General features: G+C 43.6%; 4 protein-coding genes across 25 annotated transcripts in view; 2 read left to right on the top strand and 2 right to left on the bottom strand.

Annotated features, from left to right (window-relative positions):
- Positions 1-19,461: 19,461 nt before the first annotated feature.
- Positions 19,462-58,407, bottom strand: CDC42 (cell division cycle 42). 3 transcript variants are annotated; one of them, XM_039854651.1, is made up of 6 exons: positions 58,270-58,407; positions 35,801-35,955; positions 33,385-33,457; positions 25,852-25,961; positions 25,536-25,733; positions 19,462-20,962 (listed from the first exon to the last, which is right to left on the bottom strand). In XM_039854651.1, exons 2-6 carry the CDS (start codon positions 35,903-35,905, stop codon positions 20,873-20,875), a joined length of 576 nt encoding a protein of 191 aa, XP_039710585.1. In that variant the 5' UTR covers positions 35,906-35,955; positions 58,270-58,407; the 3' UTR covers positions 19,462-20,872. The 3 variants fall into 3 exon arrangements, with proteins under 3 accessions (XP_039710585.1, XP_039710586.1, XP_039710587.1); XM_039854652.1 differs by lacking the exon at positions 58,270-58,407 and adding an exon at positions 58,099-58,122; XM_039854653.1 differs by lacking the exon at positions 19,462-20,962 and adding an exon at positions 22,262-22,446.
- An 18,184-nt stretch (positions 58,408-76,591) lies between these two features.
- LOC120596199 (proproteinase E) lies at positions 76,592-89,682 on the bottom strand. 5 transcript variants are annotated; one of them, XM_039854637.1, is made up of 11 exons: positions 88,987-89,682; positions 86,817-87,853; positions 83,000-84,007; positions 82,813-82,894; positions 81,746-81,831; positions 80,257-80,354; positions 80,001-80,135; positions 78,704-78,840; positions 78,177-78,319; positions 77,360-77,512; positions 76,592-76,677 (listed from the first exon to the last, which is right to left on the bottom strand). In XM_039854637.1, exons 3-11 carry the CDS (start codon positions 83,051-83,053, stop codon positions 76,660-76,662), a joined length of 906 nt encoding a protein of 301 aa, XP_039710571.1. In that variant the 5' UTR covers positions 83,054-84,007; positions 86,817-87,853; positions 88,987-89,682; the 3' UTR covers positions 76,592-76,659. The 5 variants fall into 5 exon arrangements, with proteins under 5 accessions (XP_039710571.1, XP_039710569.1, XP_039710568.1 ...); XM_039854635.1 differs by having other exon boundaries at positions 76,592-77,512; positions 86,817-86,877; positions 87,608-87,853; XM_039854634.1 differs by lacking the exon at positions 88,987-89,682 and adding an exon at positions 88,099-88,201 and having other exon boundaries at positions 76,592-77,512.
- Positions 89,683-93,592: 3,910 nt separating this feature from the next.
- On the top strand, positions 93,593-105,535 carry LOC120596200 (uncharacterized). Of its 10 annotated transcripts, none has more exons than XM_039854642.1 (4): positions 93,593-94,080; positions 95,471-95,521; positions 99,562-99,753; positions 102,519-105,535. In XM_039854642.1, the coding sequence occupies exons 3-4, from the start codon at positions 99,724-99,726 to the stop codon at positions 103,407-103,409; spliced, it is 921 nt and encodes a 306-aa protein (XP_039710576.1). In that variant the 5' UTR covers positions 93,593-94,080; positions 95,471-95,521; positions 99,562-99,723; the 3' UTR covers positions 103,410-105,535. The 10 variants fall into 10 exon arrangements, with proteins under 10 accessions (XP_039710576.1, XP_039710574.1, XP_039710577.1 ...); XM_039854640.1 differs by having other exon boundaries at positions 93,593-94,156; XM_039854643.1 differs by lacking the exon at positions 95,471-95,521.
- A 7,539-nt stretch (positions 105,536-113,074) lies between these two features.
- Positions 113,075-129,011, top strand: part of HSPG2 (heparan sulfate proteoglycan 2) — a 97,547-nt gene continuing 81,610 nt past the window's right edge. For all 7 annotated transcript variants that reach the window (XM_039854629.1, XM_039854628.1, XM_039854631.1 and 4 more), the window contains exon 1: positions 113,075-113,224. In XM_039854629.1, coding sequence (XP_039710563.1) covers positions 113,162-113,224 — 63 coding nt within the window. In that variant the 5' untranslated portion in view covers positions 113,075-113,161. The remainder of the gene's footprint in view (positions 113,225-129,011) is intronic.

The following is a 129,011-nucleotide window of genomic DNA, read 5'->3' as shown; positions in this document are numbered from 1 at the left end:
CCCACTCTGAAAGCGTGCTAGGGGTTCCGAGTCCTGTCTGAAACCTCCACTAGTCTTGCCACAGGCAATGGTGAAGTTCTCTGTGGCCTCGGGCCAGATAAGCCCCAGCTCTGGATGCTGCTGCTCCCTCTGCTGCCCTGACCCCATCCTCCAATTTTTATACTAGGCTCCTTGCCATTGTGACATCCCCATGAAATAGTCTGATGCACAATAAAATGATTATTTCTTTATCTTGCAATTGTGGCACTGACTGTTTTATAGAAGAAGAGAAGAAAGACTTTGGGAAGAACATGAGAAAAGCAGATAAGTACTAGCAACCTCTAGATGTGAGGACACTCTTTCCTTCTGAATAACTGGTCTGATGGCCACAAGCAAAGAACCCACCTACAGGTTGTCTGGAATTAACCCTTAACACACTGAGGCCATACGTGCATTTCAATGAGCCGTGATCAACTACTGAACCTTGGCCTGGGCCAAGGCCTCAGAACCCTTCTTGAGTGTTGAATTAGAGAGGAAAGACAACTACAATGACAAAGGAGGGTCTAGTGAAGTGGGTGCCAACTGAGGAGGTAGGAGACAAGTAGGAAAAAAACAGCACTTAAGGACACAAGGATTCAAGGCCTGTGACTAGAAGGAAAATCCAGGATTGGAGCCCAGTGAGAAAGAGGTGACTGAATGGAAAAACGCCATGTAACTCAAGTCACAGATGATGGGAAGACCCAAGATGGCTTCTCAGGAACCTCAGTCTAGTGGAGTGAATTCCTCATCTTTATCAAGGGGGCCAGGGCCTGTCTCTCAACCCTCCACCCCCACTGCAGCAAATCCACACCAGCCTGGAAACAGTTAGGCTATGTTAGGCTTTCCAGAAGTTTAATGGGATATAAAAGGGCTAATGTGAAAAGCTTTCAGGACAGCAGGAGTATACACAAATTTGTGAAGAAGTGGGGAGGTGAATAATAGACAGTGGGAGAGGATGGAGTCTAAACTATGGGTAGATAGAAAAGGAAACCTCGTCCTCAAATCAAGGTCAAAGGCAGAGGGGAGAGGACTGGCAATAGAGAGTCCAAGATGGCAGAGCGAAGAGGTGAAGGTGTCCATTCCCAACTATTTTCTAGAACTGTGAAAAAGATGCAGGCTTTGCAGTAAGGCCTGGGTTGGAATCCCTTCACTATATAGAACCTTGGACAACTTATTGTCCCTCTCTGGGACTCTTTCTTTTAAGATTCACAACATGGTGCTACTCCCCTTGACCCAACTTCAAATGGGGCTAAATAATAATAGAACGTATTTATTGGGGATGTTAAATAACACATGTAAAGCTCGACGAATGACAATTATTATATTAATATTATTCCCTTTTCAAGAGTGTAAGAGGCAGTTAAAGTAGTTCTAAGATTGAGGGGGCCAGAAAGGGAGATAGAACAAGGAGAAAAGCAGAGACAGTGTGGGATAGGTTAGGGGCTGAAGACAGGTACCCCAAGACTGGAGTCCTCCTTTGGCCTCATCCCAAGGATCAGAAGCAGGCAGATGTCTCAAGGCATAGATCCTCAGACAGGAGACAGAGACAAAGAATCCCAGAAGTCGAGAAACCCGGCAGTACCAAGCAAGGCAACAACAAAGCTGCCCTTAGGCACCAGCTAGAGGCTGAACCAAGGCCCCAATTTGGGCAAAAAGCAGGGCTAGGACAAGGAGCAGGGGCCAAGGAGGGTAGAGTCAGAGTGGATATGGGAGTGTCTGAGCTGTAGGAGGCATATGTAGTGGGGCCCAGGGGCTCCGCCTTTGAAGATGGAAGGCTTTCATGTCTCCCAGGCTGGGTGGTGTCCAGATCCATCCTTGACAGCTGCCCTCAGAGCTCAGGCCTTAGGTCTCTGGGCAAGTTGTAAAAACATGTGATAAAGACCTCCTTCTCAGCCCCTTCTTGACTGACAGTGGTCCAAGGGAAGTCTGGGGAGACCAGAGGCAAGGCTTAAGGTGGATCTTGGGCCAGGGAAGGACCAGAGAACACAAGAAGGGTATAAAAGGGTCTGGGGAACTGAGATGAGCTAAGACAGGCTGAGAAACTGAGTGAGAAAACAGCAGAGGGCAAGAGGGCAGACACAGGAACAGAGAGGGAAAGGCTGAGGAACAGAGGAGCATCTGGGCAGAGGAGCCCAGCAGCTTCCTAGTAAGAGGAGAAAGTGCTGAGCTTCAGGAGAAGGCGTCTGACTCAAGAAGGGGGGTGTGAGGGGATGTCTAAGGGATGTGGGGGAGGGGGTGGAGTGTGGCCTGGCCTAGCCCAGGCAATGACTTCATAGGCATCTCCCCCCACTCCTTCCTGAGCCGCCAGCCCTAGTGACCCCCTGCCCGCATCTCAAGGGTCTAGGCCAAGCAGGCGCTGACAGGGGAGAGAAGGGGCCCTTCTGGGCCAGGCCCCCTAGCCTGGCATAGTGCCTGCTGGGAAGGAGGGGCCTAGAGGCCCAGCCCTTGTCAGCATCCAGGCCGGCACTTCGGAGGCAATTAGCAGCCCAGCTGAGCTAATCCCCCGCCTGGCGAGGCCAACACAAACAGGCCCAGGCCGGGTGCACACTCGCCTCCCTGTTTGCTGAGGGGCCCGGTGGTCCGCCAAGATCAACACCAATAACCCGGGGCCTTCTCTAGGTTAAGAGGAGGACCGAGGCTTGCTGAAGAGCTGACCATGCCCAATAGAGCATACTCTGGCCAGATGCCCTGGCTGCCCCAGAAAGGCAGCCACTGTTCCCAAGCCTTGAGCCAGCCAGGAAGAGGAAGCTGGACACAAGGAGCCATATATTCTGATTCAGTACCCACCCCCACCCCTACCCATGCCACCTGTGAGGGAGAAGGACCAACTCAGGTTTGTGTTCCCTTGGCCAGCCCAACAATCAAGGCCAAGAGGGGCTGGGCCCCTCTGGTAGGGACCCGAGGCTCCTGGACCCTGTCCTCAAGGAGTTCACAGTCTAGCTAGGAAACAGATCATGTATGACCTTGGGTCAGGACCAGACTCTAGTCCCATCAACAACCACCTGCCCAGACTTGGAAAGGCTATAGTAGGACTCCCACAACGGAGAAAGCAAAGGCGGACACGGGAGAAGAAACGAACGAAAGCCCAGAGATTGATAAATGGGGGAAGATGGTGCCAAGGGAGGTAGAAGGAAGTCAGAGCAAACTCTGGCACAGACTGGTCCTGGACCAGGAGTGGCCCCTCTAGACAATCCAGCACTCACTGGGAGAGCCCAGGCTCCAAACAAGGCCCTACATCTGCACAACCACTTCTCAATTCCATGCTAATTCCGCCTTCATCAACTCTCAGCCAGGGAGTATCTCCTTTTTAAGCCAAATCCTCCATCCTCAATGTGGTTCCTCACCTACTCAGGTACTTGTGGACTTTGCAGCAACATCAGGAGCTCCAGCCTCCTTGGAGCTCCTACTTGGGAAAGTAGACATAGCCTCCCTGAATGGGCCATGCCCCTCAGGAAACTGTGATCACCAATGTGCACCACCATACCATTTATTGAGCACCTACTGACCATGGGGTCAGGCCGACACACACTAAATACCACTACCAGCATTATTGTATATGTCATGGTCACAAGCAAATAACAGAACATAAATAAAGCACCTGAGAGGCAAGGATATGATTCATCCCCACATTACAGATAAGACAACCAAGGCTCACAGCAGAGACCTGCATATCGTGTGTGTGTGTGTGTGTGTGTGTGTGTGTGTGTGTCAGCCCCTCCTCCAGTTCTACACAACTCTCCATTTTTTCTCACTCCACTGCTGGCCTAGACCTACCTTTTATGCTTCCTGGGCAAAAGGGCCTCAGAACTTTGAGCCCACCTCCTCCCCACAAAGCAGTATTATCTGTCTCTGGCTAGGCTAAGTTCAACTCTGCCACTCTGCTGCGGATCTATATATTATTCTGTAGACAGCTCTCTCTAGGGCAGAAGGTGAGGAAGGCTGGAGTCACACTGCTAGGGTAGACAAAGCCACAGCTAGGAACAACAGCCTTGCCTACCACCCAGTGCCCTGGCTGGTATGGCAGAAGACTTTAGGTCCAGTTCCAAGCCCGCGAGACAAGCGGTCAGGTTTATGCCCACAGCAAGAACAGGAAGGGGCTGACAATCCAGTCTGAACTCTGGGCTGCTCCCACACCTGGCTCTAGATTATCTAGCCTGAACCAAGGTATAGATGAGTAGATGAGTCCTTTTCCCCTTCAGCTTCAGCCAAAAAGGGAGGTATTTTTCAAAAAGATCTTTTACTAGGAAACTGAAGGAAAATAAACAGATCATAAGGACACAGAAACAAGCAGATTTCTAAGCAGGACTTTAACCAGCACCTAACCGGAGCCCTGCAGATGCTGCTTCTCCCTACCTCCTTCTAGACATCAGACCTAGGGTCTCACTCTAGCTCCACTGCTGGCAGCCAAGTGCAATCTGAGGTTAATACCTCTAAATTTTATCTGTAAGAGAGATGAAGATAGTGGCAGAGCCAAGACCAGATTCCGTTCTAATTCAAAAGCCTCTATTGTACACAGCCTCCCTACCCCCGGCATTATGGCTGTTGGAGGAACAAGTGAAACGCTGAATGGGGAAGCACTCTGAGGACTGGGAAGAGCTGTAAGAGACATTGATAGTCATCATGAGCCAGCACTCTGGCTCTTTAAGTGTGATGGACAGTGTGTGTTAGGTGAGTGGGGATGGCATTGTAGACTCCTGGTCCCATCAGTTTTAGATGACACCAGAATTTGCTGGGTCTCTCTGCTCCTGGGAGTCTTCCCACCCCTCCTCCTCCCTCCTTCCAGCACCTCCTACAGCCTGGGCCTCCTCCTCATCCCCTTCTTAGACAGCGGCTGGAGCCACCTGGGAAGCTTCAGGAATGGCTGATGGTTATCGCAGCCAGGACAGGGCGAGTTGCTGCCCCTCTGATTCTTCACAGAGCTGGGGTGGATCCAGAGAAGTGACCAAGAGGATGCAGGGCTGCTGCTATGAATTCAGAATGCTTCAGTCAGGAAGGAGGGAGGTGGAGAGAGAGGGCAGCTCAAACATTCAAACCAGAAGGGAATGAGAAGGGACTTTAGACTCATTCCTCAAAAAAGAACAGGCACAGCGTTATGGAAGAAGCCTGAGAGCTGAAGTCGCACAGATCTGGGACTGAACCTCTTCTAGGCCTCTCACTAGCTTGGTGACCTTGGATAAATTAACCCCTATGAGTCTTGGCTTCCCCATCTGCACCGTCTCAGAGGCTACTGTGGAAACAGAACCACAGTGTAGGTAGGTGTCCATTCCCCTCACTTCTGACCTGGGACATGCATTCGCCCCTTTCCACCTGGCCGGTTACCACTGCCATATGTTTGATGATGGCTCTCCAGTACACAGTACTTCAACCCTCTCCTCTCAGCACACAGGGTACATTACAACTACAGCAGGCTTCAGTTTGATAAGAGGACCCCAGCATGTTGAGGGGAAAGGCAGGTTACTTCCCTCCAATTTGCCTTTAAGAGTCAGAGCTCTGTCCGGCTCACCTAATACAGGCATTAGCTCATTAGCAAAGAAGAGGTTCTCAACCTTTAACCTCTACTCCCTGCCTTCGAGACACAAAAGCCTTGCTGCTAGTTCTGACAAAATAAATGCTCTGACTAAAACAAGCATTTCAAATTACATACACTATTTGTCCATTGGCTGTTCTAATACTTACCCCCAAGGTAGTTAAATGCTCTGGAGTCAAATATCCCCACCTCCACCATGTCCTAGCTGTTACCTTGGGTAAGTCATTTACCCTATTTTCTCAGTTATAAATTGAACTATTGTAAAGATAAAGCATGCAAAGTACTTTAGCACATTGCCTGTCACACAGCTGCTACTCACTCACCTATTAGCTACTACTATTGCTGTTAAGATTAGAGAATAATCCTGCCAACACCCCCACAGCTCTGATCCTGAGACTCGCTGAGCCAGATGTCTCAGAGTGGGCTCCCCATACTTCAGGTGGGCAGAGGGCACACTTTATAGAAAAATGGGTGGGTACCCCTTTTATAGACCTGTGCTTCCCCTGAAGTCCATGCCACATTGTGCCACACACACTACTGCTTATACGTTCACATCCTCCCCCTTGGACTGCACATGCTCTTTCAGAGTGGGGTCTGGATCTTCTGGGGGGCGGGGGGCAAGAAGCACTGAATGTCAAATGAACCAAGGCATGCACTGTAGAAAAAAATGCAATGTGGCCATCTGCTAAGCACTAGATAGGCATAAGGTAGACTGCCAGGCTGATGAAGGGCACCACAGGAGTGGGCTCAAATCCCTGAAAGCTCAAAAATGCTACAGCTCTAGGGCTGGTAGTATGGACTCTTTCTGGATCAGGGAGTCAGGGGAGCAGATTAAACCATCACCATCCACTATTGTCCCTGGACTGCAGGATCCCTTTCAAGGCCCCAGAGAAAAGCCTCAGCATGGGTCCACAACCCCTAGTCCATTCGCAAGGCCCCCCTAGAGAGGGCCGGCCCACATGGCTTCGTTATAAATGATGCTCTGGACAGCCATCTGACCCACTGTCTCCTAGTCTCTTCTCCGAGTTCCTGAAACCTTGGCCAAAGACAACAGTGTGGGCTCGTTTCTTCGGGGCCCAGAGAGGAAGGCTCCCCAGCACCTGGGAGCAGCTGGAAGCTGGAACTCAAGGACTCATCGCTGCTGGTCTCCCCATCCTATGCCAAGTGCATCTGTAAACAAACCTTCTCAGTGGCTCCCTTCAGCTGCTCCCAAGGGGTCAAAAGGGAGAGGCTACAATCAGGGCAGCCCATAGCTGACAAGAAAGAACTGAGCCAAGGAGGGCCTGGTCTGAAAGATGGTCACTGGGTATGTCCAGGCCTGTGCTGCTGGCCCTGTGCCCAGAGCCTTTGACTGGGTTTGCCATTGCCTAGGACTGCTGCTCTGTGCCAGGCTGCTGGGACCTCAAGAGGCATGGGGCTTGTGTCACGCTGCTGTAGGTCTCACTGTTTTACAAGCTGGTGGAGAGAAAGAGCTTGCTGGGGTGGAGATGCCTGGATGCCGGGCTGTTGTGCGTGATTCTGTTTGCTATAAAACAGCCAGACATTCCTAGGACCTGGAATCGCGCCGAGGCCATGGAGCTAGCCTTCCCGGCCATATATCTCCAGGCGGGGGACAGGCCTGAGACATCTGAGATAATAAAGACATGATTGTCTCAGCCCTGGGGCTTGTCTCCCCTTTGTCCCAGGGCCCAGCAGCCAGCAAGAAGTTTAAAGACATCCTCCCCCTTCTCCTGGGAAAGTACAAATGCATCAGATTCTACAGCCCCTGGGGTGAGCTTCCCAAGAACCAGGCCTGGGATTCCTGCTCTTGGCTCACCAGAGCAGAAGGCAATCAAGGGTCCATCTGTGGCAGCACACAGGAGAGACGGCAAGCAACCAGGATGTGGAACACTCGGGGAACATGACCTTCTCTGTGCACACATCTCTAATTCTCATCAGCCCTACAACATAGCAACGATTCAGTTTTAGGATTGAAACTGAAGCTTAGAGACGTTAATAGACTTGTCCAAAGTCACGGCTATTTGACGTCACAGATGGTTTGAAATCTAGATGTCTTTTACTCAAAGCATGAAACTTCCACAGTAACTCTATAACAACACCCCCCGCCACCACCACACACACACTTAATGCTGCTTCTTCCCTAGTGTCTAGCTTCTAAACCCCAAAGGGGGTGGTTTACCCTTTAATAACTAAAGGGAAAAATTCATATGAAGGAAGCAAAATCCAAACTCTCTAATCTGGAAGCCAAAGCAACAATTGCCAGCCTGGTCTCCCATGAGCTGTCCCTACCTCAATCTGACCAAGTGTTACCAACCATCTGTCTCAAGAGCTTCATGGAGGGAAATGGACACGGGAGGTGCTGAGGATGAACCTTATCCACTTTGTGAATTAGTGGGATATCAGTCCTAGCTTTCCTAACCACAGAACCCACTGAATGAAAAAGAGCATCAACCACACAGAGAAGTAACATACTCAGGTACCAAGGTACTAGAGTAGAGGGCACACTGGACTTAGAACCAAAAGACTCTGGTTTAATCTGTGCCATCTTATAGAAGTTCAACTCTACGCCAGTTTTCTCATTTGTAAAATAATCTCATGTTCTACCTGCCTCACAGGCTTTCCTGAGGATGAACATAAAAGCATTTTATCAGCAGCTTTATAAATCAATGGTACTACAACCCATGCATGCTATTTCTCCTGTTGGTTTCTTTTGTATTCTGACTCCCTCTCTTCTCCCTGCCTTTTTTATGTTCAAACAAACTATGTGCTCAACACCATTCCGGATACAAGGAGAGGCTCACATACAGGTTAAGAAAAGATGACAAAGAGACATGAGAACATCAGAGAGTGTAAGAACAAAACAAAGTGGCTAGCATTGAACTACAGGGCCAGGCCTGCTGAGGGATGGCCAGGGTCTGTTTAAGCCTCAGGCCTGCCCAAGGCCCTCTCGGCCTGACTCTGGTGCCTTAGGACTAGAAGTTTAGCTCTCCCCCTGCCCCCATTGAGACATTCATCTGCCCCTAGGCAAGGGTATGAAGCACAAGATCTTTCAAGGCCACTTCCAGCCCCAGGAGCCCACCTATCTGCCTCCAACTCCCTGCTTTTTCCATCCTCTACTCGTGGGCCTTGACAAATTAGAGAGCCTCAACTCTTAGACATACAACTTCCCTCCTTCGGAACAAAAGGGGGCTGGGAGAAACCAAGCAGTAAGCAGTCTTTCTGAATGACCCCAAGAAAAGCCCAAGATTCCCTTTACTTACTCAACTGGCCACCTAGGCTCAGAATGGTGAGAGAATGTGAAGATCATCTCATCTAACAGTCTCAGTGTACACCCTTAAGAGTTTTGTTTGCACACCTTCCAACCAACCCAAACCTTCTCTACAGTCCTGAAATAAACCAATTCCCTCCAACTCCCAGGCCCACATGGACATTTCGCTCTTCCCTGGCAGCCCAAATTTGATGCTGCTGCTTATAAGGACAGAAAGTATCTGTCTGTAATAGAGGATGTCAGTCTGCAAGTTCCCCAAAGACAGTCTGCACAAAGGCTCGGTTCATGATCCAACTTTAAAAACTAGAAAGAATAATGCTTGGCTGAAAGTTAACTGAAAGATATTCAGTTATCTGAGAAATGGGAAGCAAGATCACTGGCTCTGGAGGGTAGTAATGGTTCTCAGAAGTGGAAGTAGTCTGCAGGTATGGGAGACAAGACACTGTGGGCAGTGGGCTCTCTTCCCAGCAATATGAGCGTTTGTACTCCCTTCCCAAGGGCAATGAGAAAGGCAGAAACTCAAGAATTCTTGCTAAGTCCCAGGTGCACAACCACCTTTCTTGCAGTTTCTCTGCCATCTAGTGGCTCTTCTGGAGCATTACAGGTCCACCTCACAGCCACTTTCCTGGGCCCCTCTAATGTCTTTCTACATAATAGTACTTTAGACAGGCCTTATTTATGCTGGGTGCTTTATATATATTATTGCTAGTGTTCATAACACTGTGAGGTGGGTATTAATTCCATTTTTCATAGGAAAATCAAGGCTTAAAGAGCAGTGTCATTTGACCAAGGTTGCAGCAGGATCAGTGGAAAATGTGATACCTGAGTTAATCCTCACACCCTTATATCATCCCTCCTGGAGGAACAGAAGGCCCCAAAACTAAAGATAATCTCAATTCTTTCATAAATCCCTACATGTTCACAAAGCTGCTCAGTTTGTCAACATCTTGGTCAAGTAGTTGGTATCGCAGCCTCCTCCAGCCCCAGGCACAGCACTGGGAACTGGGTAAATCATCTCAATTTCTCCAGCAGAAAACTGAAAGGCCACATGAAACATGTAGACGAATGTTCACAGGAACATGATGCATAACAGTCAAAGGTGGAAGTAACTCAAGAGTCCATCGACTGATGAATGAATCAGAAAATAATATGGTATCCACAAAATTAAATATTAGCCATTAAAAGGAATGAAGTCCTAATATGCTAAAATATGGATGAACCTTGAAATTATCCTAAGCCCAACACAAATGACCATATATATGATTCAATTTATATAAAATGGCCAGAAAAGGCAAATCTATAGCAACAGAAACTAGATTAGTGATTGCTTAGAGATGGAGGGATTGGGGGCAGGGGAGGAGGGTTTAGGAGGTGATAGCTAAAGGGTATAGGGTTTCTTTCTGAGGTAAAGAAAATATTTTAATATCATGGTCATTACTGCACAATTTAGTGAATATATAAAAACCACTAAACCACTATATTCAAACACTATAAATAAGTGAATTCCACAGTATATGAATTATATCTCAGTAAAACTGTTGTACCACTCCTGCACCCCCACCTCAAAAAAGTGAGGATTGGTCTAAATAACCTCTAAAGGTCCTTCCTTCCAGTTTTCTTTTTAGCAGACAAAGTCATCTATCATTGTTAGTGCCAGCTCTGATAACTTGGCCTTAGCCAACTCACACTGGTATTAAAACTGGTCCCATCAAAGGCCACCTGAGAAACTTTGCTACCTGCCCTCTCCCCAAGCCCTGAGCAGCCTCTACCCCCAAGATATAGATACCTTCTCTCCTTACCTTGAGGAACTCAAACTGTAGACATCTGTATACCTACTGACTCTAGGAAAGAAAAACAGGGCAGACACAGTGTGCCTCCAACTCCAGTCCTCTCTCCAGAGGACCTAATGTGTGGCTCTTGCCTGAGCCCAGCCCTCCTGAGAATGTTCATTCACACTTTGGGGGGCAGCCTATATTGTGGGAAACAAGCTGTCTTATGAATCAGATAGATCTGGAGCTGAATCCTGGTTTCATCATTTTGGTCTTTGGCAAGTTACTTAGTTACTCTGAACCTAAAATTCCTGTAAATTGTTTATGAATAAGCTCCCACTACTGTTACGGGAACAGCATGTGTATCATTTGGGGATACCATTCCACAAGCCAGGCCCACTATACAAGACATGAGGAACACATCCTTTCCTATGAGCCCTGGCTGAAGAACTCTATGCTCTGAGGTCTTCCTGGCAGCCTCACCTCACTGATTAGTCCCTTTCAATCTTCGAAGCACTTAGAAAATTTGATGGCCCACAGCTCTGAAAAGGAACTCCCATGTCTGCAGATTTCCCATTTTCCTATAATTTATTAAATATCTAAGTTTTGCTACTCTTCACTAGCAAGAATTGCTCATCCAGTCTTTTAAAAAAATGAGTATCCTGTGTTATATTACAGGAACAAAGTCCTGGACTGTGTACAGGATTCAGGTTGGTTCTATCACTAAATGTGCTGTATGGGCCTTTGAGCAAGTGTCCTCCCTTCTCCATGTGTAAAATGAAGGACTAACAATAACCTTAGGTCTCTTCTAGGTGTATAAGATTCTCCCTAGAAAATCTGTGATAACTAAAACTGAATTGTTTGAAAAGCAATCAGATAAATAGCATACTTAAATGAGGCAGAAAAGATGTCTACAAACAGAACACAGAAATACACTGTTGGGGTCAGACTGGCCACTTGCTAAATTTTTAGCTGCATCACTGATGCCAGACTACCAAACCCTCTCTCCAACTGTGTGATCTAACTTTTCTCTTTCTACAGGACTGAAGAGATTTGTGACCTAGGTTTAAAAAAAAACACACAAAAAAACAAAAAAAACCCACTCCTGAGTAGGTATTATTATCCCGAGGAAAACATAAAAGTTAAATAACTTGCCCCAAATCATTCAGAAGGTAAACAGTAGAGCCGGGATTCAAACACAGACAGTCTGGCTCTAGAGTCCATGTTCTTCATTATTACTCTATTACACTACCTTTTGCACAATGGACAAGATATAAACAAGTATTCCCTGAAATGAATAAACACCTCGGCAAGAGTAAATCACCACTGAGTGATGCACCATTTTGAATCCATTAATATAAAACTGGATGCCCTTCTATGAGAAAAACTCCCTAACAAACCAATCTTTATCCTTTTGTCAGACTGCATGTTCACTGGGGGTTGAAGATCCATTATCCCTAACCCTTATGACAATTCTGCAAAAGGTTAACAGGTATTGACTCAATTTAAAAAATGTGTAAATGAGGACTGAAAAGCTAAAACAGTTTGCTCAAACACAGCTAATTATTGACAATCTAATTCAAATGTAGGTCACTCTACTCCAAAACATATGTGCTTCTATTACTCAATACTGTTTCTCTTTAAAAAGTTCTATACAAAACTGGCACTAGAATGATTCCCAAAACACAAATAACCACAGCAAACATTCTATTTTATATAAATTGTAATGGAGAATACTAGAATATTTACAGAGAGAGAGATATCTATAAGGGGATATAGTTTCACTAGTGAACTATATTAATGCTTGGATCCTACTGGTATACAGAAAAAAAAGTGGTCCATAAGATGGGAAAATGCAGTGCCTGCCACTGTTAAGAAATCGTATTTATCCCACAAGCAAAAACCAAGTCAGTCTTTATTGGACACTGCAATATACAAATCACTAAAGACTGAACCAAACTTTGGAACCTCTCAAATGTTATCAACAAAAACCTAATTCTTCTTGAAGACTAAATAGTCTACTTGTATATTTAATACACAGGTTTTATAGATTTTTATTAACTACCTCTCAATAGCAAAAATTCTTAGAGCTGTACAGATGATCCTCACCAGGGTGTTCAAATCTCTTAGCAGAGCACTAGAGGTCCCACAAGGGTATACAAAGCGTGTGTCCATGTTGAGGGCAAAGAAGCAGTGGGGGCAACAAAACTGTTGGGCTTGCGTCCTTCACAGCAGTTGTTTCATGAAAACTTTTGTTTCTATAATGAGGTTCTATGTAAGACTTGATTTTCTTTTTTTCAGGGGGGCAGGGAGGGGAGGGAGAGGTCTACTGCTAAAAAGACACAAACCGAAAAGGAATAAAAATCTACTTATCTACCCATGAGCAAACTGAGGCCCAAAGAGGTAGAGCAACTTGTCCAAGGAAATTCTGGCGCTGCAACTAGAACCTGGGTCTTCAACTCCTAATCCAAAGCTTTTTCCAGTAATGATATTAATACCATAGGAAGAATGAGATATCAAACCACATAATGCAAAAAAAAAAAAAAAAAACCTCTACTTTTAGTCACACTACTTTTACCAGGATTCAAGATTCCTATGGACTAAAGAAAAGCTGGTCTTACGATAAACTAGCATCTGTAACAGAGGAATTTTATATAGTAGTCCTCCCTCCCCTTATCTGTAATATCGCTTTCTAGTTTCAGTTACCCGTGGTGAACCATTATCCGAAAATATTAAATGGAAAATTTCAGAAGTAAACAATTCATAAGTCTGAATAGCATGATGAGATCTCACACTGTCTCACCCTGGACATAAATCATCCCTCAGTCCAGTGTATCCGCACTGCATAGGCTTCCCACCTGTTAGTCACTTAGTAGCCACCTAAGTTATCAGATTGCCTGTCGTGGTACTGCAGTGCTTATGTTCAAGTCACCCTTATTTTACTTAATAATAACCCCAAAACACAAGCATAGTGTTCCTGGCAATTCAGATATGCCAAAGAAGTCTTGAAGTGCTTCCTTTAAGCAAAAAAGTGAAAAGATCATGATTTTAATAAGGAAAAAAAAAATTGTATGCTGCAGTTGCTAAGACCTACAGTAAAAAATCTGTGAAATTGTAAAAAAGGAAAAAAAGTCTGTGCTAATTTTTTGCTGTCACATTTCAAACTCCAAAAGTTATGGTCACAGTGCATGATACATGCTGAGTTAAGATTAAAAAGGCATTAAATTTGTGGGTAGTTATGAACAGAAAACATGTTCTGAGCGATGGCAACATGTTGCACCAGAAAACACTGAGCCTATACAGAGACTTTAGAAAGGGATCCCCTGACACCAAGCCATATACTGCTTTGGACTGAAAAATATAAAAATTACTGGAGAGGCTGCATCTACTGATGAAGAAGGTTCTGCCACATTTCCAGCAGAGCTGAAAAAGTTGATTAGGGTTTGGTACTATCCATGGTTTCAGGAATCCACTGAGGGCCTTGGAACATATCCTCCACAGATAAGGGGGTATTACTGCAGTAGGAGATGAGGTAACTGCAAACTCAGCATCCTAGGGTGAAGTCATTCTCACACGAGGCAAGTGAAGAATTCACTAGTGCCTGCCCGACCCTCACAAGCTGACAAGGGATGTGGAAAACTCCCTTACACCAATACAAATATGAAGTCGTCAAGTTATGGAGAAAAGGGGGCAGTTCTTTAGAGAGTAAGAGATTCAGAATCAAGACCAGTGCAGATCCTATAAAGCTTTACAAAGGTGGTCTGGGAAGCTGGCACTAAGACTCCACTGTGGGTCTGGAGCTCCAAACAAATGCCTAGCCCTGTCACAGAGTTGGTTAGAGATGGGATATAAGGAGACTATGATATTTTCTCAGGCTCCCTGAAAGTATTACCCTATTCCTGGCAATGGGGCTGAAGGCCCCTCATTCATAGAGCAGCCTAACACCCAGAAGCCAACAGGGTTCTCTGGCTCTACTTTGAAGTGAGCCAACAGTCACAGTAACTCAATTCATCCCATTTACTGCTAACTATCTACTACTTGCCATGCACTGTGCTAAGTGCTTTACACAGAACATTTCATTTAACTCTCGTAACTCTCAAGTAGAGTAAGTACAACTACTTCCATTTCATAAAGGAGAATGCAAGGCTCACAAAGTTTAAGTTACTTGCTAAAGGTCAAAGATCAAATTAGTGGCAAGGCCCAAACTCAAATCCAAAGCCTATGCATGCACTTTCTATCACAATGCCAAGTTGTTTAACCTCAATCTTGCCATCTGACAAATGATACCATCTATCCTGCCTCCCTTATGAGGCTGTACTGAGGAAAATCCATAAGCCTCCCCAGTCCACCAGTGTACTGACTCAGCCTCAATTCTTTTCTGCATTATCATCTCCTCACCCTTCTGCCATCTATGACCCCAAAAGTGGTGTCAATATTAGATAGAGTGTACCCTCTATTCGACTACCAGTTTTATCTTAAATTCACCACTAGGTGGGGCTAATCTCAACAATCCAGGAACTTCATGGGCTGGCCCACTAGAAAGAGAAAACAGAGGGGATAGAGTCAAATTGTTTAGAATGAGCAAGAAATAGATAGCGTAGTACTGGCACAAGCTTTCCTACCTTCATGACACTATGGCCCAAGAGCCCATGATCAGAGACTTAAGAAAGAACTTTTCAGTTCAAGGCTTATGGCTCAAAAACACTAAACATCTGCAAACCCACCAGGTACCCCTTCTCCATTTCCTGCCTCTATGAAGTCTGGCTGTTTGAGTTTGTATCAATTTACAGATAAACCAAAACCAAGACACAGAAACTTAGACCCTATCCAATCAAATATTAATTCATCAGTATCAGGCTAATACACAAAGGAAGTTGCTACCTGTTTAATCAAACTTAAAAATAAAATCCATCTGGAACTACATATTCACTGACGCGAGGAAAAAAGAAAGCCACATAACACTGGCCTATGCCCTGCCCACAGGTCTGACAAAATTACCCGGGAGCATCTGCAGCAGATGGACAGTGACCTTGATTTTACCTCCTAAAAGTCCAATTTAATCTTGTTGGAATAGCTTAAATTGCATAATCATTTCTAAGCAAGCACTATCTTACACTATTTGGAATTTGGTCCTGTGAATTCTCTGCAGATGAATTAGAATATTCCTGAGATGAATGGAAAGGATATCCATCTCCAGTGAAACTTGTCTTGAGGTTCCGGGGAAATATAGCCTCTCTCTACATTCCAGCTTTAAAAAAAAAAAATTATAAGAATTTATTTGAGCTAAACTGACAACACAGTTTAGCTTGGATCAACATCTCAAATGCTCTTACATTCCAGCGTTGACTGAGAGAACCTCAGTTGATTTCTACAACTCAAAATACCTTCCCTCTCTCAAACTGCTGCCTAAGTACTTTAATTACTTAGGAGTCTGCCCAAACTATCTCAGTGCCAGTTTACCAATAAGATTATATAACTATGAACTTTGTAAACCCTCTTTCTGAGTAAGGAGTCAAGAACTGAAGCTAGTTTGGGACCACAGGTTTGGAAAACCTCTTTCCTCAAAGAACTGATAAAGCTGTAAAGACTTATAACCCATAATGTCAGATACAAACGAAACCTTAAGAGATCATTTAGTGTCATGGTTCTCAAACTTGTTGACATATTAAAATAATCTGGTGAGCTTTAAAAAAGTGATGCCCCTCAAAAAATAACTTGACAAGAATTGTATATGATACCCAGGCTCTATCTCCAGAGATTGCTTAAAATGGACCCAGATACATACATTTTCCTCTTTTTAAAATGAGTTCCCTAGGTGGCATTCATGCAGCGGGAGTTAAGAACCATCAAGATGTGCTCTGGTCCCCTAAGTTCTACCTGGGGAGCTTTTAAAACTAGATTGTTTCCCAGATCCCACCCTCAAAGGAATTTTTTTAAAGCTTCTCATTAATCGTTGACCAACTAGGCACCTGATTTGCATCTGAGACCTCAACAATGACAAAATACATAATTATTTTAAATAAGGAGGCCAGGAGAGTAGAAGTTACCTGCCAAAGGGTACACTGACTTAAGGCTGTCATTCTCCAGTGTCTCCAGTGCCCAGGATGGAGCAAGTGCTATGAAAAACGTGGGCCCCATATGGCATGCACAACAAACAAGATTTTTACTTTCTCCCTCAAGAGCCATTCTAAGAGTACATGGATATTTAAAAGGAGGCAGCTATCACAACTATAAGGAGAGAAAATTCCAACTAGAAGTCAGGAGCCTGTTATCTATTTTATTCTATTATATCCTCAGAGCCATATTAAGTGCTTTTAAAAATCTATTTTGGAATATACTAAATATGAATGAATAAATGAGTGGCACAGACTTTGGGCTTGGCTGTATGGAACACTCTGGGCAATGGAACATGAGAGATTTTAAATGTGCTTGACCTTGCATTCCCTTTGGCTCACCAGGTTCACCACATTAAAGTTCACTCTCGAGTGGTCTGCTCTCTGAAGCTGCACTCCAAAATAAACATGGAGTCAACTTGACCCAATCTGAAGCCTGGAGGGAAAGCCTAACTGACCATGAGAAAAATAAATGCTTATTGTAGTAAGCCACTGAGTGTTAGGAGTTTTGCAATGCAACGTTATTGTAACAATAGCTTATAAAATAGGCTTAAAAAAAAAAGGTAGGGGCACTTTGGAAAAAAATCAAAGTAATATATAAAGTATTTAAACAGCCCTGGAAAGAAAATAATAAGGTGAGGTCTTTTGTTGTTCTATATAGTTAAATCACCATGCTCTGAGTTGGAGGAACTCGGGATAAGGCTTACAGAAAAGAAGGAGAGCTAAATCAGAAAGGTAATTTAAAGCTACTTCCTTCACATATCAATCAGAGATATCCTCACCCTGAAGAACTCAGCCCTTCCAGAAAGATAAGAGAGTTGCTACTTCTTGATGAAATGCTGTCCCTTCCCCACACTGTTAAATTTCAGTGCAGTGGGACCCAGCGGAGACTAAGTTCCAATCTTTCTCAAGAAGTAGGGTCCTTGTATATCAGAGTTTCTTAGACTCAGCACCCAAATAACCACTAACAACATCAATATGAGGAGAAACAGTCCAAACCTAACAAAGAAAAAGAAATACCTTTATCCATTTATGAAGATAACAATTACAAAACACTATTGCTTTAATGAAAACTTTTCAGGAAAAAAAAGTACTACATTACATGTACACACAAATTTTAAGAGGTATTGATTATAAAATAAAAATGTGAGAAAACATACACCTTGGAAAAAATATTGTAATTGTTCTTTTCATATAATCCTTTCCTCCTTTTAAAATATACTTCCCAACCAGCATAAAATCCAGCTCTAAGGATGCAACTTTAACAAACTACAAAACCTATTTCTAAGACCCTCAGTAAAACATTGATATTTTAGAAAACCAGTGATGTATTAGCCTAAATACTATAAATTTGGCACAAGCTAAGTCTGCTAAGGACTGTTTTAAATAACCCTTTCCCAACTTCTAGGTTGGCAGTCCCTAACCTTTTTGGCACCAGAGACCACTGAACCTATAAGAATCTAATGTCTGAGGATCTGAGGTAGAGCACCACAGACTGGTACAGGTCTGCGGCATGAGGGTTAGGGATCCTGCTCTAGATCACACTCCCTGGGCAGTATCACTCACTAAGCCAAGATAATAGACAAGTCTCTTAAGTCAAACAGAAAACATTATTTAAAAAGAAAACAATGTTAGCTTCCTCCCTTTGCCACCCATGTTCTTCTGATATGTGGAAGTTAAACTGAAAATATTTAATTAGAAAACAATGTTAGCCTCAATCAATTCCCTTGTCACCATTGTTCTTCTGATGCGTGGATAATTCCACGTAACCCATCTTATTTCATTTATTCGTTCTTGGAATCATGTACCCATCCAATGACTAATATTAGAGCCACCTTTTATGTGTCAAACAATGTTCTAGACAAGGAAGCAGCAATAATCAAGATGGACCTATGTGCCACTATACCAAGAACCACAGATACACAGTCCCTGCTCAACAAGGTCTCACAGCACAATCCAGGTACCTCTCCCTGGTGTGGTCATCAAGAATAAGACACATTGGTTAAGAGAGTAAAGCTGAGATCTGCCTCTTCCTAACCCCTTCCTAACCAACCTAGCTTAATTCTAGCATACTATGGAATCAAGCCAAACATGACTCCATGTAGAAAGCTATCAAAATGAGGAACCTTTATCAACCTTATTGGATTAACAGTTCTTTTCTAAGATTTTCATTCAGATCAGTAAGATGTTTTAAAGTAAATGGATCATTCTTGCCACCTAAAGAAAACGTGTCCCAAACTCAGATTCACAGCACAGAATCTGGAATCTGATAGAAATAGTTTGGGTTAATAACACAGGAGCATCGCTGTTGGCTGCGTTTCGGTAATACCAGGTGAGCTTTTTAATATCCCACCGCTCAAGCTGCACTCCAGTAAACAACAAAATTTGAAAACCACTGATACAGAAAACTCAAGAAACTGTCTGCTTTCCAACAAATCGATGGATAAGATGTGTGCTTCCTTCCAACACGAGCAGCGAGCTTCCTGAACATTTCTTCACTAAGAACTGTTATGAACCCACTTGGTATAAAAGAAAAGGAGTTTGTAGGCTACCTGCCAAACTCAGGGGAGCAGGCATAAACCTGGAAATATGGAGGGAAAAACATCTCAAAATGAATGCCAGAAAAGAAATAAAAGCACATGAAAATAATAAAGCTTTAAAATCTTATCTCAAAATTTGTTAGAAATTGATGTTAGTAACAGTCAAGTTCCAACTGCTACGTATCTAAAAAGTAAGAGTCGGGAGGGAAAATAACAACCCCCAGGCTGGCTTGTGAAGGGTTTTTGTTTGTTTAATACATCTGAAAAGAATGCATATACAAAGAATTGAGACATGAGAAAGCATTGGTTCAACACTAATGAATCTACAAGAATTAGGATTTGGGGAAGGTGGAGAAGATTACCTAAACATTTTTAAAAACTGGAAACTGCAACCAAAATAAGCTGATAAAATCCCTATTAACACTTATGAAGAGTCTTCATAAGACTCTCTCCATGATTTCTATTAAACTAGAGAGCCTCACTGGCTGCTCTAGGGTTCCTCATGCAGAACAGAAATAAGGGGATTCCCCTGACTGGTCCCCATGTTGTTAAATGTTCTTCCCACCCCCACCCCACCCCTAGCTTCTTAATGAAGCAGGTCTCCATCCTCACAACTTGAAAGAGGATGTGAATCATTCCACAGACATCTGTCTTCTAGCACCACCCCTCATATATATCAGGTCTTCAGCTGTGTTCTAGGAACACCATATGATACACTATTAAGCTGCACATCTATGCTAAGCATATAAGACAATGACTGACAGGGAAAAAAATGTTTTTTTAATGATGTACTCAATCCATTTGGTGTATTTCAAAAGGTGCAATACTTTTCTTCATTTATCAGTGAAAGAAGTTAGAAATTAACTTCAAAGAAAATCAGCAAATGGCTAACAAATTTCCTTGAAAGTCACAGTCACATATATAGTGCATCCTAGAAAAGAGGAGGGGCAAGACAGGTTCCACCCACTTTCATGAGTTTCATCAAATACTGGACCTACTCAAGGGTGGAGAGAAAAGGCAACTTTCAAAAAGGAGTATGTTATTAAATGAGGCATTTACTATACTCCTTCCTAAGAGCACCAGGTGGGGAACATATTTTCTAAACTAGATCTAGGAAGTGGAATGTGGAATCACTCCATCATCCTCCCCTTAAGGGCTGTCTAATGGTTAATGAATTTTTTAAAAATGACTAAATAAAAACAAACACCACACACACTCCCCCCAATAAAAAGAAAAAAAACAAAACAAAACAAAACTAAATGTCTCAGATCACTCTCCGGAGTGGAACCCGGGAGCAGCTCAACAACCCAAATTAGTCTGTTACAGAGTCATCACAAGCATGCCTTGCTTTTAAACAAAAAAAAAAAACAACAAAAAAATTTTTTTGAAACAACAAAACAAGAACTAGTACTTATCACTTTTCTGACAATACACAATTACTCAAAATTAACTAGTATTGAGAGGGGGAAAGGGGCCATACCTATGGGCCTTGTCTCACATGAGTGCATGTGGGTAGGTGCAGGGCATTTGTCATTATTGCAAAAACGAATTTTAATTTTTAATCTTTAGTTTGATTTAAACATTGCTTTTAGTATGATGCCGACATGAGCTGTGCAGAAAGGGCTCTGGAGAGACGTTCATAGCAGCACACACCTGCGGCTCTTCTTCGGTTCTGGAGGCTCCAGGGCAGCCAATATTGCTTCGTCAAATACATTCTTTAGGCCTTTCTGAAAAGGGGTAGAAAGAAAAAAATGGGCGGTCTGATTTTCAGTATAATGAAGTTGAAGGTCAAATTAAAAACATTCAAACCCCCAAGAGTTGGCAAAGAACGAAACATTAAAAACAACCCTGAATCTCAACACAATTGTCTCACTTCACCAAGTTTTTTGTCCAGGAAGGGCCCTGGAAGGATCCAGCAATTCAGGAGCAGAAGAGTATATATTCATCAGTGAGACAGCTGTCCTTGGAAAAAGCTTTCTGCAGACCAATGTATGTCACAAGAAGCAAACAAGCACGTGTCATTTGCTCATTCAAGTTTTGTAATGTGCTGCTGAAACATTTTACATAAAAAATAAGTGAAGCAGCTCTGCACACAAATGAAACAGCTGGATATGGAACAGGACTGAGAGGATGGGCACTGGGCAGCGGCAATCTTATTACATGGAAGGCGCAGGCAAAGATGGAGAAAGCAATTACAGTGGCTGCAATCAAAGATATTCACTCTGCACTCCCTTTATCCCACCAATTAGATAAAGCCAAGGAGACTCAAGGAAGCAAATACATGGGTACCCGATACATACGTAAAACTAGAGCCAGTCAATGCAAGAGGAATAAAGCTTCATCAGGCATTTATACAAACAATTGTATATTTTTAATTTCAAAATTTGAAGTAACCACAATTGTATTTTTCCCTCACAACGATAAAATCAGAAGCAGGAAAATATAAAGGTGGCAGCTTTACATCTCAACATTAACAAACCTTAAGTCAACTGTTAAAATGAATGCTATTCTTAAAAGATAATGTTAAAAATAAGCAATAGCAGATACAGCAATATCTTTCCCACCCCAGACTGACAAATACTCCACCTACAGCACAGACAGCCAAAGCAATAGCAACACAAAGTTTCACTACACAAAAGAAAACCAGAAAAGAATTCTCCCTTCCCCGTTACACTCTACTAGCAGGCCACCCTTTTTCCATAAAGTTTGTCATGCAATTACAATTAACAATTGTTCATAAGAGTAAAATGATGTTTGTGTTATTTTCTCCATCTAGAACTAAGATCTAGAAGTGTTAAAACTCTTCTTATTTTCTCCAAGAGGACATTCTTAATGCCAGACCAAGTTCCCTTTTGCAATAGTAATCTAAACCAAAAAGCTCTGAGCATCAGGCAACTCAAGCTGCAGAAAGTAAACAAGCCCAACTTGACTACTGATCACAAAAAATATTCTATAAGATATTGCATTCTTAATCAAAAACTAATACAGAGGTTGCTCTAAGGTGGTGAGTAAAAAGACGCAGAGGCTTTCAAACAGGATGGTTTTATTCCTTTGTTTTTAACCGATCTTTCTACAGTAGTGGGACAGGAAGCAGCAGCAAAGAGGGGAAGGAGAAAACAGTTTAGAATATACAGCACTTCCTTTTGGGTTGAGTTTCCGGAGGCTCGAGGGCAGCTAGGATAGCCTCATCAAACACATTCTTCAGACCTCTCTACAAGACAGAGGGGAGGAGAGAGAATAGCAGCCAGGTTAGAGGATTAGAAAGACTAGCAGATACAATAGCAGTCTGGATTAAATGAGCTGAATTCACTGAAGCAATGTGCCTTAAGAAAAATAATGGCCAGAAAGCAGATCTTAAGACCTTACTGGGGGAGCAGATAACCGAAGAGAAACTTCTTACCTCAAGAAAGGTAAACTGAGCAAGAAAGCAGTTTTATGAAAATGCCATATGTTGACTTCTAAAACAATCACACTTTGAAATGTACTATTACATTTTAATGAAAATGCCAGGAGAGAAAAATGGATATGTAAATACAAGAATAGATGCATTGTACAATTAAGCCTTGTAAATTCCCCAGTTTTTCTCATGAAAAGAATGGCACACAGATTTTGTAATCTATTACAATTTCAAGCTTCTGTGAATTCAGCCCCTGAATAACTGAAGGACACAAATAGCAGACTAACAGGCATGCTACATGTTTCTAGATTCAATGACATATCTGGATGGGATTAATCAGGATTTCAGAGTAAACCAGTTTCCCAGAACAAAAAGGTTCAGATATTTAGAAAGAGCGTTAATTGTTCAACAGTACCAACTGGGAATAGTTTAAAGAACAGACTCTAGAAACAGCATACACTTCAGTTATTCAGTAATGTTAACAGAGCAAGTAACTACCACCCAAGTCATAGAAAACAAAGAATGGGGTCCTAGAATGAGTTTTAGCAAGCAGTCCAATGCTTTAAGGTATCCGCATGGGTATCAGAGCATAAAAGCATGAAGTGAAAACGAAGAATATTCTCAGATCTACAGGAATTAAGATGCAGAAATACACTTACACCTCAGCCAGAACTCCAATGTGACAGTGTGACTCAGTAGTACTGGTATGGTGGGCCCAGGTCTATAGACTCATCTAAACTCATTTAAATCTGAAACCACAGGTTTACCACCCAAAGAAGTTTCACATGTTCTTTAGGTCAGTTTGACCCCAAATAAAAATTTCCCAAAAGTCCCAGAACATAGCTTCAGTAACAAGTGCAACCCCACACTACTCCCATCCTACTCCCACCATGGCATCCCAAAGGATTGGCACCTACACATTCTATTAGGTACAAAATAAATGAGAAATAACAATAAGTATTTAAAAAGAAGCAGAGGTTAAGTTTTCTTTTTTCCAAGTAATTTACAAAGTAGAAATGCTAAACAAAAGTTAAAGTTCTCTGAAATTCTTTCTCAACATCTAGGAGCAAATGTTGATAGTCAAATATAAAGAGAAGAAAGAATGAAAGGGAAATATACTTTATAAGGGAAAAAAAGTAGAGGACCACTATTAAAACTAGGGCATTCTTTAACAAGAAGCAAATCTTTCCTTGCTTATTGACAAAGATCAACTAATCCCCTACGAAACAAAACTAATCTTTGCTTTACCCACACTATCTGATTACGCAGAGTTCAGTTTTAGAGGAACCGACAAACAGAATCTGGAGTCCTAAAAGTTCTAGTTCCCAAAAATGAACAGAAATCCCATTTTCTATCTTCACCTGTTCTGACTTCTCCAAACTTCAAACTCTGGTAAGAAAATATAGCTGCTAAGACCTTTTCAAATTCTTATTCTCTGCAAAGTGACTTACTATATAAATCTGTTCATACTGTAAAAAAAAATCTTATATGGAAGCATCCAATTCTCTAAAATAATTTTTATCAGTGACCTAAAATTGGGTCCTGATGGCCTACTTGCCTCCATTTATCCCCAAAGCAACTCATATTTAGAGGAAAGGGGTATGCAACAGATGCATATAGTTACAATTTGACACACACGTTCCACACACAACCTTCCCCCCGCCCCCAACATACACACAAACATTTTTCTGAGGATGGTACAAAACACAAAAGCATCAGGCATTTTTTAAAAAATCTCAATCAGTACTGTACGTGAGAAGATGTAAACTGTTCTTTAGTTTTAAATATCTGCTTTTACAATAGAACTAAAAACTGCCAAACTGGGTTTGGAAGAATGTTAGGCCTTGAAATTATCCTGTACAATATCCAAATAAGAAGAAAATGTTACCTTTAAATATCCAACCTAGCATTACAGATTATTAAATTACGTCTAGGCTCTACATACTAAATACCTAGTACATGCATAATATGTAATTACATATGCCATTTACCTCAGTATATATATAAAATCAAGATTAAAGTAATTTTTTAAAAAAAGAAACACTCTTCCTTCAAACCTGCTCTATTTTAATTAGGCATGCTTGTTCATTGTCGAAATGTCAATGCACCAATGCCAGTGAAATAAAAGTTCTATGCTAATTATTTCCATAATTTTTTCCTCTACCCCCAGAACAGAGACTCAAAACAGGAGAAATGATCAGCAATAACCATGAAGGTGGAGAAGATGAAATCACACAGGTCAGTTATAACTCTCACTCTAAATACTCTTAACATTGCTCCCTGTCCTCAGAATCTGATGTTTCCTATCAAGCTTATGAGAAGAGTTCCAATTAAATCATTCAGAAAGACAAAAGAGAGGACCACATGAGGAAAGAATGCCTCCAAAAACATAAGAATAAAGACACTATATAAGCACACTTGAGAAATAGCTAAAGCAATTTCTTTCTCTGACACAAGTCTCTGTTATGATTAATTCTCTATCCCAGTTAAACTACCCCAGAAACAGTATAGCATCGATTATCAATTGCCAGAATTGACAAAAAAAGATCAGATCTATTTAGATGAAAATTTAAGTGGGAGGTGGGGGATCATGCAAATACTTGCTTGTAAATTTGTGCTAATCTGGACCTTTCCTGTAAAAAAAAAAAAATCAGTACCTGACTACTACAAATAACTAAGTACAACATTGGGAAGCTCACCAATACAAGAGCTTAACTTAGAGAATAATGATTTTCTCTATAAACACAGACCTCTAGCAAAAGAACACACACTACGAAGCTGGTACTAGTCTTCCTAGAAGCTTTCTTGAGCATTGCAGACCACTGTTAGACATAATCCTGAATCCTAATGTTCACAGAAAGTATTCAACTGTAAACAGACATGGGGTTCCGCACAGTCCTCACCTGTGTGAGTGCAGAACACTCCACATACTTGACAGCCTTCAGGTCACGGGCCAACTTTTCAGCCGTCTCTGGAGTGATAGGCTTCTGTTTGTTCTTGGCAAGTTTCTCAATAGTAGAGGGGTCATCTCTGAGATCAATTTGGGTCCCAACAAGCAAGAAAGGAGTCTTTGGACAGTGGTGAGTTATCTCAGGCACCCACTAGAGAAAAGTATTTTAAAAAATAAACCTCTGTTAATCCAAAAGCCTCTAAAGCTATTAAGAAGTCAGTAGAAGTTCTGACAACCTTTTTCAGGGCGAGAATATCTGGCCAACTCACCTTTTCTTTCACATTTTCAAATGAGGATGGAGAGACCACTGAAAAACAGACTAGAAATACATCTGTTTGTGGGTAGCTCAGCGGTCGTAATCTGTCATAATCCTCTTGCCCTAGTGGAAAAAAATTAGAGAAATCAGCTAAATCTTGAGGTCCTCACAGCATTAAAATCACGAGTCAGTCAACGGATTAAGCATGCAGCTAACAGCACAGTGATCATTAACAAGAAAGCAACTTACTTATCTAATAAAATGTATGGCTTTATAGCATCCTATTTGAGAATATTATCACTTGGCAAATTCTATTTAATATTTCAAGTCCTTAGGACAGCAGTGAATTTGTTATATATTCATTATAATGTGATAATTACCAGCTTATAGTTTTCAATCTTTGTGTCTATTAGCAACTCAACCATAAAGTAATGAACACAATAAACTGTTGCTACAGAAATGGTTAAAAATCAATCCTACTCAGATTTGGTTAAGAAATAATCACAGTGAAACCATCTAAGGAAACAAAGATCTCAGGGAAACCCAGCTGACAAAAATCCACTGCTCATTCATGACTCCAAAGCAGGTTTACATGTTTAGTTAAGACCAGTCAGTATCGGAAACCAAGAATTCCCAGAAAAAAACAATTCGGCAAGAATCAATGGGTGCTAAATCTTTGGGGGAAAATTCCGATGAAAAGAATATCTGAAAGGTCTAAAAGATTATCTAAAAATCACAAGGGAAAAACATAATTATATTGTGAAGAAACAGGACATTACTTTGAGTGATCAAAATTACCATCACCATGAATGACTGGAGTATCACGTTCCTCTAGATTTTTATCCTAAGAAAGACACATCACTATTGCAGTATTCCAAACAAATAACCTGAATCTAATCATGAGGAAACAGAGACCAAACCCAAAATAAGGAATATTTTATAAGGGGGAAGAGAAAGGATGAATCCATATTCTACAAAAATGATGTCATTGAAAGACCAAAAAAAAAAAAAAAGGCTGAAGAACGAATTCAATTAAGAGACTAAAGAGATATGACAACTAAATGCAATAGACGGCCCTGTACAGAAAGCAGAAAAAAACTGGACCTAGATCAATTGACAAAACTGGAATATAGATGAAAGATTAAAGTACTATGTCGATGTTAAATTTCCTGACTATAGTTACACAATAATATCCATATTCTTAGGAAATACATACTTATTCAAGGCTAAACAGCTATGACGTATGCAACTTACTCTCAAATAGTTCAGGAGAAAAATTAATGTACATGTATGTTTAAAGAAAGTAATAAAGCAAATAGAGCACAATGTTAATAATTAGTAATCTGGTTAAAGGGTATATGGGGGTTCCTGGTACTAGTCTTGCAACTGTCTTGCAAGCTTAAAATTATTTTCAGATAAAAAGTTTTTTAAAATAGCCATACATATTTCCCAAACTGGGAGAAGAGGGGAGTTGCAAGGGAAGGATTTAACACTCCAATTCAAAACAACTATAACAATCTTATGTACTTAAAAACAAAAAAAAGTTAAGTATGTATTGCCACTGAACTGTACACTTAAAAATGGTCAAAATGGTAAATTTTATGTAACATATGTTTTATCCCAATAAATTTTTTTTAATGAGGAAATAGTAAAGTTAAATATTTTGTATACCAATGAAAAAAATTTTTTTGGCCACTACTGAGAGAGAATATAAGAATTTAGAGTAGCTATTGAAACGTGTAATTAAAGCTGTTACTATTATTGCCAGTTAAATAATATATCAAAGTAGACAGCAAAGGTATCTTCAGGACAATACAGAAATTAAAAGTTTAAGGAGAAGTCAAAATGAAGGAGGTTATAAAACAATAAAATCACCATCTGCACCTCTAACATTCACTGAATACTTACTACAATAATATGCTACAGTTCATCAAAAGAATTCAAAGGTATGCACTTAGATGTCTAACTTTCACTTCCTATATTATAATGTAAAATTACATATGTGGAAGGGATTAAAATGGGCTTAAAGAAAACAAAATAAAATCAGCTCTAACTGAGCTCTAACACTAGCTGGAGCTTTGAAGTATTACATATCTAAGCTCCAATAAAACAACAAAAAATATTTTAAAAATAAGACAAAACAGTTAACAGAGCCTTGTAAAAAAGAGATACAGCTGTTCATATAGCTTCTATTAGCCCTTTTCCCTATTCAAATGGAATATATTTCAAAAAATTAAGTCTGGCATAGACTAGAAAAGACTTCATTTTTAGTCATTCGGCCCCTGCAAGCAGTATAAGTGAACATCAAAACAGATCCAAGTCTATATTTCTGAGCACTACTAAGAGCATCTAAATGAATGTCCAATCTTTTATCTGCAACTAACCTTCTATTCAGATGGATCGGTGACAGAAAACAAATATAGCCATTATTTTTTAATACTAGGTCCAAAGCAGTATTAGTCTGTCCATTTATTTGTGATGAACAAGTCTACAATATCAATCTTTCTTTCCCAGAAGAGAAAAAAAATCAGAAGACTGTATAAACGAAAACAGGCTACCTTACCTCTACTTCTGCTACAAAGTCTACATTAAAGGAAATAGAATAAATACAGTCCCTGAGATGAGCAAGATTCTTCAATATCCAAGCATAATTTATCTAGCTAAAATTTATCTTCTGAGTATGTCACAAATGGCCATTATTCATTCAAGACAGAAGCAGTGCTATCATTTAGCATCCTTTAAGGTATATAGTATGATCAACAAAATTTCACTCTACTGTGTAAACAGGTTTGGACACAGTCTTAAATTACACCAACTCTAACAGCACACCAGCTCACTGCTTAACATTGTACGCATGTCAAAAAGCAAGACTACATCTCATGGGTTGCTGATCTTTTCTTTGGTTAGAACCTCATATTTAAAATTCAAATTCAAGCAAAATTAAGTCAGGTTGAACTGAGGACTCTAGTCCATATGAAAAATATGAAAGGATTTCATATAAAAAATGAGAATATTGCCAAAAAGCAACATTTTTAGAGAATTCTAGTAGGACATGATAAACACAAGAAGAAAGCAAATAAATACTTTGTAGTATTTACCACTACAGGTTAAAACCTAAACATTTTTTCTCAACCAATTACTCAGCATTTAATGGCACTTAGTGGTCCTGCTTCATCTCTGCCATGGAGCTTACTCCTAAATCATCTCATAACACCTTTTAGGCTTATGGGGAAAAAATCCAAAAATAAATAGGGACGTTATGGACCCTGACATTCCTACCTTTTTATGTATAACATCTGCAAAAATCCAGACTATTATATGTTAGTGCAGAATTTACTGAAGTCTCAAATCTTAGTCAAAACACCCCTCTGGAAGATTCTATAATAACGCTAAACCAGAGACCAAGGCTATAATGAGTATCTCTATGGAGAGCACTGTTGTTCTCACTAACATAATTAAACAATTGCATAAAATGGCCAGATACTAGAAAACCTCAATGAAAGAAGAGTTTATTGTTTAAAAACAAAACAAACAAAAATCAGCTAAACTAGGTCAAACTACACCACTATGACCTGTTCTGAACATTATCAATACGCTAATGAGAAGAATATTAGCTGTGTCCAAAAAACATTCCAGTCGCTATGCAGTTTTTTTTAATGTAAAGTGTATGAATCATAAATACACAGCTCCTGAGTTTTTAAACATATATACACTTATAAATTTTGATTATTTATCATTCAACCTTCACAGCATCTCTGAATATTTTAAACATTTTACATTTCAAGGTATTAAGCTCCACACAGTTCAGTAACTTGCCAGCTCTCTAGCTAACTGGTCTGTATAGTGTTAAAGACCAAGCTTTCTCTTTTCTTTTACCATAACACCTGAAATGACAGAGATTGTGGTTACATTAAAATTCAAAAGATATCTTCCAAAAGCTGAACCTAAGAAAACAAGAGCATATGTAAATAAAAATGAGTATAGAGAAAAACCAAAAATTTAATGTAAATATAAACAAATGAACCAACTATATTCCCAATAACATAGCCACACTGAATGGGGAGGGGAAGACAAGTCCAAGGAACAAAGAACTTTGTGTGCTATTAGACTAATGAAAAAAGAATTGCAAACAAATCTTGAACTCTTATTTGTTTATCACAGTGGTATGGTATAGCAATTCTGAAACTATTTTATGTGTATGGTAGGACTGAAAATGAGTAGATGTATTGATCTTTTTGGGAACCAAGCTTCTAAGTATAGAAGAAAAAGTGATGAAAATATGATATTTGTGAAAGTAAAGGCAACTGACTCCTGGAGTTGGACTGAACTGGAGCTATCAACAAAAAGTCATTATCCAGATTAAATATGCTAATGTTATTTTCTTCCTTAGTGGATTGATGATAATTCAGGACAAGTCACTATGATGTAGAAATTAAATCAGGATAAAAAGTGACAAAAAATGTGTGTGAAAATATTAAAATGTTTGTACAGGAAAAGGTCTTAATAATATAAAAGAAAACTGCAAAATGGAGCACAAATGTTAACAAAAGAAGTTTAATTATGGTGCGATCGGCCACATAACAGACTACCATGCAACCATGAAGACAACATACATCACTGACAGAGGCAACCATATTTTTTAAAGAGAAAAAGGAAGGTACAGAAAGGAGAAAAAAATAATATCCTTTTTTTTTCCTCCTATGTATAAATACAATGAACGTAAAGGAAGAGCTCTGTTTAGGACATATACTAAGACATGATTGTCCCTGGATATAAATGCTTTTTTCGCTTTCTCCTTCTGCTTATCTATATTTTATTTTTTCCTATAATAAGCAAAATCTGCATCTTTGCAATGAAGAATAACATTTAAAATTCTGACATAAAAAGGAATTGGTGGTAGTAGGGTAATGATTATACATTACGGGAAAGAGCCTATGATAAGCATATTAAGCTAAACAGAGAATTATACAGACAGCAGTAAAACATAAGCAGAAAAAAAAGAACAAAGTAACTCTGGGGACTCATAGCAAGAATTTAGTGTTGTTACTAGAGAGGTAGAAATACAGCCATGAGACAGAAGGAGTGCCCTATCTCTGATCTTAAATATTATTTAAATGTAACTGTTAGAGTTGCAGTTATAGGAAGACTATAAAAAGAATTCGGAACAAAATGACATGGTCAACAGATTAAATGCAACCAATTAAAGGAAAGTCAGAGGCCATCTCAGTGGGGATGAAAGCTTTAGTGGAAAGAAAACTGAGTTAACAGTATAACTTAAACCACGGAGCGGGACTCTAAGATTAAGGGCTTTGGAGAAGGAAGTGGAGTTGCCTCAAGTGTATCAAAGACAGGAGGCTCATCCTGGATACCTGATCTCCAGTGTCGGTCAAAAAAGTTCTCTGACTTATAATGACCTCAACCACTTGAGATAGAAACACCCCCAACTTGCCTGGGATGGTAAAATTGTTTAATGAATGTCTTTTAACTCCCAGAAAGATTCAGAATCTAACACAGAGATGGAATAAAACAAATATTATTGTCAATTTTAAGTAACGTTTAGGAATAACCTATCCTTATTTAAGTGTCTATAATATTTAAAATAATGTCATATTAAAAAATATGATAGATCAGTTTTCTGATTCCAATTTAAAATGTGTAATTCAGTAACTGATCTTAAACTTGTGGTTTTTTAACCGAAAATGTTAAGAAATATGAAGTATATAAATAATACTGTTTAAGATAAATTAAAACAGGAAATCAAAAGTTATCAGGTTTATTAAAGTATGTATATAAAAACTTGAGACTGTTTTACTTGTCAAGTCAGGCAAACTGAACTGCTTAAAATAGAAAATTGAATACATTAAATTTATAAATGCAGTTTAATATGCTGGAAAAAATTTAACACAGTTGTAAATTAGGCTGATTGGGATTAAAATCTTGCCAGCCTAAGTTAAATAAACCAGTATTAATCAAAGGACACTGGCCACCTTGAGAATGATTTGTTAAAACTATTTTAATAAAAATTTTAATAAGTTGTGCAAATAAATTTAAAGGCTTACCTACTCCAAGCTACTTATGGAAGAGAAATAAAATACGTCCATACAAAGACTTGTATACAAATACTCACAGCATCATTAATAGCTTAAAATTGGATCTCAAATATCTATCAACTCATAAATGGATAAATTATGCTATATATAGAGAATTAAATACTACTGGCAATAAAAACAAACAACTGATACACACAACAGAGATAAATCTCATGCTAAGTAAAAGAAATCAAACACTAAAGACTATACATATTGTATAATTCCATGTATATGAAATTCTAGAAAAGCAAAAGTGGAGTGACAAAAAGCAGATCTGTGATTTCCTGGGGCCAGGTGAAGGGAAGGGACTGTAAAGGGCACAGAAACTTTTTAAGTATCTTGATTATGGTGGAGGTTACATGATGATATAGTCAGCAAAATTAATCAAAAGGAAAACTTAAAATACGTAAATTCTATTGTATTATGTACTTCAATATATAGACATAAAAATAAGCTGTGAAATTTGGAAATAAAATTTAAAACTAATTTTCAACCCCAAGTAGCCATAATTGTCTTTTCTCTGCATACAAACTGCTTCCAAGGGCATATATAAAACAGAAAAATCCCTCACCTATCACAATACAGGCAGGTCATTATTTCATTTTCTCTATTTTCCAAGTTTCTAATATACCATTACTCTTATTTTTAATTCATAAAAATTTTAAAGGCCTAAGACACCATTAGAAAGCCACTGATCTCTAAACTTAACTGTTTACTATTATCTCTCCATTTCACCCTCCCAACTGAATCCAGACAGTTTCCCAAAGTGGGCAGTATAATAAATTCCATTAATGCAATGTCAACTGGCAGACAGTGAGAGAGTAACTCAAAAAGTGAAAAGTTTTAGAATTCCTGCAAAGTAAAAGGATAACTTTCTGAAAATTTCCTTTTGCTAACTGAGCTACAAATAACACAAATGACAGGTCAGAAATTAAGAGGTACAGCCACTGTTAAAACAAGAAGAAATAACACTGAGGAATTCAGTATACTGAAGAAAGTTGTTCCTTTCATTTGAAAACCTGACCACGAATGTCAATAATTATGAGCTAGATATTGGTTCACTCTCAAAATACTTTCAAATGTAGTATAAAATAATAAGCTTTATATCATAAGAAGCTACATATATTATACAAGTACATATATTATACAAAGAAACATATTAAATAGCCTTCAAATTTCAGGGAGTGATAATACAGCTAATATACTCTGCTCTCATCCAACTTTATTTCCTTCCACACCATCCACACAGGGTACTCCAAACTCCTATTTGACATTCCAGGTCTGGGACTGCCTCTTGGTCAAACATCAATCATCATGATAGTCAATCCTTCCAACTATTATTAAAAGGCAAGTTGTTTGCTAAAAAGCTAGTTTCGCAAAATTTTCCAAAAAAGACAAACCACCAGCAACTATCATAGTTATAGACCAAAACATTATAAAAGATATCAAGTTTTCACCTGCAGTATCAAAAAGTCCAAGAGTATATGGCTCTCCACCAATCATAACTGTGACTGCATAGTTGTCAAAAACCTAAAAACACAAAAATACAACACTGTTAGTATGCAAGAGGATGGTCAAAATGGGATAGAACAACGCTTAAGCTAAAGCAGTATTTCCTTCCTAAGACTCAGTCCTCTCTTAGTCCATCTTCCTTATCTAACCAACCTTGCATGAGCTAAATGCTTCTTGGAAAAAGTGACAGGGGACATTTTCTGGAGTGTCTGCTCTACCCCAGCGGCCTCAATAAAAAGCCACAGAAGACTGAGCGGTATCCCAGGAGCAGAATCCCTAGCTATGAAAAAAATCCTGTTCAAGTTTGAAATTTTTGAGACAGTAAAGTTTACCTCAATGTTCAATCTGATTTCTAAGAAATTATTTATTTCCTCACAGACCATTTCCTTTTAATCTAGAATTAAAATCTCCTAGATCCCGGAAAATCTTTTCTCCTTCATGGTTTAAAACAAGAAGAGGGTACCAACACACCCATTAGAGAGAAACAAAGGTTCTATCAAGGTACTCAAGGAAAGTGTCCAAGAAAAGGCTGGCAAATTATTTGTTATTATTTCATGAATAAAACTCATGCTACTGGGTACAAACTACATAACCTAAGGTACCTTCTTTGACTAGATGCTTTATTTGTAAACAGACTATAAAACCCATGACAAACACAATAGATACTAATATTGGTCGTACTAAGTTATTTGTGAAAATGGGAGGTAATGGTATGAGATGAAAAAAGACCCAACACTAAGTCATAGATGCTTCTGAATTAATTTACAATTGAAAAGCAATGATTTCCAACTAGGAGAAGGATATATTTTAACCTTTTAGCTATCTAACACTAATTTTCTGGTTCATGTTTTAATGGGTTAGTAGCTTGTTTAAATGTAAACAAGAAGGGAAGCAAGGGCATGTGAAAGGTGGCAGTTAAAGGAAAGACAGTTCTTGATGACAAGAACAAGTAAATGTAATGAATGCGGTTAAGCTCTCAAACCATATAGGTTATTTTCTTAAGTCATACTTAACTCTTTTGTAGAGAACCACATACAAACACATATTTAAAACACCTATGAGCCCACCTTAAACAGAACACCTAATAACAAGTCATTAAACAGACTCAGAAATGTTTATAGAAAATAATTTTAATGGAGACTGAAACACAAAAATTTTGATAGTTGCCCTTACTGTGAAATAAGATATATATATCTCTAAAAGTCTCCTGAAAATTCCTTCACATCCTCAGAACTTCTTTCATTTACAGTGGGCCAATACAAAAATATGATTTTGTATTTAATTATTCCTCCAAATTCTCCCCCTCAAAGAAACCTAATCTTTCTTCCTACAGCCTTAGCCTACCTCAATCATTTTACCTGCCTTGGGACATTACAGACTATCAATTCCAATTAAACATAACAAAGTGGGCAGTATAATAAATTCCATTATTATACTACCAAGCCTTTAACAATTCACCCTCCTAATAATGTTCATGTATCTGAAGATTAACCTAAAGTACATTTTCTTCCTTTTTACTTACAAACAATACTAATCCCATATTAATCTACATAGATGCTTTTTGCCCCTAAAATAGCTCGCTTAACAGAGATGACTGTTGCCAAGCCAGGCCAACACTACTCCCCTCCCACCACTGAATGGACATCTATGTTTAACATAATTACACCACTGAGTTGGTCAAACAACCCGGGACAAACACTGGATCCCCAAACTCACTCTTTCACGAGTGACTGTTACTCTGAATAACTCTGTCTGTCTCTCTTTCACTTCATTAAATTTGTTACTCCTATTTTTCCCTTTACTTTTCCAAGGAGGTGTTAAGATTTGTGGGAAAAAAACTCCCCAAAGCTTCTGTTGGTGTTCTCATAACAAATGCAGGTCTTCTCTGCCCCTAAAAACCAGTTTGGAGCTTCACTACTGCTAAGAGCAGCTCCTGAAGATTCTCTTCTACTATTCTCTTTTAAGGAGAATAAGTACAGACATACTACTTTCTCAGAAGTTACCAGACCCCCAAAAGCATCCTAGAGGACCTCTAAGCACTCATTAATCAAAAAAAAAAAGTCACCTCATTCCAAGATGTAGAGCATACTTCTCCAAACTGAGACCACCACTCTTTAGAATCTTGTCTATTGGAGTTTTGCCTCCCAGCACTTCTTGCAAACCCTTGTGTCACCCCTTCTGACTTTCCACTGATTTTTCAGCTGTTTAATTTTAAAGTGTATATAATTTACCCATGAGAAGTCAAGATCTTTAAAAACAGGAAACAAAGGCAGACAACAGAAAAATTTCAGTACAGAGAGTTTTCAAAAAGGTATCAAATTATAATACATTTCACTACCAGATAAATGCTTTTATACTTACAGTTGGTACATACTCAGATGGAAATTTGTTTGTTGTATAGGATATCAGGAGACATGTTTTACCAACGGCACCATCGCCTACGACAACGCACTTAATTGTCTGCATTGCTGAAACAGTTTTCTATCCACTTTAAATATTTCAAATCCGATGATGACCTACAAAGAGAATTAAAATCGTTTCTTTATTTGTACTTATATATGTATTTTTTTCTTCACCTAACAATAGGTTCACTCTTTCAGAGTAAGAACAGAACTAGCACCCCATTATTATGGCTGAAAGAACCTAAAAAGGGAAATAGTGACTTGCTCAAAGTCACAATAATAAATAAAAGTTTCTGATCCCTGGTTTTTTGACTTTGTTGGTTTTTAAAAAGTCCACAGTGATGTAAAAAGCAGCATGATTTCTTTTTATAATGAAAAAGAAGAGGCTGTTTCAGAATGAATCCCATGTACTATGCCAAGTATTGTTTTGTGACACTTCTCCTTAAGTTGTATGTGTACACGCATGCATGTGTGTATGTGTACCAGACTGCAATAAAAGCCACTGTTTTAAAGAATGGTTCATATATCCAACCCTAGAGCTATAGTTACTCAGATTATAACAATGAGCAGCAGAGCACCACCACCTCCCTGCCCCGTAACAGATGCGCAACATAAGGAACTGGACAAAGATGAGGGTGATCCATCATCTCACCAGCTGTTTTAGCACCAGGCTTCCTAGTTATTAATTCAATATTCATGGCATGAAGAGGCCAAAACCTGTATTTTCATAATGCAAAAGATTAAAGCATACTGACATAAACAGATACAATTATTTTAGCTTCTCTTACTACAGTCCTCCATTCTAAGAAGCTAACAATTACAAATGCACCAAAGATTTATTATATTTCATCAATCCTAAGATGCTTGTTTTCACATTTAAACAACTCTACAATAAGAACATGTCTTTACTGAAGGTTCCCTACAATCATTACCAGTCATTCTTTTCCACACATTTTGATATCTACAAAGTTGGGACAAATGACATCTTAGAGTCAATGAAAATTTTTAAGTTTTTTTCAGAAGAATAAAAAAAAAAAAAAAAACCCCTGTGTACCTACATTTTAAAATTAAGCCCTATTTTGATTATATTCCTGAAGGGGTTACAATTTCTTGTTGGCTAGAGCTGCCACCTTATTAAACATAAAAATGTCATAGAACCACTAATTCTAGATTAGATGTCATGCCTATAAGCTCCTACAATACCTCTCACAACTCTTAATCATGATTTATAAATGCCTGTTAACGTCTATGTGTATACATCAGGAGTGAGTAACCCACAGGAAATGCACACTCACCCTTTCCTCATCAAAACCATCTGTTTTTCTTTATTTAACCTCTTTTTATCCTTTTCCTTCTCTTTCCCCTCTAATCCACTAGAGAAGCACTCATACTAATATAACATTAAAGGTTAAAGATCTTGATCCCTAACTAATCAAACACATTGAGTATTAAATTAATTCTAGAGAACTGCTCTAGAAGAATGTCTTTTACTTAATAATAAAGACCAAAAAAACAAAAACAAAAAAAACCCCAAGGTCTTCTATAGAATTTCTTTTCAATTCAGAGTGAAGAAAAGCAGAGACAGTTCTGATCATCCTGCAGAATATTTTCCAGAGGACTACAAATCTATTTCGGGTTCAGTTCTTGTACTTTCTATTTCTCCTGACCATTAGTATGAGGTAATTTTTTACATAGAGTTTAATCATAAACACTGAATAGAAAGTAATGTTTGATCACAGTAGCAGAGACTGCTAGCTGTCTGCCAACACTTCCTCTCTTCTTTAGTAACAGAATTTTTACCTAAGCATATATCACCTAGTAAAGGCTACATTTTCTAAATTCCTTTGTAGCTAGATGTGACCATTGAGACTAAGTTTTAGCAAATGGGAGTGGACTAGCCTTAAAAACAAGGGGTAGTGTCTCCCCTATTCTAGCCTTTAGGCTGGGATGCAGACATGATGATGGAAGCTGAAGCAGTTATACTGAACCACAGACAGAAATTACATGTTAAGGATGAGTAATACAATAGGAGGGGCCAGCCCTGAAGAAACTCCCAGGACTTTTACATAAGAAATAAACTTCTCTCTCATTAACCCCTAGTATTTTGGATTTCTTTGTTACAGCAGCATAACTGAAATCCTAATTACTGTATTTCATAGACTCTAAGAAAACAATGATTTTAAAATATATCCTAAATTCAGAGGTGTTTAATGTGGGAGAAAATATTTTAGAATCAATATAATTATAGCAATATTCGGATTTATCAAGTAACTTTACAGTAAATTTGACAACTTTTGAGACTGTCTCAAAAACATCTGAGATAAATGCTGTTTTTGAGTTTTAATTGTGGTTTAAGTCAAATTATTGTCATACCTAAATATAAAGTTCCTTATCTTCATTCTGTATCTAGGACTTATAACCCATACTAATAAGCAAAAACAAGATCAACAGGCTGTTTATAAACTTTAAACTTCTAGTGAAAGAAGAGCTATCCTTTCTTGAAATTTCCATTAAAATTTCCTAGGGAATAAGAAATTGAGAACAAAAAGCTTCCATGGTTAATGCCATGAATAGGACTGCCTATTCATGGCTAAATCACAATCTTCCACAAGCTGTGATGGAGAAGGTCAGAGCTCATTTAAAATATTACCAAAGAGTCTACGGCCATGCCACCCTGAACAGGCCCAATCCTTTCTGATCTCAGAAGCTAAGCAGGGTCAGGCCTGGTTAGTACTTGGATGGTACCTAGGAAGCCCGGATGCTGTAGGTGTAAAATAATAATAACAATAACAAATAAATAAAATAAAATATTCCAAAAGAAAACTATCATTAATAACTGTATTAAAGAATTTACATCTGATTCAAGCTGAATTCCTTTTATATTATAGATATATTTGGAAATGCCATCAAAATGAACTGTCTCAAGGAGCCCATTCACAAATAGCAGATTTAGAATACAGTACTGTTTTTTGTGTGTAGTGGAAACCTGAAATGCAGTACCTCTCTATCTCTGACACCAACAAGACAATGCTAAAATGAGATCATTCTGGCCACCAGGAAACTTTCAACACTTTCAACAGGGATACAACACAATCTGTGGTAGAAGAAATCTATGATGCAAGTTTAGAGACAAAGGTAACAGTATTTCCAATTAGCGCATCAGTTTTGAAAGTGTAATTTTAAAAAGTATTTCTGCATTCTTAAGCACAAATTCATTATAACTAAATGTCAATTTTTCTAAGGAAGATCTTTAAGATTTTCCAGTGGAAGGTAATAGGTAAACAGAAGTTGTGTAAGAGAAATGTGCTCTGCATACAGTTTAGATAGATCACTAAACAAACAATATTATTTTGAGAACTTTTAGAAGTCCCTATCTTTTCTGACTAGGAAAAACAGCCCTAAGCCAATTGGGTCTTTCTTGCGTGTCTGCCTAATAAGCTGGAAAGAATATCCAAAACACATAAACTTAATACATAAAGTAATAATTTTCCTAACCTGAAGTCAGAAAAGTCTGGGTTTTAATCTCTGCTCAGAGCTTACTAGTGACCTAATCAAGTTTCTTAATTGCTTTTGTCTCCATTGTCTCATTTGTAAAACAGAACTAATTATGTCAAAACCTCGCACAGTTATTATAAAGATTAAATAATATGAAAAGAGCTGGCTCGTAGCATGTACTCAATACACATGACTCCCTCTACCAAATGTCCAACTAAATTGATCCCATCACATCTATTTTAATGCAGTGGGTCAAAATTTACATGGTACTTTCTTCTTTCTTTTCATGTTTTGCACACAGCAGGCACACCAGAAACACAGGTTAAAATGAACTGAGTATATTTGCTATTTAACTAATGACACAAAAACCAAGAAATCCACACAAATATTTCTTCACCTAAAGACTCCTCTATTATTTCATTCTGTATTTCCTGTATTATTTCTGTATTTATAGAGTAATCCCCAAAACCAAGTTATCTAATAGGTGTTAACAAAATAATTTAGGTATGAGAAGAGACCCACCACTATCTTTAAATATCAAATTAAATGCTTTTTCAGTTTATAAATCATCACTGCCTCCACGCAAACTAAGAAAAATCTGACAGTTATTACCTTTTATAATCTTTTTCCTGTTATGCCTGAATTCAACCTCTAAATAAGCAATTTCAAAATTATCACCTCAGACCACCAGAGCCAGAATTACTTTGGAATGGGTTTGTTAACAATTCAGATCCCTGGGCCTCACCCTAAATCTAATAAATCAGAATTCAACACTCCCTATGTAACTCTAATGTGCAATGAAGTTTAAGAACCACTGTCCTATATGACAGCAAGACAAGGAATACCAGTAACACAAGGATCTAAACTAAGATAAACATTACTGGCATTTTAGGTCATCTAGCAGTTTCTTAAAAGTAGAATCCGAATTATCAATCTGAACTAATTGTACCAACCAGGCATTTTACGTATTTAGTAATGAAAAACTCACACTGGATATTGAGAGATCGTAAACTAAGATACTTCAGAGGTGCTTCAATCTGAAAGTATTTTCAAATAACAGTGACAGTAGCAAACACTTATTTGGCACTTACTATGTGCCACATACTGTTCTAAACACACTACACATATTCAAACATTTCATTCTCCCAACAACCCTATGAGGTGTATATTATCCCCATTTTATAAGTAAGAAAAGCGAACTTAAGTAACTAGGCTAATATTAATGAGCCAGTAAATGGTAGAACTGAAATTTAAACCCAGGCAATCTGACTGTCAAAAGCCCCTGCTCTATAACACTGTACTATACTATCTGGCCTGGAAACTGACATTAATAAAAACAAACATGATCACTGCAAATGGAGGTGGCAAGTACATACCCATGAGAGTGCCAGGACTGGAAAGAGGAAGGCAGAAGAGGAAGCAAGAAACAGGAGTTAAGTTCATTTCCTGTTTCTTCACCCTGCAGACAACTACTGAATTTTATTGGGGAGAAAGAACACAAGAGAATAAGAATTGCTCTTCCCCTTTCTCTATAACCACAAATCTTCCATTTCTTAGGTTTCCTGACAGTTCAGCAATCTGTTGGAAACTGTGAGTCTCCTGTTAAGAGCACTGGTTCAGGAGTCAGACTGGCTCTACCACTCTAGCTACGTGACCTTAGTCAAGTTATTTAACTTCTGTGTCTCAGTATTCCTTCAAAAGATAAAAACAGTAATACCTTCCTCATAGGATAAGTTGATTAAATAAGATAATATATGTATGTAAAGTATTTAAAACAGTGCCTGGCATACAGTAAATGCTTAGTAAATGTTAGCTATTACTTCAGTGATTAAAGAAACTTTTAAGACAATATAAGTTTTAAAACATCAACAATTCCAACTCAGAAAGGAGCACATTTTTTTTCCAAAATAATTACAGTACTCATTGTTCCTACTAAAAATGAGTTAAATATAGAGCTATCATTACAAAAGTGGTCATTCCAGAGTTAAGTTCCAATTTAATTAACTATTCTACAAAGCATCTGACATGTATTATTAATAATTTCATGTATTAAAATGTCACCAGATGACCCACAAAGGGGGAGGAAGCAAGTTACCAGGGAAGAGACTCTGTTTTGCAATACGTACAATGCCATCTTCAACAACGTAGAGGAAACTAGGCCAGACATGTTTGTATATCCTGTTAACTTCCCGTTAAAACAATGTCTAATCACTATGGCAGCTAAGAGGCTATGTAGTTCCAAATACCATTTTGCTATTCAAAGTGGAAAAGTTATTTTGCACAAATAACTAAACACTTCCCTTTTTAATAATGAAGTTCATTTGCACTAGAACTTAGAATTGGGGTTAAGCAACTTAAAAGCATAAAAAATGATTCTGCCAATCACAAGAAAAATAAGTTGTAAAATAATGTATACCTTCTACACTTCTCTATACCCATCACTCCATCAGCCAGCCACACCACAACCCTTATTTCCTAGATTCTTAAATGCTTTGGGGGTCCAATGACTCTTTGAGAATCTCAGAACTAAAGTCCCTTTAGTTTTCTGGGATCCTTGAGCTCTAGATAAAGAATGAGAAGCTTTTTTTAAGAGAAATATCCCTTAATGAACTTAACCCCATCATTTTGCAGATACTCTAGTCTAAACGCAAAGGACTTGCCCCAAAGCCAGAAAGTTAACTGCGTTGTATCCTGACATTCTTTTCCAACTCTTCAAATATCTGGCACATACAGAACAAGCCACATAAAGACAGTTCTTGTTGAACATTACAATTTGTTTCCAGAGTCCTCCATAAACAGGAAATAATCTTAGAGAACTGTGGCATTTATTCAAAAAGTCAAAGCAATACATATTCTGCTCAAAGGTATTTGCCCTAATAGAACGCCAAAGCAGCTTAATATGATCAGCAGTTGCCTCAGTGTTTAATAATAAATGTACCCATTCCAATTTGAAAAAAAAAAATTGTAATTCTATAAAATATCTTTCAATTAGTAAAAAATAGACAACCTGTGTTGGAAGAGACAGTCATCCATGGATTTCTCATGCTCCTAACCATCTTGCTGGATATCTGAGAATGCAAAGGCCCTGACTGCTCTTACACAGGCCATAGCAGAGAGCTGTGTTTGCAACAAATGACCTTGAAGGGCACATCAATGTCTCCTTCTGGGACAAAGAGCAAGCTTGTTTCTCACTTGCTATTAAATAGTGGGTTCCCCAAGCTCAGTGTTCCTCTGCTGTGACACAAATTCACTGCATCTCCTGCATGGAAATTTTAGGGATAAGGAGAAGCAACACACACACAACTGATCTCCTGCTGCTGGCTGCGCCTTAATTAAATCCTTTGTCTCTCACCCAGTCTCATGTCTTCTTCCAGTATTCATAAAACAATACCAGACTAAAATATTAGCTTGTAAGGAGAGTGAAATAAAATCCAAGACCCTGTTTACTTGATTGAGCTTCATGAGAAATAATCATTTTGTTCTGAATTTTTTATGTGTAAATATAGCAATTAGATATTTCTTAAAATAATAAATTAGAAGCTAGGTAAGAACACCTGGTCTTAAATATTTTATTCGTTATCGAATTTTTTTCCTTTATAGGAAAATCCTCCTGAGAAAAAAATTTTAAGACATTTTTCCACCTTCTCACTCCCAAGCCAACCAACACATCTTCTCTAGGAGCTGACTGGTTGCTTTAATTTGTTTATGTTCCACAAATGTCTATTCTAACAGGAAATTAACGCAAATCATAATCCTATCAAGAAATATGGTTCCTCTCAGTGATCTTATAAAAATAAGAAATTATGTATTAACTTGTTTTACTTTAATAAGGCTAATAAAATTTTTAATTTTTCAAAAAGCAAACAAATCTTATTTTGTTCTCTTCTATCCTTGAATAGCTGTTAGTAACCTTACTTTCCCCCAAAACTTCTACTTATTCACCTCTAGAAGCAAGTCAGTATAGACATTTAAAGGACAAGGTCTCCATGGAACATGTCGAAGAGCCCTGTTGTTGCTTTTCTCTTGTTGATTTTTGACATGAGATTGGTGAATACTACAAATTGGCAGATAGTTCACCAAAAAAATAGTGGAAGAAACCAGAGAAACAGACTCAGGCAGAAAGTAAGTGACAACAGCACTACCACAGCTTTTGATTGTTGGAAAAATACTAGGGTTTCCCTCCACCATCCTGTATGTACTTTTCAGATGCATAAAACAAGTTTCTTTCAGTTTTTGACAAATACATACCACCTTGAATTCTTCATATATACATACAAAATGGCTGCAAAACTCCTAGTATCTCCAGCTGCCAATTAAATGCATTAACACATAAAAAGTGTTGGATGGCAAATATTAAGCACTTAAAGCATTTATTCAAATTGCTCCATCTTCTGCCACTTGTGACAGAAACTGACATTATGTTGTGAAGTCACAACCTACATTAGAAAGTTGAGAGTCAAGTCTTAAGGTTCTATGTGTCCTTGAGATGACAAAAATGAAACGAGGAAAAATGCTGACAATAGCACTCATAAAATGAAAGATTATGAATCTATGTGGTAAAAGCTGTTTTCGGCATTGCTAGACAAGTTTTTGTGTCAGCTTCATTCCTGAAAATGACTTCACTCCAAAATGTCTGATCCAGTCAGAATGCAAGTCCTTATTTTTACTATAATGATGAGTTTCCCTTCCTCAAATTGGCAAAAAGGAAAGAACGCCAGCCAGTCATTATTTCACATATGACAAGAAAATAAATAACATTTAAAAATCCAATTAGTTCATATTTAAATAAGTTATATGTTTTAAATATAATATGTCAAAACAATTTGGAAAAATTAAAAAGTGCAATAACATATAGGAGTACTAAGTGGTTGATTAGAAGAGAATGGAAATTACAATGAGCTTTTCCCTCAAAATATTCAAGACTAGTAGATTTATTCACTCATTCAACAAACCCTATTAAGCATCAAATAGGTGCAAAGCATTGTCCTACACATAGCCATATTCCAGTATGCCTGCAACAAAGTCCATGTCCTCTTGGGGCAACAATCCTAAGTAGGGAATGCCAACAATAAATAGACATCATCCCTCTCGTACCTCCCAACATAGTCTTCCTTCATTACATTACTGATAACGACACCTTTATATGCAATTTTCCCATTCTGGGAAAAATTTAGGGCAACATAATTCTATTCTCTTAATTAAGAAAGGGCAGTTTCGTGCAAAAGACCAGATAACAAAAGATAAAAGCATTTTGCTTATCCCAAATCTCAAATCTGGATTTGCCACAGTTGAGATCTAGACAGTCTGGAGGAAAATAGGATTGACATTGCTCAACCAGTTTCTTTGCATCTTACTCTGCCCATCTAATCGATTGCCAATTGCCTGTTACTATTTAAATGATCTAACATGGTTTAGTTCTTATTTCAAAGTTTATGCCTTTATTCACATCATCTCTCCAAACCATGGATGTCTGACCTTACAACTCATCCTATTTCTATGCTAACTTTCCACCCCCAAATCCCATCTTATCTGAAACTCCTTCCCTAAGTATTTCAGCTATCAAAAACTGCCTCAATTTTCTGAACTCCCATGGCGCAGCCTTACCTCTTAAATCTCATTATTTCTTACTCCTCTACTTCACTCTCCATGCTCTAGCTACTCAGGTCTCTTTATAGTTCTCAAACATGCGAGGCCCTGTCCTGCCTTCAGGTGTTCATATTTGCCAAGAATATTCCTTACCCAGTTCTAAAAGCTGCTGACTTCTTATCCTTCAGATATTAGCTCAAATCATCAACTCAAAAAATAATCCCCCTAAGCACATTATCCAGAGTAATATCCAATTCCCTCCTTCCCTACTTCTATCATATTGCCCTTTTTATTCCTTTTATAGTATGGTTTTAATCTATAATTATCTTGTTATTTGTTATATTACAGTAAGGGATACAGATAAAAAATAAGAAAATTTCTGTAAAGGCAGGGCTCTGCAGTATGTATTTCTAGAAAATAGCTCAGTACTGGGCACAGTAAATACTGAACAAGTGAATCACACTGACTACTTAATCATGCTGTTTTTATGCTAATGGGCTTGTGCTTATTCTAATATTTTAGGATCTCTGAGAGAAAAATTAGGCTTATAGTTCTTTCCCTCCCTAGTCACCTAATACAATACTGAGCATATACTTAGAGCAAGAAAAAATAAAAATTTAAAAAATTTTTAAAACCTTGTTAACTAAAGTAATAACATGAAAAAAAGCATATGATTTCTAAAGACAAGCAAATATGGGTTGCAATGTTAGTTCCACTTTAATGTGTGGGATCCTGGCAAGTTACTTCACCTCTATATCTTAATTTTCTCATCTACACAATAACATCTAACTCAAAAAAAATTGCTATAAAGAGAAATGAAGTAATGTATATAAAGCAACTAATATATCACCTGGCACAGAGTAAACGCTTAATATGGTATCTTATCCTCATCCCCAATTAAAATTTGCAAAACACAAAATGGCCCTATGATAAATATTAGAACTACTACTGTTAAATGAAAACATCTAAACACTACAAATAAGAGGAAACTCAGAAAAACCCGTGCTTCTACTTGACAGGGTTATTTGCTAACTTGATCAATCCTTTTTGAAATCCTCTCACTCTGATCTGAAAGAACAGTTTAAACTAAATTTCATCTTTGTAGCCAGAGAATTCCGAATGTTACAAAAAGGGTTGTAATCCACCTCTATTTTAAGAAGAGACAAAATAACATTACTTAATCATACAACAAACACTTATCAAGTCTCCAATATGGCCAAGGAAGACAATACAGAGTAGCAGTCAAGCACAGAAGCTTTCAAGTCAAGGAGCCCTCAGCTCATAACCCCATTCTTGAATGACTTTGAGCAAGCTATATAACCCCTTAAAGACTTTATTTCTCCATTTGTAAAACAAATAGCATTAACATCATAGGTTGTAAGAATCAGTTACTCCTCTGTAGGTAGCACTTAACACTCAAATATGAGCTCTTTTTTATCATTGTGAAATAACTCAGGTAAGCAGTCAACTGAGAATCTGATTAGGCAATCTTGTGTAGGGAACTGTGTTTATATTCTATCAAAGTGCTAACTGAAAGTCAATCATGTATCTAGAAAACAAAATGTGGTTTCAGATTAGGACATAATACACAAGACAAATTTTTGCTTTCAAAAAAATAAAAATACCAGAAACAATAAGGAACAAGGTTTCTATATATAGGCCAAAATGTAACATTCTTTGACCAGACAATTCCATTTCTAAGACTTCTCCAAGTTTGCAAAGAGGTAGGCACAAAGATATTTACCACAGCCTGGTTTGTAAGAGCAAGATTAGAGATCACATACATGTGTACCAACAGGGAACTGGTAAAATAGGTCATAATACAAAGGAATATTATTCAACTATTAAAAAGAATGAGCTATAGTGCCTGTTATAGATTGGACTGTATAAACCCTCCTCCCAAAAAACTGATGTGATGAAGTCCTAACCCCAGTACCTCAGAACTATGACTGACTGTATTTGGAGATAGGGCTTTAAAGAATTAAGGTAAAATGAGGTCATATTGGTGAGCCCTAATCTAATATCACCGGTGTCCTTATAAGGACGTTAGGACACAGAAAAGAGGAAAGACCAAATGAAGACTCTAAAAGTAGGCCATTTATAATCCAAGAAGAGAGGCCTTCAGGGGCAATTAACTCCTGTCAACACCTTGATCTTGGACTTCTAGCCTCCAGAACTGTCAGGAAATAAATTTCCATTGTTTAAATCACCCAGTATGGTACTTTCTTATGGTAGCCCTAGCAAACTAATACAGTGCCAACATGGAAGATCTCCAAAATATATTAAGTTTTAAAAAGCAAAGTGAAGAACAATGTGTATAACATGTCAACTTACATGAATTTTTAATGGAGAGAACACATATATATACTTACAGGTACAGAGACTATCTACAAAGGCACATATCTGCTAGATAACAGTGGCTGCTTCTGGGAAGGGAATATGGGTGTGTGGGACGGGTAGACTTTTCATCATATTCTCTTTTCTACTGAAGTTTTCACCATATGCATATAATATTTCCTTTAATTATAAAAACAAAACTACTAAAATGAGAAGATCTCTAAGACACATCCAACAATTAAGAATAACACCATCAGCAAACCTAGTCTAATAACTAACAAGTCCTGATAAACCAAACTCACCAAACTCACCAAAATACTCGACCTATTTCACTAGCGTAGGCATTTTTTTTTTTGGTAGTTTCTTTTCACACCACTTGTCTTAATAATCTACTTCACACCACTTGTCTTAATAATCTACTTCATCCACTTAGTATGACAATGTAAATCACTCAATTTACCAATGTATTTCAACAATTAAAACATTTGTATCCCTCTTTAAAAATAATATATACTTCAGTTAATTTATCCAAAATGAAGAAAATACCAAGAAACAATGGAATACTATAACATTAAAACAGTTAATGCAACAGAAAAAAAATGATTAAGTATCAACATACCACAAGATGAAATACTATGTACATATTAAAAGTTGTGAAGACTAATCAACATAGTAACACAATGTTATTAAAAACATATACTACCACTGTTAAAATTGTATCCTAATGTGTAAAAAAACAAATGCAAAGAGAGTTTAACAGCAGTTATGCTAGCACTCGCTCACATGTGTGTGTTAAAAAACAAGACCAAGCACCTCAGAGATCTTATACAATCTTCACTGCACCAGGACACAAGTTAGGACCTTCAGCATGTTACAATAGGCTTCTGTTCTTCCAAGAAACAACTCTATTAACTATAAAAGTCAGCAAGGTATTTAAATGCCTATTATAGTACTACAGTGGGTAAGATAGAAACTCTGTCTTCAAAGGCCTTCAAAACATTTTAGTAATTTACTGAATGCCTACTCTGTGCCAAACACTATGCTAAACAACTTGACATACATCACTTCATATATCTGATGAGTTATAAGCAGAAGAGGCTAACACGACTGCAGCAGTCTGACTGCTACAAAATTACAAGTGCTATAAACTACAAGTGCCAGATTTTCAGAAGAGTAAGAAATATGGGTGGTCTTGAAGAGAGAATAAATCTCTAGTTAGATGGAATATCAGGAGAAAGGGCACAAGCACTGCCAACCTGCAAAGTGGAAGAAACAAAACAAAAAAACTGTTTGAGTCCAAGTCATTAAAGACTGAAAGCGAGGCAGAGGAGTTTTAATTTAACCTGGAAGGCGAACAGGAGGCTATCATTTCTTTCTTATCCATGAATATCAGTTTTTTTAGGAACATCGATCTTGTACCTGTATTCTACGGTGGACCATCAAAGGTAACCAGATAAAGTAAAGGAACTAAGCTAAGAAACTACTTTAATAAGAAATCTTAAAGTCAGGCTATTATGTTCTTAAAGCATTCGTGTAAGAAAATAGGCTTTTCAAAATCGGTATACAAATTCTGTCCTAAGTCTATCAAGGATGAAATCACGTGCCAGCCTGTATCAGAAATGCTACATACAAGCACACATTTGCAGCAAAAAAAAATAAGTCACTATACTATTCAGGCAACAACACACACTGTAAAATGAGCGAAGGCTGAGAACCTTCCTTTGAAAGGTTACCAGGTGAGATGCCAACTACAAAACTAATCATGATCATGTAGGCTTTGTTATATCTAATGAGACAGAGGTACCTACACTCAGATTCTCATAGTCTGTTTTATAAACCACAAATCATTTTTTAAAGAACAAGACAAAATTATCAAGATTCTGAATCAAAGCAGTCTACCAATTTTGATGTAAAAACCTGTTGTTAATGGTAAACATCTACAGAAGCATTCAATCACGTACTTTAAAAAATAACTAGACAGACAATAATAAGTGATGCTATAACAGTTGCACCAAGACCTGTGTCAATGCAATACAGCTGGCATGATGGCAGATGTTTCTGCCTGGTTGCAAAGTAGTGAGTAACTACATAGTTCTATCCACTAAAAGAGACTGAAACAACAAAGAATTGCAAACACTGAAAAATAACCAATATGTGTTGGCAACAAATCTGCCTTTTCAAGCGCACTTTGAAACCAAGGACACTACCATAAAAGCACAAACTTCTGCCTTGACCATCAATTGTTTCAATGGAAATTATGCACATACACCGTATTTTGGGAAACTAAGCTTCTATAATGGTACTCCAGCTGCATGACGGAATGCATTGGTTAATATCTATTTTTAAAGCTTTCACATAAAAGTCAGCATAACAGTACTTGTCACTGCTGAAAAGTGATTACAGTTGCTCCTTCTACCTAGAATTCTCTTGCCTGGATGGTTCATTCGCATTCCCTACAGGTCTTCACTCAAATGTCATTTTGGAGCTAGAACTCCTCTGACTACCTTATTTTTAAAATGCACCCCAAGTTCTATCAAACCCTGAAGCACTCGACTGTACCTCACCCCCAGCCCTCCCTCATCTTCCTCCTCCTCTTCATTTTTCTCCAAACATTTACCTCTAACACACACACTAGTATGTAAATTTCATAGGGCTAGATTTGTTTTGGTCTGTTTTATTCACTGCTATATCCCCAACAGCTAGAACAGTGACGTTCACACAGCATGTACTCAAAGGGTTGTTGAATTCATAAATAATATAGTATGGGTTAGAAATGCAGCAAATCAAAAAACGTGTTCCTTGGACTCAGAATATACCCTTTAATGGGTCCTTTAGGCTCTTAAACCCTCTCCTATTACTACCTGGATAAAGAACAAAAAAAAAATTTTTTATAACTTTCTGAGAGAAAAATCCAGTTCCAAAGGCAAAGTCAAAACCACAGCCTGAATCAACTACGCAGTTAACACCAAGTGTTTAAAGCCACCACCCCGTATCACAGAGAATAAATGATCATCATGAGCAACCCATTCTGTTCTGGGAATCCACAATTGCACCAACTTTTAAACTATCAAAACATACAATCTCCTAGAAAAAAGCAGGATGCCCCAAACTAAGTGTATCACATTTGCAACTATATCAAAGTAAAAGAGTTAATGTAACCAATCCTACAGTCATTTTATAATTACAACAGGCCTCTAATTTTGAAACAATTTAGATTCAAATCAATTAAAAAGTGTATAATGTATTTAAACATCACATAATTGCCAAAGATTTTCTACAGAATCTAGGTCTTCACAAAAATCTTTGCCGCTGATTAACTCTATTTTAAAAACTACTTCATTATAGGTTTCTTTTCTTAGATTTTTGGGGTTTTGTTTGTAAAGAATCATCTTCATAGATAAAAGAGACTGAGCTAGAGAGGCAGATTTATATGTCATAAAAACAGAAATGAGTCCAATTTCTCCAACTGAAAGTAGCAGAGATAAGAAATTTGGTGTCAGAAAACTTTTTGGATCTTCAACTTATGTCACATCCAGGATACGAATTCATCTTGATCCTGAAGAAAGCTTAGTCAATTAAGCAAATAATAGTAATTTTTTTTTAAGAACTAAGACAGCCCAACCTAAGCTCCTACACCCAACCATGATATACAAAATTGTCTTTCCCCTACTCTCCCATTTCTCCCAGATAACTGGTAACACAGGTATAAGTAAAATAATTTTCCTGTTCCTGGCTCTAATTTAACTAGAACCATGGACAAGTTTTTAGGAGAAAGGATCTTCATTTCCATGTCATACACACAACCAGAAAAAAAAATTAACCTAAAACATGGGATTGGGTGGGTTTTGTGGGGGAGAAGTGGGAGGATTAGGTAGTATGTGTGACAGGAAGAAAAAGCAAAAGAAATATGCCAAATTATAAAATACAAAGAATTTACAGATTACTGCCACAACCTCCTAAAAACTTAATTTCTCATGTATATGAACAACTGTTTTTAAAAAACAAATTATCTGGAGAGCAAATAAAACAGTTAAGAATTATGTAACTTTACTGCATTAAAATATTGGCTTTGAAATTACTGCAAGCTTTTCAGAATACGAGGAAAAAAAATAAAATACTCAAACTAAAATCATCACTCCAAGAACAGAGGAAACTGGAGACAGTGACTCTATTTCAGAAGTTTCTGCTGCAGCCACTGGACAATCACTTCAACAGTCCCTAATACTGGACAGCTTCTCCCTTCCAATACCTTGCCCCAATTTTAAGTTGAGATAGAGCTATTCACCCATAGGTACCCCGAGGATATATTTTATATGTAACACGCTCGGTTCCAACTCAAGAAATTGCAAATTAGCAATTTCTATACAACAGCTGTTAATTGGGGCTTAGGCAAGCATAATTCATGGCCTCTGCTGAAGTCTCTACCATTCATTCACCTGCCTCAGAAACTTGAAAAAATGTTTCCCATTTTTCTATCCTTTACAAACATTGTCTGACCATACCAACAGCCCTTGAACCTAATGGAGATTAATAAGCCACCAGACACCAGTGTCTCCCAGTCCATTTTCTCAAAACTTTAAAGGGCATTCCATGTGGGTTGGGGAGAGGAAGCTCCATCGAACAAGAAACACTGAATTAAACAAGATTCTCTGACAATCTAACTTCTCCAAGGCTTTAATAAACATATACATTATGAATTTCCAAGATATGGATATAGTAAGTAGGATTTCCAATTAATCTGACACCCACCCCCATGGAAACATCTTTGAGGTATTCTGAAACACATTAGAGAAACACCACAGTAATCACTCTTAAAATTAAAAATTATTCACTACTCCTTATCTCTACTGGTTTATAAACTCCTAGAATAATCTAACATTCCCTTTGGCCCTATGATGAGAACAAATAAATATGACCTTAAATAATTCAAACACTTCCACAGCTCAGTTTATAATATTTATACTATTTGTATACCCTCTGAAACATATGAGGGTTATTTTAGTGATTTAAGTCCTAGTACTCTAATATTCACTGGAATCACCCATTTTTTCCTAGTTATCAAATACACAGTATTTTACATTTTAAAATCTAAATTTATTATAAAATTTAACCATTAATCTTAAACTCCACAATAAAAATGTGGTTTTCTGGCAAAGGAATAAGTGATAAAGATCGTTTAATTCCACTTCAAGAGATTCTAAAATTGAGCTCCTCTCCAATAGCATTCAGCTAGTGAAACAAATACTAGTAGCGCTAGTGAAGTTGTATTACAATGAAAATCCCTGAAACCACAGATAATAATTCTTTAAGAAATTTTATTCTTTTACTTCCTATTCCTCTTCATCTGCTTTTAAACAGACTTAAAAGCGAACCAAAAATTTACAAGTATTCTTAAATCGCCAACCAATAAAGTGAATGGACTGTAGCTGAAAACCTATTGTGCTTTCTTCTATAAAATGTGTCCTTTTCTCATACTCCTTTAACTACTTAACATAGTATTCTTTTATACCACCTCCATCTCTCATCCTTTAATTTGGCTGTTACTCATTTGATCTGTTCTCAATCTCTTTTGTTTCTACAAGGAGTTAACAGTGATTATCTTTTTAGCTGAAAAAGACAGCTGTGGTTTAACATCTAATAGTAGATGGCTTCATACTGCCACTTGGGACACTGGGAATGGACACTGGTAAGTCTGAGACATTGATCCTCCATCTCTTTTGGAGTCCACAGTCAGCCAAAAGCAGCCTCATCCATTTACTCCTTTATGGCATACAAATAGTTTTCTGCCTGTCTTAATTTCAAAAGGTTTAGGAAACACTACACGAGAGCATACACTGCAGCAGGTTAGCACTGGTGAATTTCTCCTACAGTAGTTTAGGAAAAGAGAAAGGTTATTAGAGAAAAATTCAATCTAGTCTTTACATACAACAATAATTTCTCAATATGGCAGCTCAGACTAGATTTTTATTAACGTTTTCCCTTAACATAGTCAGCATTATAATGACTACATATGGCGTATGGGTAGTAGACTTTTCGGGGTGACCACTTCATAAGTTATATAACTGTCCGATCACTATGTTGTACACTTGAGACTAATAGGGTTTGTCAACTGCAATTGAAAAATTAAAAATTTTTTTAATGAATCTCTCATTTGCCCGGAGAATACTTGCTGGTGGTGCTTGCAACTACAGCTTTTACCTCGAGATAACTCATGGATTACAGTCCTATCCTTATCCCCACAGTTTGCCATGAAATACTTGCTTTTATTATTATTTTTGTATCACTCTAGTATATTAATAGTCTTTGGAAAAAATGACATCATTCTATTTACAGCATTCTGTTTTTAGTAGTAGTATTTCCAATTACAAAATATAGTAATTCTCGATCGCTGAAAATGTCAAATTCTAGAAATCGTAGCATTCCTACACCTGTTAAATTAACACTACCAGCTGCACTTTTTTTCCTAACTGGGAAAAGAGTTAAACATTTTCCCTTGAGATTTGAGATAGTTTACTTTAGTAAAGAAAGCAGAAAATATTTTTTAAATGTGACCAGCTAAATGCCAATTTTGTATTTGTATTTGTATTTCACCTGTTTTCATAACGAAAAATCCTGATCATATTCTCTTCATGAAAATTAGTTTCCAATAAGAAGTCATCAGAGTTCAAATGTGTAACTGATATACTAAACTAGAATTTAAGATTATCTAGTTATTTCTAAGTGGGCAATGGCATTTTAATAACTAAATGATACATTTGTTCCTGATGAGCCCAGGCATGAGGCGATTCTACACAATAGGCAAGAAACTATAATAATTTTTTGAAAACCAAATAGGTTTCACATTCACTTTGATTATGATCCTTGCAATAACCCATGGTACACTGCCTAAAAGAAACCAGGTTATACTTAAGTAGGGGGAAAAAGGAATAAAACACGCAACATTTTTCTGAAATTCCTTATGACACCACTCTGGCAGTCCTGAAGAGGGTACTTCAAACTTTAATGTGCATAAATCTTATTAAAATGAAGGTTCTCATTCAGTAGGACTGGGATGGAGCCTGAGATTTCTAATAAGCTCCAAGGTGAGCCTCTGCTGCTGGTCCACAGACCACACACTGCATACTTAGGACCTTACACCCTTGCTTCTAGTACGCTGGTTAGATAATGAATAAAAATGTAAAGCAGGCAACAATTTCCACTTCATTTAATAATTGAAATGGTTTCATGAAATTAATCTGGGGAAGAGATGGTTATTAAAATGTTGTTTGGAGGGAAATGCAGGTAGCTTCTCAAAAGTGGGGCCTAAGAGAGATTGTAATAAGAGCAAACACCTACCGAGCACTATGTGCCGGTGCTTCACACAGATTAACTGATTTGATTCTCATTAACACTGTGAGGCAGGGACTATTGCTAGCCCTATTTTATAGAAGGTAAACCTGAGTCACAAAGATATAACTTAGATTGCACATAGCTAATAAATGGCAGAGCCAAGATTTGAACCCTCACAATCCAGTTCCAGAGTCTACATTTTTATTCACTAAACTAGCAGTATCTCTCTCAAGAACATACAGCAGCAGAATTAAAATGGCAAATCATAATGGATTACTATTAGAGAAAACAATACAACTGTTAAATTTAGTGTTAAAGCAGAGTGAGCAACAAGGTTCTCTTCAGGTGACTCCATCGATTCTTGGTGAATACCATGACTTAAAAATATGCAGTTTTTTGCTATCTTAGAAACTGTTCTGCACTTCAGCATAACAGCTAAATATTTGAGGGAAATGTTGGTGGCTAAATACTCAGTTTTACTTCATGAAATAAGCAGTTTAAGACCAATGTCCCAAGGGCAACTAGTAAAGAAGAGTTTTGACATCCAGGACTTATAATAGCAGCAGTGGCAGACACAGCTGAAATGACAAGTAATGAAAATTCCTTTAGCAAAAATATTCTGGACTGAAGGGATGAGTAACTAAAAGTAGAAACTGGTAAGGGACAAAACATAACCAGGAATTTGATACTGCTGAGTAGAGAGGAAGAAGTGGAAAAAATAAGCTGCTCTTTGCAGAGGAAAGAAACAAACATTAAAGTCTGAATAATTTTTAGGAGTATAAGAACTAACCATCAGAAAAGATTTTCTAAGCAACAGTAAACTCTCCAGATAGTACAGATGCAGAAAATTCTGGACTAAACAGATGGATATAGTCAAACAAAAGTAGATTAGTAATCATCACTTCAATGAACCCAAACATGGATATGGCTGAGCAAGCACAAAAACCTCAGGAAACCAGCACACAGGCATATAGAATACGCAGAAAGAGAAAGTTACCCTCTGACATCATCAAATTCATTCAACAAACATCTCTTGAGACCTACTATGTGTTTGGCATTGTTCTAGGTGCTAGGAATTCAGGAGTGACCATGCCAGGTCAAAGCCCTGCTCTAATTGAACTTAAATTCTAGTGGGGAAAACTAACAGATTTGTAATAGAATACTGAATATTGAAGGCCTATAAGGAAGCCCTTTAATATGAGAATATTTATGAGAAATAAAATATTAAACCCCACCCCCTCACCCCCCTCTCCTGCAGAGGCCCTGTAACCTGAAGTGCTCATTAAGTGCTTGGTCCTCATCCTTTCAGATAAGATCCTAAAACAATAAAGAAATGCATTTAAAATGTATCTACAAATAAAAGTGCAATTTGACTTTTACTTCCAAGAATACCTATAAATACTACTCTCAGACAGGCACAGTAAATTGTACTTCAAAGTTTTACAAATGCTAAAACTCTTGTATCAAAACATTTTATGTGTAACCATTTTTTAAAAAAAGAGAAATGCTTTTCTGGTTATAAAATTGTAAGTAGGAAAAGTATCCAAATAAATTTTGATGTTATAAAAAACATCAAGATTTGGTCTCAGTGGGTTTTAAGAATTCTCACTGATGTTTAAGCCCCCTGACTACCCTAGGCTGTAACTTGTCTTAGAGTCCCAAAAACTTAGATTTAACTGAGTACAGCTGTTGGTTATTAAGTCAAAACATTTTAAAAGGATGTGATACCTTTTAGGTCTGAAGAAATTGCTGGAAAAAAGCTCATTTTTAACACTCAATTACTAATCTATCTCCTTGCCACAGTCTAAACACTGTAAATGCAAACTATTCTGTTACCTTTTAAGAGGAAAGATACAAATTGATGTATGTATATTTAAACTTCTTAAATACAGAAGACTCAAGGCAGCAGATAAGTGTTCCATTTTTATATTCTTAAAACGAGATAAATTATGGCAAACATATTTCAGAAGATCCAAACTCCACACCTATCCAATCAATCTACAACGCCTAAACACTACAGAAAGCTGACTTAAACCTACTACTTCTAAGTGTTTTTAACGAGCAATCTGTTCACACTATACAAATGAAACAATAGGAAAGTACTTGTTCCAACAAGAACTACCCTTACAAGGCATTACACAATTGGATTTCATTTGCTTTACAATGCTAACATTTTTCAGTGCTACAGTACTCTGTAGTCAATGAAGGATGTACCTAACAAGTACTGCGATCTCAAAATATTACTCGTTTTTCTAGTTAAAAATCTAAAATTCGTTTTAATTACAAAACTAACTGTCTAGCAAGCAAAGAGTAGGGAAAAAATGAATTTTCTTCTCACCACACCTATGTCACAAAAAACGAACTGGAGTCAACTTGAATATGTACTGAATCCGTAAGTCATACGGGAGAAGTTAAAGTCTGGGAAAGTCATCTTGGACCAAGGTGCTGCTGACACAAATAAATTCACTTCATTCAAGTACAGGCAAAGGAATTTTTAAAGTTATTGTCTACGCAAGTGACTGTAGGTGTTGTCTTATGCTTTATTTCCTAGCACAAACTAATCTTGCGATTTTAAACCTTCCTGGCTTTTAGGTGCATTTGAGACGCTGGGACTTGAAAGATCATCTAAATACGATGCACTGGAAGCAAGCAAGATATCCAACTAAGGCCGCAAAATACTGTCTTGATTTGGTGAGTCCCTGACTTGCAGGAGTTAAAACTCTCATCCCTTATATTGCGATGACGTAATCTTCCACACTGCATTTCTCTGGACTTAAAGGCGAGGAAAAAACAAACGAACAAAGAAAATTTCCCCCTACTAAGAGGAATTAAACAAGCAGCAAAACGGCAGTTTCGGAAGGTGGTTAGGTAACTCCCTGAAAAGGAAGCTTCGGCTCAATAAGCAGGGAGAGAGAGTTGGAGAAGCAAACGGAAATGGTGTTAGGAACTCAACCTAAGGCAAGAATAAAGCAGACTGGAGAAACAGCGATCGGTCCCAACCCGCCCAGACTAAGCGTTGGGCGGCGAGGGTGCAGAGGTAAGCGCGTCGCAGGCAAAGACGCGGGTAGCCAGCAAGCCGCCCCCTCCCCGAATGCCACTTCCCCGCCGCGCTAGCAATTCCGCTCCCCTCCCCCCGCCCGCCGCAAAATGTCCGCGGCAGCGCCGGGAGAAGCAGGAAGTCAAAGCCGGGGCGCAAGGGAAGACCCGGCCCGCCGACACTCCCGTTCACCCTGGCGCCCACGAGCGGCTTCGAGGTCCAGGGCCATCGCGCCCCGACCCGACGCCCTCCCTCGAGGCCCGTGGAACCGGCCGGGGGAGGGGAGCCCGGGCCACCGAGATGGGTGTGACCCCTTCCTTCCGCCGTGGCCGGTGACAGCCCGGCCCCGCCCGCGCCCTCAGGCCGGTACCCCGCGCCCCGGCCGCGCTCCACTCTGCGGAGCAGGCGCCCCCCGCATTCACTGCTGCGGCTCCCTCCTCTCCGCTCCCCGAAAGAACGCGGACCGCGCTCACCCTGACGGCGCCGCGCGAGCCGGGCATCCCCCTCCCACCCGCGCCCCGCGCTCTCAGGCTTCCCGGGGGTCCAGAAGCGGGGTATCCCCGCGGACTGGGACAGGACGGGGGCGCCAGGCCCGGGACAGTGGGGGCGCCACTCTCGCGGGGAGCCTCGGGCCCCGCACTCACCTCAGCTTCTCCGCCGGGGCGTTGGCAGCACTGCGCGGGGTCTCCTCAGCTGCCGGACAGGGGCACGCGCCTGACGTCAGCACGCAGGCGACGGTCGGTTGGGTACCCGCGGAAGTGGGAGGGCCCGGGAGGTGAGCGGAGGGCAAGCGGTTTGAGGCGGGACCTGAATTCATCCACCGCCCTTGTTCGCGCCGCCTATTGCGCTTGGGTCCCTTGTTCGCGGCTGGGAGCCGCTAGTCTTTCTCCCATGGTTGTATTTGTAATAATACGATGCATTATTTGTATTATTTGTAATAATACTGTAAATAATCGTTTGCAAGCACTTCCACTAACATTTCTTTTGATCCTTGCAACCTTGTGAAGTAAAATATCATCATCCCTATTTTGCACAGAAGACAAATGCTTCTCGAAAGGGGACAGTGACATGTCCGATACTACACTGCCGGTGAATGGCCCAGGTTCCCCAGGACTGTATTCTGTGGGTCCGCGTGGCGTTAGAGCTGTTCTCATCTCTGCGTACACCTCTATGCCCCTCACCCCAGCCACATCGTCGTCTTTCGGTTTACAGACTTCCTCCCAACGGCAAGGCTTTACACTCACTGTTTACCCTGCCTGCTTTTTACCAGCTCTTGGGTTGGCTCTCAGCCCTTCTTGAACATCCTATCCTCACAGCACCTGTTTATCTTGTCTTCTCTGCTACTGTGCAAGCTTCGGGAGAATAGGCACATTTGCTGTCGCATTCTCAGATGTTTCCTAGTGTTAGAGAAAAACAACTTATCTTAATAGTTCATTTATTGATAATACCACAGATATTCCAATATATTTAATTTCATAGCCATATTTTTTGGATTTTTTAATTACACAAGAATAACTACATTTTCGAGTGTTTAGGCATGGTGCTAACGACTTCGCATGTAAGAGTAGCTAATTTACTACTCAACAACCATTTTATAAAAACTAGTACCCCCATTTATTGATGCATGAACTGAGGCTCAAAGGTGGTGAGACTTGCCCAAAGACTCCAAGGCATGCAGTGGCAGAGCTGGGACTTGGACCCAGGAGGCTGGCTCTAGTTGACCAGTACCCTATTATACTATCCAGCAGGTTTATGATAGAGAAATCAAAAGATAAGCTTCAGCTGCAGTCCTACCCCTAATACCAACTATTAACATTTTGGTGTACATCTCAGATATTTGTATACATACACACACATCTATTGCACAAAAACAGATTGTAATCTGTTGTAAAAGCAGATTGTAATCTGCTTTTCTCTTATAAAGCATATAAAGCATTATTTGAAAAGGCTGTATTCTAATGTATGGGCATTACAATATTTAACCAATCTACTGTTGGAATTTAGTTGTTCTGGGCTATTATAAATTCTTGACTATTATAAATATACGCAAGTTTAGTTTCTTAAACTTGAGGGAAAACTGGTTGTCTTTTCTCCCTCTGCAAGGCCAGTTGGCAGTGACCTTTACTTCATCCCATCTCACAATCCCATGAATGTCCACAAACAATGTCTGCCTTTTCTATCAACAGCAGTATCTTGATGGGGTGTCTCCCAACTACTTGACTTTTCCTGCCTTTGTTCTGGGGACAAGAACTCACTTAGCACTTTGTCTATTATGTTGTCAGGTTTGTGTCAGAAGGGCCTTCTTAGAAGCTGAAAACTTGGAAATGAGGGTGGAAACAGGGGTTGGAGCAGGTAGGAATTTGGGAATCATGTAAAGGGTAGTGGCAAGTACCACACAAGGGCAGACATGGGAAGCAGCGATGACAGTGATCGTCAGGCATCTTGCAGTTGACAGAAACCTACTCAACCTGGCTCAGGGAGTATAGGGAATTTACTGGCTAATGTGACTGCAAATTGAACCAGACAGCATCCAAGGGTTCAAACAGTGCCACTTGGATTTAGTTTCATTGTGTCCATTTCTCAGCTCTGTTGATTCCCCCTGTCTTGGTCTCATTCTCAGAAGCCCCATCAGCACCACTGAAATTATCTTCCGGTTCCCACCTAATCCAGGTTCTGTGGTGCCTATATCTGCTTTGGGTCCCTGCACTATTGTACATCCAGGGACGCCCAACTTTCTCTGAATCATAAATCCTATACCCACAGAATTAATATCGAATTCCTAGAGACTTCCTTTGAGAATCTGTTTTAATTCATTTTATACAGCACAAACTTCATCTTCCCAGATCTCAGCTCTTATTAAGTCATTCCCCAGCTCAGGGACTCCCAGTGTTTTTTCCTTTGTCTTCAAATTAAAATTCAAAGTCCTTTAGCCAGGCATTCTGTGTCCTCAATGATCTGGCACCAACCTGCCTTTTTAAAGTTATTTTCTCTTCCCTTCTGTATCAGTCAGGGTTCTCCAAAGGAACAGAACCAATTGGAAAGATCTACATCTCCATCTATCTATATCTACCTATTTACCATCATATACATATAATGGAATTGATTTACACAACTATGAAAGCTGATAAGTCCCAAGATCTACAGGGTGAGTTGACAAGTTAAGAGACCGAGGAGAGCTGATGGTGTAGTTCCAGTCTAAGTCCTAGGTCATGAGAACCAAAAGAGCCGATGTCTCAGTTGCAGTCCAGTGACCAACAGCCTCAAGACCCAGGAAAAACCAATATTCCAGTTTGAGTCCAAAGCTAGGAAAAAAAAATCTTCCCTAACTCGAAGGACAGTTACTTTTTTTGTTCTATTTGAGCCTTCAACTGATTGGATGAAGATCATCACATTAGGGAGAGCATTCTGCAGTACTCCATCTACCAATCCAAATGTTAATCTCAACCCAGAACACTCACAGACACACCTAGAATGTCTGACCAAATATTTGGGCACCCCATGGCCCAGTCAAGCTGATATAAAATTAACCATCATACCTTCCATCGCACACCTTGTGCTGCAGCTAAACTGAATTAGTATTCTGCGTGCAGGTACCATATCTTGCCTCTGTGCCCCTGCTCATGCTGTTCTCTTTGCCTAGAACACCTTTCTCGCTCATCCATCCTATCAAGTCCCACTTTCCTTGCCACCATGAACTATCCCTTTTGCCAACACTGACCTGTGTCCGTTCCCACCTCATGTCTCTGCAGATTCAGTGGTTCCCTTCTGTGAAACTCCTATTCTTCTCTCATTTAAGTACTAGCCTAGACCTCAGCTCTGAAGCCTTCTCTAACAATTCCAGACACTAATCATGCCTATTACACTTTGTATTTCAAGTATACCATATTGGAATCATTTATATCTGTGCTAACCATTAGGCCATGAGCAGGCAGGGATCTTACTCATTTTTGTATCCTTTGACCTGGCACACTGCTAGTCCTCAAAAATGTTTGATAAATAATACATGAATGAACATCGTGCCACTTCTTCCACAAAGCCTGCGTTGCTTCTCACTGACAAAAGTGATCTCTGCCTCTTGAAAACTCCCATAGCACTTCTTTGGGAACTTCTTCAGGCCCTCACTCTGTGTGTCCCCAGGCTGTCTCTGCCCTACTACAAGTTCCCAGGGCCAGGCGCAGTTTTAGATGCATCTCCATGCCCCTCACCATACTCTTCAGGTACGTAAACACAGTGAGCACTTAAAGTGGGCAGAATGAGAGAAGCCTCAAAAGTACATCTGTTGCCAGATGCCAAAGACCGCAAACCCACCACCATCTATTTCCCCAGGGCCTGCGAAGATTCAGAAATGAGGATCCAGTTTAAAGAGACTCACCTTCAGTCTTCAGATTTAGGATTCACACAAGGGAATTCTAATCTAAGACTTGTGTGATTCATAGTTTGTAAAACTGTAAAGAAAAGCCAGGAAGTGATTATTATAAAAAAAAAAAAAAAAAATCCAGCTACCAGCTGTGTCTAAAGGAGATTGTAATCTGGGAGGCATGGGGAGTGCAGGGGAATTGTGTTGGCAATGTTTTATTTTATGACATGGGTGATGATTATATGGATGTTTGCTTTGTAATTATTCACTGTACTGTACATTTGTGTTATGTGCTTTTTCTCATGGGTACTATTTCAAAGAAATAAAGGTTAAAATAATTCAATTAAAAAAAAAAATAAAGTCTCACTGCTGTTAAGGTTGATGTTATGTAAATTCCCATCACTTAAGAATCAAGCCTACCCCCTTCCATTCTGATGTACTGACTGGTCTTTCCCTACTCTGGCTGATGGTGGCCCATGCCTCATCAGCAGCTTCACTCTGCTGCTAGGACTCCAGATGTGCTCCTGGTTTGGCTTGCCATGCCATAAGGAGCCAGAGCTGCGGTCTCCTGGCTCTGATCCCACCCCATCCCTTCTGCAGCCCCTCCTGCCAGTCGGTCTCCCTCCTCCCCTTTGTGCCACATCAGTACCCTTGCCCAGGAACCTTGACCATTCCAGGAAACTGACAAAACCTGTTTCCTACTTGCCTTTTCTCCAACTGGCCCAGGCTTGCCTCCTTCATCTCTGTTACACATCTCTGGTGGAGATAATCTGGGTCATTGAAGAGGGTGGATGAGATGAGATAGGGGAGAGAAAAGTCTAGAAATAACCAAGTAACTCCATCCCCAACCAGCAGGGTTCAGTAAGAATTCAGAGGCACATGGCACGATAATAAAGTTTTAACCTGAAAACTATCTGAAAATCGCTCATGTGGACCAATGTTGGGCAACTGTGACCAACATTCAAGTTAGTGAGCGTACCTCAGATGCATAGGTGATCAATATCCCCCTGCTCAACCCCTTCAATGGCTTCTCCTAGCTCTTGCCCATCCCTCCAACCTCCTCTGGACCATACATTCAATCTGTGGGCTCCAGCCATGATGCCCTCTCTCTCTCAAGACGTATTTGAGCTTACTGTGCCCCCTCAGAGTCTTGTCCTTGCTGTTCTGTCTCTCGCTCTACACATGCCTGCTCCTTTTCACCCTGCAGGTCTTAAATATTACCTCTTCAAGAAGGCCTCTTCCTCACTCAGGTTAAGTGGCACCCCAACCCACTATCACACCACACTGCTTTATTTCCTTCATACTGCTTCACAGATCCCAAATGATCTCACCTTTTTCTTATCTGTCTCCTCTCATTAAAAAATAAATTTAAGAGCCTCCTTCACCACTGTATCAAGTGCTAGAATATAGTGAAATCTCAATAAATATCTGTTGAAGAAATACAACGAATGATGACACAATCCCTACTACTCAAGGTATAATAGTGGGACAAACAATAATCAAAATAATTGCTAGGACAAGAGTACATACAAGGATCTAGGTGAATAAGAAAAGCAAAGTATTCACAATAGCTATGCCTGTGCTCACTTCAGCAGCACATATACACAATAGCTATGCCTAACATTCATTAAGTACTTCCTATGTTCAAGGTATTGTTCTAAGTATTTAATATGTATTATCTCATTTGAAATTCACAAGAACTCTGAAATAAAGAAACTATGATCTTCAACCAAAATGAGGCATGAAGAGGTTGTTAGTAACACTTGCCCAAAGTCATACAGCTGTAGGTAAAGGAACTGGAATTCAAACCCAGAGCTGATCCAGGAAGGTTTCCCAAAAGAGCAAGGTTTCATCTGAGTCTAAAGGACTTGCACAGACTGGCCAGGGTGAGACATGCTGGGAGAACAGAAAACTTCCTGGTAGAAAAAATAAGCATATCCAGGTACACAGGCATGGAAAAGCAGGATCCTCAGGGAATAGGTGAATCTCACAGACATAATATTGAAGACAGGAAGCCAGACACAAAAGGGTATATACTGTATGATTCTATTTGGTGCAGAAACAGGCAACACTGTGGCAAGAGAAATCATAATAGCAGTTACTTTCAGGGGGTTAATGACCAAGAAAGGGCACGAGAGAGACTTCTGGGGTGCTAGAAACCTGTATCTTCATCTGGAAGATTGTTATAGGGGTATGCCTACTTTGCTCACTTAAGATTTGTGCACTTTACAGGATATTTAAATTTAAAAAAATTAAATGTCACTGTAGTAGTAGAATTGGCCTAAAAACAAAACACTTGTGATTTTTTAAGAAGTGTGCCTTGTGAATAAGCAACAAAGAGAGGGATGGGGAAGAGTAGGACAATAAGACAAGATTTTATGTATAGAAATTAAGAATGAGATGGAGCTGTTCAAGAGATCAAAACAAGACCAAAGGGACAGCTGAGAAAGAGTCTTCCCCTAAACAAGTAGATTCAGGTACAATAGCATTTACTGAATGTCCCTGTGTTTCTGGTGCTGAGCTAGGGTGACCCTAGCTGGGAATAAGACAAGTATGGAAACTGAAGCTAAGAGAAGTGACATGACTTATCTGAGATCACACATCTCCTAAGTGCTCAAGTTATCTTTGCTAGAAACATCCTATTTGTGCTCCTAAGGGTTCTAAAACACTAAGTATCGGCCTCGATTGTGGGAGAAGTTTGGGCTCAGAGGAAGTGAAGGGAAGGCCCTAGCTGCTTTGGTGGTGGTGGTGGTTTCCTGCCTAACAGACACACCCAGCTTCAAAATCACCACTCTGGGCAGTCAGGTTGTTGCTAGGCACCAAGGGGGCCCTAGAGCTTTCAAGCAGAGCTAGCACAGAGCTGTTAACCTTACTTCATTACAAGGTTAGATGCGAAACTGAGAGAAGCCAGCCACCCACATGAAGCCTTCTCTTTCTTCTTTGGTTTTATTTACTCTGCCATCCCCAGCCCTTACACAGTAATGAATAATCTCACCCCCTGCCCCCTCCCCAGTGTAATACTTAATGGTCTCCCATGAACCCTAATTATGTTCACTAGAAGAAAAACACCTTAAAGGAGGGAGCAACCACGTCTCCTACAAAAATCAAACTGTTCCTTAAGCACCAGGCATGTGTAGGCCCTATGTTGGAGGCCAGGAACATAGAGATTGTCTTCAGAGCTCACAATCTGCCTGGAAACACAAACTAGACGCCCTACAGTGTGATACTTATGTCAGAGCATAGCACATTGGGTACACAATTTGTATTTGCTGAATGAACAGGAACTGAGAGAGAACTAAAGCTGAGGTTCTATGGGAGCTCACAGGAGGGCTTCAGATGCTATCAAGGCAGGCATCAAAGAAGGCTTCAGGAAGGTGACCATGCCTATCTGCGTCATAAAGAATGAATAGGAGTAGGCTGGCAGGTTGGGGGAGGGGCATTCCAGGCCAAGGAAAAATATCCAATAAATGCATGGCAGTGGGTAGAAAATGTTTAGCAAAATAGTCAAGTCATTGTCTAGTGCACTGTACTGAGCTGCCTGTGGAAGCTGACCACACATGATGCTCTTAGGAAGGCCAATTACACTTTAATTCTCCAGCTGCCACCACCGTTGTAGTGGACTCCTCACGGCCCCCACCCCTCCTGGAGTTGGCCTCCTCTCCAGCACCCAGGGCCTGGCACCCACTCACTGCTCAGGGAGTAGCTGCCCAACAAATGACATACTTTTCCATGGCACCAGCCAGTTGCTAGCAATCTCGAATTACCTTGTGGTCCCAACACTGATTTTCACTGGCAGCCATCTGGTAGGAGCATTTTTCAGTAACTAGATGAAATTACTCTTTCGTAAAACTTGGAGCCAAAATAATCACAAAGGGAAAATTAGACACGCGATGTTTTAGAAATACTTCCTTCTGGTCCCTCCATTTTCCTCATTCCCCATCACTCACAGAACTAAAAGGTGTCAGGGTTCTTGAGAATCATGATCTATATTGACTCAAGAAATGACAATGAGACACTAGCAATAACTGTGTAGTGCCAACCGAGTAGAGAAAGCACAGGAATCATCTCAGGGAGTGGCAATAGAGATAGGGAATTACTGTACTCCCAAGTGCCCAGAGCCCTTGAAACAATGAAGTTGGTTTACTCTTTGATATCCAGGCAGTGTGACCTTGTGACAAGGGCATGGGGCTAGAGTCAGATGAAATGGAGATGAACTCCAGCCTCTCTTACTGGGTTTGTCTGGGGCGCGGGATCTCATCTGTAAATTCACTTCCATGGGAAGGAGCTGGTACCACAGGGTTGCTGGGAGATTACTGGGCAATCGCAAATTGAACCAGTCCTGGCTCTGTCACTTACCTCTCTAAACCTCACTTATGCTTTGGAGATTTGACTCCATACCTAAATACTCTACCTTGCACTTTTTACTGTAAAGTATAAGGTTAGGTATTAGACATATAAAGTACTATGAAACTGATACAAAAATGTTTTTAAAATAAGTCTCTTTATATAGCTAGCAAAAGACTTCTAAGGCTTATTGGGCAAGAAAAAACATATAATAAACATGCATAACATATTTTGTGTAAATAAGAAAGGGATGTGTGCACATACGTGTGCTTATGTATCTGCTTACATATGTATAATTCATATTTTCTGGAAGGCACATAAACTGTCAATGGGAAGAGAGCTTTTACATTTTCCTCTTATATCCTTCTATACCATTGAATTTTTCCATCCACATACAAATACATCTTTTATCTTAAAAAATATCAATAGGAAATACCATATGATTTCACTTATATGTGGAATCTAAAGAACAAAAAGAACAAACTAATCGAAAACAAATTCACAATTATATACAATCTGATGAGGACCAGAGGGGACAGAGGTTGGGGAGCTGGGAGAAAGGGATGAAGGGTTAAAGAAGTACAAATTAGTAGTTGATGGATGGTCACGGGGATAGGGATCATGGCATAGGGAATGCTGTTAGTATTAATGTAATGGCTAAGTGGAGAGCCAGAGGAGAGAAAGAGCAATTAGGGGGATTGTTTTATAAACTACATAAATATCTAACTAATGTTAGATATTTTTAGAATACTCAAAACTAATAATAAAACTTTTTTAAAAATCAATAGGAGTTACCTGGGAAGTTTATGCACCATTTTTGTTTTTTTCATACTTTTTCTCTATCAAATGAATCCAAGAAATGTTATTTTAAATTGTAAGATAAAGATTTTTAAAAAGGCAAAAGAAACATTTTACACGTAGGAGATTCTCAAGAGACACTTGTAAAATTAACATTTCCAAATATGATGGAAAAAGGCCAAACTAGACTCAAGTTTTTGCTCCAAGACGAGTGGCCATGTTCATTGCCTAAGGGTCATCTGTGGCACGTCTGTGATGAACTCTACTACTGAATCAGTGGTTCTCGACCACCACAAATTTGCCCTGAGAGGACATTTGCCAATGTCTGGACAAATTTCTGGTTGTGACACCCAGAAGGGTGTACTGGCATCTAGTCAGTAGAGGCTAGGGATGCTGCTAAAGCTCCTATAATGCACGGGAGAAACGGCCACAAAAAAAACTATGTGGTCCCACAGTACCACGGTTGAAAAATACCTGTGCTACATTCACTCGATTTTAAAAAATCTCAGCTATCCTGCCATAAAATCCCTAAGGTGAAGACTTTTTGGTCTTTTACTTGCATGTAAAGTTCTACACCACTGAAACAGGTAAGAAACTGGTAGAGGCCAGGAAATCCCTTAACACCAGGAGTTCCTGATCCCTGCAAACCATAGGAAATATCTTCAGAATGTTCTGAAGTACTGGAGATGCTAGGACCGTATCAGAGTTACTTACTTCTATGCCAATGTTACAATTACTCCTAGAACTAAGAATAGAAAAGCTAAACCTAGACGATAAGAGGTGTAGTTTTTTGTCTGTATATTCACTATTCCCCAAACATTATATAGACTTTCACGTTCTCATGCTTTTGCCCAAGATGTGCCTTCTGTGCAGTGAACTCCTTCCCACTCAAGTTCAATTAAAATGTCACTTCCCTAACTTGGCTATTTCCTCTTTGCTTTTAACATGTTTTTAAACTAGGAAATGTGTTTTCTTAGTGCTGTCTCAAAACCAGATACCAAAAAAACTAGTTTTACTCTAACGTTTTTAATAATATATTTTGGTGGCTCCTTCCTCTGTCCTCGAAAACTATACATTCCCTTAAAACTAGGTTTTTTATTTGTATTCTAGCATCTAGAAGAGTCCTAAAGGCACAGGAAGTACTACACAAACCCCAGGAGTATGGAGCTAATCAGCCCCTAACCCAAAAGATTAGTTGCAAATTGGCACCAAGTTTGTTACCAGAGCAGATCTGCAAATCCAAGAGCCCAGCCAGAGGCAGAAAGGTTCTTCAGACTGGGTCATGCTGGGGAAGCAGCTGCTGTTTACTCTCTCACAATCATAGATACTGCTCGTCTCAACTGTCAACCAAAGTACAGGTCTCTGTACCCACAAAGCCAGGATGACCTGTTTCAGGAAGAGCAGAAGAGAACCGTCAGACGGCATTAGAGCGAGTTCTCTTGCAGGAAGACAAGCTGTAGAACAAAGGTGACGGAAATGGAGAAAGCAAATTGAACAGCTCTGTGTAAGAGTTACTTACCTCTTATGACCCCATTTTGTCCAATTTAAATTGACTTTGAAAACAAAGGACAGGCCTGTTCCTAGTTCCAAGCTCAATGAATGCCACAGTCATAGCTCACATCTACTCCTGATAATTATCTCACCTTTTCAAATGCTGACACTAAGAGCTAAACTGGTAAATTACCACAGCACATTTTTATTAAGGACCAAACTTTAACATATCAAGGACATCCCAAATGAGTTACTTCTTTGGATACATAAAAACAATAAATTAAAGCATGTCACAAAGTGCAAAAAAAGAGGCATTCGGCAGAGCAAAACAAGCAGCAGGCTGATTGTCCCAACAAGAAAGCAAAGAAACTCCTTCTGGAGTTCAGTCCCAGAAAACAGAGCTGCCTCAGGCAAAAAGAGGTCCAGTCGTGGGCTCTGATTCTTATTACAACTAGTTAAAGGCAAACTCAAAAAAAAAACAAAAAAACCGAGGTTCAGATTTCTGATTGCAATTGGATCTTGCAACAAGAAAGAACCTTTGGTTAGGTCTCACAAGTAGAAGCAAACGGTGAGACTTAGCCAGTGATTCTGACCCCAGGCTGACATCTCTGCGCCCAAGCTCTGAGCTCCTCGGGCAAGACAGCCTGGAATTGCTCCTGCACCAGCATTTCCACAATCTGCTCCTTTGTGTGAATATCAGGTCTCAGCCACTGTCCAGCGAGCTCCTGGAGATGTCTGAGGACCTCCCTGGGCCCAGCCGCATCCTCATAGCGGAACTTTCTGAACCTCTGCCTGGAAGCTGCAGGGTTGGGAGGATTCCTTCGTGGCATGGCCTCAACATCTTCCATATAGTCTTCATCGAAGCTCTCTGGTGGATGCCTAGAAGGCTCCCGTGGAAACTGGATCTGGGGAGCCGTTATTAGCATGTCTTCTAGCTCCTCAGCCACCATCTCATTTGGTAGTGGCATTATTTGACCATTCTGGACTTCTCTATTTCTTTGTGTCTCCGAGTATCCTTCAGTCTCCATTCTGGAACTCTGGAAAAAGATGACAGACTCCTAGGCACAAAGAGAAAAGTCAGGGACAGCAAAAACAGACCAAGCCTGTTAAAACCACCCTGATCTCATGGATCTGGGCCAGGACCAGGGTCCATCAGCTTTCTACTGTTAACAGGTTTTTTAACTTTTTTAAATAGATTTAATACCTGTAAAATGCCAGAAAAAAAAGGTTTTGCTCAATTTGAGTTAGGGTCCCAGTACAAAAGAGGGGTTATTTACAGGAAAACCACATCCTATGTTAATCAATTTAAAAAAAAGGGGGTGGGGGAGACTCGAATGACAGTGATGTCTAAACTTTCACATTAGGGTGTGTCCAATCAAGAGTATAACCCCTACGATATAGTCAGTTTTCAGAGAGTATCTTTTTTCATTAAGGACGAATTCCTCTCTAGTCTACACAGAAGTGTTGACATTTAAAATCACTCCCACCTTAGAGACTCTCAAACCTGTTTCCTGTGTAACAATTGAGCCCACAATCACCAACACTTACCAGCTGACCTGCATGAACTAGCCCTCAGCTCCTAATCACCTCTTCTCTAAAGCTTCCCTGAACCATTTTCTAGTATTGATTCTAAACCTTGTAACTTGAATATTCTTGGAGTACAGCAATTCTATTATCTGGGGTTTTGCTCATCCTCAAAAGCTGTTACTAACTAGAGTGATGAGAGCAAAAACAAAATAGTACCGTAACTCAGGGGTGCTTTGGATAAAAAGTCAAGGAGAGGTTAGATGAAACATTGTGGGAAAGAAAAATCTGGGAAAAATCAAAGAGACTGTCAACAGGGAAATGATTAAATAGCCATTCAATGAGATATTGTGCAGCCTTGTAAAGAATGAAGTAGGCCTATGAGTGTTGATGTGAAGGTATCCATAACTCATCACCCCATGACAAAGGTATAGATCAACATGTGTAGTATGATCTCATCTATGGAAATTAAAAGTACCCACAGATAAGCTTCTATTACCTGATTTACCCACAAATACCTGATGGTTAGCAAATAAATTGTATTTACTTCTGAGGGGCAGGAACCAAAAGACGGAAACATTTTTCATTTAATATTTTCTGTATTGTTTCCTTCTTAACCACACTTCTTAACTATTCTCATAAAACTCAAACGGGAGAAAATTTTTCGGGCTTTCTCTTCTTGCCCAAAACCTTTCTGAGTGAAAAACCCCTAACCCACGTGGGAAAACACCCTTTCAGTAATTCTAGTTTCCAGCATCGAGGACTTTACAACCCCAGCTTCTAGGAAAAGTCTGACTTGTCAGCAGGCCTCAAGGTTGGCTCTGAAAGATGGACCCAGCTATAAATCCTATCAGTTTTAGACCACCTGCCAGACACAATGCTTAACCTCACCAGTAACTAACCCCAGTTTTCTGAGCCCTTACTTCCTGACACTATGCTGAGCATTTTACATTCTCTTCGACATGCTCCTCTTAGCCACTCAGGTTAAAATCCAGATACGACTCTCTACTGCCCCAGTTGTCTCTATTAACAACAGCAACAGCTGCTACTATTGAATTTTACAGGCCAGATACTCCGCAGCTCTTTCTCATCCAATCCTCCTGATAACCCAGTAGGACTGTTACGGTGATTTCCATTCAGATAAGCAAACTGAGGCTCGGAGAGAGGGACTTGTCTGAAGTCACAAGGCTAAGAGGTGGTGGGAACACAGCTGGCGTCTAGATGGGGAACTGAGCCCGACTCCTCCCACCAATATGGGCGCGGCTCAGAGGGCCTAGGTCGGGCTGGAAAATGCGCTTCTGGGGATCCAGAACCGGGACGTCCTCTTCCTGAGTTGAAGTGAGGCCCAAGGCCACGCCAGGGCAAGCAGCCCGCAGATCGCAAGGGCAGACCCTCCTAAGGCCGGCCGACGCTGTGGCGCCCGCTCCCAACATACCACGCGCAGAGAAGGGAAACGGAAGGCAGGAGAGGGGGCCGTTCACCTGCGCAGGTGTCACTTCGAAGGGCGGGGAAAGGGGGACCACAAGCCCCACAACCGACTCCAGGAAAGAGAAACCACCTCCTCGGTACAGAGCTTTGTAGCCCACCGCCGGAACCGGAAGTTATAGCCTCCCCGGAAGTTGGAAGTGGTAGGAGACTAGGGCCGATGGAAGGGGAGTGGGTCGCTCTAGGCCTCGGCGGCGCTGCCCAGCTTCATGGTTTTAACCCGTGGTGGTATATTTGGCTTCCTCAATCCTTAGTCCTTGCTTCCTTGCGGAGCCTTGTGTACATCCTAGGCAGCTTTTATGCTTCGGGTAAGTTCTTTGTTTTTCTGAGCCGCAGTTTACCTAACTGCAAAATGGAAAGAGGATGAAGCGGGAATTGATACATTTAGGAGCCTGCCGGCAGCCGAGTCAGCGCCGCACCCAGAAGTTACACCCTTGAGTTTTTGCACCACCCAGAGGGGAAAAAAAAGGGCTGGGTGGCTGCCGTTTGGAAACAGTAGTTCTCATGGAATCACTCCACATAATGCATTGGGCACAGTCTGTTAAGTACCCCTGTCTCAGTCTACCCAGACAGACTGGGCATGGGGTTTTTACAGTCTGTCCAGGGAGAGACCCTATACAGATAGGGGGCTCAATCTGAGCCCCATGTGCCTGTTCTCCCAAGACTTTCCAATTGCTGATGGTTAAGAACCGAAGTTTTAATTCATACTGAGTCTGGGTTTGAGTCTGGGCACACCGGTTATCTTAGATAGCACACCCTGTAAGAGAAAGTGCAAAGATGCTAACCAAGACAGCCCTTCCGCTTGGCTCTTAACCCTGAAGGAGAAGGGACCTGGCTGTTAGGAAGAGGCACTCAGGTGGCTCATCTCTCTTTTTATTGGCCTATCCAAATGGGACAGGCAAGAGAATTAAGAGGGGCACCCCAAAGCACCTTGCTGGGTTACCACCCCCAAGAGTCCATGTGACTAGGGAAGAGAAGATGTGCCTTTTGTCTACACTACCACTGGTGGTCAGTGAACTCCTAGATAGCCAGTTACTCCAGTGGTTGGAGAACCAAGGCTTTTTGCTACCAGGCCCCACCCCTACCTCTCCTAGCAACTGTGGGTCCTTTCCCCATTCACTCATATAATGAAGTTTCCACCTTTCACTTCTTCTCAGCCTTGGTTTCCCCATCTGTAAAATGAGATGGTTGTACTATATTAAAGACTTCCAATTGTCCTGTCTCCAGCAGCTAAAACTAAGCATAGCCTGAGCAAACATTTGTTGAATGACTAAGTGAGTAAATGAATGAAGAGAGAAAACTTGAATTTTATGATAAAGCCAATCTGATATAGACCACCAGGGACATAGGTGTAGTTTTAGCAGAGTTAGGTTTATTAACGTGATGCAGCAAGCACCCCCACAGGGACCATGGTGCGTCTCACTAAATAAAGGAAGAAATAGGCTTATCATAGGATTTGAGAGGAGAGTGGAATTTAGGTGAAATTGAAATGAAGCAGTGTTGATAGGCTCAAAGCAAATCTGGCTGTGTGGAAAGGGTTAACATCTGGCTTGGGCTGAGAAGTAGACTCATAGTCCTGTTTCCTTGGACACCATAGAGTTAAGATAAATATAAACTGTTGTGTCCAAAAACCCCTTATCTGAGGCTCTGCACCTGGGTTGGTAATCCACGCTGCTTCTCTGTGTCAAATCTGTCTCCAGCCCCCTAGACGAGAGGGAGATGTTTCATTCTCATTGATAGGATTTCAAACAGTGAAGTTTCTCAGCACTACGCTGTCTTCGGTGTTAATTGACAAGAGAAGAATTGACAGATTCACCTTTGACAGGAATCCCTTGATGTGAGGGCCATCGAGAGCTCCAATCTTCCCATTTTAATGTAATCTCAGCTCCTGGGGCCCCACATCACTCTTGGCCTCCATTAGAATACTGAGTCAAGCCTTCATACCTGCTTGGGTGTACTTGTCAACTCCCCAGCCAAACTGTGGCCTCATTGAGGACCTGGCCCAAGTTTGGGTTATTTTCTGCTGCCCATGCCTAGCATAAAATACCAGTAGGTGCTCAATTCATGTCCACTGAATCTGTTGACAGGTTTTTCAAATGCAAAAAAAAAAGCAGAAGGAAGCATATCAAAGTGATAGTAGCAGCTGTGTAAGGGAGACAAGAATGTGTGCGATTTTAAAAACTTTCCCAAAATAGAAACTTCTAAAATGTAGCCCATATTAATGTGCTGAAAAAAGAAAAGAGGATGGAATTGTTGACTCTTTTAAGATTAAAAAATGAATTCTTGACACCTTAGTGATTTTAAAATGAGAACTAAATGGTTAACATTATATTATTTAAAAGAGAGCATTGTAATACTGATCCTTTCTCATTTTTAAAAGAGAATTGAAGTATCGATATTGCGCTTTTTCAAAAAGTGGGTTGTTCTTCATGATTTAGAAAACAAAAACAATAAATTGTTAGCGTTGACACTAATAATTATTCAAAATTAAATTATTTACTATATGGTTTTTGAAGAATTTGATATCATTGTGACTTGGAGATTAAACTAAAGGAAATTGAATTACTGATAAAATTGTTAGCATTTCTAGGTAAGATTTACTCTCTACTGCCCATGAACGAGAGGGGTGTTATAGCAGTTCTCAGCCTCCTCCTGAGGCTGGATGGAGGCCCCTTGAGGGTCCACTGCCCAGCCACAGGGTGGAGTTTTACATGCTTGATTGCCCTTTATCATAAATTATTTTGGAAAATTGTCTCAGGGCCCTTCCCTGACCCATTAGGAAGAAGTAGATACTCAGCTTTTGCAACCCCGCAGTGCTTTGGGAACACCTGTCAGTTACATATGTCACCAGGCACTGTTTGTCTCAGTACAAATGATTAACATATGCTGGTTCCAGAATTTTTCCCATTCTCTCCCACATTCCCATGATGCAAAGATGTCTGCTTTGCTTGACGAAATCCCTTCCTTGCCCTCACTCAGGCCTTGCCATACCAGCTTTTGGGCTTTCGTAGGAACCAGAGTGGCGGTAAGGGCTGTAGGAGAGTTTTGTGGGGGAGACTTGAGATTCCAGGAGTGGTTTTAGGAGAAAATTGTGGGGCAGTTGTAATGAATGGAGACAGTAGATGGGAAAAGGAGGGGGCGCTTTTTTGAGAAGTATTGTCGATATAATCACTTTGGAGAGCAATTTGGCGATTGGGAAAGTTAAAAAATGAGCACACCCTCCCATTTTAGGAATATATCCTAGAGAATTTCTCACACATGTGCACCTGGAGGTATGTCCCAGGATGTTCACTGAAGCACTATTTGTAATCACAAAAATTGGCCCTGCTGTAAATGTCCATCGGTAGAGGGAAAAGGATAAATAACTAGTCTACAAAACTAGCAGCACTGAACTAGAGAAGTATACATCGGCCGGGATATATCCCAAAAACATAATGTTGAATGAAAGAAGCAAGTTGCAAAATCATCCATACAGCATAAAGACGTGCATGTATTTTTAAAAACCAAAACAATGCAATATGTTATTTGGATATTTATATATGTGATAAAAATATAACAGCATGGAGCAGAATGATAAACACCAAGCTCATTTTGTCAGGATAGATTACAGCCATGCTTCTGTAACAAACACCCAAAATCGCAGTTGCTTATAACAAGAGTTTATTTCTTGTTCTAATGTCCATCAGGAGTTGGCAGAGGCTCCGTTCCATGCCTCTTCAGTCTGGGACCAAGCTGACCTGTAGCTACCAGTTGCCAGGGCAAAGGGAAAGAGAGTTTGGCAAATCACCCTGTCTCTCAAATCTTCACCTTGGTCAGAGCAAGCCACATGGCCAAACCCAACTTCGAGGGGGCAGGCAAGAGCTATCCTACCATGTGCCTCAAGGGAAAAGCAGTAATAAGGTAGATAATCCCACACCCATGATGATGGTGATCTCTGGGAAAAGTAAAAAGGGGCATCCACCTTAACTGTAGCAATTATTTTAGAAAATACGAAGCAAAAATATGAAATTTTTTAACTCTAGAGGGAGGCTACATTGGTATATCTTATATTCACCATGTCTTATCTTTTAAACTTTTCAAAACTAGAAGTGTAATTTTTAAAGGGAGGGAACAATGGAACATTAATATTAAAAATTATATATGTGTATCCTCCCTGGGACCATATTTCCTTTCACGGTATTCAGGAGAAACATGAGTAAAAGAATTTCAGTTGTTTTTATGTTGCTTTTGGCTGCATGGCAGCAGTCTTAGACCTCAACAACAGCTCCCTGGGCTCCCACCTCGTTTTCAGCATGGTGTGTGCATCTCTGTGTGTGCCTGCTCCCTCCTCCCCATGCAAGGGCTCTCCCCAGGTTGTCCTACTCACCTTTGTACTCCCAGCCCTGAACTTGCCACAAAGAAGGTGCTAGTAAACCTTTAATAGATGATTCTGTTATGCTCATTTCTATCTAAATAATGAGCCATTTCAGGGCAGGAACCACTTCATCTTTCCCCTCTGAGCCCTCCTCTGGAACAAGGAATGAATGTTTGTTGAATGAATGAATGAATGAATGACCACAGTTCTCCTTCCCTAGCCCATCAATGGAAGCAGAAAGCACATGGCCCTTCCCTCTCCACTATGAACTTCCCAAGGAACTGGCAAAGCCAGGTTTTCTGCAGATTCTACCATGTTTTTGTGCCTGCGTTGTAAAGCCAATGATTGTGTGTGGCTATATAGGGTGATCAACTTCCCATGGCTCTCCAGTTTTAGCACTGAAAGTCTCATGTCCTGGGAACACCCTCATTCCCAAGCAAACTGGGATGTTTGGTCACCCTATAGCAGCTCCCTTCTCTCTCTGCCTCATTTTTTTCTCATCTTCATATGAGAGTGTTGGATCTGGTCTCGTCTTTGCATATCAGATCTAAGATTTTAAAAACAGGCTGGATGGAGATAGGTGAGTCAAAGAAGGAGGCAAGACTCAAGTTGGGATTTTCTAAGAGACCTTTATTTTTTTGGCAAAGAGTGTGGATCAGTACTGCCAGCCAGGCCTTGGTTCTAGTGGCTTGCTATGGTCTGGAAAAGAAGAGGGGGGAAAACCCAGAATAGTCTAGTTAGGAGCACAATTTCTGAAGCCAGGTGGAACTGGGTTCAACTCTGAGCCATGCCACTCATTAGCTGTGTGACCTGGGAGAGTGATTTGATCTCTCTGAACCTCAGTTTGCTCATCTGTATAATAGGGATAATCATAGTAGTCACCTCATTGGGAGGTTTAATTAAATTATTAACTCAGGGGTTCATCACGGCACCAGGCACATATTTAAGTAGTCTATAAATGGTGGCTATCGCTGTTAGGAACATTTATTAACCCTCCCAGATGAGATTTGCATTCTCATTGAGGCCTGAGCCTTCCCTATCGCAGCTCTCACATTTATCACTCATTAATCATCTGTCCCTCATGAGGCAGCAGCCCTTTGACACATCGCTCTGTCCTCCATGACAAGAAAAGACCGGGACCAGAGGAGACACTTCATAAACACTTGTTGAAATAAGAAAGTTCAAAAGCAGTTCAAAGCTCCACCCAGAAGCCATCGAAGTTCTTAGGCCCATGTTGTAGCAGAAAACATCCCCAAACCCTCTGGAATGTCCCCAGGGGCCTCTCCACTACTGACCTTCTAGGACTCTTCGAGCCCCTCCTCAAGATCTGCTGTTCTTACTCAGCCCCCCACCACCCCTCCTGGCTCGCCTCCTTGCTCACCTCCTCGATCCAATCATTAAAGGCCGAGACACGCGTGAACACAGTGGGCTTCTTGCGGGTGTTGCAGCCAAAGGCAGAAACAAAGCTGGTCACACCATGGACCTGCCAGGAGCCATCTGCAGCGGGGCAGTTGAGGGGTCCTCCAGAGTCACCCTGGAATGGTCAGAGAGTTGTGGGGGGCTGAGCCATGTCTGAGTTTTATGGAATTGGTCCTGACTTTGGGGATTTCGAGAAATCTGTATTACTTGACCTCTATGAGCCTCAGTTTGTTCATTTGTGATGGGGAATAATATCTGTCTTATGGGATCTTGTGAGAATTAAATGAGATGATAAATATGTGATCTTAACATAATGCCTAATAGAAAGGAAGCAATCAATAAGTGGTAGTCCTCATTATAAGTACCACAGTTAACTATTAAGATTATTGTTCATACTCACTTTTAATACAATGAGAGTTTGGTATAATTATAACTTCAAGACAACAGAGTTGAAGGTGGCCTTAGAAGTCGTAAGGTCAATATCCTTTGCTATGCTGATGGGGAAGCTTGAGGACCAGGGAGAGACAGTGATTTGCCCAGGTCAAGTCAGTGTATGAGCTGGGACTGGAATCTAGAGGTTGTGACTCTCAGGCCAGGGCTGTGTGTCTGGATTAGGCTCACTCCCTCCCAGTCCCGTCTGGCCTGGAGGCTGAATGGGGCAGGCAGGACACTATTTCCCCTCTGCCTTTAGGCAGATGGCAGTGGTACCCTAGGACCCTGCCTGCCCAGCTGAATGGCTATAGCCCAGCACCACCTCAGGCAGAGGAGAGCTGACTCACATTGCACCCAGAGCGGGTGTCCCCACCGGCGCACACCATGGTCTTCTTCAAAGAGATGCCCCACCAGTCCCACCTGGAGCAGTGCTTATAGTCCACCACGGGCAGCAGGGCCTGCTGCAGCTTGTCCGGGAGTGGCCCACCAGCTGTGGACATAGAGAGCGCTGAGTAGAGCGGTCATGGGGTACAGGGCTTGGGCTGGGGTCTGGGAGTCAGGGCTGGGAGGCCCAGAGTGGGGTGGGGGTTCTGAGGCAAGCAGCCCTTCTGATGGAGAAGATGGGGACTCTCCTCCCACCAGGTTATATTGTCCTGCCTGCTTTAGAGGTCTGCACCCGGGACACAGAAGACAATAAAAAATGTTCAGTTGAGCACATTCATGTTTGGGAGGGTTGGCGGGGAGAAGGCTGCTTTTGGAGGAGCAATGCGAAAAAAATGCAAGGACTGGTCCTGGTATTGCCCTCAATCTTAGTCCCCAGGCCCTGTCTTCCTGCCCACTGCCCCTGTGGCCAGCTGGACGGATCAGCACATACTATAGAGACGGCCCCAGCCGGTGATGTAGCAGGGCGCCTCATTTGGCAGGATGTCGCCGGCAGGAGGGAGGCAGGCAAGCTGGACTGTGTCTCCCAGCTGAGCAGGGCGAGAGAGCTTGATGAGGGCAATGTCGTTGCTGGGGAAGAGAGAAGAGTCATAGGAAGCCTGGTCCTGCTGCCAGACCAAGTCCCATCTCCCGTCTTTGCTCCAGGTATTTCACTGTTGGGCTGCCCCCGCTGCTCCTTTCTCCTCCGAATCCCATGCATTCTTAAGGCTAAGCAACCTTAGGAAGCCCTGCCAGTCCCCTCAGTGCACGCTGAACTGACCCTTGGCCTTCACAATTGTCCTCTGCTTTTACACCAGTGGTTCTAACACCCCAGCTGCATCAGAATCACCAGGAAGGCTTATTAAAACACAGGTTGCCAAGCACTGCCCCCTTCCCAGGTGTCTGATGCAGGGGGTCTTGTGTTCAAATTTCTAACAAGTTCCCAGGGGATGCTGATGCTGCTAGCCTGGGGACCACACTTCGATAACCCCTGCTCTCAGTCTTCATCCACCTGCTTGTCACTCAATCATCTCACCTGGGTCCAAGTTTTCTCTCCAGTTACCCAAGGAGCCCCATGAGGACAGGTCAAGGTCTTGATCATCACGGCCCCTCACTCCTGCACTGCACCTTCAGGGGTTCTATACTCTTCTTTGACCCTCTCACCAGAAAAGAGCTAAGCCACCCAGACACACAATTTTGCATATGCTTCAGGGGCTTAAGAGGCCCCACTTTGTGTCCTCACCCAGGGATTATCTCTTTGACCTTCACAACCACCCAAGAAACCCGGAAGTTCACCCTTGACAAGTGGTAAAACTGAGGCCTAGAGAAGGGCAGTGACTTGCCCAGGCCCCACAGAGACTTAGTACTGGAGCCTGACTCTCAGTCCCCTGCTCCTCCTTTTCCCACGGTCCCAGGAACCTGGAATGCACTGGGTGAATGTCTGTTGAATGGAGGAACCCTTGGATTTGAGAAAGGGGTGTGCCAGAGGAGTCCTGGGTTCTGAGGCCAGCTAGCCAAATGGCCTCTGGGGAGTCCCTGCCCCTCCTTAGGCCCTGCTGTCCCCTCCATAGACAGGTTTTGTGTAGACATTCCTTAAAAGCTCTGCTGGCTGCGCCCCCTCAGTGTGTGGGACCTACACACAGGCAATTGGACCCAGCCCTACTCCCCTGAGAGTCTCCTCAGAATCAGCTTTGGGTCACAGAGGGATGACTACAGGAGTTCCTAGGTCCCAAGCCTGAGAGTTTACTTACCCACAGGCCACACAGCTGGAGTTCCAGAGGGGGTGCACGAAGAGGTCCTCAGCATTGATAGGGATCACCTGCTCAGAGCCCTCGTTCTCAGCCCGGTCATACTCTCCCAACACAACCTGGTAGGTCACGGAGCTCCTGCCAGTGGAGGTAAGGTCAGTCCAGGCCTGACTGGCCTCCTTCCCTCCCTCCCACAGTCACCCAGCACTCTGGTCTGCCCGGGTCTCATGCAGGGACAGGGGCAAGTGAGAGAACTCACGAGATGCAGTGGCCTGCGGTCATGACCCAGCTGGAGGCAATGAGGCTGCCACCACAGGTGTGGTGGAAGTTTCCATTCTTCTCATACTGAAGGGAAACCTGGCGGCCAAGTAGGGAGAAGTCTGAGTAGTGTGGAGCCCAGGATGAGGGTTGCTACCCATGGCTGTGTAGGCTGGGCACCGCACAACCCCAAAGGGCATCATTCGTGCGTAAAGGATGATGCCCTCTGGAAATGTGCAGTGCGCAACCTATACAACTGCCATGGTGGCCCTGTCACTTTTCCACTAGAATCACATTCTGACTCTCCAAAGCCCTCCAACCTTTAGCCCTATGACCTCAACATTCTCTGTCCTCCAGGATATCTCCAGACCTTCTGTCTCTCTAAAGCCCTACAGCCCTCTGTTTTATTAGGCCCAAGTTCTTCTGAACCTCAGTTCTTTCACGGCCCCTTGGGCCCTCTGAGGCACAATCCTCCCCAAATCCTTTGCCTCTCTTCTCATTTCCTCTATTCTGATTTTCAAACACTCCCTTTAAACCAGAGCTTGGCAAACTATAACCTGTGGGCCAACTCTGGCCAATGGTCTGTTGTACATAAGATTATTGGAAAATAGTCATACTCATTCATTTATGTATAATCTATGTCTAATATTCATGTATGTATAATCTATGACTGCTTTCATGCTACAATGGCAGACTGAGTTAAATCATTGCAATAAAACTGTATGACCAACAAAGTCTAAAATATTCACTCTCTGGTCCTTTATAGCAGGGGTCCCCCACTCCTGGGCCGTGGACCGGTACCGGTCCACGGTCTGTTTGAAACTAGGCCGCACAGCAGGAGGTGAGTGGTGGGTCAGCAAGTGAAGCTTCATCTGTATTTGTAGCTGCTCCCCAGCACTAGCATCACTACCTCAGCTCCACCTCAGATCATCAGGCATTAGATTCTCATAGGAGCACTCGTCCCCGGTGCCAAAAAAGATTGGGAACTGCTGCTTTATAGAACAAATTAACTGGCCCCTGCTGTAGACGAGTACCATCCAATAGAATTTTCTGTGATGATGGAAATGTTCTGTAATTTGGCTGTCCAATATGGTAGCCACTGGTCTAGCCCTCTATGCCTCCCTCCACTGACCTCTATAAAGCTCTTCATCCATTTATTTATCTTATAGCTGTTTTACATAATTTGAGAAGTCTAGAAATGAGTCCCCAAAAATCCCCCTTGCTAAACATGGAGCCTGAAATTCCACTTAGTGCACCAACACTTGGATTAAACATTGCCATCTCCCCAGATTCCACTTTTAACTTGCAAATACCCCAGATTTAATGGGCAAAACTTCCACACAGAGTAGATCGTCCAAGGGTTTCCTGGCCTTTGGAAGCTACAGTGGATACTGGAAGCACAGCAATGGGCTCAAGACTGGATGCCTTGCAGTCAGAGCATGGGGTGCAGAGCCCATGGTAGGAAACGGTGCCACCAGTATTGCTCTTACCTGCCAGGGCCAGCTGTAGGGAACTGCATCTTCACCATTGACTACACGGGTGGAGGGGTTGTAGGAAGGTCGGCCACAGCCCAAGGCTGGAGGGGAGAGTAGAGGTGTCAATCAGCCAGAGGGTTCCCCAAAATTGAAGAAGAGGCCTGGGTCGCAGTTCTAGCTGTGCTACAAACTGGCTATGTGACCCCATGCAAGCCCCCTCCCCTCTCTGGATTTCTGTAGCCACGTGTGCACAGTGAGTATTCGGAATAGAGCAAAGGTTTCCTGAGTCCCAGGAGTCCAGGATGGAGAGGAACATAAGGCCTCCTTCCACAGTAGGATTAAAGGCACTGGTGCACTGAGACCAGTGCCTGGAGGCCAAGAGTCTTCAAGAAGTGATAGCTAGCATCACGAAGAAAGGCAGCTTTGGAGTAACACTGTCTGGGTTCAAAGTACAGCTCTGCCTCTCATTTTAAGATGGGCTACTTTACTTCTCTAAGGATCAGTTATGGGGTTAATAACAGCACTTACTTCATGGGGCTGTTGTGAGGATTATATGAGATAATAGAAGAAAAGATCTTTAGCATTCTACCTGGCATATAGTAAGCACTCAATAAAACCATTACTGTCAGTCAAGGAAGGATGCCTGGAGGAGGTGTCCCTGAGCTAGAATGTAATACGGCAGAGAAACAAGGAAAAGGCTAGACCACAGAATATGGAACGAGGTAGGGGGAGTGGGAGACGAGAGTTAAAGAGTTAAGCAGAGGAGCAGAAATTCCACCAAAGCAGTCTAACCACAGAGCCCAACTCTTTGCCATTAAATTTTATTCACTGCCCCATCAAGGATTTCCACCATAGCCCTTTGGGTTCCCCAATTTTTCTTCTAAGCTCATCCATCCATAGCTCCCCCTCCATTCTCCTGCTCCGGCACCAAGCCAAAAGCCCTGACAATCATGCCCTGACAATCAGGTACAAGCTGAGGGCCCCTCCTGTGGAATAATGTGTTGGGTTCAGGAGACCCAGGGCAGGTGGCAGATTTCAAGAGCTCCCAGCCCAGTGAAGCACAAAACAGGCTGGGGTCTTACCAAGAGCCACGAATAGCAGGGAACTCAGCAGCCGGAGCATCGTAAGTTTTGGGGTGATAGGAAAGATGCAGAGCTTGAGACTCTAATATAGGGTAGAAGGCAGGTGGTAGGGGTCTGGACTGGGCCCCATTTCCAGAACAGATGGTGGAAGGCCAGATCTCCCATGGTGCAAGGCCACAGTCGTTACCCACTGCAGATGGAAATGACAGCCAACGGCAGGACCCAGAGTTCCCTCCAACATGTGGTTACACAGGTGGCATTGAATGGCCAGCTGATAACAGGGGATGAAGAAGGAAATTGCACATCAGAATAAGCCAGCCTCTTCCAGGAAAGAAAGTGGGCTCTAGAACTAATCAGACCTGCGTTCAGATCCTGCCACCTCCAAGCTCTGCAAACTTGGGCACATGGCTTATCTTCTCTGAGCCTCGGATTTCTCATCTCTAACATGGGATTAGTATCCACCTCGATAAAAAAAATTTTATCAAGTACTTTCTCCATATCACACTGTTTTAGGGGGTGCAGCCATGAACAAGACATGGTCCCAGATCTCTTGGAGTTTAAGTCTAATAGAGGAGACAATGAAAAATCAACAAAAATTAAGTGAAGGCTCTTTCTGATTGTGGTGGTAGGTGCTGTAAAGAAAATGACACATGAGTAACTGGCGTGGGAATGGGAGTAACTCACTTAGATGGGGGACCAGGGAGAGTGACATTTGGACTGAAGAGGTACAGTTTGAGTGCATCCTAGAGGACAAGTAAAAGCCAGCTGTGGGAAGCCCTGAAGGAATAGCACGCCAGGTGGAGAGGACAATAAATGCAAATGCCTGGGGGCTGGAATGGGCTTGGCTTCCTCAAAGAAAGGGCAGTCAGTGTGGCTGGAGCTTAGAAGTCAAGATGGAGATTGGTGGAGGGCGAGGTCAAAGAAGAGGCAACTCCTAAAGCTGAATTCACCTGTGATCCAGGGGTTCCACTCTTAGTACCGACCCTTGAGAAAATCTTGCACGTGCGCCCCAGGAGGCATGCGCGAGAATGTTCCCAGCAGCCCTATCCTCAGTCCTCAACTGCAAAAACCTAGAAACGACTCAGATGTCCCTCAAGAAAAATGGATGAATGTGTGCAGGGTAGTCACAGAATGGAGTATTGATCGGCAGTGAAAAAGAGTAAATCACAGTGACACGTTGCAATGTAGGCAACTCCTAGGAAAGAAAAACAAAAGAAAGATCCCGGGAGATTAAATGCAGTTTAATACCCTTTTTATAGACTTGACAAACTTTAAATATACTTTTTAAGGAATACCAATAAGTGGATAAAACTGTATAAAAAGGCAAGCAAAGACATGATGGGCATAGGATTCTGGATGCTGGCTGGCTCAGGCCTGTGGTAAGAACAAGGAGGATAGATTAGATGTTGCTAGGACATCTAACTTTATTTAGTAGTTTTTGTTTTGTTTTAGCTTTAGTGAAGGTTAATTTACATACAATAAAACTCACCAGTTTTAACTGTAAAATTAATGTTTTGACAAACATATACAGTCATGTAACCACCACCATAATTGTGATACAGAACATTTTCATTACTCCAAACTTCCCTCCTGCCTAGTCTCACTCTGTCCCACTCCCATACCTGGCCCCTGGCAACCAATGATCTGCTTTCTGTCACTACAGTCTTGCCTTTTCTAGAATCTTTACTGTGAATGGAAGATACAGTATGTATCTTTTGTTTCTGTGTGTCTTTTACTTAGCATAATGCTTTCAAGATCCATCCGTGCCATTGTTAGATGTGTTTTTGAAGGTGCTAATTACATTATTTAAAATAACTATACATCTAATGTAATAAAAGTGGCCCATGAGTGAACTAATGATACCTAAAACAATGATGAGAGAGCATCATGGGCTGAGGCTTATGATTTATCATATTCTATTACCTGAAACAGAGAGAGGGAGAATAAAAAGAGAGAAAGAGGTGGGCGAAGGGCATATCCTTTAGGGTTTCGTAGCAGATCAGGTAAAAAGGAGCTGGATCTGTAGCCTAAGCATAAGGAGAAAGCCATGGGGAAGGGGGAAGAGGGAGGTGATTAAGTCCAGGAAGGACCTGGAATCTAATTTAGACTTGAAAAAAATCTCTTCCTGGGTGCTGTGTGAAGGGTTGTGGGTGAGAGAGAGGGGGACCAGTTGGAGCTATTTCGGGAATGGGACGAAGCAGGAGTGAGGGGTGGAGTAGGGCTTGGCCTTGGGCAGTAGAGGTGGAAATGGACAGATAGGGGTGGGATACAGAGTATATTTTGGAGACAGAGCCATACCTGAGATCACCTCTGTGAAGTGTGAAGCGATGCCTGGCCCAAAGTCAGTGAACTCAGTTCACATTAATTCGTAGAAAACACTTAGCACATCCTTGTTGACTGTTGGAAATAGACTCCCAGGCCAGGGCTGGCATGCTACAGGTGTTCAACAAATATCTGCTAAATAAGGCTAACTGGCTCTGCAGACTCTCCTGAGTAATCCTTGTCACTCCTCAACACGTAGTGCTCTAAGGATGGGCAGACTCCTTCCTGCTAGTGTTACTGACTCAGCATAGAACCCTCCTTTGGGGATCCTATGTTCTGGAAGCACAAGAGGAGGTCAATGCTTAGCTGCTTTAGATGGATCCCTAATGGCGGGATGTCAGGCACTAGCTGGACAGGTTCTCTTCCGGTAGTTTAACACCGTTTTTATGGAGTTAAAAACAACTAAAAACTTTAAATATACTTTTTAAGGAATACAAATGGGTGGATAAAACTGTATAAAAAGTTGGCAAGCAAAAGCATGATGGACCTAGGATTCGGTAGTACAACCCCTCCCCATCATGCCCTCAAAGGATGGATTGGCACTCCAATAACCTAGGCGGGAGGAAAGTATATGGACACAACAGAAGAAGCAGCTGTGAAAATCCTTCAAACTCTGATAAAAATAGCCGTGCCCTCCCTTATCACCTGTTCTGTAACGGGCCTGGACTTGTTTATTTGCTCAGCTTTAAAGCTCAATGTCATTTCTCAGACTCTGAGCTGAGGAGTAAAAAGAGAGGGGTGAAGAGGTGGGTGGGGCAATGGGAGGGGTAACTCAGACACTGAGATTCCACGGGAAGTCTGAAACAGAGACAGCCTACAATGATCTAATTGTCTAACCCATCTCTTCTGTCTGACAATTGGGGAAATGAAGACCCGGAGAATAGCGAGGACGGGCTCTAGGCCCCTTGCTTTGTCACCGCCTGACCTGGCAGTGTGTAATCCACCCATGTCCCCCAACTTCGCACAGTAAGCTGCCTCAGCCTTTCTCCAGGTGGCCTTCAGCAGGTCCCAGCCTCTCTGGGGGATCTGCAGACAGATTTTCAGCCACCATAGCGCTCTACCCTCCAGGGTGACTGTCCCATCACACTGTCAGGTCATCTCACCTTCAGGCCTTATGGACACACTGTCAGCTGTACTGCCGATTAACCCCCTGGGGGTTTTCTGGCCTAGGAGCAGATGAAGCAAAATCCCTAAAGATGAACCTCCTCCTAACCCCTGGGAAGAGGGAGCTGGTCAGGGACTCTGGAGTCCTCAAGCATAAATCAAGCCACATCCTGAGAAGGAGGTGGCAGTCCGGGCGCACAGGAGCCTATGGGGAGTAACAAGGCAGGTCTGGGGAGGGGAGGGAGAATGGAGTGGCTGGGGAGCTTTGTTCTTGGGGTTGGAGGTTCCATTATTTCAAGTTCTCACATGATGGGAAGCTCCATGAGGACAAAACTGTCTCTTATTCACCTTTAGATTCCCAGTTCATAGAAGGGGCCTGGCACATTGTAGGCAAAGGAAGGAAGGAAGGGAAGGAAGGAAGGAAGGAAGGAAGGAAGGAAGGAAGGAAGGAAGGAAGGAAGGAAGAAGGAAGGAAGGAAGGAAGGAAGGAGGGAGGGAGGAAGCTAAAGGACTCTTCACACTCTTGCCTCTTCTTACCCTGAAAGTATAGTTAACCCTGACGTTCATAAAGGGCTCACCTGGAAGCTGCCCCATCTGTGTGTCCAGGAGAAGCTCAGCTGCAGCATTGGGGTGGCAGTTCTGAAAAGCAGCATTCGAAAGGATATTAACAGATGTTTCATAACGAATGGACCCTCTCGAATGGAGCCCCAAAAGGCAAGATTTTTCATCTGCTTTTGTTCATGGCTATGGCCTCAGCCCTCAGGACAGAAACCAACTGGTATTCAATAAAGAATCAAAAGTCAAACGGGATTGGAAAATACGAGATTAAGTGAAGTTCTTTCCTGCAGGACTTCTCAGGTGCCAATGTTCCTTGTGAATCACACACGGTGATCTTAAGTCCAGGACTCTCTGGTACCTTATTGCTCTGAAGTTCCCCACTACCAGCCCCAACCCCCTTGGATGGGACAGCCCATCCAAGTGACCTCAAAGATGGGTAAGGAGACCCATGATCAAGCAAATGCCCCATCCGTCCTGTAATGGCACTGAGAAGTCACTGAAGAGACCCAGGGCTTGGACCACATGAAGCCGGCTGTTCTCCCAAGAAAGCCACTGCCTCAGCCAGGACCCAAGGAGATTGTTGAGCAAGGACACTGGGGAGGGATGGAGAGCAGGGACAGCCTTCTTCCCAAAGCCAATGCTCTACCTTCTCGGGCCTGAGCGGGAGTGGGGTGGGAGGGAATCCCCCACTTCCGCCAGGCTCTCTGGGAAATGGTGACAAAGGAGGTGTGATCCGCCCCCCTTTCCTCTGCTCTCATTCCACTGCCCTCCTGGCAAGTACACATTCAACAAATATTTGTCCAACACCTACTGGATTCCAGGCATTGTCCTGGTCAGCAGGGATCCTTCTGAGATGACAGACGACAAAGTCTTCCTGAGCTCACAGCCAGCAGGGGGAGTGTCACAGCAGGAATTCCGTGTCGGTCTGCTGGATACTCTCCATCTGCTCTCCACTGGTCTCCACCGAGCTCCACCCGAACCGCTGGCTGACCTGATAGCATCAGTAGGGTCCTTTGTCCTTGGCTTGATTCAGTCAATGGAAGGTGCCAGCAGGAGACTGGAGGACAGGAAGGGAGAGCAATTATAGTATCTATTCCCCAGGCCCCTTCCTGCCAGGCCTCAGGATGCAATGGCTGCATGCCTCCACCAGAGGCCCTGGCTTTATTAACTGCCTCCTCCCTCTGCCCCTTCAGGCCTCGGAGTGGTATGAGCTCCCCATTGTTGCTACCCATGGGATGCTTCGCTATTCCTTGTTAGTTTATCCAAACCCATCTCCACTTTTATTAAATATTCCCCAATTACCCCTTGGGGTTGACATCTGTTCCCCTCCCGGACCTTGACTGATGACTCATGTTTGGATGAATCTAACAGAGACCCCAAATAACAATGTATAAAATAAGGTAGAAATTTATTCCCTTCCCCTCTAACTTCAAAGTCCACGCTGGCATTGCAGCTTTGCTCTGGGAAGTCCGTCCCTAGGGTGTTCTCTCACCCTCAGGCCAAGTGTTATGGGTTCAGTCGTGTTTCCCCACCATAGGATTCCGATGCTGAAGTCCTAACCCCCAGCACCTAAGAATGTGACCTTATTTGGACATAGGGCCACTGGAGAAGTAATTAGTTAAGATGAGGTCACTAAGGGTGGACCCTAATCCCATGTGATCAGTGTCCTTCTAAAAAAGGGAAATTTGGACACAGAGAAACACACATAGAGGGAAGGTGGCCATGGGTGAGCCAAGGAGAGAGAGAGAGGCCTGGAACAGTCTCCCTCAGCCATTAGAAGGAACCATCCTTGCTGAAACCTAGATTTCAGACTTCTAGCCTCTGGAACTGTGAAACAATGTATTTCTCTTGCTGGCACGACCTAGTTTGTGGCCCTAGGAAACTCATACAGCACGCGATGGCTCCTACACCCCACCCACATTCCAGACAGAAAGAGAAAGAGCAAGCATGTGTTTTATCTGTAAGCACCCAACCTGGAATTTGCACTGACCTCTTCTGAGAATGGTCAGAAATCAACTTGGAGCCTCCTCTGGCTGCTGGGGAGCCCGGAAACTCCCTGGCAGGAGAGAAACTGCTCTTACTACTGAAGAAGGGAGAGCAAATATTGGGGCTCCGGCACCAAACGCCACAGATGTTTTCAGATGTAAACAGTAGGAAACCCTGTCTCAGGTAAACAATTAGGAAATTTACCCTCTCAGGGGACTTGACTTCAAGTCCAGAGGCAGGGAAAGCACAGGCATGGTACACCAAGGTTTGGGTTCTGTTCTCTGCTATTCCATGGCTCTACTCTGCACAAGCTGCTGGCTTCCTCCTTCGGCTGGAAGTCAGATGGCTGCTGGGGTCAGTTGGGGTCAAACCAGAAAACAGAAATCTCAAGTATTTGAAATGGAGGGACCGGGTTGCCCGGGTGAAGTAAGAGCTGAGATTAGCCACAGCTGCCTCCAGGAAGGAGGAACAAGATGCTGTTAGCTGGAGCCCAGAAGCTAGGCTCGCCCTGCAGAAGCTGGGCCCAGGCCGGGTCTGCTAGGTGGGAGCCATGGAGGAGGAGGTATAGGGAGAAAAATACCCTGGATTCTCTCTTCTTACTTTCCTCCAATCTCCCATCGGTGTCTCTCATTGGCTGAACCCAACTAGAAAACAGCTGTCACTGGTTTCTTGAAAATCCAGCCTGCGAGAGTCAGTCCCCTTACCCCCCTGTCCAACCAGGATACAGTGAAGAATAAACCTCAGGCTGGAGCTTCTGTGGGAGAGAGGGGAGAGATAGGATTGGAGACCTTGGCATGGCAGCACCTCAGCAACAGAGAGAGAATGACACTATCCAACACATGTTTTCAAACTATATCTCTGACTGCTAAGTGGAAAATAGTTTAAAGAGAAGCAAGAGTACCACCTGGGAAACTAGCCAAGAGGCGACAGAGGTTGTCCAGGTAACCAGGATGAGGACAGGACAAGGGAGGTGCTCAAGAAAGACAAAGTCTGGAACTGATAAGAGGAACCACACAGGACATGCACAAATGAGCCAAGATGACCTAGTTCTCTGTCCCAGATACAGAGCCATCACACAGGGGCTTGCACACAGCAAGCGTTCAGTTCATGTGGTGTGCATACACAGCCACTGTGTGCACACGCACAACTCACTCAGAAGTGCTCTACCCACCATGGCTCATCTTCAGCCAGCCACCGACCTGCCCTTCGCACGGAATCCGCCCCTGGAGAGTGAGTGTCTATTCCTGGAAGGCTTTCAGTCACGAGAAGCCTACAACTCCATTTAAAGAGATGTAAATGGTTCAGGTTTTCTCGCCCAACCAGAAGGTAGGGGTGGGACGGTTGTCTACTGGTTAACTCAGAGGTGTAGTGATGCCACCACCGACCCAGGCTCTTGCCGTCTGTGCTCTGCCAGCCTCAGCTGGCCTCTCCTCTTGGGCTGCCTCCTTCATTGTCCTAAGAGCAGGCCTGGAGGCAAGGATTCGAGTACAGGTAAGCTATTTGGGAGGTGATCCCGAGAAGCGTGTGTTGGGAAGCAGGGAAGTAAAATGTCAAAGGAAAGGAAGCCAAGACAGGGTGCGTGAGTGGACAACTAGGGCCCAATCCCGCTAGGAAACCCTGGCAGCTGACTCCTCGGAGTTGTCTCACACACATTCCTGGAGAATGCCTCGCGAGCATGGGACAGGGTTACTCACGTGCACAGCTCTATCATGCCTGGGGCAGGGTATGCGAACACATGCTCAGAATTTGCACCTTGGCTAACCCGTGTACATGCACCTCTACACACACCAGAGCACACACCTCCTCCCCAATAAAACAGACATCTCTGTCTTAGTCTGCTTGGGATGCTGTAACAAAATACCATAGATTCAGTGGCTTAAACAACAGACATTTATTTCTCAAGGTTCTGGAGGCTGGGAAGTCCAAGATCAAGGTGCAGGCAGATCCAGTGTCCTGGTTTGCAGATGGTCATCTTCTCATTGTAGCCTCACATGGCAGAGGACAGGGAGCAAGGAAACATGCTCTAACCTCGTGACCTCATTAGCTCTCAAAGGCCCCACCCACGAATATCATTGCATTGATGGTTAGGATTTCGACATATGAATTTGGGGTGACACAAACATTCCGTCCATAACAATGTCTCTCACGGCTTCTGACTCTGGCCTTTGGCTTGACCTGGCAAAGGCAAGGGCGTTGAACATTTCTGACAAGAACTCCACCATTATGAGCCCCTTAAGTGGATTTGCTGGCAAAAGTTGCAGCTCAGGCGGAGTGCAGTGAGGGAACCGGAACAGCCCGTTCCTGGAGATACAGTGGGATCCTCTGCCCCAGGATGTAATCTCTAAAATTACCAGCAGGGGGTGTCCGAGAGCCATGACTGTCTCAAGGGATTTTTTTCTGTTGTTTTTTTCTTTTCTTTTTTCTTTCTTTTTTTTTTTCTAGAAGGTTGCTTGGTTTATGTAAGGGTTGATTTGTCTCTGGGTGTATTTGAAGAGGGGGACAGGTCTCAGCGGTTCCTCATGGAAATTTAGCTGAGTGCGATGGATGCACTCACCATCAATTCTAGGCATTGCATCACCCAGGCCCAATGCCCTGGCACAGCATTTATGTTCAGTTCATGGTAGATGAATGGTGAATAAATGAATGGATAGATTAATAAATGAATGGCTAGATGACTATATGGAGGACTGGAGGAATAGAGAGAAGATGATCCAAGAAAAAAAGGTAAGACGAGAAAATTAGGAAAAAGGATGGACAGCAGACAGATCAGGGGAGAATCAGGGAAAAGAGAGAGAGATGCCAGGAAGGAGTGTGGTAAGGAGGAGTCAAGAGGTAGTGACTGAAGGGGTGCAGCGCTAAATCTTCCAGCCTCAGTGCCTTGGCCCTAAGTGTCTCTTCTCCGAATTGCCTCCCACTGCTGTCCACTGCAATGTTCCCCTTCTCTCCAGACCAATCGAACCTGGCCCCTTCTTCAGGAAGGCCTCCCTGAACCCACAGTTAGGATCAGTTCCTCTTGCCTTTATGCTCCCTCTGCTCTGGAGGATGCTACTGGGACCCCCTCTGATCTAGTTAAAATATGGGCAGTGGAGTCAGACAGATTCAGGTTTGGTTTGAATTCAAGCTCAACCATCATTGTATGACCTTGGCCAAGATTCCTGACCTCTCTGCACCTTGGTTTGCTCAGCTGGGGTAATACCAGTTGCTGCCTCACAGGGTTTTTGTGAATAGATAGATAGAATGCTTAGCACAGGACTTGGCCCAACAAAGGGTGACAATTATTGCTCTAGCATTCTAGAAAGTCCCAGCCTCAAATGGTCTGTCCCATCATTGATTTGAGTTCAGAAAATATTGTCATCAAAATGAATATTTAATAACACTGATCAATGCATGTAAGCACCTTGGAAACACTCATCTTTGCTTGGTTCATTTTTTTACCTGTACAAGAATGTTTATTTCAGTGCTGCTTGAAATAACAAAACATAATTGGAAACAACCTAAATGTATACTGACAAGAAAGTGAATGAACTGTAATATATTTGTAGAATGAGATAATAATGTAGAGTGAAAATGATTGGACTAGAGCTATGTGTATCGATATGGATAGATCTCAAAAGCATTTCATTGAGTAAAAAAGCAAGTTAGAGAATAATGCATTTAGTATAATGCCATAATACACATAGCATTTGAAAACATGCAAATCAATGATGGGCTGGATAGAAATGTGTAGGAATGGGATAAACATGAGAGAACAGGATGGTGGCACCTTCTAAGAAGGGAGGAAGTAGGGCTGGTGAGGGCTTTGGGTGGCTTCAGCTGTATCTGTAAGGCTAACTTGTTTTTGAGTTTCTTGAGTGTGATATGAGACCTTCTCTACAACAACCTGCAGCATGAAATACGATGAAGAAACTGAGGCTCAGGCAGGCAAAGTAAAGGGCCCATGCTTACCCAGTCTCTGGGAGGCAGAGGTAGGAATTGAACCCAGGTCTCCTGATCCCAGCTGCCCTCCCTGCCAAGCTACTGAAATGCTAGCAGTGGTCTCAGGGACAAAGAAGGTCCTGAGCCGCTGGGGCAGAGGGCCTGGGGCAGAGCGTCTGAGCTCTGCCAGGCCGGACAAGGAAGATGGGCTCTGGCCCACTAGGCTCAGGGCTTAGCCCAAGCTTGGGCCCAGACCAACCCAGGCAAGTTTTCCCACCTTCCTGTCTGTTTCCTGACACTGTCCTGGTGGGGTCAGAAGTCCAGGCCAGAGCCAGGTCAGGGAGGGTCTCCATAGCAGGAAGTGGAGGCCTCCAAGTTTCCAAGTTGACTCTCTTCCTCTCCTGCAGCTTCCCTCACCTCCCACTCAAGCACAGGCATCCCAGGGGCACAGGCAGGGGGGTGGACTTCGAGCAAGCTCCAGTCTTGAGGAGACCCCAGGCTCCCCACCAAGGACCTCAACACAGATTCTAAACCCTTCAGGGCAGAGGTGTTCCACCTGTTCCAGGATGTGGCCTGGCAGTCATTCATTTTCCTTCCTTCATCCTTCCTTCCTCCCTCCCCTCCTCCTCCTTCAGCTTCCATGCTTCTTCCTTCCAGCTGCCCTTCCTTCCTTCCTTCCTTCTCCTCCTCACGCCTCCCTCCTCCCTCCTCCTTCCTTCCTTCCTTCCCTTCTTCCTTCCTTCCTCTTCTTCTAAGAACCCACTAAGTACCAGGCCCTGTGCCTGGCACTGAGGGACAGGAATGAGAGACAGCTCTTACCCTCCAGGGGCTCTGTGTCTGCTCAGGTCCTGAGCTCACATTGTAAAGACTCACGGTGCCATTATGAGAACAATAGGCCTGGAACAGGCTTTAGAGACCATTCGGTCCCACCTTCTTCTTTTCCAGTGACTAACTGAGGACCAGGTCATTTGGCAAGCTAATAACACAACAAACTCATTTTTTTCATCTGTCAAATAATCGACAGCCAGTATTTACAGAGAGTTTACAGCATGCTGAGGGATCAACTTTGTGGGGCAGGAATTCTTATTATTCAGGTAACAGATGAGGAATTTGAGGCTCAGATAAGGGAAATGACTCAGATGAGGAATTTGAGGCTTAGACAAGGTCTTAGAGCTGGTAGAACTAGTCAGAAGGAGGACCTCACTGCTAAATTCCTCTCTGGGAAGACAAAGGCTTTTACCTCACAATGTTATCGGAAGGATCCAGCCATCTAGAGCACATTTACGGGAAGAAAAAAATTGTCAGCAGCTGCTTCCATAGTGGGGGCACAGCAGGAGGAAAACACCTTCATATGGAAGGTGACCTTCACCTACTCCGCCCCAGGTGAGAGGCAAGGGAGCAACTTTTCAGGGTACAAAGAAGAACTGGAAATGTCCACTTTGGCATCAGCAGCCTGAAGGTAGGAGGCCTGGGGTGGGGGAGCCCAAGAACAGGGTGTCTGGGAGGACGTGGGGTGAAGGGTCTCCCATGAGCTTCACGGTGGGAGGCCTGGGCCTGAGGAGAGGAGGCCAAAGGACATGAAGAACTGAGAGATTGCCATTTATTCCATGTTGAGCTGTTTTTGTCCTGTCCTGTGGTCACTCCTCTGTTACTCTGTGCCTCGGTAAAGTCTGTCACACACCATAGCTCCATGTCTGTTGTGGTGGTTTGGGGTACAGATGAGGAAGGAGTAGTGGCCACAGTGCCGGGGATGGTGGGTGTATTTTGCTAAGAGAAGATGGCAGACAGTCACAGAAGGTAGAGGGGACTGAGAACTGGTTCAGAAGCAGGAATTCAGAGTGAGAGGTGACAAGAGGACATAACAGCATCTGGGGCTCCTCAAAAATAGTGCACTGGGAAGGCTCTGAACTTCTCACAGCACATGGAATAGAGGTCTGAGCTATTTTATTTGATTATTAAAGGAAGGGGTAACCCCAGAAGGCAAGAGGGCTTTGAGAAATACCTGTTTACATGATGAAAACTCTTAGCATATGTCTCTACTCAATAAATGCTTAATAAATGGCAATGCGCTCATGGCCCTAGAGGCAGTAGGTACAATGGTTAGCAGGCAGACCTGAGCCAGGTTACTTGGATTCATATCTTGGCCGAGTTCTTTCTGGTGAGTTACTTCGCCTCTGCCCTTCAGTTTCTTATCTGAAAAAATGGAAATGCTACTAACATCTACCTCATAAGGTTGCAACGAGGAATAAATGAGTGAATGCTCATAAAGCACTTAGCCCAGTTTAGTAGTCAGGGTTCTCCACAGAAACAGAATCAATAGGAAATATATATATATTTATTATATACATTTAAATATATATATTTATTATATACATTCGTATTTATTATATACATACAAATATATGTAGGGAGATTTATTTTATATATATATATTTTTTTCCTTAATCTATGTTCAGGCTGCAAACAAAAATGCATATATATATTTATTATATACATTTGTATTTATTATATACATACAAATATATGTAGGGAGATTTATTATATTTATATTTTTATATTTTTAAAAAATATATATATATTTTTTTCTTAATCTATGTTCAGGCTGCAAAACAAAAATATATATATTTATTATGCTCTATACAAAATATATGTAGGAGATTTATTTTATATATGCTATGTACTTTTTTTTTTCTTAATCTATATATTTCATTTTACCACAAACAAAAATGCCATAGACTGGGTGGCTTAAATAATAAACATTTTTTTCTCACAGTTTCAGAGTCTGGGAAGTCCAAGATCAAAGTGCTGACAGATTCGGTGTCTGGTGAGAGCTCTCTTCCCGGTTCGTAGGTGCCTGTCTTCTCCCTGTGTCCTCACATGGTGGAAGGAGTGAGGGAGCTTCCTAGGGTCTCTTTCATAAAGGCACTAATCCCATTCATGAGGGCGCCACCCTTATGACCTACTCAACTCCCAAAGGCCCCACCTCCAATACTATCACACTGGGCATTAGATTTCATCATATGAATTTTGAGGGGACACAAACTTTTAGTCTATAGCCACACGCAGTAAGTCCTCACCTAGTGTCGTTGACGGGTTCTGCAACTTTAAGCGAAACAACATATAAAACCAGTCTTACCGTAGGCTAATCAATAATTGACATGAACAAGAGTTCAGTTCCTAAGGCATCTTATCAACATTATTGCAAAACGATGTTGAACAAAACGATGTTAATTGGGAAACTGCGGTATATATATTTAGAAATATTTATTATATACATACAAATATATGTAGGGAGATTTATTATTAAGTACTGGCTGATGTGATTCTGAAGACTGAGAAGTCATGTGATCTGCCATCTGTAAGTTGGAGACCCAACTTAGGAGAGTTGGTGGTGTAGTGTTAAGGCTGGGGAGCTGGACCACTGATAGTGTAGATTCCAGTTTGGGTCTAAAGGTGTGACAACCACGAGCACTAAAGTCTGGAGAAGATTGATGTTTCAACTCAGGCAGAGAACAAATTCAACCTTCCTTGCATTTTCGTTCTATTCAGGTGCTCAACAGATTGGATGATGCCCACCCACTTTGGGGAGGGCTGTCTGCTTTATTCAAATAGTACACCAATACAAATACTAATCTCTTCCAGAAACACCCTTGCAAATACACCCAGAAATTAAGTTTAAACAGACATCTGGGCATCTCGTCACCCAGTCAAGTTTGCCCTATAAAATCACACCCAGCAACACACACGGCAGCTGGGATGCAATAAGCAATCGATACGTAAGGCCATTATTATTACTGTCGACATAAGAAATGCCCAAATCTATAGAGAATTTGTACAAGAGTTTATTTGAGCCAAACCAGTGACATACGCTGAGGAGCAAGATCTCAAGTGCTCTGGAGAATGACAGTTTTGCAGTTTCTTGTATGCATTTGAAATTGAGGGAAAAGAAGGACGATGATATAAAGGTGAGAGAAAGCAAGGTAGGGACTGGATTATTGGATAAGATTATGTGTTCTTTTTGAGGGTGGTCATGCTTTAGAAGGAGAGATGCGAAAGGGGGCATTTCAAAGGAGTGTTAACCTGGATGCACAGAAAACAATGGCCAGGTCTTGCTTAAGGCAAAGATAAGCCTTTTAGTAAAGAAGTTGTAGGCCTGGGACATGACTACCCACCATGACCTGTCCAGTTAGGAATTTATGATCAGATCATCCTGTGAGGTAAGTTTCTGTCACATTATGGTTTTATGGACAAGGAAACAAAAATTCAAAAATGTTATGTCATTGGCCATTGTCACACAGCTTCCATCATATGCTGGTGAACCCAGTCTCAAAAATAGAAAAAACAAACAAAAAAACCCCTGATTTGCCACATTTACCAATTCCTGTGGAGTAAACATTCCCGCCCTGGCTGATTTCAGGCTATCAGTGGTTTAACAATCAGTTCACCAAATTCCAGAATATTTAACAACTGGCTCTTCTGAGCAGGTGTGAGCTACTCCAGCACAGGACTGCAGTTCCACTGTGCTATAAGAGTGTTGGGGATGGCGATGGTGGGGATCATAAACATTAGCTGTTCCTGCAAGTCTGTCAGGTCAACAGTGTTCAGTGGGCACCCTCCTTACCCCCATTTCACAAACAGAAGATTGAGGTTTGGAGAAGTTCAGTTACCCGAGGTCTCAGCACAAGTCAGTTACTCGCTATCTTTCTTCTCTCAGCAAGATTGTACATAAGCCTACATATGACAATTATCCCTGCCCTCCTTAGAGGGAATTTCCCAAGCTCCACAAAGATGGGAGCCCTGACCCCTACCAGACTGACTGCTCTACCCCAAAAGCCCTGAGGTGGCTTGGCAGGAGGGAAGCTCTTACTGGCTGGAGCCCCACCTGCCCCAATGTTCTTGAGCTCAGATCTGTCCTGTCTTGTACTTGCCACATGCAGGCTTGGGGAAGTTCTGTTTTGGCAGCTGGTGAGCAGAGTTCCCTTATCCTCGAGATTATTAAGGGTTGAAGGTATGTGACTCATTCATTATGCTTGGGTAAATGGAAGACGGCAGCCAGGGGAGGGCCAGAACCAAGCCCAAGAGAGAATTTGAGTTCTATAGGCAGGCTGGCCCAACTCCAGGTGAGGGCTCAGGTGAGTCACACTTCAAACAGTCACCTGAGGCTAGGCACAGATGTCCTTTAGGAGAATGAGCCTGCCAAAAGTTTCATTGCTCTTGGCTCTAGCTGTCCCTTGGACAGAGCTGGGCTTGCTCCTTATCCATGATGCTTTCAAGACCCATGAGCTGAAAGAATAAGGGAACACTCCTCTCGCCATATCAGGCCCCACGGGAGAGGAGAAACTGCTAAATGACAGGTAGGTACTTAATAAGCAGCATATGCACTAATGGGGCAAGGCCCTAAAGTTTTTGGAGAAAGAGGCTGCTCCCTCCATTCTGAAGAGCTCAGGGGAGTGAGATACCCTTGAACTCTCCTGAGCCTGGGATGGGGGAAGGGTCCCTAATGATCTTGGTGGGACACAAGAAGGGACAAGGATTGGTAGGACTGCAGGAGGGAGAGTAAGATAAGAGGGAGAGAGTGGGAGGGGCAAAGGCTAAAGGAAAGTCCACAACTTACTGCTGGTTTGGCAATGGAGCTAAGGAGCCAAGGTTGGAGGTCATCCCAGTGGGGCAAGAGTGGGGGCCACTGAGGGTGGAGACTGCAGGGAGGGGCATCCCACCCACTCAGGATATTCTGAGACCCTGGCAACCATCCCTGTAGTGCTAGAGAGAGGCAGCTGGGCTTGGCTGGATGGTGAAGGATGAGGGTTTGTTGGGGGACCAGGCCACAGCTGCCTACCAGCCTGTGTCTCCAGGCTGGACCCCTCCCAATGCTGCTCACTTCACAGGGTTACTTACTAAGTCTTCAGTGAGTGAGAGGGTACTTAAGCTAGTGGAACCCAGAACATCAGGTTCTAATTCTGACCACTAGGTGAGCTTGGGTAAGTCTTCTATCCTCTCTGGATCTTAATTACCTCACCTAGAAAACAAAATACCTACCTCTTAGGGGTTCTGTGAAGATTAAATGAGAGGGTGGATGTGAAACTCCTGGCACTGACAATGTCAGGTTCTTTGGCACATAGAAGGCGCTTCACCAATATCAGTTTCTCAGGGCTGAGTCTGGGCAAGAGGTGGGGCAGGCAGCCTCCCCAAACCCTCCTCCTCATGTGTCCCCGCACTTGGAGTCAGCTGGTCTCCAGCCAGCCGGCCTGACTCCAGGCTGGGCCCTGAGAACCCAGTATCTAAGGGCAGAACCACCCCTCCCGCACCTGGCTCCCAGGCCCCTCTGTCTGCAAATGCCTCTGCGGTCCCCAGAAGTCCTCGAGATCCCCTGGAATTGAGGAAGCTGGAGAGAGACATTCCAGATCTTATGGGACACAGCCTGACTTTCTGGGAGGATGAGGGAATAGCACATTCCTCCTAATATAATTGTCCTGAAGCTATTTCCAGAGGCTCTTAGTGACCAGGCCCGAAATGGCCAGTGATCTCGATGCCTGGGTACCTTCAGGACAAACGGCACAGAGGCCCAGCCCTCTCCCTGGCTGCCTTCCCTCCCGCCCGGCCCCCTGCCCAGAGCAGAACCAGGCCTGGCTGAGGCTCCACAAAGGAACTGTTGACACTGCTTTCCTGGTCCACTGAGTTCCCCACACTCCTCTTCCTCCTTGGGGGATGAGGGTGGGTGGAGGGGCTCTGATCCCTCCTCTCGGCTCCAGGTTTCAGCAACTCTAACCACCCGACCCCAGGCAAGGCCCTTCACTCTCCACGACTGTGGGCCGGGGAGGGCACTTCTATGTTAAAGTATTTCATAATCTTGGATCTTATCATTAGGAAACAGCAGAGAAACTCAGATTGGAGAACATTCTCCCAAACAACCTGCCTGCGCTCTTCGAAAATGCCAGTGTTTTTCTACAGCCAGGCCACCCTGAACAAGCCCAATCCCGTCTGACCTCGGAAGCTAAGCAAGGTCGCGCCCAGTTAGTACTTGGATGGATGGGAGACCACCTAGGAAGACCAGGTGATGTGGGTATAAAAAATAAAAATAAAAAATAAGGGATTGTAAGCTGACAAGGTCCTTGCAATCTGTGATGTCAACCAAGGGTTGCCTCGCCTAAAAAAAATAAAAAATAAATGCCAATGTTAGAAAAGAGAAAGACTGAGGAACTCCCAGGTCAAAGGAAACCAGAGTCCCTGAGACTAAAAGCAATGCCTGATCCTGAATTGAATCCCGGATTGGAGAAAGAGTTGCCATGAAGAACATCGGAGGGACAATCGGTGAAATTTAAATAAGAACTGTATTTTAGATAAGAATTCTGTATCAGTGTTAAATGTCCTGTATTTGGTAACTGCAGTGTGGATATGTAAGAAAATGTCCTTTTCTTACAAATGTAGGGGATACATGCTAAAGCCATCGGTGGTAAAATATGCTGTTATTGTCTGCAGCTTACTCTTAAAATAACAATAATAATCAGTGTGTACATGTGTGTGTGGTTACAAATGTGGCAAAAGTGTTAATGATTAGTGGATTTGGATGAAGACTATATGGGAGTTCATTGTCTTGTAAGTTTTCGGTAAGTAGAAAATTTTTCAAAGTAAAAAGTAAATCTGTATTTCCAGTATTTAGGGAAGGAAATGATGGAGGGCGGCTTTTCTTGGCAAATACCATGAGAACTCAACAGGGGAATTTGGTTCCTTTATTCAATAAATGTGTACTATATGTCCCCAGTGAACCAGGCCTCAGTGAGGGGCATGGAGATTCTGAAAGGAGCTGAGATTTGTTCCCTGAATAATCCTCAGGCTCTAGCCGGAGCCCCCAACATAGTAGATACTCACCACTGGATTGTTATTGCCGGAGGAACTGGAGAGAAGGAAGGAAAGAAGGTGCTCTTATGCCCAGGAATGGGTTACTCAAAGGGATTGTACTTCAGGGCATCTTGGTAAATGTTTGCTGACCCAATGAGAAAAGAGAAGGAGTTGATGCTGACTGCCTATAGCCAATGGGAGTTATGTTAGACCCAGCATAGAACTTCCTGACTCTCAGCATAATTAAACACTTAGAAAAACAACAAGGAATGCTGGAAAATGTCCACCCCAGCCTCGTTTTAAAAATAGGACCCATCTGTTCTGGAAGGCTTAAAGTGGTGCTGGCCTTGAGGCAGGGGCTTGACTAGGATGACCCCAGGAGGCTCCTCCCAGTGCTAAGATTCTATGATTCTATGACATGGCCAGCAGTCTGGAGTGGCAGTATGAGGGTATTCTCAGTGGAGAGCAAGAGGAGGGCTAAATCATCTGCCTCCTAAAGACAGAGTAAGAATGGGAGGGGTCCCTTACGGCAGATGGGGCCCAGCCAGCCAAGAAGGGAAGGGTGGGGCCCTGTGGGGGTCAGCTCCTATATTTCTGGAGGAAGAGATGAGGTGGTGTTGGACCAGGGAGGGAAGAGTCAAGGGTCTGGACATTCCACACGCTTCAGACCCAAAGGACAAGGGCAGCTGAGGGGCCGTGGGCTGTGAGAGGGGCCGACAGCTGTTTTCTGGGTGGGACAGGCTCAAATACTGCTCTGTTCTCACTAGACAGAAGTGGAAAATTCGTATCAAGCTGGCAGCACTGGGGGAGACAAATCAGAGCCTCCCTTCTGGTGTGGGGGGTGTTGGGAAACTTGGGGACAATGAGGACAGAGAGGGGAGGACTACCCTGCCCTCGGCTGGACCTAGGCAGGCCTAGGAACAGGAGGTGAGGTTAAGTGGACTGGACATCTCTTTGGCCTGGTCAGGGCTTAGTCCCTGTGAAGTGTCCACTTTTGGACCAGGAGGAGTAGGAGTCTCAATACCCAGTCCCCTCTCGTGGGGTGGATATGGAGACCCCCTACTGTCAGTGAGAATCAAGGTCAAACATCCTAGAAGGTTCTGATCTCACAAGTCCATCCCCATTAGTTGACTTGCGACAACCCCTGCCCCCACCATTCGGGGTTCCGAAAGTCAGAATCAACTTAGTTATGGGGTTAGCAAACACCCCTCTCCATCTGGTTCTCCCTATTGTACGCCCAAGCAGGCAGGCAAAGCAGGTGTGGTGAGACTTCTTTCTTAGCAGACTGTGAGGAGGGCCAAAGTCATCCTGACAACATAACATTGTCTTTCAGGGGTCAGCAGACACACTCAAGATAGTACCTTTCTCCACCACCAACAAGCTGTATGATCTGAGGCAAGTCATGTCATCTCTCTGAGCCTCAGTTTCCCCAAACTACCACCTTGATTTGTTGGGAGAATTACATGTAAGACGCAAGCAGAAAGCAGGCTCAGAGAGAGTTCACTGAGTACTGCATTGCTTCTAAGATGTATTTTTCAGTATCAGGATACATTGTGTAGTTGATGATTAGCTATTTGCTATTACCTTGAAAGGTCTGTCTCAGTGCTTGGAATTTCACCATTAGTGATTCAGTCCTTGGCCTTTGTGGTCTTCTGGAGTCCCTGCTTAAAGGGTGAATGGGAATTTCAGAATGTAGGATAGAGCTAAAGGAAAAGAGAGACTGCCCCATTTTTTCTAGGGAGTGTCCTGGCCTGGGTCATTCTCAGAATCTTGCCTTACTCCCCATTTCTTGCCCTTCTCTTTGTGCTTCCTGAAAAAGAAGGTGTCTGTTTTCCAGTTTGAAAATCCCTGGGCCTAGGAGGAAGATGGGGAGAGAGAAAAGGATGGTGCTGGCTCTCTGGAGGCGGAGGGAACACCTGAAGAGAAATCCTGGCGGGAGGTGGCAGGGAGCCAAGGAAAGCTGACCCAACTGTCTCCTTACCCAGGTAACCAGCCTCCAGGGGAGCAGTTCAGTGCCACGAAGCTTTATCCACCCAGCCTGGACAATGTCTAGACGCCAGGTGAGCCATCCCAACACTTACAGCCGCTCGAACCATCCCAACGTGTCCTTTCCGGCCCGGACATCAGGCTGGTCCCACTGCCCCAATGCGACCAGGGCTAACAACTTTAAACGCCCCCACACTCCAAGTGCCTCGGAGTTTAGCAACTACAGCACCCCTTCGGAGCAGTCTGACAGCCCCAGCTCCCCCAACTTTCCAGTGAGGAATATCTGCATGGGCCGGCCATACAACTCCAAGTGCGTAGAGTCAAGCCACCTGGCTAACCACCCCAAGTTTGCCAAAAAGCCCACTTGGCATAGCAGCCCCCACTGCTTGCTTTGCACAGATCATCCCTCGGGCCCCTCTGGCCCCACCTTCCTGGACCAACTCATCAAAGGCATCAACTACCTTGACAGATCCACCAATGCCTTCTACAACAACTACCCTAAATCACTGAGCCTACCAAGGCTTGCAGCCAACTACCTAGAACGTGCTGCCAACTCCATCCACCTGGACCACCCAGACCACTCCTTCACCTGCAGTTACTCCAACCCCAGGAACAGCATGGCTGCCTCTGACAACAGCAGCACCTGCATGGTGCCACGCACCAAGGGAGTCAATACTACAGATGAGTCCATCAACATGAGTTGCCCACGCCGGCTTCATAGCCGGAATCTCACTCCCATGCTGCCTCATAGGCAAGGGATAAAGTTGCCCGAGCTCCCTTTATTTGGCAACGGGATCTTTTCTTTAGGTCGTCTGCCCAGGCTCTGGGAAGCAATCCGCTCAGGCTGGAGTGCCCCTGAGCCCATCTCTAAACCCAGTAGCTGGTGGTGACATCAATACCAACCGTGAAGTGGACTCATGTCCATCAGGCTGCAGGTGTGGAAAATAAATTGTCTGTGGCAAAATGTTCCTTCCAAGATTCTGTTGAGGGGAAATGGCCATGTAGGTTGGAGGTTATAAATTCCAAGACCTACAGGCCTGGGCAGTTAAAAATTAATGGGCGAATTGGTGGTAGTAAGGAGAGGCGGACACTGTGTCTGAGTGGAGAGGGAATACCTGGTCTAAACCCAGCTCTCAAATGGGTTGTCACCTTTTCACGAAAAGCCAGGAATCTGAGTTTTATACGTTAGCAACAGATTCAAAAATATCATGATGCTCTGTGGGCTGAACAGAAATGCTTGCTAGCTGAATGCGAAGCCCACAAGTCTCAGTTGGGAATCTCTGGGTTTTACCTTGTATGGACCACTGGGGACATTCCTAGTCTCCTTTGGCCTCAGTTTCCTAGTCTCCCTTGGCCTCAGTTTCCCCATGTGAAGAAATAGGCTGGCTGTTTATACCCAACCCCCATCTGTACCCTTCTTCTTCCAGGCTCGTGGTCGATTTTAGCACAGCCACATGTGAGCAGAAAGGTAGCATAATGATAAGGATAGTAAACTGATATAGAGCACTTATATGTGGCAGGCACTGTTCTAAGTGCTTTACACATTTATTCTTTTAAAGGTATGGTTTTGATGACCAAGACCTAAGGTGGATGTAGAGAAAACTTTAGGATGGCTAGTGTGAGATGCATTGGAACAGGCAACTAGGGATAGCAACAGGTGGAAGAACAGCCCTTCCTGGAAAATCTCTGAAAAGAATGGTTTTGTCCAAGCCAGGTGAGGGCTGGAGGGTCAGAATGAGGTGGTCCCACATTTCTTTCCGGGAATGTTTGGGAAAATGTTCCTGGGCCACTGGGGGCTCCAAACCTTCAGACTCAACTGATTTGAGTGCTGAGAAATCGGGCCCCACAAGGGACCCAGGTATCTATCATCCCACTGATGACTCTGGAGACCAGGCTTTCAGCCTAGTTCTGCTACTCTCCTGCCTTGAGAGCTCGGGCACATCATCTCCCCTCCCCAGGCCTGTTTCCTCTTCTCTAACATGAGTCGAGTAGCTTTGATGATCTCTAAGAGCCCTTAGACTCTGATATTTCTGAGTCTCTCCTTCTGGTCCCAAGACAGGCCTGGAGCCTCCTGAGCTGAGAATTGAGAGTGCTCCCCTCCCCCAAGAACTCAGGCCTCCTGAGTCCTGAGTCATCTTCCCGGGCTACCCAGTGGGCCATTTCAGGCCACAGGGCCTATTTCTGTGTGGCTCTGAACCTCAGGCCCAGTCCTTTCTGGCTGGAGCTTTTCTGTCTTGAAAATATGGGAGCCGATAGCAGCTCAGAATGTGGAATGTGGCTGACCTTGAAATAATGCAGAACCTGGAGGTCTACAAGATTCTATGGCTCTTGGAGGAGATGGCTTGCTGTGGCCTAGCAGAGAAGGTGGCAGACCTGAATATCTCTTCCATGAGATCACTGCAGTGGTCCTAGGGTGGGAGGAAGGAAAGAGGTACTGACCCCCCAGCCCACTGAATTCACCTTCACTTCTATTCCATCTCTTGGAGCCCAAAGCTCAGCAGGGCACACACTCCTTTCTCTGTCTCTGGCATCCCTTCGCTCCCCAGGGAGAAGACTTTGGCCTTTGTCTGAGGGGTCCTCAGCCCCGCAGTGACCCATTCCCCCCGTGAACGTTCACAAGAATACAGCTTGTTAGAGTCCATTTGGGGCCAACTTAAGAGGTCTTTCAAAAGTGTCCTGATTCCCAAATCCTCTATTTGGCCACTTGAAGCCATCCCTTTCTTGCTCTAAGTCCATATTTGCATAAGTGTCGTCCCTAACTCTCCTGGAGATGCCTACGTCAAAAATGGTCCAATTTCCTTTAATCAGAGAATAAGGCCCTTGCCTAGGACACTGCTTTTGAGGTCTCCAGTATCTAGCCCAGTTCCGGCTCACAATGGGAGCTCAATTATTATATTGATATTGATTACAGGGCCCAACGATATTGATTAGGTGCTCAGTAATGACAACTACTATTAAGAACATTTACAGTATCTTGCATGCAATGGATTTTCAATAAACGATAATAATGATAACAGCCAGCATTTATTATACTCCTCACTATACCCCAGGCATTAAGTGTTTTGTATGTGTTAACTCATTTAATCCTCATGCTAGTCCTTTAAGGAAGGCACTATGGTTCCTATTGTACAGATAAGGAAACTGAGGCACAGAGACATCAGGTTTAAATATGATAAAGATAGTTACAGTGTATAGAACATAGCAGCTCTTCAAGAAATGGTTGCCATTGTCATTATAGAGTACTATAGGCACAGTAGGTGCTCAATAATAATAATAATCTTCACAAGTATAACATCCTGGAAGTAGAAGGTGTTCGACAAATGTACACTGTGCATGCCCAAGAAACGATAGATGTCATTTCAGAGCCCAGTACACAGTAGGTACTCAAATGAAGTTTGACCATTGGTTGGGGATTATATTGTTTCCTAAAGGGACAGGATGTCTGTACTTGGCCCAGTCGCTACTAGGATAAATACTCACTGCTCACGAATCCCTTCCGCCAGTCACTCAGCCCAAGTCGAGAGAAAATAAGGCCCTTAGAGAAGACCCTCTGCTTTGTGTGGTCAGTCACGCAAAGGCCATAGGAAGTCCCCATATTCACTATTCAAGCCATGCATCTGCAGGGCCCATGCAAACAAGAAGCAGTGTGCTGGCTGCAGAGCAAGCCCACGGCCTGCCGTGCTGTTCATCTTGTGAAAAGTGGCCTAGGTATCTTCAAAGCTGGGAGTGGCCGGGAAAGTCCTTCACGCCTACAGAAGTATGTTAACGTTTATTGAGCACCCACACTGTGTTCCAGATATGCTGTCAAGGCCTGAAACATAGGTTCTCAGCCCTCTGCTCCCTGTGAGCCTAAGTTTCAGTATCCCGTTTTGCGGAGGGAGAAACTGAGGCTCAGAGAAAGTGATAGACCCAAGCTCCTGCAGCTGGTAAGTAGCAGAGCTGGGATTTGACCCTCAGCCAATGCCCTTTCTACCTAAAGTGTAAATCTTGGCCCTCAGAATATACAATAAATTAGACAAAGCAAAGACAGTATTGAATCCTGGGGAGTTGGGCTGCCCCCCAACACCGGTCTTCTAAACAGGAGAGTGTTAACCCGAACAGGCCCTTTATAGGAAATAGCAAACGAAGGGAGAAAATTTCTCAAAGATCACCTGTGGTGTCAGTTACCCAATCCACCGGTCCCTGCATCATTTGGAAACATTGGGTATAGGTGTATGATATGAGAATTATTTTTGTATACTAAAAAAAAATGTGATGTGGCCCTTTACAAACATAATTCGATATCATTATTCTATGATCATAAAAAATAAATGTGGTTTTTCATATGGTTAAGGTGTGAGCTTGACAGACACGCTCATCTTATTCTTGACCCTAACTCTACCCCTAACCTTTCCTTATCCTGAACCTAACCCTCTAAGCCTGAGCCCACGCCGCCCCTCACCCCATTCCTGAGTCTCGCTTTAGCCCATACTGTTTTTTCTGTCGACACATGGCTCTATATAAGAAACACAAAACTAGGAAGGGGGAGCACTTTCCCCCCAATTACATCTACACTACCCTCTTCTAAGTTGAAATCTCAGGAAACAGAAAGAGCCTCAGACATGTGCTGTGCCTGAGCTGGTACCACCATTTTTGGCAAACTCTCTTCACAGCCTCCTGGACCCCTCCCAAAAGGGCAGGAATTTTTCGCGAACAATTGAACAAAGCCGGGAACTCGGAGGGAGAAGGCACAGGACATTCCAAAAGGATTTCTCTCAAGCTCCAAAAGACAACATGTGGGAACACAGCAGAAGGTTCATAGCCTAGCAAAGAAAAGCATGAAAGGGATGGAAAATCTGCCCAGTAGGAAGGGCAGTGCAGGCTAGAGGAAGGAACAAGGGGCCGGGGGTCAGGAGGCTTGGGTGGGAGGCCTGCCTCTGCCACTTGTGACCCTACTGAGGCCACTCCACCTCTCTGGCCTCAGATCTGTGGTCCTTAAAAAACAAGGTTGCTCCAAAAGTAAACACATGGATGCATGAAAATCTGATCATAGCAATGCTTTATTAATCACAATGACCTGGAAATAGCCCAAATATCCAACAATAAGATAGAGTTAAAGAACAATAGTGTGTTGATAAGACCAATACCAAATAATTATTAGAAATATGGGCAAAGTCAATATGAGTGCTATTCAAAGTAGCTGGCCCGCAAATTACTAACGGTTACCATCTGTGATAAAAAGCTTCTACCAAAATGTAAAGCTCTGTTGGTTCCAAAACGGATCAAGTTTTGCAGGAAAAAAAAAGTGTCAGCTAAGCTAAACAGAGTGCCTACTGATACAGTTAGTTTCCACTCTGAGCAAGCTTCTTATCTCATCTCAGACTGGTAATAAACAGTTTGGGGATTGGCACTGATCCGCAGAGCCATTTTTAAGTAGCTCTGGTCCTTACTGACATGTAGAACTATATTTATAAAAAGAATGTTAAGTGAGAAACACAAGACATGAAATCATATGCATAAACCAATCATATGAGGTAAAATGCACGTGAGTACGGTGACAAAGGAACAGAAATGGACACTTACGGAGCTCCAACTACAGATCCTGCACAGAAGTCTCCTATAGCTGAAGCAGGGGTGTGGGCAGGAATGTGAGGGGGTACATGAACACCATAAGAATTCCAATCTGGCTAGAGGGGAGCAATGGGGATTGGAGAGCATGAGTGACAAATTCAAATTATAGAAACCATTTCCGGTCAGCTCAGGAGCTAGATTCTGGGGCAGTATTTGCAAAGTGTGTTAGGAGAACACCAGTCTTGTGAGATGTTAAAAGGTTTTTCCGTATCTCAAATATGTTGAGGGATGTTGGGTTAAACAGAGCTAGCTGCACAGGTGACTGTAACTGGGGGTCTACTCAGAAACTCTCCTGTGTAGGTGTCTCTTGAGATGGCCAAAGTGTGGGAAAGAGTGCAAAATTCCTAACTTTGACCAGGGAACCCCTTTTTCAAGGAACATCTCAGAGGGTGGATGATCCATGAGGCAGTGTGGGAACCCTGCCCTGGGCCTGGGACCAAGGCAGGAGCTCAGCAAAAAAGCGATTGATAATAATGAGTGGGGAAGGGATATCAAGAGGAGGCAGAGGACCAAATCCAAAGCCATTTTCGGAAAAGTCACACTTCTGCCTGGGCAGAGTCGAGAACAACCCAGGGGAAGGCAGAATTAGAAATGGTTGAGAACGTAGATTCCAGAGTCAGACAGACATAGACGTGAATCCTGGCTCTACCATGTGTTGACTGACTATGTGATCTTGGAGGACCACTTCATCCTCTAGGTCTCACTCTCCTTGCCTGGAAAAGGGTAGTAATCAAATACACTCGCTTGTCTACAATCCCAGGATCGTAGTGATCAAATGAGATCCAATGTTGATTGAATGGTGAGGGGAGTTTATCTTTGCTCCAAGGACAAACCAGAAAGAAGACATTAATGCTTTATGACAGGCCCGAATCAACTTGTTCTTTCATTCAAGTGAAATTATTCAAGTGCCAACTCCATGCCTGGCACTGTGTTCTTCACGGTGTAATTGGGAACAAGACGGAAACCAGATAGCCATGCTCCCTGCCTTCATTATGCCTCATAATATTAAATGATCTTCCAAATTATTTCAATTATCGAAAATGGTAAGAGAAAGAAGCATGAGAGACGCGGGTTATGGGAAAGTATAGCAGGGGACATGACCTAGCCTGGGAGGTCAGGGAAGACTTCTGTGTGACATGATGTTTGAGCTGAATCCTAAGGAGAATAGGGTAAATCAGGGTGAGTGTGGGGTGAAAAAAGCACTCAAGCACGCTGGGGGAAGGATGTGGCTGGAGAAATAGGCAGGACTACATCTTGCCGGGCCCTGTGGAGTCCTCTCCCTCTCCAAAGGAACTTTTACTGACTGTTTAGAACTGCCTCCTCCCTCTTCCTCCTCCTCCTCCTCTCCACATCATTATCTTTTCTTTCCTCCATCTCTACTCCCTCTTAATATCCATTTCCTGTTCCACATTCTCACCCAAGGACAGATCCTTACCCCTCCAGTATCTGTTTTCCGATATAGGAGCCCTTGTGCAAAATGGGTGTTCACTTTCGTTATTGAATCAACACCTAGCCCATGCAGTGCCTTTGCTCTATTAGCAAAAGGTACCCACTCTCTAATACCCCAGGTAGATATAGACCTACAATAGGGCCCACACGGCTGCATATTCTTGTTCAGAGAACAACGTGCCCAACCATCCACTGCAGCCCTGAATACACAAATGAATAAATTAATGAAGAAATGTGAAAATGAATGAGAAACTCTGAGGCAGAGAAAAGATTTGGATCAGAGTGGAAGCCAGGAGAAGTTGAGTCCTGTCCATTTTGGAGCAGCAGACAGGTGACCCACAAACTACTGGTTCCAGAAGGCCCCCAACTTGTTTCTCAGAAGTCAGAGTGTTTGGCTACTCTTGCCTATTCAAACTCTTGTAGTGTCTCCTTATCTAAGGAACCTTGTGAGAGACTTGAGTTGTTTCTTTCTCAAAGAGTATGATGAGCACCCTGAGCTAAGATTATAGACAATGATAGGTGCCTCCCAGGCTCAGTAAAGCCCAGAAGACCCTGCCTCTGCTCCTCTAAGCTATATGAGGAGATAGCCAGGCCCTAGACAAAGCAACCTGAGAACATTACTAAAGATACCAAGGACTGCAAAATAAAACAGAGCTGGCCAAATCCCTCAGTGGGGAGAGGATGCAGAATAAATAGTGGATGACCAGTTCTCAGAGTGAGTGGGGTTGCTCTGGAACACATTCTATACATTTCCTGCCCTCCACGTCAGCCCAACTACTTCCAGTCTCCAGTCAGCTTTGCCATCTCTTTCCTCAACCTCTTTTTGGAAGCAAGACTTATAGATTGGGTTTGGTCTTGACCAAATATCTACAAAGGATTACTTGTTCCCTTTTTCCCTTTGCTCATGAGCAAATCATCCAAGAAGCCAAAGTTCTGGGACTTAAAGGGCCTGAGGTAGGGAACAGAGACTGAGGCAGCTCACAAAATGTGATTTGTCACGGATGCTGACCCTCCACGGACAGGCAAGGCCTTGGAAAAATCTTGCCACCACAGCTGGCCACCTGCCAACTCTGAAGTCAGCGGAGTTTTGTAGCCTTCCTCATCAGACAGCGAGTTCTCAAGAGCAAGGCTGTACTCCCCCATTAGACTGGAGAACCTTGGAGTGGGGGTTGCGTCTGGCCTTCAGACTTGGACAACACATTGGGTGCAGAGACTGCTCCTCTGTCAGATTGGATCCCCCTGAGCAGCAGTCACCAATCTTTTTGGCACCAGAGACCTGTGCTCCTATGAGAATCTAATGCCTGATGATCTGAGGTGGAGCTGAGGTGGTGATGCTAGGGCTCAGAGAGGCTGCAAATGCAGATGAAGCTTTGCTCACTGGCCCACTGCTCGCCTCCTGCTGTGCGGCCCAGTTCCTAACAGGCCATGGACCTGTTCTGGTCCGCGGCCCGGGGGTTGGGGACCCCTCCCCCTAAGGACAGAGTTGTGTCTCCCTCTTCAGATTGGGAGCTCACACAGAAACAGTAATAAGGGAAATAGCCACCACTTATTTAGTGATTATTCTGTGCCTAAAATTGTTCTTTTAAAAATATGTATTAGTTCATTTTAATCCTCATAACAACACTATAAGGGAGGTCTTAACATTATTTTCCTTTTCTAGATGGTAAGACTGAGACACATCGAGAGGTCGAATAGTTTTTTCACTATTACACAGTGCAGTGATGGAGGCATGATTCTCCATCAGACTGAAAACAACATGAGGACAGAAACGATATCCTCCCCCTTTCCTCCATCAGATTAGGGGTTCACTGAGGGCCAAATCTGGCACTTCTTCTCTGTCCATCCCTATCTCCCTGTCTGGAGTAGAAACAGACCTTATTCAATGCTGTACCTGGCATCTGGGTTGGGGTCAGTGAGCTGACTGAACCACTGTGGATGTAGTTTCCGCCCCTTAGAGTTCTGAGCTGGTCAACAGAAATATGTCCCAGAGGGTGGAGAACCCCATCTTTTGGAGATAGACATCTCTATGGGATGGGAGTCAAAATGCCAGCATTTTCTCTATCTCCCAGGTGCCAGGACAGGAGGCCCCAGAATGCGAGGGAGACCGCAGGCCGCTATCACAGGGAACACACCTTCCGGAGCCAGTCCTGGTGCCACCCAACTAGCTAGGCATTTCCTTCTGTCCACAGCTCACCTCACTCCTGGCTGCAAACCCAGCCATGAGTCTCTGGAACCTAGCAACTCTCAAGGAAACAATGGAAACTTCAGTTTTTATTCTCCTCCCTCTATCATTACTCAAAAGGTTTTCCTCTAAGACACACACACGTTTTCTCTCCACCCATCTGCCCTGGAAATTTTCAGCAGAAAGGAGCCCTAAGTGTAGGCAGTAGGGAGGCCCTGTGGTGTGGCCATGTGCTGTCTGCGGGTGTGTGTCAGACATGGATCATCCAGGACTGTGATTTACCATCCAAGCTTCTGTGATTGGGGCTTTGGCAGGGTCTATGTGTGTCTGGGCCTGGGTAGGTGAGTCGGTGTGTCTCTGGCACTGGGGCTGTGATTTATGTGAATCAAAGTTGGTCTTTGAGTGATTTATGTAGAACATGGTGTGTATTGGGAGCAATTCAGATCAGTATTGAATGCCCACTGTAAGCCACTGTGGTTAGTGTGTGAGAAAATGTAAAAAATACAGGCTGATATACACATGAGAAAATTGTTGGCCTGTGTGTGAATTGTGAGCACCTGTGAGGAATTCGTGTGTGAAAATATGTCCTTATGCTTCGTGTCTTGAGATTTATATATGTGACTATGTAAACATGTGAATATGAATGTGAGCAGCTGAGTGTGTATCTAAGTTGTTCTCTGTGTCACCTGCAGAGGTGAAAATTTTGAAGAGATAAAATGTTCTTTTGAGTCTGTAAAGACTATTAGTGTATGAAAGTTGAGTGTAAGAGTGGGAAAGTGTTCTGAGTGTTCACAAGTAGTGGATGAGGATGTTAGTGCGTGAAAGTTTTGAGTGTGAAAATGTCCCGTGAGCCAAAGTTGGCGTGAGTGTGTGTGCATGTGCTCAAGTGTGCCTGCTCAGGTGCATGTGTGAGCGGATGGAATTCTGGGTCCTCGAGAGTTGCCCGTGGGAGGAGTCACGTTTGTGGAGCGTGACAGGGTGTGAAGCGAGAGTCAGCGGTCACCTGTGGGAGCAGTGTGCACGTGGAGGTAGGGCGAGTCCCAGCACGCAGGGCCCCGGCCCGCGCGTCCCATCCCAGACTCCAGGCCGGGTTTGGCGGGGAGCCGGGCTGGGTCGCTGCCCGGGCGGAGGGGGCTGGGGGCCCAGACAAAGGCCCAGTTGGCTGCGAGGCCCGCTCCGGCAAGCGGCGCCCGCGGTCTGGAGGCGGGGCCTGGAGCCCCGGGCCGGGCGGGCCGGGGGCGGGGCCTGGCACCAGGGGCGGGGCGGGGCGGGGCGGGCGGGTGGGAGGGAGGGAGGGAGGTGGGGCGGAGGTGGGAGCTGGCCTCGCTGTCCCGACTCCGCAGGCTGGCGAGCGGGCGGTTGCGGGCGGGCGCCGAGCAAGTGAGCGAAGCGGGCCGGGCCATGGAGCGGCTGGCGGCGGGCGCGCTGCTGCTGGCTCTGCTGCTGCACGGGCGGCTGCTCGCTGTGAGTGTGCGGAGCGGAGGGGTGGGGGGCGCCCCGGGCCACGTTCTCCGCGCCCGCCAACTTGGCTGGGGCGCCGAGGCTGCGCGATTGGGACTCTGGTTTGGGACGGCGGCTCTCGCCAGGGACCCCCGGCCGGCACGGGCCGGCACCACCCTCCGCGGTGGGGCTGTTTGGAGGGGTGCCCAGGGAACCCTGCATGGACCCGGGGGCGGGGCCGGCCCTCGTGGGAGCCCGTGGGTCGCCCGGCCACGTTGTCGAGTCTCAGAGTCGCGCTAGGCATGACTCGGCCTGCCATTCCTGGGGACCAGGCAGAGAAACTTCGAGCTGGGTGAGGACTTGGCAGGGCGAGGGAGAGCACCTCTTTCTGTGCCAACTTGGGAAAGGGACACATAGTGGTGATGGAGACCCTATCAGTCCTCACTGGAACTTCACCACGCCATCTGTCCCCTTGGGGATCTAGTAACCAGGCAGGCACAAGAGCCGTTCAGAACACAACTGAGGCTTGCGTGGAACACCCCTAGACCCTGGAGTTCGACATCCCAGAACTTGAATTAAAATCCCTGCTCTTCACTGAGTAGCTGTGTGACCTGGGGCAAACTAGTTAAACTCTCTGAGACCAGCCTACATACCTAAAGAAAAGTCAAAATGCATTGCCCAAGGGTGGTTGGTAGGACTGGATGGAATGCACAGGAAAGTAAGTGCCTGGTGCTGGGCCTGCTATGTGGTGGACACGGTTGGATCTACTTCCCCAGCTTTCCTCTTGCCATGTCTTCGAGGTGCAGGGGAGGCTGCCACCTACACCCCACTGCCCTGCTCTGAGCTGGGATGGGCCCTCGCAGAGGAAAAGAAAATAGCTGGCCAGGAGAGGCTCTGAGGACCTGAGTGAACTCCAGGAGGGTGGGGCTGGGTCAGTGGGCAGGGAGCTGGTGGCAGATGTGGGTGGGGGCACATCTGGGGAGGCTGGCCTGTGTGGGGAACCACAGAACCACCCCCACCCTCTTTGAGGTAGTCCGAGGCTGTCCCTGTCCATGCCTCCCTATTCTCAGAGCCAAGAGAGGGACTTTTCTAAGCTGGCCAGTATTTACCCAGTGACTGGACTCCCTGTCTTTGCCTTGTGGGCTCCCTCTTACCTCTGCCCTCCTGAGTCACTCATTTACCCCCACCCTAGATCTGACCCCTCACCTCTCTTGCCCCACCCACCTCTCCTACCCACCTCCTCACATGGGCAGCTTCCTTAATCCTCTGTCTCAGCCTCTCACCCCAACGCATCCAGCAGGGCCTACCCAGTTGCTCTTCAGTCTTGATTTGAACTTGTAGCTCCCAACACTGATCTTCACTTTTCCAAAAAGTAGGCACCAACAGCATATGCACTGTCTTCCTTTTCTGACCCTCCTCTAGCTCTGCCCCATGACGAGGGGCTCCTGGATGCCTGGGTAGGAGTGGGGAGTGGGTGGAGCGGATTGCAGCCAGTCATCTCATTCACTTCTTCATTCAACGCATCTCTTTGAGCAGCATTCCACGACAGTCATCCAGAGTTCAGGGTTCATTCATTCTTATTGGGCAGGTATTTGTGCACCTGACACGGTGCTAAGGGCTGAGGTTTATGGCTGAGCAAGATCAGGTCCTGTCTGTGCTTTCCCAGAACTGAGATCAGTAAATATGCAGCTCTGATCCTGTAAGATTTTAGAGTTTCCTCAGCAAACACATTGAGGTCTTCACTGTCCCATCCCAGGCTGATGGTGGCTTCTGGAGCTCACACACCCAAGTATGAATCTCAGCTCTGCCATTTTGGAGCAGTTTTCTCTCTCTGAGTCTCAGTTTTCAAATCTGTAAAATGGAGATAAGAAGTTAGTTATAAGTTTTGAATGACATCGGGTTTCTAGCCAGTGCTCCAGCAAGCTTTGGACTCCTCCTTGCCCGCTGCCTTTTCTCTTTTGCCTTTCGGTTCACATCCATAAGCCAGTACAATACAAGAAGAGGGTAAGATGGTCCTTCGGGAGCTCAAGACCTCATTGAGGGCTGGAGAGAGAAGAAACAGTGGTCTGTGATTAAGCGTGGGAGTAATTTCAGAGGAGTGGTGAAGCTTGTAGGGGGAGGGGGCCGGGACTGAGTGACTCAGGGCATTCCTTGGCTTGCTGACCCCATTTCTTCCTGCTGGGGCCTTAGCTCTTCCTTTCTCGGGGCCAGCCCTGCCAGGAGATAGGAGTCTTGAGGCCACAGTGATTACAGTGTTCCCAGAGCTGAGGGAAGTCACTGAGATACCTGTTCCCTGCCTCAGCTGGGTTTCCTCACTAGGGAGGCTGTGGGCTGACAGGAAATGGAGGAGCCTCCCTTTCCCTCAGGGGCAGCGTTACCTCAGCCTTCCCCTTGATATAACTGGCCGCCCTGCCCATCCCCTACTGACCCCCTTGCTCCAGACCTGCTACTGGGAGAGGATTGTGAGTGTGCCCTCGGGATTTCCAGCAGCAGATTTGTCCATAGAGGGAGGTGGAGGCTGGAAGGAGCAGAGATGGACCCCTTCCCCCCATGCCCTAAGTGAGCTCCCTATGCGAGCTCCCTATGCATAGGGAATCACCACCCCTACTAGGCTTGGCCTGGGCCTGTTCTCAGGCTGAGCACAGGCAAGTCGGGATCTGTGAGTCTGAGGCCCTGCCTGGGAGATGAGTGGAAGGAAAGTGGCAGAAGGTGAACGGGTTCAGGGCTTGGAGTGGTGAGGAGGGAGGTCTTGGGGTGCCAGGCCAGATGATGACAAAACAATATGGATAGTTCACATTTATCAAGTGCCCGCCAAGTTTATCAACAGATCCCCACATGTTCCCCTGCTCAGAACTCTGCACTCCTTGTGTCCCCAGGCAGACCGGAGCCCCTGACAGTACAGGCCACGAGGCCCTATGAGATCTGGCGTCCCCCACTCCCTCGAATCTCTCCTCCTTCCCACTTCCCCCTCACTCCTTCGGTCCAGCTACACCAGCCTTTGTTTCTCGAATGTGCCAAATACACTGCCACCTTAGGGCCTTTGCATCTGCTGTTCCTTCTGCCTAGAAAGCTTGTCCTGCAGATATCCGTGTGACCTTCTGCCTCTCTTCCTTCAGGTCCCCAACTATTCTACCCAACATTCACCATCCCCTTACGCTGCTTTATTTTGGGGTCACCATCTGACATCTATTTGTATACTTGTTTCTCTCTTTTCTCCCACAATTTAAGTTCCACAAGAGTAGGACCTTCCATGTTTCTGTTCACGGCTGCTGTATCTTTAGCACCTGCAGGTAGTAAGTGCTCAGTTAATATAGCTGTCGAATGTATATAGCTACTCGTGTAGTCCCCGTTCTCTAGGCAGAGGAAATTGAGGCACAGAGAGATTTACTTGCCCAGGGACTCACGCATATACTCAGTGGTACCACGAGCCAGGCTTTTGAGGCTCTCCTCACTGCTTTCCTGCTTTCCCACTTGCTAGTAGCAGCAGGCGTACATGTTGATAAAACGTGTCACTCAGGTTGATAAAAGTGAGAACTCAGGCCCTAAGTCGGGCAGGGGCTGCCTCAGGCAAGAGTAGCAGGGTCTGGCTTTGGGATAAGAGGTACAGAGGATGGGGTGCCTCAGGATCCATAGAGCTTCCTAGGGACACCTGCCTAGGTGGGAGCCTGGAATGACTAAACTAGGACGGTCATTTGTGGGATTACCTGTCCATTTGTAGGTTTATTAATTAATGAATTTCCTCACTAAATGTTCCCTGACACCCCAAAGACAGTTGAATTAATCTAGGGGTCTTAAGGGCCGAGTAGGCCAGGCTGGGCCTTCCCCTCTCGTGGGACGTGAGGGGAGGATCGGCATGGAGCCCTCACTAGGTTCCCCTGGCTGTTCCCTGGGGGCTCAAGGTTTAGGGTGAATCTGCAGAGGCTTCAGGGCTGCCTGGTCTGTGGGTGAGAGTCTCAGAAGGGAAGGGTGGGAGAGGCTGCCCAAGATGTGGAAAGATCTGGAATGATGATTCAGAGGCCACTCCGAGGCCAGATGTTTGGGTTCTGGACCCTCAGACCATTTGGGGCATGTGGAAAAGGCTGTCAGCCCTGGCCAGTTGCTCCCCTCCCCAGCCCATCCCAGCTGTGAGGATCAGGCTGAGGGAGGACGAGGCAAACATATCCCCATCCCCCCAGCAGCTTCCCAAAGACCTGGTGAGCCCATCGTACCCTCCTCCAGGGCCCACCCTGGACTTTCCCTGATCTCATTTCTGCCAGGATGGGGGAGGTTGGGCTAAGGGTCCTGGCCCTGCTGGAATATTGCCCCAACCCAGGCCTTGGCCTCTTTGGCCCCGCTGCCCCCTCCTTCTCCCAGGGCCTGGCTAGGGCCTACTGGCTACTCCAGCGCCCAGAGCTGCCTGACTGAAACCCAGAAGAATGTGTGGAACTCGCTTCGCGGGGAGCCGCCAACCTCACTGCCCAGCCTAGTGGCGTCGTCCATGTCAATAGCGGCCTTGAGAGGGGAGTGGCTCGTGGCTGCTGGGGGCGGTTGGGCCAGGGGCACCATCATGAAAGCCCTGGGAACAAGGAGGCTCTTTGAGGCCAGGGAATGTGGGGACTTCAAGTCTCAGCCACCCCCAGAACCCACCCTTCCTCCTTTTCCTGATGCCCACCCGTGCCAAGGTTGCAGGGACCTCAGAGCATCTCCAGGGGCATTTGTGGCATCCCTGAGATGTCCTTAAGACCAGCCCCCAGCTACCTACTAGAGCCCTATCCCTGAGGTACCAGGAGGGTGCCCTGTTTCTCTGTTGCTCTGGATTTTAGGGGGGGCAGCTGGAGCATAAAGGTTTATAGTTTGCATTGAATGACTGAATGGACCCATGATGTATGTGACTAAATGTTCTGTAAACTGACGTCCTCTATAGGTGTGTGTTAGACTTAAAATTTACTAGATATTTATGGAGCACCTTCTAACTATCTGACCTTGTTCTAAGTGCTGAGGTTATGGCAAAGAACAACAAAAAAGTCAAATGCCCTCCCTTCATGTAACTTGCATTTTAGCTCGTGCAGGAAAACAGACAGTAAATATAATATGTCAGTGAGTGTTAAGTGCCAGAAAAAATAAAACAGAGGAGAGGCTAGAGAGTGAAGAGGTGGGGTGGTCAGGAAAAGCCTCTGATAAATTGACATTCGAATAGAAGGCATCTGAAGCAAGTGAGGATGTGAGCCCTGCAGATATTTAGGGAAAGGGCCCTCCAAGGCCCAGAGGTGTGCTTGGCGTATTTGCAGAAAGCAAGGGGGTCCACGTGGCCAGAGCAGCATGAGTGAGGGGGAGCGTAGTCGCTGGGGTCAGAGGGTTGGCAAGGGAAGATCAGCAGAGCCTTGGCTGAGGGAAGAACTTTGTATTTGCTTCTGAGTGAGGGAGTTCACTTGAGTTGCTCTGTAAAGAGAATGTGGAGGGTCAAGAGCAATAGCGGGAAGGCTGTGACTCAGGCTGCAGACAATGGGAGTTCGAACCAGGGCAATGGAGGTGGGAAGAAAGAGTTGAATCCTGAATGTATTTTGAAGGTAGGACCAGAAAGAGAGGGATTGGGTGTGGGCGGGACAGAAAGAGAGGAGTTAGGGATGTCTCCACAATCTTGGGTTTAAGCGTCCAGAAGGATGGAGCTGCCACTAACCAAAATGGAGAAACTTCAGGAGGTGCAGGCTTGGGAGAAAGATGGAAAATGACAGGTGATGGAGGGGACTCACAGCTAGGGCAGTCAGCTCCCTCCCTGCCTCCCACCTTCAGCGAGGGGGTCTTGCTGAGTGTACACTTAAGGAGCTGCAGACACTAATCCCTTAGAGCCCCACAGCCTGAGCTCATGGTTTATAGATCTTTGTGTTTAATTAGAATTTATTGTCTTCCACCCATCTAGAATGGAAACTCCATGAGGGCGGGGACTCTGGTTTTTTTTATTGCAGTTTGCCCAGTGCTAGGTGATAGTAGGTGAACATTTATTGAGTGAATAAATTAATGACCTTGAGGAAGCCAGCAGGCCAAAAAGGCGCAGGCTCCTTGCTGAGGATTGGGAAGGGGCTGCTTCTGGCCCCTGGAGAGCCTGGGAGAGCTGTCCTTCCAAGCCACTGCTATCTGCTGAGACCTGGAACACGTGGAACAAGCTGGCTTGCCCACCCTGCCATCTCCTAGTTGTCTGTGCCCTCACTGGACTGTGAGCCTCTTTCCCTGGGCACTGTGGTTGAGGGAAAGATGTGGGCTCAGAGGGCCCTGACTTGAAGTCTTGGCTCGGCCCCAGCTGGCTGTGTGACTGACCTTGGGCAATTTGCTTCCTCTCTCCGAGACTCAGGTCAGAAATAGGGATCGCGATGCCTGTTTCCCAGGCAGATATGAGAGCAGGTGGCTGTACCTCTCTTGGTGTCTGGAATGTGATAGGTGTTTGACAATTGTAGCTACTCTATTAGTCTTGTTCCTGCATAGGGCAAGGATGGAGTGGTATTTGACTCAGGGTTCCCATTGCTCAGCATGGCACACCTTCTGATCAAAACTGCTGCCAGCCATCAACCCAGGCCCTGCTCTGGGCTTATTGAATGAATGATGGAGGAAAGAGATCATTCCTGCTCCCTCTGCTTCTCTTCCGCAGTCCGAGAGCCCCGGATGTGACTGCATCTGATCTGTCACTGCCTCCTTCCCCCACTGAGGCCACAGCTGCAGGACAGAGTCCACCCTTCCACCCTGATTGCTCCTTCCTGGATGGGGAGAGGGAGGGAGTACACCCAGGGTGTGGCCTGGGAAAGTCTGTGGATGGATCCGTAGTCCCCTTCCCAGATGTGTGCAGTTGGTAGGTTCTGAGCAACAGGAGGTATGGCCAAGTGGCTCCCATGGGTGCAGAAAGGATGTTCATCTTGAGGGGAGCGGTGGAGGGAGGCTTCCTGGGACCTCCTCCCAGCCCCATCCTCCGTCAGGCCCACACTGGAGGAGGCAGGACATTGTACAGGGAGCCCTGGGAAAACCTGTAGCAGGTCTTCATTGCCAGGGTTGGTGAGGTCACACAGCTCTAAATCTGGCCCCCGTGGGCTCTCAGAGAAACAGCGCAAGTAAAGAGAAAGAGACACACAAGTGGGTGGTGACCTCTCTTCCCCCATGCTATGCCTTGGGCTTGAGTTGCTAGATGGGTCAAGTCCAGGTGTTTCATTTTTTAACATTTGGCATCTTTTCCCACCTTTTCCCCAGTGCCAGTTTGTGGAGAATGGGGAGGCAGCCTGGGGCTGAGCAGAGGAAGGACTTCAGAGGTGGCCTTGGGTGACCCCACAGATGCTTCTTCTGGGATGGGGCTGGGAATTCCCAGCTGCCTCTGGCCCCTTCCCAGCCCACCTCCTGCTCCCTGCTCCCACTTCTTCCTTTCCCGCGTCTCCCTACTCACCCCCAGGAGTCAGCTCTGCTCTCCCCTCCACCTCTTGGTCCTGGTCTCCCCTCCTCACCCCAGTTGACTCATCCGTCTCTTTGTTTGGCATTTCCAGTTTTCAAATAGTTGAGAACTGGGATCATGCCTCTTCTTGGATCTCTCACTGGGCTGGACAGATTGAAATTCTGGCCTCAAATCCTAGCCCCAGCTCCTCTCCCTCTCCTGCGGTGTCTGCCTTCCCCGTGACCCTCAAGTGAGAGAAATAGAGACCTAGGAGTTTCCTGAGGGACAAACCAGGGCCTTCTGAGCTCTGGGATTTCCAGGGTCTCCTCCCCAGTCACCTCTGTCACCCGGATCATCAGCCAGTTCTCAGTGAACATCCATGCCGTCTCTTGATTAAAACTGCCACCCTCTGGAGCCAAGCCTTGCATGGGCCTCTCTCTGGGCATTATCGCAATCTTTTGAGGTTAGCATTATAATCTCCATTTTGCAGAGGGTGAAACTGAGGTACAGAGAGGGGGAATGGCTGGCCCAAGTCACCCATCTAGTATGTGGCATAGCTGGGAGTAGAGCTCAGGTTGTCTGACTCCAACGTTGTCATCCCTTCCCAAGTGGGTCCAGCCTCTTGGGTGCAGAGAGAAGTCTGTCTGGGAGGACAGGCATAGTCAGGACTGCTGCCTGTGGGAGTTGGACTGGGCCGGCTTTGGCAAAGGCTAGAGTAAGCTTCATATCGGCCATGTGGGCTTATCCAGCTCCTACTTCTCAGGCTTGGGTGCCTCTTGCCCTTGGGCCTCTATCTCAGCTAGTGATAGCATTCCCTGGGGAGGTGAATTTGTCTTTCCCTGGCATAGAGACCCTTGAGAACCTGTATCTTTCAGGTCCCAGGCTCCCTGTGGGGCCTGTAGGTTTTGCTGGGAGTTAAGTGAATTTTTGCTGCGTGGAGCCTGCCCTGGACCCACTTCCATACTGGGGGCTTGGCCGAAATAGAAGGCACAGAAGCACATGGCCCAACTGGGGGACAGAATCTACATACGAGTCCAAAATTGTGTCATTTGAACATCCCTATACAGTAGAGGAGCCAAGAATTCATCCGTCTTTTTATTCACAACTTCATTGCCTGAGGACCTACTGTGTGCTAGACATCCTGTTAAATGTTTTATCTGCATTATCAACTTTCCTATATAGTTAGGATTAAATCTCTGTTTTCCAGATGAGAAACAGCTAGAGAACAGTGACTTGCCCAAGATCACACAGCCAGGTGCAGAGGAAGGTGGGAGCTGAATCCAGCTCTGTCAGTCTTCCTGGAAGACATTAGAGGCATGGTCCCTCCTCTTCCAGAAGGTCTGGTTCTTGGAGAGTCAGGACCCACAAACCATAAGTACCAAGCACAACTCCAAGTCCAGACAATAGCAGATCGTCAGGGAAGGAAAAGATGAATTTGTCATGAGCTATCTGGAAAGACTTTCTGGAGGTAATGAGGCTTATGGAGCAAGGAAGATTTGGCTGGTGGAGGGAGAAAGCATCCAGAGCAGGGGTCCCCATTGTCCCTAGATTTGCATTGTTGAGTGTGTGGGCAGGAAAGCCCTGTCCTGCTGCTGGAATCATTAACGCTGGGGAAAGAATGAGAGGAAATCACTCAGAAGGCTGAGATGACATCCATCCCAGTCCCCTGCCCTGTACCTGGCCAGACCAGGAGGCAAAAGGTCAAGGCCTGGGCCTCCACTTGGCTTCTAAGCCAACTACCGACCCTCTTCTGTGGGCCTCACTTTTCCTGCTAACAAAATGGGCTTCTTTCTTGCCCTGTGGCCACCTGCCAACTCAGAGGAAAGGGATCTTGAGTTCTTAGAGAAAATTGCTAGCTTCCCTTCAAGAGTTGGTGGTATTCCATTCTCTGGGGCCAGGGGTGGCAGCCACCTTGTGGAGTCCACCATCTTACCAATCCCACATCTTCCTTCATTGACACTACCAGCCCACAAGTGCCAGGGCCTGGGCAAGGGAAACGTGAAGGGGTGGCTTTCTGCTCCCTTAGGTGTACTTGAAGCTTTGCCTGTCCTCCTGTGTGGCCCTGAGATGACCCCTGCGGTGGTCTGCCACGTGGGTTCACCTCTGTGGCCTTTGGGCACCTATCACTGGGCTAACATCCAGGGGCCCTGTCAATGTCAGTTAGGTGAGTGAGCATAGACTAGGAGTCATGAGATTCCTGTATTCCTGGCTCTGCCTGTGTTATCCAGGGCAAGTCATTTAACTTCTCTGAGCTGAATTTTCTCCATGTGCAAATGGGACCATTCATTCATTTGTCAAATACTTACGGAGGGCCAGCTCTGTGCCAGGTCCTGTGTTAGGTATAAGCACCAAGCATGGGCTGAAGAAACTTCTAGTCTGATAGGGGAGACAAGCTGGGTGGTGCACTAGTCAGTAAAAGGTTGGGGGCCAAGGAGGCTGCATTCAAGGAGAGTCTTCAAAGAGCTTTAGAGCGGGTTTTCAGGGCCATACGACCTCTGGGAGAGATCAGGGGTCTTTGTGACTCTGTCTCAGCCCCCATTTGTTATTCTAGGAACTGTACAGTCTGTTTCCCTTGAAATTAGCTTGTGGGAAGAGGGGACATGACGGGACAGCTTGCCCGGGCTAGGGCAGGGGCCAAGACTCACAGAGGTAGAGAAGAGGGCAGCTGGTTCTGTCGTGAGTCTCAGATGAGCTCATGGATGTGGAAAATAGTGGGGACTATTTATATTGAGTCTGGTTATTTTAATTTAGGAAACATGGAAGCTGCCCGCAGAGCTCAGCTTTGGGGCTCTGTGGCACTGAGTGAGTTAAAGGAGCCGACTAGGCCTGAAGCTCCTGCTTTCCATTTTCCTCCTTTTCTCTCTTCCCACTCTGTGGGGTGGGGGTTGGGAGTAAGGTAGGGATCCTGGATTTGACTTGAAAAAATGGGAGGAAAGGGTTAAGATGACTTGTTTTTTTACCTCAGGGGTGGGAGGAGGTGGGGAAAAGGGGATGGGGATGACGGGCTGGGGCTGGGGCAGGAATGTGTGATAAGATCAAAGCTTTCAGCTTGCCTGGGCCTCACCTTGGTTTCACCTGAGCAATAGAAGAGAATTCTCTTAGCCAGGGGAGAATGGAGAATGGTGACCTGCTGGGGGGAAGGGGAGTTGCAGGTCCCATCCTCTTCCCTTTCACACTCCAAGAGGCCCCACCTTGTGCAGGCCTCATATACCCGCTCCCACCTGTCCCCAATCTCCCAGAAGGCCCAGCTCTTGCCCTGGCAGGTACTGGAAGTCCTAGGGGCCACCTTTACTTGGTACATCCAGACTGGGGTGGGAGGACACTCTTCCTACCACTCTCACCCCCATCAGCTTTCTCTCCCTTGAGGTTTCTGGCCCTGATGCGGAGGCTCCTTTATGTGGCCTGTTAGACCGCCCCCTCTGTTAATTCTGCTGTGGTCAATTCTGAAGGTTGCACTTTGGGATAGTGTCAGTGGCAGGAGGCACAGCCCTGAGTCCTGTCCTAGCTCCATCACTTATTGCTGTGTGACTCTGGGCTGGTGGCTTAACCTCTCTGAGCCTCATCTGTCAGCTGGGAATGGAAAAACCTTCTTTGTAGGGTTTGGTGAAGATTAGAGATCATGGAAATCTAGCTAGAAAAGGCAATTGATAAATAACAAGAACTATTATTGTGTAACTTTCTTTTTCGCACTTCAGGACTGTCCCTGTACTTGGTCCTAGGTAAACTTGGGGACTTAGTTTTGTTCTGCCTCCCCACCCATCGTCTGAGAGGGCCCCAGGACCTAGGGTCTATCCTCTTGTTTAATACTCTTCACTTGTGGGTCTTCATATATTGGCAGAGCGGGGAGGAGCAGGGCAGGAAGGGTTATGAGTGAAGAGGACCTAGACCTCTGTAAATGCCCTCCAGGCACCTGCTGGGCCACCTGCTCTGGTGATACCAGGTTAGGTCTTTCTGGCCAGCCAGAGTCTGCCAGGTGGTCCAAGCCACACCCTCCCATACCAGGGGCCTCAGCAGCCCATCTGTTTGACTGGAAAGGTGGCCCCAGAATGCCCCAGCTGAGAAGGGGCCTGGAGCTGGCCCTGGGGCTGCTGCAGCTAGGTTCCTGCCTCAGCTCTCTGTCTTGGTTCTGCCCCAGTTAATGATTATTCTGGGCTGCAGGAGAACAGGGGCGGGGAAAACCCACCCTCCTAGCTCCTTAACCACTGGTTACACTCGAGGTATGTCAGCGGCCTGGGTGTTCCCTGCTTTAATGTGACAGCCCTACTCTGGGCCACATGGGATAGGAGAGCAAGGAGTAGGGCTTGGAGTCACAGATTGACAGGCAGCCTCTGCCCCTGGGGTTCTGAGGACAGACATAGAGCCTACAGGATGTGGGTGAAATGTGAGCTAGGGTATAATAGGCCCCTGTGGTTTAGGACCAGCTGGGTGAGCAGAGCCTATAGCAATACACCAGGCAAGCAAGACCCTTCTAGCTCATAAAAACCCCTGCGCTCCTCCTCTCCTGGGCTCAGACCCTGCAGTGAAGTCGGAAGTAGAAGGTGGTATGATGGTTATGGGCTTTCGGCAGCTGGGCATGGCTTCCAACTCCAGCTCAGCCACTCTCAGGCTGTGTGACCCTGGGCAAGTCACTTCACCTTTCTGGGTACCCATTTCCTCATCTGAAACAGGAGAATACTAATCCCTACTTTGCAGGTGTCAGCAAGCCAAAGTGTGGGAAGTGTTTAGCTCAAAATTAATACCTGGGGAATGGTAGCAATTATTAACTATTATAGTTTTTGTTATTAGGAGAAAGTGAAAGTTGAATCCTAGTCTTGAGTAACCAGGGCAACAGTGTCCCATGGGATGAGTTGGAGGATTTGAAGGAAGTAGGAGCCTGGGGAGGTTCCAGGAATGTGTACCTGTGGAGTGGGCTGAAGGATGGAGAGAAGAGGGCTTTGGTAGGATCTCTCGGTCTCCCCTAGGCACACCTTAGTCTTCCCAGCCCTGGCTCCTCCCTGGGCTGGGTCCTGAGGCTGGTGCAGGCCAAGAGTGGGGGTGGAGGGAGAATTGTTTATTTTGATACCATTAGGGCATTTTCCCCCACTGGCAGCTGCTATTTTGGGATCCCCGGAGAGCAGGGGTATGGTTAAATTAGGTAATGTTGCTCCAAAAGGAATGTGTGAAGCCGTCGAGCCCAGGCTGCAGGGAGAGGACAGTTGGTTCGCTCCATATAAAATTAAACTGCAACTTGGAAAAGAGCAGCTCAGGTCTCTTTATAAGGCAATGGAGGGGGAGGCCGCTGGAAGCTGCCGCTGGAGGAGTGGACGTGATGGCTCAAGGCCTCTTTTGGGGGGGCCTGGGCTCATGACCATGCCAGGAGGCCTGGCTGGCCAAGCAGGGGCCAGTGATGGGGCTGAGGGGCAGGGCTGGTGTGTCCTCAGCTCCAGGCCTCTGGCTGCCTCTGGCTGCCTCTGGCGGGTTGGGCCTGGGGTGGTGTGATGCATGGAGAGGATGGATCTGCAGACTTGGCCTCAAATCATAGCCTTCTGTGCTCACTCAACCTCAGCGTTACCAGTGGTGAAATAACGGTCCCAATCCCCTAGGGATGTTTCTTAAGGATTAAATCTCTAGAAGAAAAAGCATAGCTAAGGTCTACTGTGTGCAGGATGCTGTTCTAACTCCAAGGTGCTCCATGCAGCTTGGACCTCACCTGGGAGCTTGTCAGAAATGTAGTCTCAGGCCCCACCCGCATCTACTGAATCAAAATCAGAATCTGTACACTAACAAGATTCCCTAGACCCCCAGGAGATTCCTGTGCATGTTAAAGCTTGAACCCCCACCCCTGTTAAAGCTTGAAACCCCCAATCTGTGAATCTCCCCTTTCCGTGATGTAGGAATTATCATTTGACAGTTGTGACTGCTGGGACATGAAAATATAGGCAAGATAGAAACTCCTGTGGTGCTCATTCTGTCCTAAATTCTGCCCCTTCTTCCCCTCTTTTGGTCTGGGCCAAGTTAGGGAGAGAAATGGGGTGTCGAAGCCCCTGGCAGGACTGGAAAAAGTTAAGAGTGTCCCTTGCCTTTGAGACTTAATCAGACTCTCTTCTCTCCATTCACCCATGGGATCAGCACAGCTGGATGGGAGTCGTCTCCCCAAAGTCATTCTACACTTCCCGTCCTTGGAGAAAGAGGAGAGTAGGAAAGGGATTCTCTGTTACAGTGGCCACTGCCCAGCAGGTTAGAGGGGGTAGAGAGAGTCAGCAGGGGCTGCCCTGGGCTTAATTAGGGTCACTCCATCTGTCACTGGAATGTTTGGGACTGAGTCAATCTAGCAGCAAATATTTTGAAGAACACCTACTACATGCCCAGCCCTGGGAAAGTATCCCAAATTTCCTACTGTTCTATAAACTATTATACAGAAAAAAAAAGTTACAATTTATTTAGCAATTACCATGTGCCACATGTTATACTAAGCCCTTGACTTACATTACCTCTTTTATGTATTTAGTTTTACTGTCAAGTTTCCTCTTCTATAAAATGGGAATAATAATAATAATAATACCTGTCTCATGGGGTTGTTAAGAATATATATGTCAAATGCTTGGCACATCATGTTTGTTAAATAAATATAATAAGTATAAATACTCTCTCAACAAGGTGGGTACTATCACTGCCCCTATTTTACAGGTAGACAAATTGAGATCCAGAGCAGGGAAGGGACTCACCGGTTGGGGACATAGGAGATTGGGACAGAGCCATAAGAAATTGAGTCCCCAAACTCCTTAGCCACTATTATAATTCAATTCAACTTGGTAAATATTTATTTATCATCCACTAGCTACTGCTTAGCATTAGGAAGTATCTAAAGGTTTAATATATATTAATATATATGTATATGATATTAAAAAAAACAAACAAAAACAAAGAAAAAAACGAGTGTTTGTCCCCAAGGAGCTTTGGTTCCAGCAGGAGAGTAGAAACATTTGTTCAAGTGACTATAATTAAGACCAAATCTCCAGCCTTCCAAGAGGTCGAAATTAAGTCCTATGGATGTCTAGGGGAGAAAGATGTCTTTGTGAGATGTCCAGGAGGACTTCAGAGTGGAGGTGGTAATGGAGCCAGGCCTTGAAGGACAGATGAGTAGATTAGATTGGGAGGAATAGGGCCAGTATTCCAGGAGAAAACAGCATACATAAAAGCCTAGAGGCAGGGAAATGTGCCCTGTGAGAGTGAGTGTCAGTCAGTTCTCAGGAGCCTTCGGGGGTGGAGTCTGGGGTGATGAGGTGGGAAGGCCAAGCCCAGCTTTCTTGTCATTGAAGATCTCTAGTTTTCTAAAAGACTTGGCTCCTCAACCAGCTGCAATTATTCAGTCATCATTCTGCCCTTTCTTCATGTTAAGAAATCAAAGACTTTTATAAATGGCCTGTCCGAGCTTCTGGTCAACGTGTGATAATTGATGTAGCTGACCGAATTCAGGCCAAAAGCAAGAGACTTGATGTCTTGGTTAAGTAGACAGCCTTATCTTCCACACACATACAATTTCTGTTAGTCTTTTCCGGTGCCGACAATAACCTGGGTGGGGAGCACGGTGGCGGGGCCAGGCCTGGGTTCCAATTTCTCATCAGTAGCTGACCAGCTGTGTGCCTTGGGCAAGCCTCAGTTTCCTCCTTTGTAGAATAGAGATGGCTCTGCCTCTAGGCTTGGTTTGAGGATGGTGTAATCTGCACTGTCCGATATGGTAGCCATGAGCCATGTGTGATGATTTAAATTTAAGATTTGATGAAATAAAATTACATAAAACATTTTAAAATACAATTTCAGCTTCTCAGTTATACTAGCCACATTTCAAGTGCCCAGTAGCCAGCTACCTTATTGGACAATGTAGACTTAGAACATTTCCATCACTGCAAAAAGTTCTGCTGGATGGTGCTAGTGCATATAAAGTGCCATGTGCGCACTTAGTTAGGAGTAGTTGTTGTTATTATTATTGATTCCCTGTCCCAGTTTGGGACCCCTAGGCCATGGAGCCCTGAGAGACCCCTAGGTCTTGATGAAGGTGGACGGGATTGCCCGTCCTGTGGTCCTGTACTAACCCTGATTTCTCCTCAATGCCTGGGCACGTCTCACTCTCCCCTCGCTTAACTCCATCCGTGATGTCTGTGACTTGGCTCCAGCTAGCCAACATTCTCCCCTTAATTTCCCACCTACTCCCTACACCCTGTCTCTGCTTATCTCCCCTTTCAGCTGCTGGCATCTGGAATCTCTGTGTCCAGCCTCCAAGATTCCCACTGCCCGTTCTAGGGGGCGGGGGTGGGGAAGGAGGCCTTTCCTGGCAATCCCCAGCTCCCAGCAGAGGTGCCGGCTGCCTGGCTGCCCGGGCCCCTCGCAGCAGGGTGGAGATGATGGTTTGTTGTGACGGGGGCAGTGGGCAGCCTGCCCACTCTAACG

Source organism: Pteropus medius, unplaced genomic scaffold (genome assembly GCF_902729225.1).
Source record: "Pteropus medius unplaced genomic scaffold, Ma_sr-lr_union100, whole genome shotgun sequence".
Lineage (NCBI taxonomy): Eukaryota > Metazoa > Chordata > Mammalia > Chiroptera > Pteropodidae > Pteropus > Pteropus medius.
The sequence above is the reverse complement of the archived record's forward strand: the minus strand, read 5'-3'. Positions and strand labels throughout refer to the sequence as shown.

What these genes read in the sequence shown, in the direction of transcription:
- CDC42 (XM_039854651.1), bottom strand. Translation starts at nt 35,905, where the DNA reads ATGCAGACAATTAAGTGCGTTGTCGTAGGCGATGGTGCCGTTGGTAAA. An exon ending in TGGACTTTTTGATACTGCAG is followed by an intron (nt 25,962 to 33,384) that starts GTGAAAACTTGA and finishes TTTTTCCACTAG; the next exon opens with GGCAAGAGGATTATGACAGA. An exon ending in TTGAAAATGTGAAAGAAAAG is followed by an intron (nt 25,734 to 25,851) that starts GTGAGTTGGCCA and finishes ACTTTTCTCTAG; the next exon opens with TGGGTGCCTGAGATAACTCA.
- LOC120596199 (XM_039854635.1), bottom strand. Translation starts at nt 83,053, where the DNA reads ATGTTGGAGGGAACTCTGGGTCCTGCCGTTGGCTGTCATTTCCATCTG. An exon ending in GTCATTTCCATCTGCAGTGG is followed by an intron (nt 82,895 to 82,999) that starts GTAACGACTGTG and finishes ACCCTATATTAG; the next exon opens with AGTCTCAAGCTCTGCATCTT. An exon ending in TCCAGCTGTGTGGCCTGTGG is followed by an intron (nt 78,841 to 80,000) that starts GTAAGTAAACTC and finishes TCTCTTCCCCAG; the next exon opens with CAACGACATTGCCCTCATCA.
- LOC120596200 (XM_039854643.1), top strand. Translation starts at nt 99,724, where the DNA reads ATGGGAGACCACCTAGGAAGACCAGGTGAT. An exon ending in ACCTAGGAAGACCAGGTGAT is followed by an intron (nt 99,754 to 102,518) that starts GTGGGTATAAAA and finishes CTCCTTACCCAG; the next exon opens with GTAACCAGCCTCCAGGGGAG.